This window comes from Pan troglodytes, chromosome 10 (assembly GCF_028858775.2).
Source record: "Pan troglodytes isolate AG18354 chromosome 10, NHGRI_mPanTro3-v2.0_pri, whole genome shotgun sequence".
In the NCBI taxonomy this organism is placed as follows: domain Eukaryota; kingdom Metazoa; phylum Chordata; class Mammalia; order Primates; family Hominidae; genus Pan; species Pan troglodytes.
The window spans coordinates 78555007-78676902 of NC_072408.2; the positions used below are offsets into that span (position 1 = coordinate 78555007).

Below are 121896 nucleotides of genomic sequence, written 5' to 3' on the forward strand. Positions count from 1 at the left end.
ATTATTTAGGGCTAGGGGCTGAGCATAGACATATATACATATTTTAACTCTTTACATGATTCTAATGTGCAACCAGGGTTGAGAACCACTGGGATAGGTAATTCTTGAGGAATAGGGCAGGCTACAAGGGAAAATAAAAGCAAATGCAGTGAGAGAGGCAGACTGTCCCCAACAATTGCTTAAGGTCCTCTTTAGTAATACGGGACCATAAACAGTCCCTGTTATTGTTATTTTGTAGTTGTGACCAGTAATTGGATCCAGACACTTGAGGGGACATAAGAGCGAGACCAAGTACTTAATGGTTAGTTTATGGGACACTAATAACAACCACAAAAGTAAAAAAAAAAAATCCTTCCTTGAAGCTTTCTAAAAGGTTAATTATCAACCAGTTCTTTCAACCCTTAAGTTACTTTCTGAGAGTAAATTAGAAAGAGGCGCATGAATTCTATTAGGAGATTGTGGTACCACTGTAGATTAATTCTTCTTATTAAACAGTATCCTGTTGTTCATTTTTCACCACAAAGAGGCTAACTTAATCCTTATTCTGAGCTTGGATATTGAGCAATTCTGGATAATTGCATGTAGAATGATAACCTTTATAACAGGCACAATTCAATGCAAAGAAAAATTTGTTCTTGGAATGCAATTTAAAATTCATAAAGCGAAACTTAATATCTTGGAAAGAGAGTATATGAGTTTCATGGTATAGTATTATTATTCCTAAGGGAAATTTCCAATATTCTGTGATTCAATATAGCCACAGGATAAACAAATTTTACTGGCACTACCTCAGGCATGCTAACAACTTAGCCACATTTGACCCATTTGAAGATAAGTATGGTTAATCAAAGGTTAAATAATTTTGGTCACAGGCACCTTGTTTTGTTAATATTCAATACATTTCAATTGCAAAAACTCTCCATATAAAAAGGACATGTTATAATCCAATTCTTTGTAAAGAGTAAGGCTATTTTCATGGGATATATTGGAAGTTTTTTTTTTCCTTCAAATTAACTGTTTTTGGTGAGTAAATTTGATGAAATGGTTTATACAAGAATTGCCTTTTAAGTTTCAAAACAAAAGCATTAAACACGAGTTGACTTTAACAGAAATGGATGCTGCATTATTTCTTTTGCAAGTGCCTGTACGTTTTATTTTATAATGATTTATGTTCCCTGATATGCTTTATCTCATGCTTGACTGATTACAAGTGTGAAGGAGGGTTAAATGTATTTGCTGCTGGCAATTTAGCATTAATTGTAATACGCCGTAATCCAAATTACAATCTGTCATTTCCAGTCAAATTGTGAAACACTGTAATTGTATTTTAGAGTTCTACTGCCATTGATTATAGCTACCTCATTTGTGTTTTAATATACCATGACGAATTTGTGAATGGAAATACAATCTTGTAACAATCCAGGAAACAAGTATTGTTCTTTCTTCCTATTATAATGGCAATAGAATTATTTCTTAACAAATGAAAGGAGAAGGTGATGATAAGACAGTAAAGAGAATTCATTTAAAAATGAAAAAGACACAAAAAGATTTCAATTTTCTAGCAATGCATAAACATAAGCCATGAATTTTCTGAAAGCATTTTGAAACAAAATATTACAAAAATATTTTTAAAATTAACTTTATTTTTGAAATCTATTCATACTCATACAAATTGCTCTTGTTCATTCATTTGACAGCCATATAATATTCTGCAGCTTATTTATTTCCATTCTTTCCTTGATGGTCATTCAGATTGTTTATAAGATTTTATTATTACAAATAATGCTTCAGTGGATATTCTTGTACATCACCCTTCATGGATGTAGAACACTCACTAGGGAATATACTTAGAAGTGGTCATTCTGGGTTGTAGAGTATACACATCCTCTGTTTTACTTGTTGTTGCCAATTTGTTTCTCAAAATTGTTATACCAACTTATACTTCTGTTATAGGTAGATAGATAGACATGAGCAGGGCAGGAGAGGGCTTTCCCCCCGCCCACTAGAAATGCTGGGTGATGGTTTGGCAATTATCATATTGCCTCTCTAAAAATAATAATTCAGCAGCCAGGGAGAGACAATCCTCTGATGGTCCAAACCTGTTAACATTAAAATTGTTAATTGAATGCAGGTCCCAGGGAGAAATCGCTTATTGGGCATGCGAGTTAAGAGACACAATGGTAAAGTATGATGTTCCAGGGGCACCTGCCACCTGAAAAAGGAAAAAAGCCTCAGATGGGCATGCGTATAGCTCCCTAAATACATTGTGGCATGCTCAATTCCAAAGGGTAAGGAAAGCACAGCATGCGGGAAGCCCACCCTAGGGGAAGAATTTGGGGAAAGAGACAAGCCTAGAAAGTCCTCGGATCAAGGTTACAGGCCCTTTTTTTCCTGCTGTCTTCTCCTCTCTCTTGGACCTTCAGGTGCCACGTGGGTCTCTCCCAAGAGAATATTCCTTTCTTTCCTGTTCTAAAGCCTTTTAAAATAAATTTCCACTCCGGCTCTGAAACTTGCCTGGGTCTCTTTTTCTGTTTTATGTCCTTCAGTTGAATTCTTTCTTCTGAGGAGGCAAGGACTGAAGTTGCTATGGACTGGTAGGTATATGGCACCAGTAACTGGAGGTTTCTTGGATCTCTTCCACTGCTAACACTTCAGTCAGAAGTATAATTCACTTCTCTACATCCTTGCTTTAGTCAGATTTAAAAATTTTGCCTATTTGATGGATGCAAATGGCATCTAATTTTGGGCTTAATTTCTTTTGCCTAGTTACTAATGAGTATGAATGTATTTTCATACATTTATTGACCATTTGGATCTCCTGTGAATTGCCTATTTATATTTTTCCCATTTTTTTCTGTTAAATTGTTTATCTTTTTAATTAGTGAGAGTCTGTTATACAGACTCATTGGTTATGTGTATTTCAATTGTATATCTATTCATTCAAATCATCTATCGTGCTTACTACTGTCTGCCAGGCACCGATTTAGATGCCAGGGACACAGCAATTACAGAAAACAAATGAACAGACAAAATCTCTGCCCGTATGCAGTCTTTAATGTCAATGAAGTGACAAACTGTAAGCAAATAGAAATACAATATGTCAGATAAGTGATATGAAGAAAAATCAACCAGATTAAAGGCAATTCCAAGTGGTAAAGTTTCCCCTGAATACAGTAAGAGAATTAGCTATTCTATCTGAGGGAAGAGGCTTATAGGCAGAAGGAACACCAAGTTTCAAGGCAAGAGTTGGGACCATACTTGAAATATCTGAGGAACAATGTGGTTTTCAACCAGAAAACAAGAGGAAGAGTGATAGGAGATGAATTTGGAGAGAGAGATCATTTAAGACCATAGTAAGAATTGAGGGCTTTATTTAAGTAGAATGGGAAGTCTTTGGAGATTTTTGAGCAAAGGCATTACAATATTTTAAAAGGACCACTCTGGCCATATGTGGAAAATAGACTTTAGGTAGGCAAACCTGAAAACAAAGCAGCAACAGCTGTAGTACAGATGAGATATTATGGTGCTTTGGATTAGGATGCTGGTGATAGAAGTGGTGATTCCGAATATATTTGGTAGTAGAGATGAGATTTTCTGATTAGAGGATTAGGATTAGGACATGAGGGAAACAGAAATTTAGGATGACTACAAGGTTTTTGGCCTGAGCAATGGAGTGAATGTTAGCTCTGGAAATAAACCTTATTTCATTAATGCGAAGACATACATATGTTCTTAGAAGTTAGGAGGCATCTTCTGATTATAAATCACCATCATTGAGATAGTAATGTAATTTCATTGACTATTTATAAATTGGTCATAGTTGCTATATTGTCATCATTTCAACTGAATTGTGTATATTGTTGGTATTACACATGTTGATTTTAATTGCCACTAAGTAGATTTTTAAAAGTACACTATGATTCATCAGTGAAACTAAAATTCATTTGCTATTTAGAAAGCCTCAAACAAATCAATGAAGCAAAAAATCAATATCATTGAATAGATATTTGCTCTTAGAGGATCAATCATAATTCCATATTTTTCCACAAAGCAACAACTAGGGACTTTACGGTGATCTCAGAGATCAAGATACCCACAAGTGGATGAAGCTATGCGCTGAAATATGTGCACTGAGATACGTATCCAATTGCCTATCACATGCCAAGTCATACAGCTGAAGGTGGGAGAAATTAACAAATTGCCTGGAGCAGATGAGGGAAATGTCAAAATAACATAAAGATGGTGTAATTGATTTACTCATCATGCAGAATTATCTTTAAGGTATTAAGTTATTAATTGGCAGCATTTTTTCCTTTTCTAGTTTTAAGCAAAGTAATGGTGAGGTTTAACAACTGATGACTTCTTACATTTGATAAGATGCACTACACTTAGGAAATTTCAGAATGTACAGATAGTCTAGTCATAGGACTAGATGAGATTCCCTTAGAAAGGAATGTAGTTAGAAAAGAGCACTAGAGATTCACTGGGAAGCTCCAGCATTTGGACATTGGGAAAAGGTGTGCATCTGCTGAAGATAGTAAAGGAATGGGTAGTTGGGTGGGAAGAAAAATGGGAGAGTGGGGTGCTCTGGGAAGCCAAAAGAAGACAGTGTTTCAAGGAGAAAGGAATAATCAGTTGAACCAAATGTTATTGATAGGTTGAGTAACATGAGGATTGAGAACTGGCCACTTAATTTGGCAATATGGAAGTTATTGATGAATTTGACAAAAGTGAAACAAAGGCTGGGTTGGGAGAGAGCATGGCAAATTCAAGGTTTCTGTATCTGAGAAGCCAGATCTTATGAACTTATCACTTTTAAATTTTACTAATCAAGATCTCTCAGGGTCGAAATAGGTCCCAGAGATCATAACCCTTAATATTCTATATCTGAATTAGTTTGGAATATTTGATTTGCTCTGAATCTAACCACTCCAGAGTTTTCCTGGGTCCACTGCTGCTCATGTTCTGTTACAATGGCTATTTAGTAGAACTTTTCTGGAAATAGGACATTCATACTATTAATTTGGACAACCTGAAAAATATTTCCTGCTTAATTAATTTTAATATTTAGGGCACATTCAAGGATATTATTTGTAAATAAAAGGAAACACCAAGTAAATGAAACACTGTACCTAAAAGAGCCTTGTTCCTCTTCATATTCGGAGTACATAAGATGTAGGGGTGAAAATAGAGGAGCATGTTGCTCTGCATAAAACTGAGGATAATCTTTCAAAAGCCGTGGCAACTCTTTTCCTCTTCTTAAAATAGCCAAAAATATAGGTAAGGAGGTTTTAACATTTTGAGGTTTCATAATCATGTTATATTATCTTAGAGATTGTCCCAATGAGTCACCTTCATCAAGACAGGTTTATCAAGCTAGATCATGGTGCTAGAATATTATGCCTAGGATCTGGGCAAGGTACAGAAGGAAATGAAAGGATATAATTCTTCAAATAGCATAGGGGTTGAATTACAGAGCTTCCTTTTGGTAGATAAATGATATATAAAAACGACATCACATGAAGGTTACTACCCTCTAATTCCGTGTGCAAAGGCTCCAATTTCCTGATTCATCATTATGACTAGAATTATGAAAACATTCAGATCATGTTTTTACTTAGCCAAGTTTTTAATCAGTCCTATGAAAAATGTGACTATGACTACAGAAACAAGAAAAATGGTTGAAGATTAATAGATTATGTGTTTTAACATTAGTATCATTTATTCAAAACCTAACACATAATGTTTGTGGAAAACCCCTTTTTGTGAGTAACAACAGGTCAATTAGTAAAATAATAACAACAGCAACAAAATTTTGTTATTTAGGTTTCATTAGAAGAAGACAAATTTAGAAAACTTCATTATGTATTAGAGTTGTAATAAACAAAAATAACAATAAAAATATATTCAGTTTACTGAAGGCCCCAGTGGAAGAAGTATTTATAATTTTATGATCAACATTAATTGAATGCTATGTAAACACAATGCTAGGCATTAGTGGTATTAAACATTTTTCTACTATCAGCTGGGTGTGGTGGCTCACGCCTGTAATCTCAGCACTTTGGGAGGCCGAGGCGGGTGGATTGCTTGAGGCCAGGAGTTGGAGACCAGCCTGGGCAACATGATGAAACCCCATCTCTACTAAAATTACAAAAATTAGCCTGGCATGTTGGGCACACCTGTAATCCCAGCTACTCGGAAGGATGAGGCAGGAGAATCGCTTGAACCAAGGGGGCGAAGGTTGCAGTGAGCCGAGATCTTGCCACTGTATTCTAACCTAGGCAACGGAGCAAGACTCTGTCTAAAAAAAAAAAAAATTCTACTATTGAATGGTTTACAAACTGAATAAAATTTAAAGATTTTAGACATGTATCTCATTTGGCAAGTGCAATAAAACTCAAAGTTTGAAAGAGGTGGTTCTATCTTTTTCTACTTAGTGATCAAGGTATTTATGAGCTTTGAAACCAACTTATGAGAGGTGATATTGTTGCTCTCCTTATGATACTGAAACAGCAACCTAACAAGATTGCTCATGTCCACTAACAGGAAAAAAAAATTTCCACACCAATCTATAAGAAATGATAATATTCAATAGAATTTCTATGAGAACAATCTTTACTTACTGCTGTGGAGTGATCTCCAGGATATATTATTAAGTGAAAAAGAGCAAGTTTTAGAATTGTACTTATAGCATGTTTTATTTTCTCATTTTATTATCATATTATTTATTTATTTATTTATTTTTGAGACGGAGTTTCACTCTTGCTGCCCAGGCTGGAGGGCAATGGCGCGACCTCAGCTCACGGCAACCTCCATCTCCTGGGTTCAAGTGATTCTCCTGCCTCAGCCTCCCAAGTAGCTGGGATTACAGGCGCCCGCCATCACGCCTGGCTAATTTTTGTATTTTTAGTAGAGACGGGTTTCACCATATTGACCAGACTGGTTTGGAACTCCTGACCTCAAGTGATCTGCCCACCTCAGCCTCCCAAAGTGCTGGGATTACAGGCATGAGCCACTGCACCCAACCTATTTTATTATTATTTTTTTAAGACAGAGTTTTGCTCTGTTGCCCGGGCTGGGGTGTAATGGCGTGATCATGGCTCACTGCAGCCTCTGCCTCCTGGGTTTAAGTGATTCTCCTGCCTCAGCCTCCCGAGTAGGTGGGATTACAGGCTCACCCACCACTCCCAGCTAATATTTTTATTTTTAGTGGAGACGGGGTTTCACCATGTTGGCCAGGTTGGTTTCAAACTCCTGATCTCAAATGATCCGCCTGCCTTGGCCTCCCGAAGTACTGGGATTACACGCATGAGCCGCTATGCCCAGCCTATTTTCTCATTTAAAAAAAAGGAGCCAAAATCAAACATTTAAAAATGTTTATCTATAAAAGAAATAAGAGAACAGAAATAGAAGTTAGAATGTTTTTAGTATGTCCTGATTTGTAAATAGTAATTTAAGATTATATAAATCATTTACACAATTATTAAACAAAAATACAGATGAAATAATACCCAATACCCACATTGAAAGGAAAATGAAACAAATGAAGAGAAGACATAAACATGGTAATTTGATTGTACTTCCCTAGTGGAATAATTCAAAAAAGACTTACTGTTTTTAGAGGTGGTGACAACTATTCTCTTAAACTAGTATGTATTTTAGAGGACATATAAGAATATAAGTAATTATGGTAATGATGTTAGGAGCCAAGATTTTTATTATAGGATAAAGATATAAATATAAAATCCAGTAAGTTCAGTAGAAGCCTTGTAATCCTAAATTTAAATGCGAAATGTCAGTGTGAACTCATAATGTTCTTTTCAAAAATTAGCCAGGCATGGTGGCACGTGCCTGTAGTCCTAGTTACTCGGGAGGCTGAGGCAGAAGAATTGCTTGAACCGAGAGGTGGAAGTTGCCCTGAGCCGAGATTGCACCACTGCACTCCAGCCTGGGTGACAGAGCAAGACTCTGTCCAAAAAAAAAAAAAAAAAAAATTCCTACCTCTGTCTGTTTAAGAGGCCTAGAAATTATCTTGACCAACTAAATAACAATGCATACTTATAGCACCCAGCTTACAGTCTTTAAATATTGTTCTACTCTGAAATGAACCCAGGGTCCTTGGAAAAAATGCTGATTCCAGGTTTAGGTTAGGGGTGAGCCTTGAACATCTTGACATCCAGAAAGCAAGGAAGCTACCAATAACTAGTTAAGGTTATGTCAGAAGGCAGAGACCAACTTGAAGGGACTCATTGGCCAAGATGGGGCAATCCAAGCTTTGAAAGAATAACTGCAATGGATTTGAATGCATCTGATCTGTTAAAGTTTGTGAGATAATAATAACAGAAAACAGGGGAAAAAACCCTCACTGTCATCTTTTTAAGATAGCAGGGAAATAACTCATTATTCTGAAGATTGGTTAATAGAGTAAAAAAGTCAAGCCTTTCTCGAGCAAGCTATACTTCAAAGGATCTAAACAGTTGGTGAGGGAAAATTTTTGGCTCACTGCAACCTCTGCCTCCCAGGTGCAAGTGATTCTCCTGCCTCAGACTCCTGAGTAGCTGGGACTACAGGCACGTGAGGGAAAGTGTTTTTATTGAAGAATTTTAGCTATTAAATAATGAAGGAATGACAGAGTAGTGCCAATTTGCAACTGCTAATGAAATAATAGCTTCAGACAGTTATCATCAATGGCTGCCAGAACTGTTAGATGAAAGGTGATGGAGAACGTTATAATAAATAGATAAGGGTAACAACAACTGAAATCAGCAATCTTAATTTCACACAAAAAGAGACAAGTAGACATATATGCCTCTTGATAGATATACAGAAAAACTAGGTATGGCGTATCCTTACCAAAAATTCAAACCTAAATCTGAACAAGCCTCTCTATGTATTCACCAGTTACACTAAGTTTAGGGGATAGATAACACATTATAAGTATGCAAGTAGTAAAATCCAGATGTGGAAGACTCTACCAGGTAAATGTCTTGGTTTCTTCAATAAATAAATAATAAGAAAAAAAAATAAAGAGGGAGGAGAAACCTATAGTTTAAAAGAGATTTAAGAGACATAAACACATGCAAAATATGGACCAAATGATGAACATGGGGAATTTGAAAGTTGACTGGATATTATTATGGATTTATTATTGTTTAGGTATGATAACAACATTGTAGTTATGTTAATACAATAATTCTTAAATGTTTTGCATTGCTCAAAGAACAACAACAACAATAAAAATCTAGTAATTAATGGGTCATAGAAGAAATGGCATCCCATTTTTGGGTCTGATCAAAATGGTAGTTATAAATTAAAGCTGTGCAATGTGCAGCAGGCAGTACATGTGCAAATTTCACAATAATGTAAAATTCACCATTAGTATTCAAAGTCACAAATAATAAGTATCACTAAAATGTTGGCTACATTTGCTCACTGTATAGTTATGGCACAGACAATTTTTTTTTTTTTTTTTGAGGCAGAGTCTTGCTCTGTTGCCCAAGGCTGGAGTGCAGTGGTGCGATCTCCACTCACTGCAACCTCCGCCTCCCGAGTTCAAGCAATTCTTGTGCCTCAGCCTCCCGAGTAGCTGGGATTACAGGCGCCTGCTACCACACTCGGCTAAATTTTGTATTTTCAGTAGAGATGGGGTTTCACCGTGTTGGCCAAGCTGGTCTCGAACTCCTGACCTCAGGTGATCCACCCACCTTGCCTCCCAAAGTGCTGGGATTACAGACGTGAGCTACCGTGCCCGGCCCCTGGCAGAGACAATTTTTATAGTTCAACTTGTACAAACAAGAAGAACCTCAGACTGAAGCATCACCTTGGAATAGAATAACATGAATTTTGTGTAATGCCTGTCCATCTCAAATTCTCCTCTTTTCCATGATGTATGTTACTCTGGTACATGATCCTTGATCACTGACTGATTTGCTGTGGTATTTCTGGTACCATTCTTTCACTCTCATGCTTCAGTGGCAATTCTAGTTTTCAAAATACAATTGTCTTTTGGATTCTCTCTTTGCTTCTCATATTTGTTTCCACTCAACATTTTTTGTTTTTTTTGTTTTGTTTTTGTTTCTGTCACTCAGGCTGAAGTGCAGTGGCACAATCATAGCTCACTGCAGCCTTGACCTCCTGGGCTCAACTGATTCTCCCACCTCGGCCTCCCCAGTAGCTGGGAGTACAGGAACAAGCCTCCACGCTGGGCTATTTGTGTGTGAAGAGCCCAGACTGGTCTTCGTCTCCTGGCCTCAAGTGATCCTCCCGCCTCAGCCCCTCAAAGTGCTGGGATTATAGGTGTGAGCCACCATGCCTGACCTAGTCATCATTTTTTATGATATTTCTAGGTAAATTTAGCTACTTTTATTCATTCAATCATTCTGTAAATATTTACTGAGTGCCTTTATTGGTTTAGACATTGCAGATTCAGTGGTGAGAAAGACAAAGTTTCTGCCCTTTGAAAGCATACAATTCTAACGTGGAAAGGCAGAAATTAACAAATCAACAAACAAGGTAATCTGAGAGTATGATAAGTGCTAGGAAGCATAGGAAGAAAGTGTTAGCAAGTGCAAAATTTGTGGTGGGGGGCAGTTGTTTTTTAAATAGAGTGGTCAAGACAGATTTCTCTGAGGGTATTAGCATTTAAGCTGAAGTTTTAATAATGAGAGAGAGCCTGTCATGAGATGAGCCAAAGAAGGAAAACTCCAGGTAGTACAAACAACAAGTACAAAGACTTCAAGGTGGGAACAAATAACTGAAAGAATAACATAGCAATGGTAGGAAATTTTTAATTTATTCTAAGTGCAATACATAGCCACTGGAGGGTTTTAAGTAGGGGAAGATAATAATCTTGTTTATATTTTTAAAAGACCAGCTTTGCAGTTGTGTACAGAATGGATTGGATGGGAGCAAAAATGCATTTTGGAGACAGGAAACAATTGCAGGCTTTCAGGCAAGAGATGTGAATGGCTTCAACTGGGATGGTAGCAGTGTAGATAGGGAGAAGTAAATAGAATCAAGACATATATTACAGATAGATGTGATTTGATAATGGATTTGATTGGGGAAGGGGAGGGAAAAGGGTCCTCTATTTCCTAGAGAACTTCTAGGCTTTATTAAGTTGATGCACAGCAATATCTCTGTAGATGGAATTTTGTAACTTAGGACTTCATAGTACGTTAGGTTTGTGTTTACAGAACATGTTGTTGTAAAGGTTATTTCATGAAAAGGAAATTTTATTTTAATGATAAATTTGACTTATCCTAAAGTTGATTTACCCTACCAACATGTAGCAAGTGCTACAAAGAAGCTCCAGGACACTGAAATTCCTTCCAATAAAGGCAAAATGAATTATGAAGATAAAAAGGAAAGAACATTTCCCTGCTCCTCATCTGCCCTTTTCCTCTCACCACTTCATGTTTGACATTCACTGCAGATGTTTCACAATAATCATTCTCAAAGCTGTTGACAAAACCTGCAGTATTCCTTCAAGAAACCCAGAACACACTCCTTAGAAGAGAAAGCTTTGCAGTCTTATGAGGAAAAATCTTTTTTTTTTTTTTTTAAAAAAAACCTTGCATTCTATATGGATGAACTTGGAGGACATTATGTTAAGTGTAATAAGCCAGGCACAGAAAAATCGGCTAGGCATGGTGGCTCACGCCTGTAATCCCAGCACTTTGGGAGGCCGAGGTGGGTGCATCACCTGAAGTCAGGAGTTCAAGACCAGCCTGGCCAACATGGCGAAACTTCGTCTCTACTAAAAATACAAAAATTTGCTGGGTATAGTCGTGGGTGCCTGATGTCTCAGCTACTGAGGAGGCTGAGGCAGGAGGATCACCTGAGCCCAGGAGGCAGAGGTTGCAGTGAGCTGAGATTGTGTCCCTGCATTCCAGCCTGAATGAGAGTGACCCTGTCTCAAGAAAAAAAAAAAAAAAAAAAAAAAAAAAAGGAAAAGACCAGGCACAGTGGCTCACGCCTGTAATTCCAGCACTTTAGGAGGCTGAGGCAGGCCTTGTATTACATAGGTCAGGATCATGAGGTCAGGAGTTTGAGACCAGCCTGATCAACATGGTGAAACCCTGTCTCTACTAAAAATACAAAAATTAGTCAGGCATAGTAGTGGGCACCTGTAATCCCAGCTACTTGGGAGGCTGAGGCACAATTGCCTGAACCCAGGAGGTGGAGGTTGCAGTGAGCTGAGATCATGCCACTGTACTCCAGCCTGGGCCACAAGAGCAAGACTCTGTCTCAAAAAAAAAAAAAGGGAAAAACAAATACTGTCTGATCTCACCATGTGTAGAATCTAAAAAAGTTGAACTCATACAAGTAGAGAGAAGAATGGTAGTTACTAGGGTTGGGGGAAAGGGTACTGTGGAGATACTGGCCAAACGGTATAAAATTCCAGTTAGGACGAATAAGTTTAAGTGATCTATTGAACAACATTGTGACTATAATTAATAATGTAAGGTATTTTGAAAATCCCTGAGAGTAGATTTTAAGTGTTCTTACCACAAAAAAATAAGTATGTGAGATAATACATATGTTAATTAACTCAATTGAACCATTCCACAATGTACACATATTTCAAAACATCATGTTGTACACCATGAATATATACAACTTTTTGTTTCTCAATTTAAAAATAAACCAATTTCCTAAATAATTTTTTTAAAAGCTTGTATTCTTACTCCCTTAGTTCGCCCATGTCCTATCTTACTTTCTTTTATATCGTCTTGACTTTCAGAGATCAGAGAGAGTGTTCTAATTGCCTGCAAGCCTATGGAGGACAAGAAAACTGTCAGAAGGAAAAAGATTGACTACATTTCTCAGCAACTTTTCACATCAGGGAAAGCTAGTAGAGCACTATTAAACCAGCAAGGCTGTTAAACAGGGACTTGAAAGTTTACAAGGTACATTGGTGTGTAAAGGATGCACAAACTGCCATAAAGTGGCTAAGGTATACATTACTGTCACCTCTGGGCATCTGACAGATCCAAATGTAAGATTGCCGCAATCATTTCTGTTCTATAAAACTGGCATTTTAGTTCAAATGCCATTCTATAAAATGAGATTTTGCTATGAATTTTATGAGAAAATCTTAATGATACTAAGTGTTCCAAGTAGCAAAACTTTTAGAGAACTTGGCAAGTGAATAACTGTCCCTTTATTTCTGTTCAGTTGTCACCAAACTCTGGACATCACAAAGGATGATCACGAAAAGAAATCCATGAGCTGGGTGCAGTGGCTCACGCCTGTAATTCCAGCACTTTGGGAGGCCAAGGCGGGCAGATCACAAGGTCAGGAGATTGAGACCTTCCTGGCCAACATGGTGAAACCCCATCTCTACTAACAATACAAAAAATTAGCCGGGCGTGGTGGCAGGTGTCTGTAATCCCAGCTACTCGGGAGGCTGAGGCAGGAGAATCACTCGAACCAGGGAGTTGGAGGCTGCAGTGAGCTGAGATCACACCACTGCACTCCAGCCTGGCGACAGAGCAAGACTCTGTCTAAAAAAAAAAAAAAGAAGAAAAAAAAAGGAATCTATGAAGAAAATCACAGAACAATGTAGTTCAGTGTTCTTATTTTACAAAATAAAAAACAAAGACCTAGAGAAATTAAGCTCTTTGGTGAAGCCTTCTTGGCTTTGATTCCCTATTCAAACCTTTTTTGAAGTAATACATAAAAACCTATGAATAGCCACCCTTCTAGGAGGTGGCAGAAGTGGAACTAGGTTTCAGATTTCCTTGTCCAAGAGTAAGACTCTTTGTATAACTTCATAGAAAACCACTCTGGCTGTTAAAGCTCCCATGCCCTAAAAGTAAAGAACTACACATCAATAATGAAATCTTCTGTAGACTCTCCTGCTGTATTACACTCATAAATGAGTAGACAAATTCCGTGGCCAAGAAATAACATGGCTGAAGCAAATGTAATTTGAGTTGTTTTATAATTTCCTTACTGTATTGCCTAGGATTCCTTGGTTCCAGTTGGAAAAAAATCTCAAAGTCACTTAAAATATATATAATTTATAGGTTTATATAACTGAGAAGTCCAATGTCCCCAGGAACTTGCTCTATCTGCCAAGTCTACCCACCATTTGACTTTATTCTTGGACTCAGTAACGAGATAGTGGTTAGCAGTTCTGACCCAATATTCCAACAGACTCAAATCCAGCAGAGAAGGTGATGGATTTTCCTGGTTTCTGTTACGTCAAGTCCCAAGGCAAAATTGGTTATGACATGTCATTCCTCTATTCAAAATCCTCCAATAATAGCTCCTTGTCTTCCTGAGAATGAAGGCTGAAATTCCTATAGTGGCCTTCAAGGTCCTACACAGTCTGGTCCCCAATATTCTCTCAACAAACCTCTTTCTGTTCACCCCTTGCTCATTCTACTCAGTCACATTTGATCCCTTGCTATCACTTGGACACACCACACATAACCCCACTTTAGGCCTTTGCACTGACTTCCCTCTGTGTGGCATATTCTTTTTTTTTTTAATCCAAGGAAACATTTTATCCTGGAAATAAAGAATTTCCACATGCATAAAAGATCAGAAAACATCCACTAGGACAAGGTAGATCTAATGCTTTCTTACCAGGTGTCCTGGGAATTCTTCTGATTTTGCACCCCTCCACACACACCAAAGCTTTATTAAGGTGTACTTGACAAATAAAAATTGTATATAATCAAGGTGTGCAAGGTAATGATTTGATACATGTATACATTGAGAAATGATTACCACAATCAAGTTAATTAACATATCCTTCACCTGACATAGTTACTATCTCTCTCTCTGTGTGTGTGTGTGGTGAGGACACTTCATATCTACTCAGCAACTTTCAAGTATACAATGGAGTACTATTGACTACAGTCACCATGCTGTACATTAGATCCCTAGAACTTATTCCTCTTATAACTGTAAGTTTGTACCCTTTGGCCAATATCTCTCCAACCCCACCCCCCACCCCTAGCCCCTAGAAATCACCATTCTACTCTTGGCTTCTATGAGTTTGACTTTTTTAGATTCCACATGTATGTAAACCATGTAGTATTTGTCTTTCTGTGTTTGTCTTATTTCACTTAGCATAATGTCCTGCAGGTCCATTCATGTTGTTGCAAATGGCAGGATTTCCTTTTTTTTTTTTTTTTACGGCTGAATAACATTTCATTGTGTGTGTGTGTGTGTGTGTGTGTGTGTGTGTGTGTGTGTGTATCCGTCTATCTATCTATCTATCTATCTATCTATCTATCTATCTATCATCTATCTACCTGTCTATCTATCATCTGTGTAGATGGATAGATATAACATTTTCATTATTCATTCATCTGTTGACAGAACTCTTAGGTTACTTTCATCTCTGGTTATTGTGAATAATGCTGCAGTGGACATGGGAGAGCAGATATCTCTTTGAGATACTGATTTCATTTTCTTTGATTATATTCCCAGAAGAGGGACTGCAAATTATATGGTAGTTCTATTTTTATTTTTTTGAGGAACCCATAATGTTTTCCATAATGGCTGTGCCAATTTACATTCCCACCAACAGTGTACAAAGGTTCTTTTCCACTTTTTCATACCCTTGCCAACACTTGTTATCTCTGGGGTCTTTTTTATCATAGCCATCCTAATAGGTGTGAGGATATACTCTTCTTCTAAATATCCACGTGACTGTATCTCACCTCCTTCAAGTCACCGCCCTAGGCACTTGAACATAAAATACACACCTTTTCACTTTTCTTTATTGTCTTAGTCTTTCTTCCAGGCTCCTGTGTTCCATCCTCCAGACCCCATGCTTGTCAGATAGATTCTTGAATTTTGGTGAGTAGGTCAAGGAGGTTTTTTTCCTATATGTGTGTGTAATAGGCATGTTCATGAGCCACTGCCTAGCCTGGAGTCTTGAATTTGCTCAGTTCAAGGCCCCCTATACTTCTCATGACCTTGTTAGGTATCTGGGTCATAAGGGAGGTCCTCGTATGGGATGGACTAAGAGCAGGACAAAATCGAATCATCTGACTCGGCAGTCAGCCAGTGCTTCTCTATGTGGAGCATATCTCTCTACAAGGCTCAGACTGAAGACTGACTTCTCTAGGCTCTGGATACAGCAATGAGAGACTTTTACTCATCCACAGGCCAGGCTTTCAACAAAATAGCACACTTTACCTGGCACTTTTTAGGCAATGTAAGCCCTTTGTCTTGGGCAATTTCGTAGGATCTGTTTCCACATCTAACTATCTCCACCCATGTGTCCACTCACCTATACATCAGTTTTCACCTGAGTTCTTGCCACAAAACTTTCATATTTTTATCCTACATCACAAAATTCATATTTATTTATTTATTTATTTTGAGATAGAGTCTTGCTCTGTCACCCAGGCTGGAGAGCAGTGGCATGATCTCGGCTCACTGCAATCTCCACCTCCCAGGTTCAAGTGATTCTCCTGCCTCAGCTTCCCAAGTAGCTGGGATTACAGGCACCTGCCACCACGCCTGGCTATTTTTTTGTATTTTTAGAAGAGATGGGGTTTCACCATATTGGCCAGGCTGGTCTCGAACTCCTGACCTCAGGGTGATCCACCTGCCTCGGCCTCCCAAAGTGCTGGGATTACAGGCCTGAGCCACTGTGCCCGGCACTTGCAATATTTTTAAATATTTGGTTTTTATCTGTATTCTACAAATGGAAGGTAACATACCTTGTGAAATTTTTAAGTGTTCTTGGGCCAGGTGCAGTGGCTCATGCCAGCACTTTGGAAGGCCAAGGTGGATGGATCACTTGAGGTCAAGAGTTTGAGACCAGCCCAGCCAGCATGGTGAAACCCCATCTCTACTAAAAATACAAAAATTAGCCGGGTGTGGTGGGGCAGGCCTGTAATCCCAGCTACTCAGGAGGCTGAGGCAGGAGAATTGCTTGAACCCGGGAGGTGGAGGCAGAGGTTGCAGTGAGCCAAGACTGGGCCACTGCACTCCAGCTTGGGTGACAGAGTGAGACTGTCTAAAAGAAAAAAAAGAACCAGATAGTTAAAAGATCTTTAGGGTTCTTTAAAGGCAGCATCCTCATGATGCTTTTTGCTCATTTGTCCTATTAGTGGTATTTACCCTATGTAGAAGAGTTGTCAAGAAATATCAACTTCCTCACGCATCAGACCGGGGGTAACACATTTTATCAGCCACACAATACATATTTTCCATTATTCTTTTACACTGGCATTTGTCAAAATGCATTTATGGGACTCTTGTCCTATGGGAAACCGAGAGATCTAAAGGCTAGTCCGTGAAGCTACTCAGGAGAAATCCTGAGGAGGATTTCTCAGGACAATAATGTGCTAATTTTTATAGTAAATCCAAAGATTTACTATAGTAAATAGTATAATAAGCAATAGTATAATAGTATAATAAGAATTTCCCAAATTTATTTGACTACCAAACATTAGTGTTAGTGAAATACGTTATGAGAATATGTGTTTTCTCCAGATAAAGACTCAATTTTTAGGTAAAGTGCTTTGTACCTAACACAATGCTCAACATAATCCTGTTCATACAATAACTGTTTCTGTTAGTTGGGCTAATTCAATCTTGGCCATCATTACAAGTATGGATATTGAAGGGAAAAATTAAGGATTTGGAAGGGCTAGAATTAGGCCTGGAATTACCAGGTGCAATAAATGGCCATTCAGATTTAGTTCTAAAAAAAAAAACTAAGGCTATAAATAGTTTTACTTATCATCAGGTTTTCCTAGACCTTACACAGTTATCCTCAAGCAACGAATAGCAAGGCACTTTTAGGACGCAAAGAAATATTAGGAATTTCATTATACTTACACTTTAAAATAAAATTTGAAATATTTTTATAAACATTTTACAAAAAATATGTGTTACTTCTTTGGACTTAGTCCTATTTCTCTCAAGCTCTTAAAAGGGACTAATTCCAGATTTATTTGTACTTCGTTGGTTATTTTTTAGAAATAACTGGGAAATTTCACTCATTGAATCAAGAAAGATTAGGGATCCTTGCACTGCACAACTAGACACTGACTAAACCATACAATTTGAGGCAGTGCCGATCACACAGAAGGTACATGAGTTCTCCAGGAGCATCCACCTTCACAGACTAACAAACACACCTGAGTTGTGTTTACAGCAGCTAAGACAGGCTGGGTCTGGGGAATCAGGACTGCAGAAAAGAAAATCAAGATGCAGCAGCAGCAAGTCTGACCAGCAGGTAATCTACCTAAAAGAGCAAAAAGTTAAGGGCCATGGTTGCTGTGTCCATATACCAACATTGCTGTGGAATACTGAATCTGGGAATGCTGAACCACAGACTCTAGCACCAGCCCAAAATGCCAAGAGCAGCCTTTAAGTGCCCTGACTGGTGCACTCTAACTATAGGCAAAATTAACTTCCTGGAAGGAAGCTTTCTAAAGTTTCTTGTGAGATTACAAGGTATTTGCTATGGTCTGACTGTGCCCTCCGAAATTAATATATTGGAATTATATATATATATATACACACACATATATACACACACATATATATATGTACATTTTTTTTCTGAGACAGAGTCTTGCTCTGTCGCCCAGGCTGGAGTGCAATGGCATGATCTCGGCTCACTGCAACCTCCGCCTCCCGGGTTCAAACAATTGTCCTGCATCAGCCTCCTGAGTAGCTGGGATTACAGGTACGCACCACCACGCCTGGCTATTTTTTTTGTATTTTTAGTAGAGAAGGGGTTTCACCCTGTTGGTTAGGCTGGTCTCCAACTCCTGACTTCGTGATCTGCCCGCCTTGGCCTCATAAAGTGTTGAGATTACAGGCGTGAGCCACAGTGCCCATCCCAATATGTTGGAATACTAACCCCCAAGGTGACAGTGTTAGGAGGTGTTGCCTTTGGGGGTGATTATATCATGAGGATGGAGCCCTCATGAATTCGGGATTAATGTTCTTATAAAAGAGGTGTGAGGGAACTTGTTTGCACCTTCTGCCATGTGAGATGCAGTGAAAAGGCACCATTTATGAGAAACAGTCCCTCACTGGATGCTGAATCTGCCCGCCACCTTGATATTGGGTTTTCCAGGTCCCAGAGCTGTGAGAAATAAATGTTTTCGGTTTATAATCCCCCAGGTTATGGTATTTTTGTTATGGCGGCCAGAATAGACTAAGACAACATTTAACAATAGGTTCACAGACAGAAAATACCGAATACACTAAAAGTCAATCCATCTTGAGACAGAGAAATAACAGATTTAGACTCATAGATTTTTGTTGTTGGAACTGTCAGATACAGATTGTTGATTATTAGTTAACAAATGTTTAAAAAATATAGAATGCAGTGACAGTGATGAATGTTCATGAGAAATTATCTTATAAAAAATATAAAAATTTTTAAATTAATATATATACCATTACAAACAAATGATATGTACATGAAAAATACATAATTGTTGAAATAAAAATCACAATGTATCACTTTTTTTAAAAGTAGGTGAGAAGAAACTTGACCTTCTGACATTTGTTTCCTCATTCTATCAGAAGCTTCGTCTTCAAATGTGATGGTTTATATGCTCCTGAACTTACATTCTTATGAGTCAGGAGGCCAGCATCTTAACAGGGACACAGCCACCAGGAAGTTCAAACCAGAAATCTTGAGGAATTCCTGGAGGCCAACAAGAGGCCAGCTCCAGAATGTGAAGCTGCTGGAGGGTCCCATAAAGGGAGGTCTCCCCCTACCCGCTCCACCCTGGGCTTTTCCTCCAGGAAACCCACGAGGCTCCCATAGGGTCAAAGGTTAAGAAGAATCTGGAGAGGCTGGGCACAGTGACTCACACCTGTAATCCCAGCACTTTGGGAGGCCGAGGCGGGCAGATCACGAGGTCAGGAGATTGAGAACTTCCTGGCTAACACGGTGAAACCCCGTCTCTACTAAAAATACAAAAAATTAGCCGGGCGTGGTGGCGGGTGCCTGTAGTCCCAGCTACTAAGGAGGCTGAGGCAGGAGAATGGTGTGAACCCAGGAGGCCGAGATCGTGCCACTGCACTCCAGCCTGGGTGCCAGAGCAAGACTCCGTCTCAAAAAAAAAAAAGGAAAGAACAATCTGGAGAGGAAGGCTCCTGTGGCACTGACTCTGCGTTACTTTCAAATCATAAAATAATCAGAATATTTTAAAGACATTATACTTAGTGATTCTTTCTGTATCTTCTTTTATGAGGAGAATCAAGGGATTCAAGCCCCCAAACACTCATACCATTTATTCTATACAAATAAATCTGACTATTTCACTTGAAGAGTGGAATATCAGAGTAAAATATTCTAAATAATTGGTTTAGCTCTTCCCTTTAAAATGTAGATATCCATTAATGCTGTATTTGCTAAATATCTACTATATCAATATACTGCACTACAAACTGTGAGAATCAGAAACACCTTAGAGAGGCTCTGAAGAAGAACATCTAGAAACAGATTCAAGGGAAGTGCTACCACTTAGCTGTTGTGTAACCTTTGGCAAATCAACTAATCTCTAACCTAGGTATATTGGTTTCTTCACCACTGAAAGCCAGGGATTGAGTTAGATGATTTTCTCATCCCTGTAGTATATTGCAAAAATACCCACGCTTCTTCATGCCTTCCAACATGCATGCCTCTTTGCAAACTGATATTACAGCTTCCTGAATCAAGAGGTGACGTTTATTAATATTTCCTTACTCCTTGAACCAGGCAGTCCTTGTGACTTGCTTTGCCATATAGAATGTATCAGAAAGAATGAAGAGCACTAGAAAAGGTAAATATGTGGGGAAATTTGAAAGCCTTTAGGATCTTTATTTTTTATATCAAGAGTTTCACAAAAAGAGGAAATATATCCTTTTGAACTCCCCAAACATCACCAAACCTGTTACTAAAGAGCAAAGCTGGGCCGGGCATGGTGGCTCACGCCTGTAATCCCAGCACTTTGGGAGGCCGAGGCAGGTGGATCACTTGAGGTCAGGAGTTCAAGACCAGCCATGGCCAATATGGTGAAACCCAATCTCTACTAAAAATAGAAAAATTAGCTAGGCGTCGTGGCGGGCGCCTGTAGTCCCAGCTACTTGGGAGGCTGAAGCAGGAGAATTACTTGAACCTGAGAGGCAGAGGTTGCAGTGAGCTGAGATCACGCCATTGCACTGCAGTCTATGCAAAAAGAGCAAAACTCCATTAAAAAAAAAATATATATATATATATATGAGCAAAGCTGTTGCTAGAACTTACTGCAATAAAAGAGAACACTACCTTGACAGAATTTCAGCACTGTCTCAGAAGGGGAAGTCAGAAGTGGAATATTGATACAGTTTTTGAATCAAAGTCTTTCAAGGCAGGGAACTGATTGGGATTGGGCAAATTTGAAATATAATCATTTAGGATTGGTGGACACAGAGAAGAGAGGGTCTTGGAGCGACTCTTGATAAGTAAACTGTTGATGATACCGGCAAGCCAGTTGCCAAAGTGAGCAGTCCATTGTCTCAGAAAAATTGATCTGTGGGAATTTTCTGAAGCAGTGAAGTTATTTATTGTTTACAACATAATGCTTTCCAGGTAAAATTTTCTTGAACAAACAGCTAAGTCAAGTTGATGTAGGTAATCTACAGTCTTATTGAAGATATTCTCAGTTCTTAATCTATTTCAACTGTATGGGCATATAGTTGTTGAAAAGTTGTTTTAATTATCTTTTTCATTTCCAAGGGTAACTAAAGTTATGTTTTCTTTCCCATTTGTTATAGTGCTTATTTGTGCTTTTTTCCCCTTGAAAAAAATTTTTAAATTTATTTTGTTAATATTTTTATAGGACCAATCTCTGAACTTACTTTTCTCTATTGTTTCTTAAGATTTTCTCTTTTATTGATTTCTGCTTTTATTTCACTATCTCCTTCCTTGTACTTTTTTGGGGGTTTATTCTGGTGTTCTTTCTCTAATTTTTTTAAGTTAAACTCATTAATAGTCTTCCTTTCTTCTTTTCTAACACAAACTTTAAATCTATAAATTCCCAAAAAGTCCACTTTCGCTGCATCTCACAAGTTTTGGTATCATAGTGTTTTCATTTATTATCCAGTTCTAAGTATTTTTTAGTTTAGTATGATTTCTTCTTTGACCTATGAGTTATTTTGTGTGTTTTTAAATTTTTCGTATTTTGAAACATTTTAAAATAATTTTAAAAAATGTACAGGGAGATCCCATGTAGCTTCAACCAGTTTTTCCCAGTGATAGCATCTTAGATAATGATAGTACAATATCAAAACCAATAAATTAACATTCGTACAATCCAAAGAATTTACTCAGATTTTAAAAGTTTTATATGCACTTACTTGTGTGTGTTTGTGTGTGTGTGTAGTGTGTAGAGTATGCAATTTTATCACATATGTAGATTCATGTAACCATAGTTACAATTAAGATACAGAACTGTCCCATCACCACAAGGCTCCTTTGTGCTCTCCCTTTACGGCCACACCCACCCTCTTTTCCTTGATCCCCAATCCCTAACTCTTGGAACCACAAATCTCTTCTCTATGTCCATAATTTTGCTATTTTGAGAATATTATACAAATAGAATCGTATAGCATGTAACCTTTGGGATTTTTTTTTTTTTCACTCAGGATCTTTCCCTTGAGATCTGTCCAAGTTGTTGCATGTAGCAACAGTTCATTCCTTTTTATTGCTGTGTGATATTCTGTGGTATGGATATACCACAGTTTATTTAATCATTCGTCTGTTAGAGGATGTTTGGGTTGTTTCAAGTTGTGGCTACTATAAGTAAGGTTTCCGTAAGTATTCGTGATTAGCTTGTGTGTGAACATAGTTTTCATTTCTCTGAATAAACGCCCAAGGGTAAAATTGCTGGTTCATGTTGATGTTTAGTTCAGCAAGACGCTGCCAAACTATTTTCCAGAGTGGCTGTACCATGTTTCATTCTCACCACAATGTATTATTGATTCAGTTTCTCATATCCTTGCCAGCATTTGAGGTTATTATTGCTATTTTTGATTTTAGACATTCTGATAGTGTACAATTCAGTGTCATTAAGTGCAGTCACGTTGTGTAACCATATCCAGAACTTTTAAATTATCTCTAGAACTATTATCAATTTCTAGAACTTTTTCATTATCTCAAACTGGAATGATAGAGTTAAACAACAACTCTCCATGCACTGGTAACCACTATTCTTTCTGTCTCTATGAATTTGACTTTTCTATGCACCTCAGATAAGGAATCATACAATATTTTTACTTTCGTGTTTGGCTTCACTTAGCATAATTTTTTTTTATTTTTTGAGACAGAGTCTCACCCTCTCACCCAGGCTAGAGGGCAGTGGTGCGATTTTGGCTCACTGCAACCTCCGCCTCCTGGGTTCAAGCGATTCTCCTGCCTCAGCCTCCCGAGTAGCTGGGATTACAGGCACACACCACCACGCCCAGCTAAAATTTTTTGTATCTTTTGTAGAGACGGGGCTTCACCTTGTTGGCCAGGCTGGTCTCCAACTCCTGACCTCGTGATCCGCCCACGTCAGCCTCCCAAAGTGCTGGGATTACAGGCGTGAGCCACTGTGCCCGGTCAGCATAATGTTTTTAAGGTTAATCCATGTTGTAGAATGTATAAACATTTCATTCCTTTTAAAAACTAAATAATATTCTGTTGCATGTGCATACTACATTTTGCTTATCCATCTGTCAATGGTCACTTAGCTTACTTGCACATTTTAGCTACTGGGAATAGTGCTATGAACGTGGGTATACGAATAATCCTGCTTTCAATTATTTTGGGTATATATTCAGAAGTGGAATTGCTGAATTATATGGTAATTCTAGTTTTAATTTTTGAGGAATCACCATACTGCTTTCCCCAGTGGCCATACCACTATTTTACATTCCCAGCAACACTGCCCAAGGGATCCCATTTCTTCACATCCTCACCAACACTTGATATTTTCTTTCTTTCTGTTTTTTTTTGGTAGTAGCAATTGTAATGGGTGATAATATCTCTAATGAGATAATATTTTGTTGAGGTTTTAATTTGCATTTCCTTAATGATTAGTAATGCTATCTTTTATATGCTTTTGGCCGTTTGTATATTTTCTTTGGAGAAACATATATTCAAATCCTTTGCCCATTTTTGAATGTTGGCTTGTTGTTGTTGATAAGTTTTAGGAGTTCTTTATATACCCTAGATATTAATTCCTTACCAAATATATGATTGCAAATATTTTCTCTCATTATGTAGGCTGCCTTTTAACTCTGTTGATAGTGTCTTTTGATGCACAAAAATTTTAAATTTTTATGATATCCAATTTGTGTACTTTTGCTTTTTTTGTCTGTGCCTTTGGTGTTATATCTAAGAAAACATTGCAAAATTCAATGTTGTGAAGCTTTTGCCCTATGTTTTCTTCTAAGAACTTTATAATTTTAGCTCCTGTGTTTAGACCTTTGATCCATTTTGAGTTAATTTTTTAAAATTTGTTTTATTTATTTATTTATTTTTTTGAGACGGAGTCTCCCTCTGTCGCCAGGCTGGAGTGCAGTGGCGCGATCTCGGCTCACCAAAACCTCCGCTTCCTGGGTTCAAGCGACTATCCTGCCTCAGCCTCCCAAGTAGCTGGGACTACAGGCACATGCCACCATGCCCAGCTAATTTTTGTATTTTTAGTAGAGATGGGGTTTCACTATGTTGGCCAGGCTGGTCTCAAACTCCTGACCTCATGATCTGCCTGCCTCGTCCTTGAAAGTGCCGGGAATTACAGGTGTGAGCCACCGCACCCGGCCCATTTTGAGTTAATTTTTATATGATATAAGTTAAGGGCCCAATTTCATTCTTTGCATGTGGATAGCCAGTTTTTCCAGCATCATTTGTTGAAAAGATTGTTCTTTCCCCCCTGAATGGTATTGGGACCCTTGTCAAAAATCACTTGATCATATATGCAAAGGTCTATTTCTAGGCTATCTACTGTATTCCATTGGTCTATAGATCTGTCTTTATGCCAATTCTATGCTGGTTTGATTACCGTAGATTTGTACTGTGTTTTGAAATCAGAAAATGTGAGTCTTCCAACTTTGTTCTTCTTTTTCAAGATTGTATTGGTTATCTGGGGTCATTTGAGATGCCATATGAATTGTAGAATGGGTTTTTCTATTTCTGCCAAAAACATCATTGAAATTTTGATATGGATATGGATTACATTCAATCTGTAGTTTGTTTTGGGTGATATTGATATCTTAACAAATATTAAGTCTTCCAACCCATGAACACAGGATATCTTTCCATTTATTTACGTCTTTGATTTCTTTCAGCAACATTTTATAATTTCCAGTGTACAACTCTTTTAAGTCTACTTTTAAGTTTTTATTTTATTTTATTTTATGTTTTGAGACGGCATCTCGCTCTGTTGCCAGGCTGGAGTACAGTGGCACTGTCTCGGCTCACTGCAACTTCCGCCTCCTGGGTTCAACTGATTCTCCTGCCTCAGCCTCCCAAGTAGCTGGGATTACAGGCATGTGCCACCACGCCTGGCAATTTTTGTATTTTTAGTAGAGATGGGGTTTCACCATGTTGGCCAGGCTGGTCTTGAACTCCTGACCTCGTGATCCACCCACCTCAGCCTCCCAAAGTGCTGGGATTACAGGCATGAGCCACCGCACCCAGCCAAGTATTTTATTTTTTGATGCTATTGTGAATTGAATTGTTTTCTTAATTCCCTTTTCAGATTGTTCACTGATAGTGTATAGAAATGCAATTGATGTTTGAATGTTGATTTTGTATCCTCAAGCTTGCCAAATTTGTTTATTCTTTCTAACAGTAGTTGTGTGTGTGTGTGCAGTTAGGATTTTCTAAATATAAAATCATATAATGTTAAAACAGAGATAATTTTACTTCTTCCATTTAAATTTGGATACCCTTTATTTCATTTTTTGCTTAATTCCTCTGACTAGAACTCCCAATACTATGTTGAATAGAAGAGGCAAAAGCGGGCATCCTTGTTTTGTTCTTGATATCGGGGAACAGCTTTCAGACTTTTACTATCGAGTATGATATTAGCTATGGGTTTTTTCATATGTGGTCCTTATCATGTTGAGGTAGTTTTCATCTAGTCCTAGTTTGTTCAGTGTTTCTTTAAATCACAAAAGGATGTTTAAATTTGTCAAATGCTTTTTCTTTATCAATTAAAATGATAATGTGGTTTATTCATTCATTCTGTTAAAGTGGCTTCTTAACGTTGATTGATTTTTGTAGATTGAAACATTTTTGCATTTTTCCAAGAATAAATCCCACTTGATCATGGTGTATAATCCTTTTAATATGCTGCTGAATTTGGTTTGCTAGTATTTTCTGCAAATACTAGGATGTTTGCATCAATATTCATAAGTGATATTGATCCACAGTTTTCTTGTAGTATTTTTGGCTATGTGTATTAGGGTAATGCTGGCTTCATAGAATGAGTTTTGAGGTGTTCCCTCCTTTTTTATTTTTTGGAAGAGTTTGAAAAGAATCGATATTAGCACTTCCTTAAATGTTTGGTAGTGTTCTTCATCTGGTCCTGGGCTTTTCTTTGTTGGGAGGGTTTTGATTACTGGTTCAATCTCCTTACTAATTATAGGTCTATTCAGATTTTCTAGTTCTTCATGATTCAGTATGAGTAGTTTGTGTGTTTCTAGGAACTTGTCCATTTCATCCAGGTTATCCAATTTGTTGGCATACAATTGTTTATAGTACTCTCTTATCCTTTTCATTTCTGTAAAATCAGTAGTAATATCCATATTTTTATGTCTGATTTTAGTAATCTGAGCCTTCTCTATTTTTTCTTAGTCAATTAAAGTTTTGTCAATGTTATTATTTTTAAAGAACCAACCCTTTGTTTCACTGATTTTCTCTATTGTTTTTCTATTTTCTATCTCTCTTCTGGTCTTTATTATTTCTTTTCTTCTGCTAGCTTTGGGTTTAGTTTGCTCTTCTTTTTCTAGTTCCTTAGGTGTGAAGTTAAGTTGTTGAAACGGCTTATCTTTAAATTGAATTTTTATTTTATTTTTTATTATTATTTTTATTTTTTTTGAGATGGAGTCTGTCTCTGTTGCCCAGTCTGGAGTGCAGTGGTGTGGTCTCGGCTCACTGCAACCTCCGCCTCTGGATTCACGCCATTCTCCTGCCTCAGCCTCCCGATTAGCTGGGACTACAGGCGCCCGCCACCACGCCCGGCTAGTTTTTTGTATTTTTAGTAGAGACGGGGTTTCACCATGTTAGCCAGGATGGTCTCCATCTCTCGACCTCATGATCTGCCCGCCTTGGCCTCCCAAAGTGCTGGGATTACAGGTGGGAGCCACCACGCCCGGCCTTGAATTTTGATTTTTATCAAGGGTTGTGTATGTTTGGGTGTGTGTATTTCACAGATTCTAAGACATACTTTTTCATGTTATAATCTTTGAAGTGCAGATTGTTTTACAATTGAAGTGAAAGAAAATATGTCTTCATTTAATTGGCAGAATTTTATTTCTTAGAATATCATTAAAATAATAGTATAATAAAATAATTATATACCTTTCAAGTGTGGCATCTTAGATTTGATACATACAACAGCTATATGAAGCTTATCATGAAACGGATCAGTCGCAAGCTTTTCCCTTTCCACTCTGGTTTCTGCTTATCAGGGGCAACCACTTATAAATTGTTTTGCTGCTAGTTCTACTTATCTCCAGACTTCCAAAGGACATCATCATACTTGTTATTTCTTGATTTCTCAATTGTCCATTGACAGTGGAAGATTATTTAGGCCTTTTATTTTCACAACCCTACTATATAGATGCATTCTCTCCTTTCAGTGTATTTGCTGTACATTTTTATCAGACCAATATTTGGTGTTTATGTCATTATGACTATGGTAATATTGTTCACAGCTGAGACTTGGTGCATATTACAAAAACATTCTTTTCTTTTCTGTTTTCCCTGTAGTTAAAGTTGTCTTGGTTTTGTTTTGCTCAGTTTTTGGTGTACGTATCACCAATTCATCTATAGACTCCACCAAAAGTGTAAATATCTCAGTATACTCAAATTAATTAAGTAATCTATGTCTATTTTCCCCCTTGGTGACATCCTTCTTGGAACCCCAAATTCCTGATCCAATTTGAACTAGCTTCTTTCTATGCCTGCTGCACAGCTATCACCCAAGGATTTCCCTCTGCTATTGTCTTTGGTGCAGAGAAAAGTTAAAATTTAATTCACCAATTTTCTTAACTTTTTTCCCTTATGTCTGTAACTTTGCCTTCTTGCTCTAATTTATGGAAATTTTTCTGTTTACCTTCCAATCCATTTAGGAATTTTTCATATATATTATGTTTTTTGTTTGTTTGTTTGTTTTTTGAGGCAGAGTCTTGCTCTGTTGCCCGGGCTGGAGTGCAGTGGAGCAATCACAGCTCACTGCAACCTCCACCTCCTGAGTTCAAGTGATTCTCTTGCCTCAGTCACCCGAGTAGCTGGGATTACAGGTACGTGCCACCACGCCCAGCTAATTTTTGTAGTTTTAGTAGAGTTGGGGTTTTGCCATGTTGGCCAGGCTGGTCTTGAACTCCTGACCTCAAGTGATCCGCCCACCTTGGCCTCTGAAAGTGCTAGAATTACAGGCATGAACCACTGCACCCAGCCTATTATCATTTTTTTTCAAGAGTCAAGGCAGAAGTTTATTAAAATTCATTTATATAGTGTTTTACAGAAAAAAGTCGTCTTCAACATTCAGGTAATGACTTCTATTTTCAGAAGCACTTCATGAGAAGATGAATTTCTTTGCCTTCCCCACAATAAGATATTTCTGTTTATACTCCTAAAAATGGTGCATTTAATTACACCACCTGTGTAAGAACAATCCCTCTGTGATCCCAAAATCTCTGCAGAGAGTAAAAAGAGACAAACAGAACCTTTTCTAAAATGCAAGCCCTCATGACAGAGGTATAATGCAAGAGATTTATAAAATGGCAGCTCTTCAGGGGAGTGTGTGGGCACCCAGCAGGTAGGCCACTGGGCAGCCCCTGGCTGCAGAGTGTAACCAGCCAGGACTGCATGGGCTCCAGAGCCTCTTCTTCCTCCTTGTCCTCTGAGGCGGCCATCGCTCTTGAAGATTCTGGCTCTAGAAGGACAGCAGTCACTTTGCTTTGCCCAAGGCCCCTGCTGTAATTTCAGACGAGATCAGGTGCGTTCAGGGAGGTATGGCCGTAGACCCCTGATATAATTTCAAACAGCATTTTGTCACTTTCCATTTCTGCTTCTTTCTCTATTTCTTACTGATCGTCTATGCTTTCAAAAGTGCCCTCTAACATCTCCTCTACGATCCCAGCCTTCAACATTTCTTTGGACAGCTCCTGCATGGTGGCCTGGACTTCTGTAATCTTCACAAGATTTAGCATCATATTTTTAATTTCTAACAGCTTACTTTTGTTCTCTGAATATTCTTATTTCATGGAAGCAAAATCTCCTCTTACCTCTCTAAAGACATTTATTGTAGTTAAAAAGCTTTCTTCTGTTCTCTGCATTGTTAATTTGCTTTGAATCACCTTTTTTGTTTGTTTTGGTCCCTGATTTTCAAATTAAAGATTTTCTTAAATGTGGAATGATCTATGGTTAGATGTTCATCTTTAATAGTTGGGCACCTCAACTTCTTCTGCCCTGAAAAAAAAGAGTTGGGTACTAGAGGCTGATTGGAAGTTTTGGATATAAAGGTGGGAACTTTGATCTTTACTGTAGGGTGATGTGGTTGTATCATTTCACTTTCTCTCTCTTTTTTTTTTTTGAGACAGTCTCGCTCTGTCACCCAGGCTGGAGTACAGTGGTGTGATCTCGGCTCACTGCAACGTCTGCCTCCCGGGTTCAAGCAATTCTCCTGCCTCAGCCTCCTGAGTAGCTGGGATTACAGGCACATACCACCACATCTGGTTAATTTTTGTATTTTTAGCAGAGATGGTGTTTCATCAGGTGGGTCAGGTGGGTCTTGAACTGCTGACCTCATGATTCGCCCGCCTCGGCCTCCCAAAGTGCTGGGATTACAGGTGTGTGCCCCGCAGCTGGCCAGTTGTGTCATTTCAATGAGGACAGCCAACTGTTAGTAACTAAAGGTCTGATTTCCTCGGCTGGTCAATTTCTCCAGAAATGAATCTTGTAATCACTTGGCTATCATCAAAATCCATGTTCTCTCCATGGTACTATCTTGATTAATTAAGCACTAAAAGTCTGTAGTCTAACTGTTATAAGAATTCAGGAGAGGTAGAGATCAATTAGTGGAAACGCTGGGGAAAACTTAATAGATGAAGTGGGACATAGGATAAGCTCAAAAGACAAATAGGCCAGCCAGAAACTGAGGTGAAAGAGAATCAAAGTGAACAGTAATTAAATGCTGTAGTTCAGAAATAGGAATAATCACTTTTAGCTGATAATGTAGCACAGCTAAATAAGACATGTATATGGAATGAAGTCTCTATTCAGCCATGAAGCAGCTTGTGACTTCTGCAAGGTATTACTCCAAGACATTCAATTTCTTCACTTGAAAAACTTGGGGAGATTATCTTCAAAGTCCTCCCTAGGCCTAAGGTTTCTTTATGGCATTTACTATTAAGATTCTTTTGCATTATGTAACTTTGCCAGTAATAAATTATAATTAGTGAGTGACTATATAGTTTATAGGAGTGAATCTAGGAGCTTTGAAATTACTGTCATGAAAACATTAATTTATAGGGAACTTAAGGACTTTATTTACATTAAATCTCATATGCTTTAAATCTCATATCTCATACTGCTTTAAAACAATCTGTCCACTTGCTATATGTAAGTGTACTCTGATTATTCCCTCTAATAAAGTAAAAAATTAAAACCTGAAACTAACCCCTTCTGAAATCCTGACCTTGTTTCTTCCCTTTGCATATAGACAGAGGATATCATTGAAGAAGGAAAATAGGTCTATTTCTTCTATTAATGTATAACTGTGCCATTCCTAAATGGGAGAATTGATTCAAATTAATTTGTAACACATGATAGCAACACTTCCTTGAGAAACTGTTCTAGCTACATCTCTTGTTCAGCAAAGTGTACTAATTTTCAGAGAACAAAAGCAAAATAAAGTTTCACTTAAGACTATGCATCTCAAAGTTTAATGTACATACAAATCAGGGCTTTTGTTAAAATGCAGATTTTTCTGTAGTTCTGGGATGGGATCTGAGATTCTGCTTTGCTTTGCTTTTCTTTTTTGACAGAGTCTAGCTCTGTTGCCCAGGGTGGAGTGCAGTGGCATGATCTTGGCTCACGGCAACCTCCACCTCTGCCTCCCAGGTTCAAGTGATTCTCCTGGCACAGCCTCCTGAGCAGCTGGGACTACAGGCATGCACCAACACTCCAGGCTAATTTTTGTATTTTTAGAAGAGACAGGGTTTTACCATGTTGGCCAGGCTGGTCTTGAACTGCTGGCCTCAAGTAATCCGCTTGCCTTGGCCTCCCAAAGTGCTGGGATTACACGCATGAGCCACCGTGCCCAGTTAGATTCTGCATTTCTAACAAGCTTTCAACTGATGCTGGTGCTGCTGGTCTGCACACGTACACTTTGAGTAGTAAAGGCTTATACTTTTTTGACGTATGATTAGCTCACTCAAGTCAGAAGTCCAGTGGCAGTGGACACAGGGACTAGAGTTTAGGAAAGAGAGACTTGGGCTGGGAATATTTGGGAGTCATCAGCACATAGGAGATTTTGATGCCAGAATATGAGGATAACGGCCCAGGAATAGTGTTTGGAGAAAAAGGAAGAGAGGCCCAAGGCTAGCCCATGGGTAGCGCCATTATTTAAGGCGCACTTGTAGGATGAAATGTAAGAAGGTCAAGAAGTAGCAGATGAACCTGAGATGCCAATGATGCTTTTCAATGAGAAGCCTGTAGTTCTCAAACTTATATTTTAAAATATAAGTAATAACTACCATTTATTGAGCCTTTTATTTCTGGCACTGTGCTAAGGGCTTCAAATTTTCTCTAAAACACAGGGTGTAAGAAATGTGATGTCACATTAAAATTTTTCTCTAACCACATCCCAATGCTCTGAGCTGGTGGAAAATGTAATTTGGGTCATTAGTAGGATTTTCCACTCCACACCCAAGATTATATGAAGGTTCTAGGGGTCTTAGTCTCAGTCCAGTACATATGGAAAAGGCCCTCTAGTCTTCACTCAATGCTGATTACTGCTAATATTCTCATTTTCCCACCTCATTCATCCCTTGTAGGTGAGCTGCTTTCTTGATTCACTGCCAAGCTTGGGCATAAGGGTCTTGGTCATGGTTGGAATCTCAGATACCTAGCACGCAATCTCCCTAATATGTTACGCATTCATTCCCACCTAAGGTTCCACCACTTTCCTCACCTATTAAGTTCCTGGTAGTCACATAACCGGCAACTCTCCTTCTCTGTCGTTCAGCTAGTTGCCACCTACCTCAACCAAACTCAAAAGCCTCTAACCTCTCACCACTGTGTGAAGACGGAAGTACCTCAATGGACACAAGTGTTTTTGGTGAAAGGGACTTTTTATTCTGCCCTGGAGCTAGGGAAATCCCAGATCTGTGCCAGAGTTATCAAGGGGGTAGTATATAATCATTCTCTGCATTCTTTTACAGCACTGAGAACAAGTAAAATTCTTACCTTAGTATCTTTACAAATCATTTTACCACACACGTATTGTCGTATGAAATCCCTACAACCACTCCATGCAGGAGTAATTCCCAGTTTACATCCTGAAGCTCTGATAAATTTAGAAACCTGCTTTAAGTCACAGAGCTAATAAGTAATGTGTAGGTGCTATAAACTATGTGCCTTGGACTCTGCAGCTATGAGGGCGTGGTATTATCACAGTTCCTATCGAAATACCTTGCTGGAGGTCATGTGTGAGGGGCAGTGACCAGACAAATAGAGAAACCTCATATACAGAGGGGAAAAGTCTCCATGTATAGTGCCTGGGATATCTCCATGTTAGTGCTGCTCTTTCTTGGATCTTCACCGCAACGCCACTATCTCGATTTTACTATAAGAAACTGAGGTTTCGAGTGCACTGGTGATTTGCCTACTGCCACAAAACCAGGCTAATGGGCTGGGCGCGGTGGCTCAAGCCTGTAATCCCAGCTCTCTGGGCAAAGGCTGAAGCGGACGGATCACCTGAAGTCAGGAGTTCGAGACCAGCCTGGGCAACACTGGCGAAATCTTGTCTCTAATAAAAATTTAAAAATTAGCTGGGCGTTTGTCGCGCGCCTGTAATCCCAGCTACCCGGGAGGCTGAGGCTCGAGAATCGCTTGAACCGAGTGGCGGAGGCTGCAATGAGCCGAGATCGCGCCACTGCACTCCAGCCTGAGCGACAGAGCGAGACTCCTTTTCTACAACAACAACAAAAAACCAGGACAAATCTTGCTGGCTTCCAGTATGGTATTCGTTTCATCTCACCAAACTGGCGTGGCCTGCGCTAGCTTCAGAGTCTCGACAAACTCCAATACAAGTAAGGTACACATTATTTTAGCAGTCTTCCTTGGGGAGGACGTGGGGCAAGCACAAGCGTAGCGTTAGGCCTGAGACTCCACCCCAGCCGTCTCTGAGCCCAGTTCAGCACGCACGCGTCAGGCGGCTTTTTTCCGCCCGGCCCCTTTCCTCCACTCCCTTCCCGCCACTCCCCGCCCCTTTCCCGCCCGGATGTTATTCTAGTTTTGCCGGATGTTGTTGTATGTCCGAGAGACACGTGAGGTTCTGCTACGTCATTACGAGGCACGCGCAGGAAACATGGCGGCGGCGGGTGTTGTGAGCGGGAAGGTAGGTAACGGCCTCCCGGAAGACCTCGGCTTTTCTCTGGGACGGGGATGCTTTTGCTCCCTGGCAGCTGGTTGGGGGAGGGACACGAGGGACTTTCTGTGTCCGGACAACCCGTGGCGTCTGTAGGAGAAGACTGGGTGGTACCAGCTGGTTTCCCGAGAATGCCAGTTCAGCCGCGGAGTTATAGAGCCGGCTACTGCTCCAAGGCCAGCTAGGCCTCGGCGCTCTTCTGCCCCAGAGCAGAGAGGCTTTTATTCGTATTACCTTTACTAAGGGACAGGTGGCTCTCTAGTTCCTTTTTTCCCCCGATTCACTGTTTCTTGACTCTAGTTCTTTATGTCTACTCTTCTGACTCCAACGTCTTTTCTCTCTTTGAAGCGTTAACCCGACTTGCCTCTGTCTTCTTTGCTACACTTTGGTGAAGATGTTTATGCTTCCTTCGGGAGGAGCTGAATAGGTGCTAGGCAGCTAGCTGTGCGCTTAGAAGAAACCAGTGTATTGGGTCTTGTTTTTACCAAGCTGCTGAGTTGGTTGGTGGTTGTGAGCAGCAGGACGTGTTTCCTGAGAGAAATGGAGATTTACACCATCCTGTGCTTGTCTGGGAAGGCGTCCATTCAAATATTTATTTCCTAGGCATTTCAGTAGGAGTATTGGTCATGCTGGTTTACGGAGGTGGTCAGTGACACTCCTAATTTCGTTGGAAACTAGAATTACGTGCGGAGATTTCGTCGAATAGTGCCTATTCGCGTTCCGAGGGCACATCTTATGCATAGTTAGGGCTATCAGCTTTATGATATGCCACCGGTAGTATTTCCCAGTGCAGGAGTATTTCATAAACAGCTGGAATCAACTGAAGTGACTCATCGAACACTAATGGTTGTTTACTCATTGCAGATAGCGTCCTCTGTTCCTTGAGTTTCACTCATGTCTCCCTGTTGCTTTCCCTACCCCATTTTGAATTATTTGACAGCGTTTGTGGTTTGGTGTTTGGAGTATTAGACTAGGCGGCTGAATGACAAATATGGGCTTGGTTTTGCTGTTAATCTGAAGTATGACCTTGGAAAATTGAGCAATTGTGACTTTTGTCTTTTCGCGTTCTTTCTCTGTAGAATGGAGGAGATGCCAATCATTATTTCTTGTATTGGAGTTGTTAGGGTTATATAAATTTTTTTTAAAAAAACATAAAATTACACACTTGTACGTACTGGCTCTTTTAAAGGATAGGTGGGCATTCTTTTTTGGATTATTCGTGCTCCTTGGTTGTCTTGTCAGTTTTTTTCTTTTTATATTCAGGGTGGATGCTGATATACTGCTTGACTTACTGCATATTTGAAGATTATCCTGTTTGATTTTCCATCTAAACTGATCCAGGCTGGGACTTTTCAAGAGGGGATCCCTTCCGTTTAAACATCTCCCTCTTTCAGGTTTGGATTGATTTTGAAAGAATCCTTGAGGCAATGAAGCAGAGTTGTGAAATGAAAAACATTTTTCACTCTTTGCAGCCACTACCTTTCATAGTCTGACTTCTTAAAATGAGACTTATATTTAGTAATTCTGCTTCATAACCTCATTTATTCTCATTCACTGCAAATTCACATCTATTGCCATCACTCCACTGAAACTAGTTTTCCATGCCAAAAGCTGCTCCTCTCCCAAGTAATACTATCATGACCAACAAAACCCACTTGTTCTTCTCTCAGTAAGTTCAGATCTGGTTTAATGGCATCATCTTTCACCTGGTTGCATGTTAAACATACTTGGAGGCATTCATTCCTATAACACTCTCTAATCAATAACCATGTCCTACCAGTTTTACCTTAAGAGGTTTCTTAAATTTACTGCATCTTCTTTACTATCAGCGCATAGTTCAGGCTTTTAGTCTGCTTCTATTCTTGATTTCTTGGCTGATTTTACACCTTTTCTACAGTCTCTGCCCTTAATCTTCTCTACACCACCACTGGAGTTATTTTTCTAATGCGCAAACCTGATAATCTCTTGATTTAAAAAGCAAATGAAAACTCTTCACTTTTTTATCGTCAGCATAATAATAATAATAATAATAATAATAATGAAAGCTGGTTAATGTAACATAAAAAGACATGATACCTTTATGCTTCCCTACTTCCTAATCTTTTTTCTTTAGGAAAGGGGATGGGGAGAAAATGTGTGTGTATGTTTATTTATTCATCTCCCCTCTCCCTTCAAGTTTTAGCTAAGAGTTCTAGTTTAGAAGTCCAGGGGAGTGAATGTTAACCAAGGCTCACAAAAATCACTCGTGATACTTTTTAATAAAAGTACAGATGGTGGGCTACCAGCTCTGTTGAATTAGAGTCTCTCAGTGTCTCCACCTAGGATGTAACTTTTCTTACAACTCTACTTGCTTTGAACTTGGAGTTTCGGAAAGTGATGGAGGAAGTTAATCTCTGTCTTGTAGGGAAGCAGCAAAAGGTAATGGTTAAGAGCTTGGTCTCTGAAACCAAACTAGTTTCAGAAATTATCTCCACACATTTACAAGCGACTTCAGTAAAATTACTTAACTTCTCTGTACTTCAGTATCCTCATCTGTGATATGATAACAGTACCTACTTTATGCTTGGTATGAGGATTAATGAGTAAATATATTAGAAACTGTAGACTGAACTAATCATCATGAGGTCAGATCCTGAAATGTTTCATCTGCCCCTAACATAGATTCTGGCACATAATAGGTATTCAGTGAAGAGGAAGAAGCAAGAAGGTATGAGAAAATGAGGAACCAGGTGCCGTGGCTCAGGCCTGTAATCCCAGCACTTTGGGAGGCTGAGGTGGGAGGATCACTTGAGCTCAGGAGTTCAAGACCAGCTTGGGCAACATAACTAGACCCTGTCTCTATGAAAAATAAAAAAATTAGCTAGTTGTGGTGACATGTGCCTGTTGTCCCAGCTACTTGGGAGGCTGAGGTGGGAAGATTGCCTGAGCCTGGGACTTGGAGGCTGCAGTGAGCTATGATGGTGCTACTGCACTCCAGCTTGGGTGACAGACCAAGACCCTGTCTCAAAAAAAAAAAAAAAAAAAAAGATAAGAAAATGAGGAGGGATTAGAGTGGGAGAAATGGGTCCATTAATAGCTCTTTTGTTTCAGAGTTGTAAAATCCTATTGTAGTACACTTCATTCACTCTAGGTTTTCCTGTTAGTGTATTAGAATTTCTTTCTATTGAAAATTACTGGCTGGGCACGGTGGCTCATGCTTGTAATCATCACTTTAGGAGGCTGAGGTGGGTGGATTACTTGAGGTCGGGAATTTGAGACCAGCCTGGCCAGCATGGTGAAACTCTGTCTTTACTAAAAATACAAAAGCCGGGCATGGTGGTACACGCCTGTAGTCCCAGGTACTCAGGAGGCTAAGGCAGGAGAATCGCTTGAAACCAGTGCAGTGAGCTGAGATTGTGCCACTTGTTCAGACTGGGCGACGGGCATACTGTGTTTCAAAAAATGAAAAAGAAAATTACTTGAAACAATAGGGAAATCAGCTGTTTTTTTTCTTAATTAGAATTTGTGATGTCATTTTTAGTAACAATTTATTTTGTAGCTTAAAATTGGCCCTAACCAATTCTTTTTAAATATGCTCATAGTCCTATAAAATTTTTGTGCTTTAGAAAGATGAATATTCTTAGTATCTAGATTTTCCTGGAGACTTGTTTTCCTAGACTGGATCTTTTAACATGGTAGTTAACTAGGGTGTAATAGGAGTATGTCTTATTTTTAAATTTTTCTGGCATTCTTTAGTTCAAAAAACGTTTTAGTACCTCCTATGTGCTGAGTTCTTTGGATACAAGGGTGGTTAAACACAGACTTGTATTATTATTATTATTATTGTTAATTTATTTTTGGGACAGTCTTGCTCTGTCACCCAGGCTGGAGTGCAGTGGTGTGATCATGGTTCATTGCAGCGCTGACTGTGTATCTCCTCCAACTCTTAAATTATTCACGTCTCCTATCTGACTTCTCTTGGCACACCAATATCCTTGAGAAGCAATAATAGTTCTGCCAGTTGCTCTTCCTTGAGAGTTGTACCATTCTCTATATCTCAAAGCATTCTTCACTTAAGACTATCCATGATGTATTGCCCTTACAACCACCTGTATTGTGCATTTTTTTAGTTCCATAGTCATTACTCATTAACACATCCCAAATAAAACTCAGTTTGCTTTCTTCTTTCTGTTCTCCCTCTCAGTAAATAACCTCATCTACACAGTTTTGTCCTTGACTGTTCTCCCCTTCACCTCTCACATTTAATCAGTCATGAAGTCTTGTCATTTTGATCTTCTAAATATCTTTCTAAGCCATCTGCCTTTCCTCATCCCCACTACCATTGCCTTAGTTCAAGCAACCATGAGTCTCTCCCTCCCTGGATTACTGCAGCTGTTCGTTCTTGGCCCTGCAGCCACTTTATTGGCTTAGAAAAGGCAAATTTCTAGTTGCTTTTGTCTGTCTTCAGGATAAATTTCAAACTCCTAAATTCTTTAGTATGGCTTATGCAGCCCTTTATGATCTGATCTGGTCTCTGTTTTTGTTTCTAAACTATTTAGACTCTACTCTCTGGTATTTGGGTTTCAATCATGCAGTGAACTACTGCTCTGTATAAAATATATCCTCTGCTAAGAACATATATCCTCTGCTTCCCTATACCCTCTACTAATTAAAATTGCCATTATTTAGATCTCAGTTTATATGTTGCTCTAGGTAAGTTTTCCTGATTCTCACTCTGCCTGAGCCTCCTAAATCTAGGTAAGGTAGCATTTATTAGGGCTTGCTGTGGCAGCCTGTTGGTACAATTACATGTTGTAATTGTCTGTTTTCTTGTCATCCCATTAGATTGTAACTGCTGTGGAGGCAGTGACTGAATCTTACTTATTTACACCTAGTAGCTTGCTCTGTACCTGGCACATGGTAGGCGTTTACTGTATATTTATTGAAGAAGTAACTGAAAATGGTACCTCATTCAGGATTCTCTGCATTCCTCTATTACACTCTACTATATACATTGATTTACTGGCTTACATAATACTGCTAGTTTAGTCAGACACTTTTCCTTATGTGTGTTTTTGCCACTGACACCTTTTATTTCCAGCATGTGGTTGGTGCTCATAAATGTGCTGAATGCATGAGTAAAGAAACTTCTAAATCAGATTAAGTGGAATGGAGAGTAGTTCAAAGAATTTGGGCAGGCTATTGCTTATGTTCTTTTCTGAAGGATTTAGTAGAAGTTATTTGCAGAGAGAAAGGATAAAAGGGTGTTCCAGGTAGATGGAACAGAATACACCTGAAAAAAGGCACAAAGCTTTTGGGTAACAGAGTTCACAATGGCCCAGGGCAGAAATGTTTTATGTGTTGGGGAGTATCAGGAAGTATAGCCTCACTGTAGAGGTAAAGGGTGAAGTCAGAAGATTTTTAAGCCCCTGTGTGGTATAACCAGATGGACATTTTGTAAAGGTTAGTTTGGGCAGTGGTTATACATTATGCACCTTAGACAGATTATTGGAAGGTGACTAGATCAGAAGAAGAGAGATCAGAATGTTATTTTAGTGACTTAGGCTAGAAATGATAAGGGGCCAGTGTCAGAGGAGAAGGTTCGAGGGACTTAGGTTATAGGATCTGGATGGTGAAAGAAGCATTTAGAATAACTGGGTGGATGAGATATCTTTGACAGAATTGGGAATATAGAAGAAGAGCAGGTTTAGATAGAACTCATGAGATTAAGATGCCTTATTGAAATGGAGATACCAAGTAGGTGCTTAGATATTTGGGTGTGGAGCCCATTAGGATGCTCAGTCTCCCATTTCCTGGGGATGCTTTCTGGAACCATATGCTCAAATTATCATCTGTATGCCAAATAGTTTTGAAAGAAACTGAACTTTTGTACCTTTTTTGGTTGTTATATTAGCCTGTAAGTTCACATAATTGCTAAAGTTAAGAATGCATGTTGTGTATGATAGGTGATGGGTTTCCAAGTTTGGAGAATGATTTAGGGCAATAATTTTACCCTAAACTTACTGCTACATTTAAAATATTTGGGTTGAAGTTTTCCTTTATCTTCCATTTTTGGAAATAAATAAAAATTATAATAATCATAATATAAGTAAAAATTCAGTATTAAGTGTAGGGACAGTATAAAAAATTACTACTGTATTGTGAAACTTCCTTATTTTTTCCAGCTCTTTGTGTCAGGAAGGATGTTCTTGAGTTGGATTGTGCAAAAGTTCATTCTGTCTAAAAGTTGAATTTATCTGTTTTTCTGCCTCATTTTTGCTTTTTAATTAAAACTTTTGCTAAATTAGAGGTGAGAAAATTTATTCTAAAATGTTTGCTGTGGTCACCAGAACTCTTTTAATAAGGTATATCTGACATAGCTCCTTTGCTAGAGGAGAAAAACAAAATACAGTTTCTGTTGCTTTCAGCAGGCCATCATTGGAAGTTTTATAAATGTACTTATCTGCTTGGGCATCTTAGCAAATATTTAAGAATAAATAAGAGCCTGGAGGGCATGAGACATTTTTATCCCAAAAGGAAAACTTTCCTCCTTTTTTTTGTAGTATTTTTACACTTAGAATATTCCTTCTTTACCTTTTTAATAATTTTGCCAGGTACAGACAAGCAAGGAACTCTAATACCTTTTAATCTCTCTGTTCTTTATGATGTCTGGCACATAATTGCTTCATAAAAGTTCGTTGAATTGAGTTTTATACAGTCAGTTTAGCACCACCAAGTGGCAAGTCATTGAATGCTCTTGATATATTTTGCTTCCTATGAACACCTGATTCCCAGCTAAGTGCGGGTATGATTGTTAATTTTTTTTTGAGGCAGGACTAATTTCTTTCTTTTTAGTGAGAATGTCCTCATGTATGTATGTATTTATTTTTAATTAGGTTTTTACTGTTTACAACAATGGACTTTCTATGTAAATTATTTTTTATACAGCTTTTTTTTTTTTTTTTTTTGTCCTGAGACATGCCCTTGGTCCGTGGCCCAGGCTGGAGTGCAGTGTGTGATCTCGGCTTACTGCAGCCTCCGCCTCCTGGGCTCTAGTGATCCTCCCACTTCAGCCTGCTGAGTAGCTGGGACTAAAGGCATGCATCATCACACCCAGCTAGTTTTTGTATTTTTTGTAGAGATGGGGTGTTGCCATGTTGCTCCGTCTGCTTAGAACTCTTGGCCTCAAGTGATCCGCTCACCTTGGCCTCCTAAAGTGCTGGGATTACAGGTGAGGCACTGTACCTGGCCTATACAGCTATTTTTGAGATACAATTGATATGCTAGGCCACATGTATTTAGAGTATACAACTTTGACATTTGTGTACACCATGAATCCATGAACACAATTAAGATAATGATGTTTTCACCACCTCTGTTAGTTTTCTCGTGACTCACTGTACTCCATCACTCCATGTGTCCTCAGGCAACCACTGAGCATTTTTTGGTCACTATAAATTAGTTTTAATTTTCTAGAACTTCATATAAATGGAATTATATAGTATATACTCTGTTTTTGTATGGCTTTCTTTATTCAGGATAATTATTTTGAAATTCATGTTGTTGTATGTATCATTAGTTTTTTTTTATTTCCAAATAATATCCATTGGGCCAGGCACGGTGGCTCACGCCTGTAATCCCAGCACTTTGAGAGGCTGAGGTGGGTGGATCACGAGGTAAGGAGTTCGAGACCAGCCTGACCAACATAGTGAAACCTTGTCTCTACTAAAAATACAAAAATTAGCTGGGTATGGTGGTATGTGCCTGTAATTCCAGCTACTCGGGAGGCTGAGGCAGGAGAATTGCTTGAACATGGGAGGCAGAGGTTACAGTGAGCCGAGATTGTGCCACTGCTCTCCAGCCTGGGTGACAGAGCGAGACTGTCTCGAAAAAAAAACCCCACAAATAATATTCATTGTATGGGTATACCACATTTTGTTTATCTAGTCATGTGTTTGATAGACATTTGGGTTATTTCCACTTTGACTGTTACAAATAAAGCTACTCTTAGGCCAGGTGCCGTGGCTCACACCTGTAATCCCAGCACTTTGGGAGGCCGAGGTGGGTGGATCACCTGAGGCCAGGAGTTCAAGACCAGCCTGACCAACATGGAGAAACCCTGTCTCTACTAAAAATACAAAACTAGCTGGGCATGGTGGTGCATGCCTGTAATCCCAGCTACTCGGGAGGCTGAGGCAGGAGAATCGCTTGAATTCAGGAGGCAGAGGTTGCGGTGAGCCAAGATCTTGCCGCTGCACGCCAGCCTGGGCAACAGGAGCGAAACTCTGTCTCGAAAAAAATAATAAAACAAACAAATAAATAAAATAAAATAAAGCTGCTCTGAGCATTGGTATATGTGTTTTATGAAAATATGCTTTCATTTTTCTTGATTGGATACCTGGGAATGGGGTGGCTGGATCATATATATTAGTTGTGTGTGTAGCATTTTAACACACTGCAAAATTGTTTTCCAAAGTAGGTGTAGTGTTTTATATTTCCACTGGCAGTGTATGAAAGTTCCAGTTGCTTCATATTTTTGCCTATATTTAATGTCAGTCATTTTAATTTTAGCCATTCTAATAGGTGTGTAATAGTGTTTCATTATGGTTTCAGTTTACATTTCTGTAATGACTAATGGTGTTGAGTATTTTTCCATGTGCTTATTTGCTGTCCTTGTATCTTCTTTGATGAAGTGTCTGTTTAAATCTTCTGCTTATTTTTTTTCAAACTGTGTTTTTTTTGTCATTGAGTTTTTAGTGTTCTTTTTATGTCCTGGATTTTATATTCTGGATACAAATCCTTTTAATACAAGTTCATTTGGGTCTTTTTAAAAAATTATTTATTTTTATTCATCTTATATAAAAGGGGGGCCAAATCTAAGAAAATAATGTTATGTCACAGTTTGTTTTTTAAAGCACAAACTTTCAGAGTTTGTTTTAAGGTTAATACATAGAGTGCTAGCTTTTTAGTCACCTGAGAATCAGGAAATTCACTTAGACGTAATTCCCTGTGGTAACAAAGAACTATGGCTTCCTATGGGTTTGTCAAGCTCCTAGGCTTCATTCAGCCTGAAATTATACTTTTCTTGTTATGTATAAATTAAATAAAATCTATACAACTGTCTGTTCTTCTGTTGCCTCATATCATGTCTATAAAAACAGCATTTAAAGTTTGCAGGAAATAGAATTTTGGCCTGTTACAAAGCAAACACTTTGTTTCTTTAACTCAGAATTCTGGAAATGCAATCAAGTTCTAGTATTGTGACTGCCAAAATATTTTGTCATCAGATATTAATTTTTTTCAAGTGTCTGACTCCATACAAGAAAATAATAAAAGTATCAGAAGTTAACTGTGATTATCAAAAAACAAAAAAACAAAAAAAACCAAAAAACTTCAGTGTCCATAGGGTTGTTCCTCATGGTTTGTTAGGATACTCCTGCCTGATCCAAGTGCATCAGGTCTGAGGCTGTTCTTTGTTCCATGCTTCTATCTGCCAGAAGAATCTTTTTAGGTAAGGAGGCTATCATAGGAGGCAATGGAGCTTCTAGCTGTTGTCCAAGGAATGAAAGCAGGCGCCTCCAGCTGAGCCAGTTCCCATGAACATAATTCCTGTAATCAGTCAAAACACTCCATGGGCCTCTTCAAGGGAAGATTCCAAACTCATTCCAAAAGCAACTCCCATTACTCCAAAGAGTGAAAGAGAGAAGGTTCTTATGGTCAGCTATAGATTGAACTTCATTATCACGTTACAGTGGCTGTCCAGATTGATGAAAATAATACTTTGTGAATCATCAGTCAGTACCCTAAGCTCCTAAGCTGCATTGGAGACATCGTCAGCTAGTCGGTAGTAGTTTTCCATCAGCAACTCTATCTCCTCTGCATGGTCAGTCCCATTACTGCTCTTTTCAAAGACTCGGGGGTCACTCCATTTTGATAGAGCTCTTCTAGCAACTCTTTCTCATCCAGGATCTCCAAAATTGACTCTGAAAATTTTAATATCTGTTTCTAACTCTAATAGACTTTTGCCATTCTGTAGTAAAATGTGGAGTTTGCTTCTGTCTATAGAAGAATGTTTGGGGTCCACCAAAGCTTCCAGTGTCTTGAGGATCAGTGGCTGGAAAAGGCTAAGTTTCCCCTGAAGGGTGTTGATCCAGTATTGCAGGAGTGCTTCTATAGCTCTAAACTCAAAAAATTAAAGGGTTTCTAACAAGTTGAGCCTCTCCAGACAATTGTGAAGAGAGGTCCCAGAGCAGCCATCGCTGTGAGTTTAAATTATGATAATCTAATATCAGAAGACACTCTGGAGTTATCTCAGCTTTCAAATACTCCATTCTCATGATAATCCTATTATTTCTGGCTGTGATACTCATTACATAGTGAAATCTCAGATCTCTGGCTTGAAGACCTAACTCTTGGTATAACTCAGTTTTCTTCCTTTCAAAAGAAGTAACATTTCTCTGTCAAATTTTGTCATGGTAAATACTGGGGCTACACTGGCTAGAGTGGTTTGAAAGACATCAGAAGTTCTAAACCAGTGCATTTCACCTGCCATGTGGAGCCGGCGGGGTTCGCACAGTGGGCTACCCAGCTCCTTCTGAGCAGGTTGGCTGCACAGCCACAGGCAGCTGCAGAGTTTTTGTTCTGTTGCCCAGGCTGAAGTGCAGTGATATGATCATAGCTCACTACAACCTTGAATTCCTGGGCTCAAGTGATCCTTCCACCTCAGCCTCCCAGGTAGCTAGGACTACAGGCATGTGCCACCATGCCTGGCTATTTTTTTTGTTTTGTGGACATGGGGTCTAGCTGTGTTGCCGAGGCTGGTCTTGAACTCCTGCCCTCAAGGCGATCCTCGTACCTGGGCCTCTGTATTAGTTAGTTTTCACATTGCTATAAAGAAATAGCTGAGGCCGGGCGCAGTGGCTCACGCCTGTAATCCTAGCACCTTGGGAGACCGAGGTGGGCGGATCATGAGGTCAGGAGATCGAGACCATCTTCGGCAACATGGTGAAACCCCGTCTCTACTAAAAATACAAAAATTAGCCAGGTGTTGTGGCGCGCGCCTGTAGTCCCAACTACTTGGGAGGCTAAGGCAGGAGAACCGCTTGAACCCGGGAGGCAGAGCTTGTGGTGAGCCAAGATTGTGCCACTGCACTCAGCCTGGTGACAGAGCAACACTCCATCTCAAAAAAAAAAAAAAAGAAATACCTGAGACTCGGTAATTATAGATAAAAGAGGTTTAATTGGCTCATAGTTTTACAGGCTGTACAGGAAGCATGATGCTGGCATCTGCTCAGCTTCTGGGAGGCCTCAGGAAACTTACATTCATGGTGGAAGGCAAAGAACAAGCCAACATGTCACATAGAGCAGGAGGAAGGGGGAGGGGGAGGTGCTACACACTTTTAAACAACCAGATCTCATGAGAACTCACTATTGTGATGACAGCATCAAGAGTGGACGGTGTTAAACCATGAGAAACCACCCCCACTATTACCTCCCCCCAGACCCCACCTCCAACATTGGGTATTATAATTCAACATGAGATTTAGGTGGGGACACAGATCCAAACCATATCATTCCTCTTCTGGCCCCTCCCAAATCTCCATTTCCTTATCACATTTCAAAGTAGAATCATACTTTCCCAGTAGTCCCTCAAAGTCTTAACTCATTTCCGGCATTAACTCAGAAGTCCAAAGTCTCATCTGAGACAAGGCTAGTCCTTTCCACCTGTGAGGCTGTAAAATGAAAAACAAGTTAGTTACTCCCAAGATTCAATGGGGTTATAGGCATTGGGTAAATACTCCCATTCCAAAAGGGAAAAATCGGCCAAAAGAAAGGGGCTACAGGCACATGCAAGCCTGAAACCCAGCAGGGCAGTCATTAAATCTTAAAGCTCCAAAATAATCTCTTTTGACTTCATGTCCCACACCCAGGGCACACTGATGCAAGGGGTGGGCACCCAAGGCATTGGACAGCTCTGCCCTGTGGCGTTGCAGGGCTCAGCCCCTGTGGCTGCTCTCAAGGGCTGGTATTGTGTGCCTGTGGCTTTTCCAGGCTAAGAGTGCAAGCTCTTGGTGGATTTATCATTCTGGGGCCTGAAGGACAGTGGCCCTCTTCTCACAGCTCCACTAGGCAGTGCCCTTGTGGAGGCACCAATCCTACATTTCTCCTCCTCACTGCCCTAGTAGAGGTTCTTCATGAGGACTCTGCCCCTGCAGCAGGGTTCTGCTTTGACTACCAGGCTTTTCCATACATCCTCTGAATTCTAGGCAGAGACTCTCAAGCTTCAACTGTTGCATTCTGTGCACCTGCAGGCTTAACATCATGTGGAAACTGCTATGGCTTATAGCTTGCACCTTGTGGGCCTCAAAAGGGCCCAGCAGCCTGAGCTTTACCTGGGCCCTTTTGAGTCACAGCTGGAGCTGGAGTGTCTGGGATGCAGGGAGCAGTGTCCTGAGGTTGTGCAGGGCAGCAGGGCCCTGGGCTTGGCCAAGGAAACAATTTTTCCCTCCTATGCATTGGTCCTGTGATGGGAATGGCTGCTGCAAAGGTCTCTGAAATGCCTTCAAGGCCTTTTCCCCATTGTCTTGGCTATCAGCACTTGCCTTTCTGGTAGTTATGCAAATTTCTGCGATGGGTTTGAATTCCTCTCCTGAAAATGGGCTTTTCTTTATTGCCACATGGCCAGGATGCAAATTTTCTAAACTTTTATGTCCTGCTTACCTTTTAAATATAAGTTCCAGTTTCAGGTCATTTCTTTGCGTATGCATATGAGCATAGGTTGTTAGAAACAGCCAGGCCACATCTTGAAGACTTTGCTGCTTAGAAATTTCTTCCACTGGATACCCTAAATCATCCATCTCAAGTTCCAAGTTCCACAGATCCCTAGAGCAGGGGCACAGTGCAGCCAGGCTGTTTGCTAAGACATAGCAAAAGTGACTTTTACTCCAGTTCCCAGTAGTTCCTCATTTCCATCTGAGACCTCCTCAGCCTGGCCTTCACTCTCTGTATCACTGCCAGTATTTTGGTCACAACCGTTCAACCAGTCTCTAGGAAATTCCAAACTTTCCCTCATCTTCCTATCTTCTGAGCCCTCCACACTCTTCTGACCTCTGTCTGTTACCCACTTCCAAAGCTGCATCCACATTTTAAGGTGTTTTTATAGCAATGCCCATTTCTGGTACCAATTTTCTGTATTAGTCAATACTCACTGCTATAAAGAAATATCGGAGACTGGGCAATTTATAGAGAAAAGAGGTTTAATTGGCTCACAGTTCTTCAAGTTGTAAAGGAAGTGTGGTGCTGGCATCTGCTCAGGTTCTAGGGAGGCCTCAGGAAACTTACAATCATGGCGGAAGGCAAAGAGCGAGCCAACACTTCACATAGAGCAGGAGGAATAGAGAGAGGGGAGGTGCCACATACTTTTAAACAAAATCAGATCTCAGGAGAACTCACTATTGACATGACAGCACCAAGGGAGATGGTGCTAAACTGTGAGAAACTGCCCGCATAATTCCATTACCTCCCACCAGGCCCTGCCTCCAACATTGGGGATTACAATTTAACATGAAATTTGGGCAGGGACACAGATCCAAACCATACCACCCTCCCAGAGTGCTGGGATTACAGGCGTGAGCCACTGCACCTGGCCGAGTTGTGACTTTAGTGTCTTGAACATATGGGATAGACTTAAAATAATACTTTAATATCCTTCACTGCTATTTGTGTTGTTTTGTGGTCAATTGTAATTGATTACTTTTTTTGTTATAGGTCATATTTTCCTGGCTCTTAGCATGCCTTAGTGGTAAATTTTTTACTGGATGTCAGATATGTTGAATTCTCTTTTTGGGTGCTAGATATTTTTGTGTTCTGTAAAATACTATTGAGTTTTGTGTTAGAAGGCACTTAAGTTGCTTGGAGTCAGTTGGGTACTTTTGGGTCTTGCTTTTAAACTTTGCTAAATGGTATCAGCACTGCATTTAGTACAGAACTAATTTTGCCTCACGGATGAGGCAAGGGAGTGCTTTGTGAATTATGAGATTTCCCACTCTGGCTGGTGCAAACAGTTATGTGAGCCTGCAGATAGTTTCTTCTAATAGTTTCCCTCTCGCCTTGAAGAGTTTACTGACAAACATGCACTGTTCCATACTCTGCTGAATACTCGAGGAAGACTGCAGATTTCTTGAGTTCCCTGTGTGTTCTTCTCTTTTCTCTGGTACTTTCTCCTGTGAACTCTAGCTGTATTGGCATCCCCTATTTCCCACATCTCTCTCCTCACTGGACACCTTCTGAGTTTTCTCTCCCTTTCCCATAGCTGGGAACACACAACATAAAGCTAGACAATTGTATTGCTCTCTTCATTTGGTTCCTTTCTCTCAATAGTCACTATCCTTCATTGTTTGATGGGGAGGAGTATCATGAAAACCATTGTTTCATAGGTTGGTCAGTATTTTTAGTTTAGTTTATTATTATTATTATTTTTCTGGTGGGAGGTTAAATCCAGCCTGTCATTCCATCTTGGCCAGAAGTGGAAGTTTTTATATAGGGTTTCTTTTTCCTTTCTGTTTTTGGTGGAATTAATACCTATCTCTTCTGTACATCTTTTTTCCCCTTCAATCGTAGGCTGAATGTATGTGTTCCAAATTTGTTCTCTTTGTTGTTATGAACTCTTAAGATGGTTTTTTTCTCCCAAGATTTTACCATTTCCTTCTTGTTGGTCTGCATTAATTCTCTTTTCTGTTCTGTACCTTCTGACAGGTGACATTATCAGCAAGATATTCAAGAATTTTAACAGATGGTATGTATTAGAGAATGTGCCAGTAGATGTTTGGATAGCTGAAGGTCATCATCATATACATAGAGTGGTTTTATACCAGTTTGTAATTTGTATTAAAGTGTCTTTTTTCTTCCTTCTCATTGATAGTCTGTATAATCTTCCAAAACAATTGCATTCCTCTCCCCCCAACCTTCTTTTGCAGATTCGCTTGGTGACAGGTGGTGCTACTTCCTCAAATCTTTGATCTGTTCTTCCTTTTCTTTTTCTCAAGGTATATTTTTTCATTGTTGAATTTGTATCATGTTTTCCATCAGACAAAATTCCTTCAGTACCCTTGAGATTTGATTTAGATCCTATTTAAGACTTTACATTTTGTGTATTAGTTCGTTTTCACACTGCTATAAAGAAATACCTGAGACTAGGTATTTTATAAAGGAAAGAGGTTTAATTGACTCACGGTTTCGCATGGCTGGGGAGGCCTCAGGAAACTTCATGGCAGAAGGCGAAGGGGAAGCGGAAGCAAAGCATGTCTTACATGGCGGCAGGAGAGAGAGAGTGCTTAGGGGAAACTGCCACTTTTAAACCATAAGACCTTGTGAGAACTCCCTCACTATCCTGAGAACAGCATGGGGGAAACTGTCCTTATGATCCAGTCACCTCCCACTGGGTTCCTCCCTCAACGTGGGGATTACAATTTGAGATGAGATTTGGGTGGGGATACAGTCAAACCGTATCATTTTGTGTTTATCACCAGTAATTTTTAGCATTTTTGTTGTAAAAATTCATATAGTGAAAATCATACTTACCATATAGCTGAACGAATCATAAGGCAAACTTGTAATCACAGCTTAGGTTAAAAAATAGACCTTTGCCAGGAGATTGAGACCATCCTGGCTAACACGGTGAAACCCTGTCTCTACTAAAAATACAAAAAAATTAGCCAGGCGTGGTGGTGGGTGCCTGTAGTCCCAGCTACTCGGGAGGCTGAGGCAGGAGAATGTTGTGAACCCTGGAGGCAGAGCTTGCAGTGAGCCAAGATCGCACCGCTGCACTCCAGCCTGGGCAACAGAGCGAGACTCCATCTCAAAAAAAAAAAAAAAAAAGACGTTTGCCAATAACTCCAGATGACCTTCCATGTACCACCCCTTGTCTCCTAAGAAACCGTTATTCTAACTTTTATCATAATCACTTTCTTGCATTTCTTTATTAGTAGTAGTATTAAAACATAGCTATTGTGTCTTTTTTAAAAAATGGTTCTTCCATATCTTCTACTTAGTATTACTGGGTTTTTAAGAGTTTTGTTTTTCTTAATCAGTTGCACCTTTTGTCTTGTTATTGTATGTGGTTTTTTTTGGGGGGGGGGTATCTTGTTCAAATTTCAATTTAAATTCATTTAATCAAATACATTATTTCTTGATTTTTAAAGATTGGACCATACAGAAATTATGGTTCACCCTGCCCCCATACTGCCACACCACCCAACTTGATTTTGACACTATGTATCCTTTGAGCAGTTTTCGTATTCATTGTTCTCTGCCAGATGAACTGGAAGATGAAATGAAAACATCATTTATATTCCCATTAGAGATGTATTTTAGATAAGTTTTTGCCATATAATTTGTTCCCTTGTAAAATATCTCAAATTAGTAAGTTGTTAGGCTTGGGGGTCTTATATAGACTTTTAGTAATATCTCAGATATGGTCTGGGAAACTGATTAGGCTATTCCGTTTTTACATATTGATGCCTCTGTATCCCTAAGGTAACAGTCATGAGAATGTATTGCCTATACATTCTTTTGCTGTTTGAGATGCATGGTGCTGATTCTTTGCAGAATTTGGCTTCTTATGGGAGGAGTCTCCAACATGTTGCATGTCTCTGGTAGTGTAGACTTTTGTTTAAGTCTTTTTCTTCTTTTAGCCTTCAATTTGCCAGATTCCTGATTATAATTTCCATTGACCTTTACCTTCTTGGGATATATATTTTTTTCTTTTTTTTCCTGACTTATTTTTTTTTTCTACTGTTCCTGTGAGCTCTTCATTTTCTCTCAAATCTTAGGTAGTAGAAAGGAAGAAAGGGACTGCTGATGCTCTTTCTTTGCTTCCTGTAGTACAGAGGACCTACTCATGTTCACAGCACTGGTAGTTGGTGAATACTACAGATTGAGATGCAAACAGCACGTAGGATATTGGAACAATTTTGTCAGTGTCCATATATGCTGAGCCTTAAGTTGATAGCCTTTTTCATTATGTACTCTTTGGGCAAATAAAACTTGTAGAGTAGACCTTTGAGTCTCAGCCCCAGAGCAGTGGAAGAACCTTGAGCAAATCACTTGATTTTCTTGCAGTTTTTTCAGTTACAAGATGGGAATGATAATATCTGTCTAACTGAATTTTGAGGGTCAGATGTGATAACGTAGAAATGTTTTCGTAAAGTAATGCGTAATAAAAATATTACATAACAGATAAAAGCATTTGAAGCTTTCTTTTAAAATTTTTTAAATTTAATTTTTTTAATTTATTTATTTTTTCTTAAGAGATGGGGGTGGGGGAGCGTCTTGCTTTACTGCCCAGGATGGTCTTGAACTCCTGGCCTCAAGTGATCCTCCTGCCTTGGCCTCCCAGTGTCCTGGGATTACAGGTGTGAGACACTGCAGCTGCCCAGAACCTTTTAATTTTTGCGTTAGAGATCATGAATAAAACTAGAGTGAAGAAATTGAAAGCTTATTCTACTAACAAATGTTATCTGAGATGAAATTATTCACATCATAATTGTTCCCTGTAACAAAATAATTTTTTTGTGACAAATATGCGTAGAGATAGCTTTTCAAATATCAATTATTACAATTGATAAACGTAAGAAGCAGAATGTTCTATGGCAGGATGATACTACTCAGGAATCAATTCATGATAGAGTAATTAAGAAATATCTTCATTATATATTATTGAAGTTTAGTTGGACTTTAAAAAATCTAGATTTTGCTTTTATTTTTAATTGGCACATAATAATTGTACATATTTATGGGGTACAGTGTGATAATCTGATATATGTATATAATGTGTAATCAAATCTTAGTATATTTATCACTTAGAACATTTATTCTTTGTGTTAGAAGCATTCATGATCTGCTCTTCTATTTGAAAATATAAATAAATTGTTAATTATATCATGTGATAGTGCTGTAGAACATTAGAATTTATTCTTCCTGTCTAGCTGTACTTTAGTATTCATTAACCAACCTTTGTCTATTCCCCTTTCCACAACCCTTCTCTGCCTGTGGTAACTGCTGTTCTACTTTCTACTTCGTTGAAGCCAACTGTTTTAGCTTCCACGTAAGAGAACATGTAGTATTTATCTTTCTGTGGCTGGTGTATTTTACTTAACATATATCCTCAATGCTCATCCATGTTACTGCAAATGACAGGGTTTTTTTCATTTTTATGGCTTAATAGTATACCATTGTGCATATATGCAACATTTTCTTTCTTTCTTTTTTTTTTGAGACGGAGTTTCGCTCTTCTTGCCCAGGCTGGAGTGCAATGGCGTGACCTCGGCTCACCGCAGCCTCCACCTCCTGGGTTCAAGCGATTCTCCTGCCTCAGCCTCCTGAGTAGCTGGAATTACTGGCATGTACCACCACGCATGGCTAATTTTGTATTTTTAGTAGAGATGGGGTTTCTCCATGTTGATCAGGCTGGTCTGGAACTCCCGACCTCAAGTGATCTGCCCACCTCGGCCTCCCAAAGTGGTGGGATTACAGGTGTGAGCCACCATGCCTGGCCACCACATTTTCTTTATCCAGTCATCTGTTGATGGACTCTTAGATTGACTCCGTATCTTGGCTATTGTGAATAGTGCTGCAGTAAACTTGGGAGTGCTTCTTTGACATGCTGATTTTCTTTTTTTTTTTTTTGAAATATTGTCAAAAGTGGGATTACTGGATCATATGGTAATTTTTTTTTCTTTTTTTTTTTTTTTTTGAGATAGAGTCTCTGTTGTTCAGGCTGGAGTGCAGTAATGCAATCTTGCCTCACTGCAACCTCCCAATTGCTGGGTTCAGGCAGTTCTCCTACCTCAGCCTCCTGAATAGCTGGGACTACAAGCACGTGCCACCATGCCTGGCTAATTATTTTTATATTTTTTTAGAGATAGGGTTTCACCATGTTGCCCAGGCTGGTCTTGAACTCCTGAGTTCAAGCCATCTGCCCGCCTTGGTCTCCCAAAGTGTTGGGATTACAGGCTTGAGCCATCATGCCTGGCCACTGTTTTTAGTTTTTTGAGGAACTTTCATACTGTTTTCAGTAGTGCTTGTACCAATTTACATTCCCACCAGCAGTGTATAAGAGTTATCTTTTCTCCATATCCTCACCAGCATTTTTTTTTTGTAGTTTTGATGACAAAAAATTAGTCATCAGTTAATTAGCCTTTCTGGGATGAGATGGTATCTCATTGAGATTTTGATTTGTATTTTCTTGCTAATTAGTGATGTTGAACATTTTTTTCATATACCTGTTAGCCATTTGTATGTTTTTTTTGTCATCGTCATTTTTAAATGTAGATATAGAGTTTATTTGGGCCAAGATTGAGGATTGCAATCCAGTAGCATAGATTCAAGTTGCTCTGAATATAAACTTCCTGTATGTCTTCTTTTGAGAGATACCTATTTAGCTTATTTGCCCATTTTGAAATTGGAGTTTTTTTTTTCTGTTGAGGTTTTCGACTTTCTTGTATCTTCTGGATATTAAACCCTTGTTGGATGTATAGTTTGCAGGTATTTTCTCCCATTCTATAGGTTGTATCTTCATTTTGTTGATTGTTTCCTATGCTATGCAGAAGTTATTTTGATGTAATCCTGTTTGTCTGTTTTTGCTCTTGTTGCCAGTGCTTTTGCATTCTTCTCTGTAAAATCTTTGTCCTGACCAGTGCCCTGAATAATTTCCTCTAGTAGTTTTTGAAACATTTTCTTGTAGTAGTTTCATAGTTTTGGATCTTACATTTAAGCTTCAATCCTTTTTTTTTTTTTTTTTTTTTGGGATGGAGTCTCACTATGTTGCCTGGGCTGGAGTGTAGTGGCGTGATCTCAACTCACTGCACCCTCTGCTTCCCAGGTTCAAGCGATTCTTCTGCCTCAGCCTCCCAAGTAGTTGGGATTACAGGCACCCACCACCATGCCCAGCTGATTTTTTTGTATTTTTAGTAGAGATGGGGTTTCACCGTGTTGGCCAGGCTGGTCTTGAACTCCCAGCCTCAGGTGATCTGCCTGACTTGGCCTCCCAAAGTGCTAGGATTACAAGCATGAGCTACCATGCCTAGCCTTTCAATCCATTTTGAGTTGATTTTTGTATGTGGTGAGAGATAGGGTTCTAGTTTCATTTTTTCTGCATATACATACCTAGTTTTCCCAGCACCATTTGTAGAAGAGACTGTTTCTTCCTCAATGAATGTTCTTGGTGACTTTGTCAAAAATCAGTTGGCTCTAAATTTATTTCTGGGTTCCTTATTCTCTTTAATTGGTCTGTGTATGTTTTTATGTCAGCCCCATGCTGTTTTGGTTACTGTAGGTTTGTAGTACATTTTGAAGTCTAGTAGTGTGAGGCGTCCAGCTTTGTTCTTTTTGTTCAGGATTGCTTTGGCTTTTTGGGATCTTTTGTGGTTCCATATGAATTTTAGGATTGTTTTTCAATTTCTGGGAAGGTTGTCATTGGTATTTTGATAGAGATTGCATTGAATGTTTAGATTGCTTTTGGTATTGTGGTCATTTTCACAATATTAATTCTTCCAATCTATGAACATGGATGCCTTTATTTTATGTCCTCCTTAAGTTTTCATCAGTGTTTGTAGTTATTCTTGTACAGATCTTTCACCTTGGTTAAATTTATTCCTACATTATTTCCTTTTTTGTTTGTAGCTATTATAAATGGAATTGCTTTCTTGATTTGTTTTTCTGCTAGTTCATTGTTGGTGTATAGAAATACTACTAATTTTTGTTCGTTGATTTTGTGTCCTGCAACTTTATGTAATTAATCAGTGTTAGGAGTTTTTTGGTAGAGCTTTTAGGGTTTTCCATGTGTAAGATTATATCTGCAAACAAGGATTCTTTACAATTTGGATGTCTTTTCTTTCTTTCTCTTGCCTAATTGCTCTGGCTAGGACTTCCAGTACTGTGTTGACTGAAAGTGGTGAAAGTGGCCATCCTTGTCTTGTACCAGATCTTAGAGAAAAACTTTGAACTTTTCCTTGTTAAGTATGACGTTGGCTGTAGAGTTCATTGTGTTCAAGTATGTTTCTTCTACTAACTTGCTGAGAGTTTTTATCATGAGGGATGTTTAATATTATAAAATGCTTTTTTTCCTGTCTATTGAGATGATCGTATGATTTTTATCCTTCATTCTAATGATATGATATATCACATTTATTGATTTGCATATGTTGAACCATCCATGCATCCTGGGATAAATTGCGTTTGATCATGGTCAGTGATCTTTTTAATGTGCTGCTGGATTCCACTTATTAGTATTTTGTTGAGAATTTTTGCATCTGTATTCATCAGGGATATTGGCCTATGGTGTTCTTTTTTTGTTGTGTCTTTGTCTAGTTTTGGTATTAGGGTAATGCTGCCCTTATACAATGAGTTTGGAAAAATTCTTTCCTCTTCAGTTTTCTGGAAGAGTTTGGGAAGAATTGACATTTGTTCTTCTCTAAATGTTTGGTAGAATTCCACAGTGAAGCCATTGGGTTTTGGGCTTTTCTTTAATGGGAGACTTTTCATTACTGATTCAAACTTACTGTACTGTAATTGTTTTTTTCAGGTTTTTGGTTTCTTCTTGATTCAATCTTGATAAGTAGTATGTGTCCAGGACTTTATCCATACTCCAGTTTGTTGGAGTATGGTAGGTAGTCTCTCTAATGATCCTTTGTATTTCTGTGGTATGTTTTAATGTATAGTTTTTAAATTTCTGATTTTATTTGGGTCTTTTCACTTTTTTTCTTGGTTTGTCTAACTAATGGTTTGTCAATTTTGGCTGCCTTTAACAAATAAGTCAACTTTGTTCTGTAATTTTTTTTTTTGGTCTCAATTTTATTTCTGTTTTGATCTTTTTGTTTCTTTTCTTCTATTCACTTGTATTTGGTTTGTTATTGTTTTTCTAGTTCCTTGACATGCATTGTTCGGTTGTTTATTTGAACTCTTCCTGTTTTTTTAATGTAGGTGTTTATTGCTATAAACTTCCTTCTTAATACTACTTTTGCTGTATCCCATGGGTTTTGGTATGTTGTGTTTCTATTTTTGTTTGTTTCAAGAAATTTAAAAAATTTACTTCTTAATTTCTTCTTTGGCCCATTGGTCATTCAGAAACGTTTAATTTTCATGTATTTGTACAAATTTGCAAGTTCTTGTTTCTGATTTCTAGTTTTATTTCATTAGGGTCAGAAAAGATACTTCTTATAATCTCAGTTCTTTTAAACTTGTTTAGATTTGTTTGTTTAGTGGTCTAACATGTTCTGTCCTAGGGTATTGGCCATGTGTTGATGAGAAGAGTGTGTATTATGCAGCTGTTGGATAAAATGTTTTGTAAATGTCTGTTAGATTCATTTGGTCTAAAGTGCAGCATAAATCCATTTTTTTTTTCTTGTTGATTTTCTGCCTAAATGATCTGTCCAATGCTGAGAGTGGGGTGTTGAAGTCCCCAACTGTTACTGTATTGGAGTATAGCTATCCCTTTAGAGCTAGTATTTTGCTCTATGTATCTGGGTGCTTTGGTGTTGAGTGCATATATATTTACAGTTGTTATATCCTCTTGCTGAATTGATCCCTTTTTCATTATATAATAACCTTCTTTGTCTCTTTCTACAGTTTTTGATTTTTAAGTCTGTTTTATCTGATACATATAAAGCTACTGCTGCTCTCTTGGTTTCAGTCTGTAGGTGTCTTTACAGATGAAGTGAGTTTCCCGTTGGCAGCTTATAGTTGGGTCATTTAAAAAATTCCATTTATCCAGTCTGTATCTTTTATGTGGGCAATTTAATTTGTTTACATTCAAGATTGTTATTGATAGGTGAGGATTTATTCCTCTCATTTCGTTAATTGTTTCTGGTTGTTTTGTATATCCTTTGTTCCTTTTTTGCTCTCATAGTTTATCATTGAAGTTTGGTGGTTTTCTGTAATGGTAAGATTTGATTCTGTTTGCTTTATCCTTTGTGTATCTGCTCTAGCAATGAGTTTTATACTTTTGTATGTTTTCTTGATAGTAATTTTCATCTTTTTTTCTTCCAGATATAGGACTCCTTTGAGCAGTTCTTACAAGGCCAGTCTAGTAGTGATAAATTCCCTCAGTTTTCACATGTCTGGAAAAGACTTTTATTTCTCCCTGATTTCTGAAAGATAGCTTTGCTAGATATAGTATTCTTGGCTGGAAGTATTTTTCTTTCATCACATTGAATATATCATCTCATACTGTCCTGGCCTATAAGATTTCTAAGGAAAAATCTGCTTTTAGGCCGGGTGTGGTGGCTCATGCCTACAATCTCAGCACTTTGGGAGGCTGAGGCGAGCGGATCACGAGGTCAGGAGATCGAGACCATCCTGGCTAACATGGTGAAACCCCGTTTCTACTAAAAATACAAAAAATTAGCCAGGTGTGGTGGCGGGCACCTGTAGTCCCAGCTACTCAGGAGGCTGAGGCAGGAGAATGGCATGAACCTGGGGGACGGAGCTTGCAGTGAGCCGAGATTGTGCCACTGCACTCCAGCCTGGGCGACAGAGTGAGACTCTGTCTCAAAAAAAAGAAAAGAAAAGAAAAGAAATCTGCTTTTAATCTAACAGGGACTTCCTTATATGTGACTTGACGTTTTTTTCGTGCTGTTTTTAGAATTCTCTTTTGACAGTTGGACTATAGTGTACCTTAAGGAAGACCTTTTTAGGTTGAATCTATTTGGGGACTTGTGAGCTTTCTGGATCTGGATGTTTTTTATATCTCTCTCCAGACTTGGGAAGTTTCAGTTACTGTATTAAATAGGTTTTCTATACCTTTTCTTGTCTCTCATCCCTTTGGAAGTGCCAAAATAGGAATATATGCTTGCTTAATGGTGTCCCATAAGGCATATAGGCTTTTGTCACTCTTTTTTTTTTTCCCTCACTGAATAGGTAATGTTAGACTACTTATTTTTAAATTCAGAGATTCTTTTGCTGATCAGGTCTGCTGTAGAAGCTCTCTTTTATTTTTTTATTTTATCATTGAATTCCTCAGCTGCAGAATTTCTGCTTGGCTCTTTTTTTATTATTTCTATTTCTTTATGGAATTTCTCATTCATATCATGAATTATTTTCCTGATTTTATTGAATTATCTGTATTTTTTTTGTATTTCATTGTGTTTCCTTAAGGTTATTATTTTGAATTCCTTTTGTTGATTTCTTTTTCACTGGAGTCTGCTACTAGAGAATTGTATGTTCCCTTGGTGGTGTCCTATTTCCTTGCTTTTTTTTTTTTTTGAGACGGAGTTTCCCTCTTGTTGCCCAGGCTAAAGTGCAATGGCACCATCTCGGCTCGCTGCAACCTCTGCCTCCTGGGTTCAAGCCATTTTCCTGTCTCAGCCTCCTGAGTAGCTGGGACTACAGGCACGTGCCACCATGCCTAGCTAATTTTTGCATTTTTAGTACAGATGGGGTTTCACCATGTTGGCCAGGATGGTCTTGATCTCTTGACCTCATGATCTGCTCACCTCAGCCTCCCAAAGTGCTGGGATTACAGGTGTGAGCTACTGCACCCGGCTGCTTTTTGTTTTCGTTTCATGTGTGCCTCCATTGATGTCCTTGCATCTAGTGGAACAATTCCCTTTCTAAACTCTGTAGAGTGGCTTTTATAGAGAATGACTTTCACCTGCAGTTGAGTGTTTTTTTGTTTGTTTGTTTGTTTTGTTTTGTTTGAGATGGAGTCTCGCTCTGTTGCCCAGGCTGGAGTACAGTGGCATGATCTTGGCTGACTGTAATCTCTGCCTCCTGGGTTCAAGCAGTTCTCTGCCTCAGCCTCCCGGGTAGCTGGGATTACAGGCGCCTGCCACCATGCCTGCCTAATTTTTGTATTTTTAGTAGCGACGGGGTTTCACTGTCTTGGCCAGGCTGGTCTTGAACTCCTGACCTTGTGATCCACCTGCCTTGGCCTCCCAAACTGCTGGGATTACAGGCGTGAGCCACCGTGCCCGGCCCACCTGCAGTTGGGTTTTAATTTGTTGGTTGAGAAGGGTGTAGTGATTGTTTCCGAATAGGTGCAGTGGTATAGTATCCACGTAGCTTCTTTTTAGCTGCTTTCAGTATCAGCAATAATTGTGGGCACCTCAGTGGCGTAGGTTGTAGAAGTTTGTGGCAGCAGTGGTAATGTCCTTGCTGTCAAGGGTTTTTGGGGTTCTAGTCTCATTTTCCTCACAACAGGAGACTTAGCTGAGGGTGTCTAAGTCCTTTTTGGTGTCAGATTTGTTGTGGCCCATAAGCAGCTGCAGTGGCACTGTATTCTATGTGTAGGTGCTTGGAGCAGCTGTGGGTTTCCATGTCCAGGCTCAGCATCTCATAAACCTGTTTTGTCATCTGGGTCTTGGGGTGCAGGTTTGCTTGCTCTGGCTGTGTTGGATGTAGGTTGCCCACAGAGCCAGGATGTATGACGCTGAGTCACCCTCTAGCAGCTTGGGCCCAGGGGGCTGGGTTGTAGCTGTGATTCTCTTAACTGGAGGGCAGGGCACAACACTGGCCTGACTCCTGGGAAGAAGGGGTACTTTGAAGGTTTGGGCCTGGGGAGCAGGGTGTGGCTACAGTTCAGGAATCTGAGCCAGTAGGGTTCAGTGGTAACTTGGATCTCAGGGGATGAGGTCCTGGGTAGTAGTGACTCAAGACCTTGGGATGGTGGGGCTTGGCAGTATCCAGACTCTGTGAGTCGAGGTGCAGTAGCAGCAAGTACCTCAGAATGGCAGAACACAGCTGTGGTTTGGGCCCCAGGAGAGGGGGTAGGGAATAGCACAGTGATGACTTTATTCCCCAGGGAGAGGAGTATCTCAGCAACTTAGACTCTGGAGTGCTAATCCAGCTCCAGGGAAGCAAGGTACTAGAGTTGTTTGGCCTGTAGGGTGGGCTATCTAGCTCAGCATGGCTGTGTTTCTCTCGGATATGGGGTACTGTGTCAGCTCAGCCTGGGGATGTGTGGCTGCTCAGCTCAGGCAGGGCACCAGTTTCCCAGGGAGTGATATGCCCTTTCAGCTTTGGCCTGGTGGGGCGTGACTGTTCTGTGCAGCTCAGGCACATTTCCCTGGGATGGAAGGTGCCACTTCAGCTTGGGTACCGGGGTGTGTTACTGCTCTGGGTGGCCAAGGCACTGTTTCAACTTGGGAACTGGGGATATGGGACTGCTCTGAGTGGCCAAAGTTCTGTTTTCCCAGAAGGCAAGATGCCACTTTTAGCTCTGGCCTGAGGGGGTGAGGGCAAGTGTACGTGGACTGACTCTGTTTCCACTTGGCCCCACAGGGAAGGGTGTACCAACTTTTCACAGCTGGCTTGGGGATGGGCCAGTGGGCTGGGGTGGTTCGGTGGTTGCTTAGTCTCAGTGATGAAGGGAATCTGTGGCTACTTGCCCCTAGAGCAATACACATTCTGCCACAGTTCCAGTTCCAAGATGGCATAGTGCAGTAGTCTTTTGGGCCACAAGGACAGACGCAGTATCTTCTCCTCTCTTGGGGGAGCACAGCTATTTAGACTCCAGGCAGCTCCCTCAGCTGGGGTTAGTGCCTGTGAGGACTGCAGGGACTGGTGAAGTCTGTAGGTGTCTAAGTTGTTGGTGGAGGCTGCTGGTATTCTCTTGTTTACATCCTTGCTTTAGGAAGAAGTTCCTCCTGGTTCCCAGATGATCTCAGCTCTGGGATGGAGTGATGGGATCCCAATATTTCCTTGTTTCTCTATGTGGCCATCCCGAGTTTTCTGTGTGCTCACAAGGGTTTCTGTCATTCCTATGATGCACTCTAGTGCTCTCCCTCAGTTATTATTTTTATTTTTAGAGACAGAGTCTTGCGTATGTTGCCCAGGCTAGTTATGAACTCCTAGGCTCAACCAGTCCTCCTGCCTTGACCTCTCAAAGTGCTGGGATTACAGGCATGAGCCACTGTGCCTGGCCTGTCTCCTCAGTTATTTTTGTTAAAATGTAGTTGTTTGTTCATTGTTTTGGTTGGTTGTTGCGGGCTGGGGAGAGATGAGCCCTAGGGCCTTCTAGACGACCGTCTTGCTGACACCAGTCTCCGGACTTCTGTTTTTGTATTTTGGGCTATTTAAAATAGTTGGTATTTGAGAGTTGTGATTTTTGTATTTTAATAAACACATGTGCTTAGAGATTAGGGTGATGAACAGATATGTCATATGAATAAAAAATAAGATCATACCCTTAAAAAATAGATTGAAGGACTACAATATTCAATGAATGATCTAAACCAAAATGATATGAAAAGGGTTAAGCTTCTTGTGTAGAATATTTAGGAGTTCAGATGAGAGTAAGGGTTTTTGTTTAAAGGCCAAATGCTCCTGCATTGGTTTATAAATTTAGACATTTAAAAATTGGTTTTTAGTTCTGAAGCAGCATTGTTTTCTGCATTTAAGCCATTTCAGGAACTGTTGTCCTCTAGGGAAGCCATGTGGAAATTTTCTGGTAGTTTCTTTAGGCAATAACAGTTACGATTTAATGGATGAATGTGTCAGGAAATCTGTGATTGGTGACTTTACTGAAGACCACATATTTATCCAAGGAAAGACTGGATTACAGATTTCCTGGCAGTTCTTTCCTCAATTTATTCTTTTCATAAAATAGAGATGTAGATAACAATACTGGTTTTGACTTATTCAGGGTGGCTGTGAGGATTTAAGTGAGATCAGGGTACTTTGGAAACAAGGTGCTACAGGTTGATTATCCCTTATTCAAAACTGGGGACCCAAAAGTGTTCTGAATTTTGGAATATTTGCAGTATACTGGTGGAGGATCCCCACTCCAAATACCTGAAATCCACAAAGTGTTCATTAAAAACAAAAAATCATTTATTTATTCTTTAGAGACAGGATCTTACTTTGTTGCCCAGGCTGGTCTGGAACTCCTGGGCTCAAGCAGTCCTCTCATTTTGGCCTTCCAAAGTGCTGGGATTACAGGCGTGAGCCACTGTACCCAGCCGAGGAAGTGTTCCAAGGTCCATTTCCTCTGAGCTTGAAGCTGGTGCACAAATTTTGGAGCATTTCAGATTTAAGATTTTTGGATTAAGGATGCTCAACCTATATTTAAGTTAAAACAATTATCACTAAGTGATTTTATATTGGAAGTAAATTATGTACCAATGCAACTATTTTTTTCCTGTGCCCTTAAGTCTTATAAAATATAAGACTTTGTAAGATTTAGTAGCTATTACAAATTAATAAATTTATTAATTTTATTTGCCATTTCTGACAGAACTGTTACTTTGTATCAGTTAACATCACACCCTTCAAAATTAGAAAGCTAAACATGACTGCTTTCTGAAGACAGTATAAATGTAGTTTGGAATTAGGAGTTTTGGGATGTATAATTTGTTCCTCAAAAAGGTCTGAGGAGTTGAGGAACACAGAATACAGAATGAGTACAGCTTTGACTTTTTTTTTTTTTTTTCCTCTCGAGACGGAGTCTCGCTCTGTCTCCCAGGCTTGAGTGCAGTAGCACGATCTCGGCTCACCGCAAGCTCTGCCTCCTGGGTTCACTCCATTCTCCTGCCTCAGCCTCCCGAGTAGCTGGGACTACAGGCACCCGCCACCACGCCCGGATAATTTTTTCTATTTTTTAGTAGAGACGAGGTTTCACCGTGTTAGCCAGGACAGTCTCGATCTCCTGACCTCGTGATCCACCCACCTCGGCCTCCCAAAGTGCTGGGATTACAGGTGTGAGCCACTGTGCCCGGCCAGCTTTGACTTTTTTGTAAGGTGTCTGTCACTTTAATTCTTATTATTTCCCCAGCTAAACTACTTAGGAAACTCTTTCAACTTTTTCTTAAGTGAAAAAAAATAGGCAACACTTAAGCAACAAATGTAAGAGGAAGAGTTGCTTAATGTGCCTAAATAAGGTAAAGTGTTTTATTTGATTGTATAGGGTTCACCTCATTAAAATTCTAGAATCTCTTTAGTGTTAATGGTATCATAGAACCTTAGATTGCATTGTTAATGATAGCAAGCTTTTCTTGCCAAATGAGTGTCTCTTTTTCCACTATGGGAGTTAGGAAGTTCCCGACTATTCTACTAGCTGAGTCTTACGTGAAAATATGCTGAAGTGTTATTTCTGAGTATGTCTCTGATCCATTTGTCACAAGAATATTTTTTCTCAATATCTTTTTTAAAATAAATTTTATTATGTACATTTGAGGTTTACAACATATTATGGGATACATACAGATAGTAAAATGGTTACTATAGTGAATTAGATTAACATATTTGTCATCTCACATAGTTACTTTTTTGTGACAACAGCAGCTAAAATCTACTTATTTAACTGGAGGATAGCATTATGCTACGTGAAATAAGCAGATACGGAAGGAAAAATAATTGTGGGATTTCACCTATATGTGGAATGTGTATAATTAAAAAAACAACTCAGGGCTGGGTGCTGTGGCTCATGCCTGTAATCCCAGCACTTTGAGAGGCCAAGGTGGGCAGATCACCTGAGGTCAGGAGTTTGAGACCAGCGTGGCCAACATGGTGAAACCCCATCTCTACTAAAAACAGAAAAATTAGTCGGGCATGGTGGTGCATGCTTGTAATCCCAGCTACTCGGGAGGCTGAGGCAGGAGAATCACTTGAACCTGGGAGGCAGAGGTTGCAGTGAGCTGAAATTGTGCCACTGCACTCCAGCCTGGGCAACAGAGCAAAACTGTGTCTCAAAAACAAAACAAAACAAAACAAAACTCAAGTACAGAGAATTAAACAGTGGTTACCACTAGTCAGGGTTGCTAGGAAATGGAGAGATGTAGGTCAAAGGATAGAAAATAGATACATATGATGAACAAGTCTAGAGATCTAATGTACAACATGCAGACTAAAGTTAATAAAATTATATTGCAAAAGGTGGAGATTTTAAGGGATTTCTTTTCCATAACCTTTTCATATTTTTTTTTGTGTTCCTAGGTATGAGCATCTGGTTCACCCTCCTGTTTTATAAATTGATAAACTGAAGTCTAGAAAATTTAGTTTATACTTCTGGACTTTCCTATTTTCATGTTACTCTTTAAAATTATTTTTAAATATATGACTATACTTTCGCTTTGAAATATTCAAATAAGTCAGAGGCATTAACATAGAAAGTTAACAGTTCCTGTTTCAACCTTTTCTCATCCTACTCTCCCGAAGTAGTCTTTGTTAATACCTTAAAGTATCCTCCCAGAATTTGTTCTGTATATTTCACAGAGATAGAAACTTTGTGAAAGTGTAAATGTCAGCATACTATATATACATGATGATTTTTCTGTGTGCATTGTCTGTTTCCCCGTCCATTTAATCTGCCTCATCCTTTAACTCCAGAATAGTATCCCCCAAAGAATGGATATCCCAGGATATATTTGATAATTTTCCTATTTGTGAATATTTAGATGCATACCCTCCCTTTCCTCCTCCCCTTCTCCTTCTCCTCCTTCTCCTTCCTCTAAAATTATAAATAATACTGCTGTGAATATTCTTATGCATATTTTTGTACATATATCTGTAGGCTTTAAAATTTTTCATCTCTGTACAAACAGTATAGAATTATCTCCCACCCTTTCTCAGCTCATCCTATCCCCATGTAAGCTTCTGTTTATATGCTGGTCTGATGCTTAACAGCTATTTCAGTAAAGGCCATTTTACTTAGGTTTTTGAAATCAAAACTTCCTTGGTGATTTTAATTACTTAAAAGACTGTTTCCTGACATAAGTCCATATCACAGTTGATTAACATAACACATCCGAGAGAGGCAGTAAAAGTAATGTGGAACCTTTATATTGTAGTGGCTAAGAGCGCAGTTTTCTGTTGTCAGACTCCTTGGGTTTCAGTTTCATCACCACCGGTTATTATTTGCCTCATTTGGGCAGTTATTTCACCACTTTCAGTTGTCTTATTCACACAAATGGGCTTCTGATCCCAATGATGTAGTAGAATGTAGTTATATAATCTGTGATTTAGGGTGGTTGTAAGGATTAAGTTACAATATAAGGAGTTCCTAGTGTATAAGTTTTCCGTAAATGTTAGCTAAAAACAGGAAGAAACATACCTATTTACATTTATGAATGAAGGAGTGATAGACTCTGATAGTGCTTGTCTTGCATTGCTGACCCATGATATTCTGAAGACTAATATTAATAAAAGGTCTACAGAAATATAGAATAATATACTCTGTTGACCAGACTTATATATGTGAAAAGTTCTTAGGTCTAGAAGTGACTGTTTTTTACTTATTTTCATAATTAAAAAAATTTTTAAATGGTTTGAAATGGGTCTCAAGAATGGAATCTCAATTTATAACATTATGTCTATGAAAAATGAGGCTTAACCTTAAATGTTTAAATTTACTCAGGAGTTAACTTAAGTCTCCCCTATATTCCCATAGGAATTTATTCAAGGATTATGTCTTTATCATCTTCATGTACTTTTGGTCTTTTATGTGCTTTTTACATATAGAAGCACTCAGTTAATATTGTGAAATTGAGTTAGTGAGTCATTTCTAGGAGTCTCCATCACTACTCTCTTTATTTTTGTTCTCATCACTGCTCTTTAAAATTCCTGTATTATTTCCCGAATTTCTATGCCATGGTGTTTCAAAAACATGCCAAAATGATCTTACAGTAAAAATGTGCTATTATGGGAATAATTAGAAAGGATTGATTCCTCATTGTGTTTCATTTGTTCTTATTCTTAGATATTTTCAAGTGCATTTTCAGTTCGAGCTCAGTATTTTCCTTAATGCTCATGAAAAAAAATACTTATTTTTTTGATTTTTTTATAGAGATGAGTTCTTGCAGTATTGTCCAGGCTGGAGTGCAGTGGCTATTCACAGGTGCAGTCATAGCACCCTACAACCTTGAACTCCTGGGCTCAAGCCCAGCCTCCCAAGTAGTTGGGACTACTGGCATGTGCCACTGCATCTGGCGAAAAATATAAATTTTAGGTGGAATTTAAATATTGAGACTTGTTGCAATTAGTCTGACATCTTTGTTTAAGTAGAAGATCAAGATTGTGATTATCACGAATCTGATAAACTTTCATGCATTAACAAAGCAGAATTCCAGTTTATGTTTGCTTGATTGAAGTGCTGTTAACTCTGAGAGGTATTTTTTTAAATAATACATTTATATATGAAATAATCAGAAACTTGGCCAAGTATGATAAGAAAATATATCTTAATATTTTAACATGTTAAAATAGTACTCTATAGAAATTATGTGACTAACTTTATTTTTGCTGTTTTAGATTATATATGAACAAGAAGGAGTATATATTCACTCATCTTGTGGAAAGACCAATGACCAAGACGGCTTGATTTCAGGAATATTACGTGTTTTAGAAAAGGTAAGTTTCTAGTAAATGATTTTATTTAATAATAGTTTATGGTAGTGATTCATCTTTGGAGAATTATCAGAAAGTTTGAATTTCATGTGTAAGATACAATTATGTAATTGAACAGTAATTGTAAATTTAACACCGAAATGATGTAATAGTCAAACACACGCTCCTTGACTTATGATGGGGTTATGTCTTGATAAACCCATCATAAATTGAAGATATTGTTTATCAAAAATGCATTTAATACACCTAACTTACTGGACATCATAGCTTAATTTCCTTAAACGTGCTCAGAACACTTACATTAGCCTACAGTTGGGCAAAATTATCTAACATAAAGCCTGTTTTATAATCAAGTGTTGATTATCTCATGTAATGAATTGAATACTGTGCTGAAAGTGAAAAACAATGTTTCTGTGGTTACCTGAAGTATGATTTCTACTGCATGTGCATTGCTTTTACACCATCCTATTACAAAAAAATCCTGAGTCAAACCATCATGAGTCAGGGACCGTCTGTACTTTAGATAAAATGACATGGAATATTCTAAAACTTACGTAGAAGTTGTAGCAATATAAATTTTTCATGATGAAAAGTAGGCAGAATTTGAAAAATCTATGTAACATTTTTGATTTACATATGATGTTAGCATATTTAAAATGTAGATATTTAAGAGGCTGAAATTTTATTTTGGGTTCAGGGAATAAAATAAGAATAACATATTGCTGAATATTAAATATAGTTCATAATTTCTTTCTCTAGGATGCCGAAGTAATAGTGGACTGGAGACCATTGGATGATGCATTAGATTCCTCTAGTATTCTCTATGCTAGAAAGGTATTTAAGAAAAAAATGTGTTACTAAGGGAATGCCATTTAAAAAATAACAGTATTATCCATATATAATTCACATACCATAAAATGCATCCTTTTAAAGCATACAATTCAGTGGTTTTTAGTATATTTACAGAGTTGTGCAGCCATCCACCAGTATCTAATTTTAGAACATTTTCATCACCCTCCAGAACTCTTATCAGCAGTTACCCCTCATTTCACCTACTGTCAGTCACTGGCAGTCACTAATCTACTTTCTGTCTCTAAGGATTTGCCTGTTCTAGACATTTCGTATAAATGGAGTCATGTAATAATGTAGTGTTTTTTTTTGTGACTGGCTTCGTTCACTTTGCATAAGGTTTTCAAAGTTCATCTGTGTTACATAGCATGTATGGTCCTTTTGTTTTTGATGAATAATATTGTGTATACCATTGTATTGTCTAATAGTGTATATATCACAGTTTTATTCATCAATTGATGGACATTTGGGTTGTTTTCACTTTGGGGCTAATAAATATAATGCTGCTGTGAGCATTCATGTGCAGGTTTTTGTGTGAACATGTTTTTATTTCTCTTGAGTGTATACCTAGGAGTAGAATTACTGGGTTTTATAATTGTGTGTTTAACATTTGGGGGAACTGCCAAACTTTTTCAGAGCAGCTGCATCATTTTCTAATCCAGCAGTATATGAGGATTCCAATTTGTCTACATCCTCATCAACACTTGTTATTATCTTTTTAATTTTAGTAAACCTAGTGGATATGAAGTTCTGTTTGTTTCCTAGGGCTACTGTAAACGAATCATCACAAACTGGGTGGCTTAGAACAGTCTTAATTTATTGTCTCTCAGTTCTGGAGACTAGAAGTCAGCAATCAAGGTATTAGGAGGATTGGTTTCTTCTGAGGGCTGTTAGGGAGAATCTGTTTGTTGCCTGTCTGCTAATTTCTAGTAGCCTCAGACATTCCTTGGTTTGTAGATGGTGTCCTCTGTGTTTTCACATCATCTTCCATTTGTTCATGTCTATCTCTCTGTTAATCCCCTTTTTATAAGGACATTAGTCATATTGGATTAGGGCCCATCCTGATAATCTCATTTTAACTTGATTACTTGTGTTAAGACCCTATTTCCATTAGGTTAGTGCAAAGGTAATTGAGGTCTTTGACATTGCTTTAATGGCAAAGACCGCAATTACTTTTGCACCAGCCTAACAAATCGAGTCACGTTCTGAGGTAATGGGAGTTAGGATGTTAATTTATCTTTTTGGGAGGGGGCAGCACAATTCAAACCATAACTGAAGTTGTATGTCGTTGTGGTTTTATGTTTTCCTAATGACTAATGATGTTGAACATCTTTTCATGGGATTATTGGCCATGTGGTGTATACACTGTCTTTTGGTATCTGTGGGGTATTGGTTCTATTTGATGTAGCATAGTACTTGGTGCACAACAAATTCGAGTTTTACCTTTTGGAAGTTTGTGGAATTTTTTTTCCTGAATATTTTAGATTCCAGGTTTGAATCCACAGATACAGAACCCATGGCTATGGAGGGCCAACTGTATCTTCTTTGGAGAAATGCCTGTTCTAAATCTTTTGCCCATTTATTTATTTATTTGTTTATTTATTTATATTTACTTTTTTTTTTTTTTTTGAGACGGAGTCTTGCTCTGTCACCCAGGCTGGAGTGCAGTGGTGCGATCTCAGCTCATTGCAACCTCTACCTCCCAGGTTCAAACATTTCTCATGCCTCAGCCTTCCAAGTAGCTGGGATTACAGGTTCCTGCCACCATGCCCAGCTAAGTTTTGTATTTTTAGTAGAGATGGAGTTTCACCATGTTGGCCAGGCTAGTCTCGAACTCCTGACCTGAGGTGATCTGCCCGCCTCTGCCTCCCAAAGTGCTGAGATTACAGGCTTGAGCCACCATGCCTGTCCTTGCCCATGTAGTTATATGTCTTTTCTTTTATTTTTGAGACAAGGTCTTGCTCTGTTGCCCAGGCTGGAGTGCATGGTGTGATCTCGGCTCACTGCAACCTCCGCCTCCTGGCCCAAGCAATCCACCCACCTCAGCCTCCCAAATAGCTGGAACTACAGGCGCATGCCACCATGCCCGGCTAATTTTTGTATTTTTTGTAGAGACAGGGTTTCAGCATGTTGGCTAGGCTGGTCTCAAACTCCTGAGCTCAAGCAATCTGCCCGCCTTGGCCTCCCAAAGTGCTGGCATTACAGGGTAGTTACTTGTCTTTTTATTGTTGAGTTGTAAGCATTCTTTATATATTCTGGATATAAATTTCTCATCAGATGTGTAATTTGCGGACATTTTTTCCCGTATGGTGGACTGTTTTTTCACTTTCTTTTTGGTATGCTTTGAAGCACAAACGGTTTTAATTTTCATGAAGTCAAGTTTATCTATTTTTTTCTTTTGTTGCCTGTGCTTTTGGCGTGTCATATCCAGGAAACCAGTACCTAACTCAGGATTATGAAGATGTACTGCTGTTCTTCTGAGTTTTATAGTTTTAGCTCTTATATTTAGATTGGTGATTTGTTTTTTTTTCTTTCTTCCTCCCTTTCCCTCCCTTCTCCTCGCTTCCACATCAAGTCTCCATCACCTGAGTAGTGTACATTATACCCATTAAGTAATTTCTCATGCATGGTCCATTTTGAGTTAATTTTTGTGTATGATGTAAGATAAGGAATCATTTGAACAGATTTTTTTATTAAATAGTTGTACTTCTAATTCTGTTATGTTTTTGTGCTTTTCATGTGTCTGTTCAATATTTTCTCATAATTTTTTATTAAAGATTTTATTTTTATTTATTTATTTATTTTTGAGGCAGAGTCTCACTCTGTCACCCAGGCTGGAGTGCCGTGGCATGATCTCGGCTCACTGAAATCTCCACCTCCTGGGTTCAAGCGATTTTTCTGCCTCAGCCTCTCGAGTAGCTGGGACTACAGGCGTGCGTCACCACACCTGGCTAATTTTTTGCATTTTTAGGAGAGACGGGGTTTCACCATATTGCTGGTCTCGATCTCCTGACCTCGTGATCTGCCTGCCTCGGCCTCCCAAAGTGCAGGGATTACAGGCGTGAGACACTACACCTAGCCCTAAAGATTTTATTATTTATAAAATACATTCTAATTCAAATTATACATTTTCCTACATAAATTCTGGGTTTTAGAAGGTTTATTATGGAAAACAGAGGTATCTCACTTTTCCACCAAATTTTCCATCTCCCAAGGCAATTATAAACCTTGTAGCTGTTTTTTTGATTAGTTACAGCCCTGTGTCTAAATAACATTCTTCTAACACTGCTATTTTTTTTTCCAATTTACATATGTGTGTTGACTCCTCACTGTGGAAGGTGGGGATTTAGCTCTGTTTTATCTATGAATCACCTTGAAACTCTTGCTCAGTTGTCTACATTTCTTCTCAGAATATTTAAACACATAGATTGTCTTCTAATTTCATTTTCTTAGATACTCTTATCCCAGAGCCTTCTCACAAGCTTATCCTGGACTGATTGCTCTTTTAGTTTGCAGTGCAGCAGCTTTCCTGGGGGTTCTTTTTTGCCTCTTTTCCATATTTTAATCCCTCTGTTTTCTGTATCCCATGCCAACCTCTGTTTTGATTTATTCCTTGTTTTGGTGCAGCTCCAGGGCTTCCTGAGAAAAAGAGTGCATGGGAACAAAAACATTTCTTTGTTTTGTTTTGTTTTGTTTTTGTTTTTAAAGACTTGGCTTTATTCTGAATTGGCCTGGCAGGCCAAGAATTACAGTTTGAAAGTAAATTTTCCCGTGGATTTTTTTTTTTTTTGAAGTTTTTTTGTATTTTTTTTTTGAGACAGAGTCTCTCTCTGTCTCCCAGGCTGGAGTGCAGTGGCAGGATCTCCATTCACTGCAACCTCTGCCTCCTGGATTCAAGTGATTCTCTTACCTCAGCCTCCGGAGTAGCTGGGACTACAGGTGTGCGCCACCACACCCGACTAGTTTTTGTATTTTTAGTAGAGGCAAGGTTTCACCATGTTGGCCAGGCTGGTCTCGAATCCCTGACCTCAAGTGATCTGCCCACCTCAGCCTCCCAAAGTGCTGGAATTACAGACGTGAGCCACTGTGCCTGGCTGTTTTTGAAGTTTTGCCCCAGGTTTTCTACTTTCCTTTATTGATGTTAAGTCTAATGCATTCTAATTCCTGATCCCATGTTATGTGTGTGTGTGTGTGTGTTTTTTTAAACCTCTCTAGAAGTTTTTAATTATTGTCTTTTTGTTTCTAGTTTTATGTTCTGGTTATGTGCCTTTGTGGATTTGTTTTTTTAATACATTGTGCTGGGTACTTGATGAGCTCTTTTAATATGGAAACTTCTGTCTTTTTTTTTTAATTCTGGGAAATATTTTTGATTTATTTTAGTGATGATTTCTTCCCCATTTTCTGTTTTCTTTCTTTCTGGAACTCTACAATTTCTGGACTGGTCCTGTAATTTTAAAATCTTTTCTTTCCTGTTTTTTCTTCCTTCCTTCCTTCCTTCCTTCCTTTCTGTTTCTTTCTTTCTTATTTGTCTGTACTATTTTCTAGGAAATTCAGTTTTCTATTGCCTTTTTCATTTTTTGCTATAATTTCATTACTAAGACATCTTTCTTGTTCTGAGTGTCCTCGTGTCCCCTTTTAAAGGAATAGCATTAGCATTCTGTTCTTTGTGGTTGTAATATATTTTCTTATTACTGAGGAGTTTAAGGATAGCTTCTTAGATGTTTTTCATCTCCCTATGTAGTCCATTTCCCTTTAGTGACCTTTTGCCCTGCCCCCACCTCATTTCATTTGAACTCTGTTTTCTGTAGATAACTTGTCTTTGATGTTTGTTGCTTATGTAGTGTGGGGCTCATATTTAACAAATTTAAGAGCAGATGCACAACAGTGATTATATTCTCTGTAGGTATGGTTAGGCCTGGTAATAGTGAGACTCTTCCTGGGGTGCATGGCTAAGCTGTTTCCTTGGAGAATCCCTAATGTCAAAGTCCACGTCTTTTTGGGCTAGTAGATTTGACAAGAATCTGCAGATTCCTGCCTGGAAAGGGTAAGCTTGGATGGCAGTATTCTGGCAAATGAGTGGAGAAAAAGGGCTGGGAGTCTTGCCAACTTCTTTGTATAGGTTGACTTTCAATTAATTCTCCTGATTTCAGTATATTATTCCTTTGCTCATTGTGTTTGATTTTTCCTAATTTAGAGATAAATGATGTTTTCCAAAACTCCAGCCTTTTGGACTTAGTTGTCCTGTCTTCAGGTTGACCTTTAATCCTTATTTCCCTGATTATTGGCATGACCTACCAATTTGAGCCTTTTTGTATGCAGAGTTGGTAGGGGGAAGTAGAAGTCAGAGAGAGAGAGAGAGGTGGGGAACAGAGTACTCTTGTAGATGCTTCTTAGCTTTCCTCACTACTGACGATAGGGTTAGGGTTAATAGGGATGGTGGTGAGGGTTTTTTTTTTTTTTTTTTTTTTTTTTGGAGGTGTCTCTCTCTTTCATCCAGGCTGGAGTGCAGTGGTGCGATTTCGGCTCACTGCAATCTCCGCCTCCTGAGTTCAAGCGATTCTGGTGCCCCAGCCTCCCAAGTAGCTGGGATTACAGGCACCCCCCACCACTCCCGGCTAATTTTTGTATTTTTAGTAGAGACAGGGTTTTGCCATGTTGTCCAGGCTTGTCTCAAACTCCTGACCTCAAGTGATCTACCTGCCTTGGCCTCCCAAAGTGCTGGGATTACAGGCATGAGCTACTGCACCTGGCCTGAGGGTTGATTTAAAAAAAAAAAACTAGTCAAACAAGAAATGACATTTGAGGAAGGAACTGGAAGAAAAAACAATCTATTTTATAATTTCATTTGTTCAGTTTACCTACTGTTTTTCAGTCTCTTTCTATTTCTTACATCTTAATTTTTCTTGTGCCTTTATAGTTTCTTTTCATTCTTACTAATTTTCCTTTTCCTTTTTAAAAAAGAATTATACTATCGACACATGAATACAATCCTGTTGCAAAAGTTCAAGTAATAGAAAGTTGAAGCCCTGCTTGACTAGAGTCTTTTCCCTTACCTGTCTCTCTCTCTCTCTCTTTTTTTTTTTTTTGGAGATGCAGTTTCGCTCTTGTCACCCAGGCTGGAGTGCAATGGCGCAATCTTGGCTCACTGCAACCTCTGACTCCTGGGTTCAAGCTATTCTCCTGCCTCAGCCTCTCGAGTAGCTGGGATTACAGGAATGTACCACCATGTCTGGCTAACTTTTTTGTATTTTTTATAGAGACGGAGTTTTACCATGTTGGCCAGGCTGGTCTGAAACTCCTGACCTCAGGTGATCCACCCGCTTCGGTCTCCCAAAGTGTTGGGATTACAGGTGTGAGCCACCTCGCTCGGCCTCCCTTACCTGTCTCTGTTTAATGTATATCTTTCCAGACTTTTACCTGTATGCATTTTATTTTTATGTATGTATGTGTTTAGAAAGACCTAGTTTGTCCTCCTGTGTCAGTAGTAATGAGCACTGTCATCAGCAGTGTGAGATGGTCCATTTCCTCACGTTGTCTTCCATATTTGATATTATCTTTTTTAATTGAATGGGGCAAAAAATAGAAATCTGTCAACTTGCTTTTCATTGTTACTGAAGTTGGACATCTTTCTATGTTTATTACATTATATTTCTTCTTCTTTGACTTGCCTATTCATACCATTTGCCTGTTTTTCTGTTTTGATATTTGTCTATTTCTAAATAAATTGATAGGAGTTGTTTTGTAATCTGGATATTTTTCTTTTGTCATATATTTTAGAAAAATGTAGTTGTGCTATCTTTAGCTAATATATGGTGTCTTTTGTTGTATAGAAATTAAATTTTTGATTTACTCAAACCATATTGCATTTTAGACTTTTGGTTTTATTATCTTTAAAGATGGAAAATTCTATAGAACTATACCTGTGAATATGTTGCTTTTAGCTAATTTTGATTGCCTGTAAGAAATTATACAACCATTGATGGCTTAAATAGCCACCATTGGGCTCTTTTCTTTAAATAACTAAAAGTTTGGAGGTTGGGAGCTTTTTGCAGTGGTTCTCTTGCTTTTTATTTTATTTTTAGGCAGCATGGTTACATTCAAAGCAGGAAAAAGGAAAAAAAGAATGAGGCTTTTATTATGAAAGCAAAGCCATTTTCAGAGTTGACTTCTGCTTATATTTCATTGGCAACTCTGACTGCAGGGGAGTCTAGTCAAGCTTCTCTTCCTTTTTTTTTTTCATAAAGATGATCAAGAGAGAAAAGTATAGGAAATGGTGTTCAGTTTTCCCACCAGTGATGTCGTCTGCAGCCTGCCTACAAACATTGAAGCTGAGATGATATGGATTGAAATTAAATTTGTTTTAGACTTTAAATATTTTATATGTTATAATTATTTTAGGACTCCAGTTCAGTTGTAGAATGGACTCAGGCCCCAAAAGAAAGAGGTCATCGAGGATCAGAACATCTGAACAGTTACGAAGCAGAATGGGACATGGTTAATACAGTTTCATTTAAAAGGAAACCACATACCAATGGAGGTATGAATTAAATCTTTTGAAATCTTAAACTGATTTGCTACAATATACTAATAAACAAAAATGCAAAGAAGATTCGTGAATGCTCCTCAGTGAGAAGGATGATTAATTTCTTTGGTTAATAGGTATAAATCTCATATTTTAGTTATATTCCCTTTTCATCTCTGTTTTATTGGTTGTGGCTTCAAAAAAGATTTTAAAATACTTGCTCTATTTTATAGTTATTAATGGCAGAAAGTAGAACCACTTTAAAACATTCCTTTGGCTGTCCTTCATGCACATTTTTCTTAATCTAGTAGAATTGTAATAATCATGTTATTTTATCCTAAAGTAACAGGGGGAGGTGGAGTATACCACTAAACCATACCATTCTAATTTCAGCATCTTGCTAGACTCTTCATGGCTCATTGCAGTTTTCCCTTAATATGTGTTGAGTGACTATTCTCCTTTCTACATATATACAATCATGTGCCACATAACAGCATTTCAATGACTGATCGCCTATATGTCAGTAGTCCCATAAGCCCATAAGATTATAATGGAGCTGAAAATTTCCTGTCACGTAGCGACATCATAGTCTTTGTATGGTCACAGTGCAGTGCATCACCTTTTCTACGTTTAGACGTGTTTAGATACACAAATACTTAGCATTGTGTTACAGTTGCCTGTGGTATTCAGTATAGTAATATTGCTATATAGGTTTGTAGCCCAGAATTTCATAAAAGAAAGAAGCTTTACATGAATGAGAAAAGCATAATCTGACAATAAAGATCACTTTATTAGTGGTTCTCAGCCTTGGCTGCACATTGAAATCACCTGGGTAGGTTAGATTTTTAAAAAATACTACCCAAAATCAGACTCTGGAGATATAGCCTGGGCATCTGTGCATTTTAAAAGGTCTTCAGATGACTTTAATATGTGGTCAGAGTTGAGAACTTCTGTGTAGCTGTGTAGCTTAGCAAAAAACGACAGATGTAATCCTGCTTATGGCTTGACCACAGAGTGGACTTACAAAGTGAACAGACTTTATTTTGTAGTTATTAAAAGTTAAAGGCCGGGCGCGGTGGCTCACTCCTGTAATCCCAACACTTTGGGAGGCCAAGGCAGGCGGATCACGAGGTCAGAAGATCGAGATCACCATGGCCAAAATGGTGAAACCCTGTCTCTACTAAAACACAAAAAAATTAGCCGGGCATGGTGGCGCATGCCTGTAAGTCCCAGCTACTGGGGAAGCTGAGGCAGGGGAATCGCTTGAACCTGGGAGGCAGAGGTTGCAGTGAGCTGAGATTGTGCCACTGCACTGCAGCCTGGCAACACAGCAAGACTCTGTCTCAAAAAAAAAAAAAAAAAAAAAAAAAGTTAGGGAGGCATTTTCTAAGCCCGTGGGTTCATTTCTAAGCTTGAGGGTTTATTTTGAACCCTTAAGCTTAGAAATTCCAGAGGTTTTAAATGTATTTCATTACGAAACTTTCTTATTTTCTAAAAGTTTTTTTCCCCCCAAAGAAAAAGCTTTTGTTTTTCTTACCTTTTACCCTTCTCATTTTTAACTTTGTACTTTTTTCTTTTTTGTGTGAGGCACAAAGCCAATTTGGGACAAACCTTTAAAAATTGACTATCAGACTTATTTAATTTTATATTTCTTAAGAGCATTTTGCTTTATATTTCATAAGAGTTTCTACTGCTACATCCTTTGTTGTTATATACCAGACAAGTTAAATGTTTTGGAAATATTCCTTCCAAGAACATCAGACTGTCTCATGTTTGTTCTAGAGATCCATCCAAATAAAATTTGTCCTTGATGTTAATTCTATTCAAGGCATATAGAGACTTACTGAACTATTCTGCTCTTATAAGAAGAGTAGAGTTGTTTGTTCAGTTCTTCTGCTGTTATATTTAGTATTCTCATGTTAGTGTGTTGGAGATAGTTTTTACATGTGTTTGGGAACATAATAAATTCATTAGAACTAATTAATTTTCTTTACCTTTGCTTTGAGTAGAAAGATATTTTGAATTCACTCTTGACTTCCGTTTTCCTTTGTAACCATTTCTATTTCTGGCTAGCTATTTGCAGCAGACTGCTTTGCAGTTTAGTTTTATGTTGACTTGATACTAGGTTGTTAATTCACTTATTCAACAGATATTTCATCTTTGACTACTTACTGTATGCTAGCCACTCTTCTAGCACTGAGGATATGGCTGTGAACAAGATAAAGTTCCTGTTCTCATGAAGCTTTTATTCTAGTGGAGGGCCTAGAATATTTGTCAGGGCTTTAAATTTAAATATTTCTTCGTCAGAGCTTTAAATGTGGAAATGTGTAAGGCATTTTCTTTTGTATGTAATATATGTCTCTTCTGTTAATGAGGGAAAAATCTATGTAAAACCTTTACTCTTGAATATGCACAAACTCCTGAAATTCATATAGCATACATATAGTATTTAATATACTTCATATGATTTTCTTGCATTAATTTAGATAAAATACTCTGTGCAACGAAGAATTTAATTTAAAAAATTGTCTATATGTAGTTTTTTGGGTTTCTTTCTTTTTTTCTTTTTTTTTTCATTGCTGTTTTTCTGTGAAATATTTTTGGTCTTTGCAGATAAGCCAGCAATATGTATCTGTTCTAGGTAGTCTAAGTACATTCATACTTAAATGATTCATGAATAAGTTGAAATTCTAGAACTGTTCTCACTTAGATATCAGCTTGAAGTGGTCTTATGAGCTCTAAAATATAAATACCAGTGAAACATTATGTAAAGTAGTCAAGTGGGCACATGGCACTTAATCTGGTATATCTTACATGTGAGTTCACTGTCCAAACTGGTGTGAAAGCTGCTGGTCATCCTTCAAATGATACTTGTTTAAGTGTCCATGAAATAATGATGGCGCATGGTTTCCTTCTGTAAGCTGTAGATTTCTTTTTGTGAGTTCAAGAGATCTTATTGGAGATGATTGCAGATAGGACGGTGATACAGCCATGCAGGTCAACACTGATTAATATGTCTTCTGATCTAGTCTTGTAAGCAACTTCCTTCTAAGTAGTTTATCTTTGTGGGACTGGTAGTGTGGGACAGAATTAATAAAGGTCTTGAGTAGCAGGATAGTGTGACACTTCTTAAGAAATAACATTTTAGGAAAGGTTTTTTAAAATTTCAGAGACACGACTTGCTTATGTTGGAGTTAAATTGTTAAAATGGTGTTTTAGATTAGAAGTGAATTATAAGTACTAGCATCATTAGTGAGAATAAATAGTTTTTTCTCTTTCAGTTTTTTATTTAAATAGTTGAGGTTTAAGTTGCTTGTTATCAATTACGATAATGTTCACAAACCTGGAATTTTCGCTTCTATAAAGAGGCCACAAACTCAGAACATGCTGTATTTTACATAACTATAATTTGGTTTGAACTGAGGTCTTAATTTAGTAGACAGTTAATTTAGCAATTGAATGTATTCATTATTTTTGAAGCATTCACAACTTTTTATCTTTTCATCAATTCCTTGCTATACTTTGTTTTTCTGCAAATAAAATGTCTGTATATTCACTCCAGTGTTATTTTTTATATCAGTATGCTTACTTCACTACTAGTGTAGTGTCCTAAAAATAATTACAAAAGGAAATGAAGGAATAAAAGTTTTTGTTTTGTTTTTTGACTCTTCAAGAGAATTAAGCTATTCTTATTTTGGGGGGAGTGGGACACATAAACATTTACTGAGAATTTTCGGTATACTTGGCTTGTACTAGTTAGTTGAAAAGTATTATCTCCTAATTCTTATTAATAGAATTACAATGGGAGGTAAGTATAATTATCTCCATTTTACAGATGACGTAACTGAGGCTCAGAGAAATTCAATTATTTGTCCCAGGTCATTCAGTTAGTAAGATGGTAGTGCTGCAATATGAATCCTGTCCGCCTGCTTGCAAAGCCATGATCAGTTTTTTTGGGCAAAGCTTATATTTTACATAGGAATAACATTTAAAACATTTATATGTGGTAGGATAATTATTTTAAAAATCATTTTTTAAAAGAACATATAAGTAGCCATATCTAATACAGGTGGAAGCCATAATAATATAAGTGCTATACTGATTCCCTGGGTTCAACTAATTTATGTTAGGCAGTCATGGAGAGCACTGTCAGTACCTTTTAAAAAGGTGAACAAAAATATTTTGCCCCACTTTCTTGTTTTTAAGATGCTCCAAGTCATAGAAATGGGAAAAGCAAATGGTCATTCCTGTTCAGTTTGACAGACCTGAAATCAATCAAGCAAAACAAAGAGGGTATGGGCTGGTCCTATTTGGTATTCTGTCTAAAGGATGACGTCGTTCTCCCTGCTCTACACTTTCATCAAGGAGATAGCAAACTACTGATTGAATCTCTTGAAAAATATGTGGTATTGTGTGAGTAAGTATCATATTATTTTCTACTTATTGAAACCAGATCATTGTATTAATCCCAAAGCAAACTATTTTTACTTGACCTTGGGCATCAGTGACCTATTTGCATATGAGGACATGAACAGCTTAGTTTTTTCTGGGATATTGATTTCTTTGGAACAATGACTGAATAATATTGTGTTATTTTAGTAATTTGAATCTGAGACTTACCACCTAATTACTGTTACAAAGAAAAGGGTAGTTTAATATTTTTTATACATTTAAATGAATGATGATGCATTAGTAATTTATGGCCTATGTGTTTACCTAATTTACCCTTTATTATGTATTTTCTATTAAATATACAATTTTACTTGTGATGTTGCAACTTTAAGTCAGGCAAGTCCTAAGTCCTTTATAAAATTATTTCTCAGTTGGAAGACAAGGCCTTACCACTTTCCAAAAATCTTGTCTCTCATTTAGTTACCTGTGTGCATCTGTACACACACATGCTTCCTCACTGTTACTCTCAGCAAATATTTTTTGGGTATCTGTTACATCCCAACACTGTGGTAGTTGCTTGATATTTAGTAGTGAATAAAACAGGGGTGTTCCTGGGAATTAGAGAATTCATAGTCTTGTGAAGGATGTCAACAAGTAAAATGGCAATTAAAACTGAAGGACTAAGATGAAGAAGTGTAAGCCGCTTTGGGAGTTCCTGGGAAGGAATGAGGGGCACTTAATTCAGACTGGGAGTAGGGATCAAGGAAGACTTCCTGGAGGAAGAAGCATCTAAGTAGAGACCTGAAAAATGAGTGACCACTATAAGGAACGGGAAGGAGATATTTAGAGGGAAGGATGTTTTAGATGAAGGGAAGAGTACAAACATGATGTAATCACACAACAAATCAATTTAGTATTACAGGTCTGCGAAGTATGAGGAGGGGAGGGTGATACAGTTAAAGATGAGGCCAAAGAGCTGAGTAAAGTCCAAAGCACAAAGCATCTTTTAAGTCATTTTAGCAGGTTCTTCCAGTTATCCAGGTGAGATTAAAGTGGCCTGAACTGGGATAGTGACAGGAAAGATGGAAGTATTGGAGTATTTAGAATTAGATTTTGTGATGGATTGGATATATGGAGGTAAGAAGGGAGAAGTTGAGGTTTTGGGCTTGGGGGAACTGCAGGGAATGATTGCTAACCTTCCTTCCTTCCTTCCTTTCCTTCCTTCCATGCAGTGGTGCGATCTTGGCTCACTGCAACCTCTGCCTCGTGGGTTCAGACAGTTCTTCTACCTTAGCCTCCTGAGGAGCTGGGATTACAGGCGTGCGCCACCACGGTTGGCTAATTTTTGTATTTTTTAGTAGAGACAGGGTTTCACCATATTGGCCAGGCTGGTCTCGAACCCCTGACCTCAGGTTATCTGCCTGCTTCGGCCTCCCGAAGTGCTAGGATTACAGGCTTGAGCCACTGCGCCTGGCTGCTAACTTCATTTATAATGTCCTCACTTTATAGTAGAATTTAACACCTTGCCTAAATTTAGATTACATAAGGCTTGCCTAAATTTAGATTACATAAGGCTAGAAGTGATACAAAAACTGGAAGATTCTCGACTGTGTATTTTCTGGCATGAGATTCTCCCCTGCCATGTTAATCACCTCTGGCTGGCAACAGGCAAGCTGTTCAGTGCCAGTAAGTGTAAGAAAGTCAGACCTGCTTGATGGTGGTGGTATGTGGATTGTGGATCTTGGATCTCGAAGTGAGAACCTGTGATAGGTTACCATTGAGAGGATGAGTAGATTTCAGGAGAGACAGTATCATGATTGGAATAGAAAATTATGGTTATTTAGTAGCAGGCATTAAAGAGTTGGGAGTTTTAGCACCATAGTAAGCTCAGTATCGGTGTTGCAATGTAACTCACAAATGAGATCATTTGGTCTGAGACTGTTGATTAAAGCATAATATCTAGGATGAGGGAGGTGGTAGCTCCTCTCTCCTTTTTACTGATTATATTTTGGAGAAGTAGGCTTGAACTGCAAGTAGTAAACACTGCATTTTAAATGTGCTAGAATACCTATTCTATAGGTAGGAGATAGCAAACTACTGACTGAATCTCTTGAAAAATATGTGGTATTGTGTGAGTAAGTATCATATTATTTTCTACTTATTGAAACCGGATCATTGTATTAATCCCAAAGCAAACTATTTTTACTTGACTACTATTTTTACTTGATCAACTATCAAGTTGATCAACTACTATTTTTACTTGATCAACTATCAACTATTTTTACTTGATTACAGAATAGAAAATACTATTCTGTATTGAAGAGATAACCAGTGTAAGGAAGGGGATCAAAATGGTCCTATGAAAAATATTTCATTGAAGGATGTGGTTTAACTTGAAGAAGAGAAATTTCAATGCAACATTAAATAAAATCCAAACTTCTTCACTGTCATCAACAAGGGCCTGCCCTATCTTAGCTCTGTTTATCTCTTAAAACTCATCTCATGCCATTGTCTTTTCCATTCTACTCATGCAGATTTCTTTCAGTTCCTGAAACCCCCTAAACTCTTTCTTGTCTTAAGGTCCTTTATGCATACTGTTTTTTCTACTTGGAATATTTTCCTCTCTTTCTGATCCCTGAGGTCTCCATTTAATGTCACTTCCTCAGAGGGACTTATGCCCTCTTTCCCCATCTAATGTAGTTTTCCTATCTCTGCTCCTCACTATCTAATTTTCTTGTTTGCTTCCTTCATGGCATCTAACAGCATACAATAATTTGGTCTATTCTTTTGTGTTTTACTCTAGAATGTACACTTCTGAAGGATAGGGATTGTATCTATCTTGTTTCCATATTCTTCCTAGTTCCTAGCTACAGTTTCTGGTACATAATAGATGTGCAATAAATATTAGTTGAATGAATAAATGGCATGATGATTATCAATTTGACGAATAATTTTTGAAAGGTTATTGTGAGAAACAGATTGGAGATTTGCTTTATGTGACTCCAGAAAGAAATTAGAAGACAGGTTTTAGCTCAGGAGGTAGAGTTTCCTATCATGGATGGGTTCAAGGATAGTCTTGATAACCACTTAAGCAGTTAATAGGGGTATATGTATCTTGAATGTGTGTTGTTCATGTTTTCGTGAGAGTAGCAAGTGAAAGCTTGTTTCCTTTTCTAAATTTGTAAACAAATGAGAAGTATGAGAATCAGATATGGGGATGGGCACACTGGCCTATGCCTGTAATCCCAGCATTTTGGGAGGCTGAGGTGGGCGGATCACTTGAGGTCAGGAGTTCGAGACCAGCCTCGCCAACATGGTGAAACCCCGTCTCTACTACAGATACAAAAAAGCCAGCTGTAATCCCAGCTACTCGGGAGGCTGAGGCAGGAATATGGCTTGAACCTAGGAGGCAGAGGTTGCAGTCAGCTGAGATCATGTCATTGCACTCCATCCAGCCTAGGCGACAGAGTGAGACTTTACCTAAAAAAAAAAAAAAAAAGAATCAGAGATGGTGATGAAAATACTGTTATTAGAGGGGTTTAGACATATGACATTATAATAATTCACCCCAGATTAGTTTTGAACTAAACTGGCTGTTGTTACTTCTTGACACCTACAGGCTTTCCTAATGAGGACAGGCCACTGAGGATGTGAATGAGAGCAGAATGAAAGCACTTTCTCTGTTGATAGGCAGATCTAAGAGAGAGGGAAAGAGAGAGAGCTTGGAAGGAATTATGCCAAGCATGCACCCTACTCTTTCTCAATCTCAGCACTTAAGTCCCTGGGAAGGAGAGTTTCTTTAGAAGTGCTTATTTCCTTTTGGAAATGTGAAGCCATGGAATGGTGTTCCTTATACATGTTTCTTTTTTTTTTTTTTTTTTCATTTAATTCAAGTATATTTTTGAATGCCTACTGTGTCTTAGATGCAGTAGTGCTATTTTCTGGAAAGAAAGCAGTAATCAAAAAAGACATGGCCCCTGCCTTAAGTTGCAGCTATAATAAGTGCCGTGAATAAGACATATGGCAATATAAAAGTATATTAGGATAATATGTAAGTTTTCCATGTGTGGGAGTGATTGAAACTCTAAGAGAGAATGAAATCAACTAAGGGGAGCATAGAGTTGGAGGAGATGTGAGCCTAAGTGATTAATTGCACCCTTTAATAATCTGGTAAAAGAGAAAAAGCTTTGTACACTTTGTTCTCTTCTCATTAGGCTTAATCATTAAGTTTTTAGTGAACCAGGATGTGGCTGCTCTTCTTGGGGAAGGAGATAGTGTCTAAAGTGACTACTTCAAAAGCTGTTCTTCTAATATCAGCCACTGCTTTGTGTATTCTCCTGTGACACTGGGAGGGCAGTTTACGTTTTGACCCATGAATGGTCTGAAATGTGTAAAAACAGTGCATCAAATATTTTATCTCCAAGGCCCCTCCATACTCTAGGCTGAAAATAAGTGCTCCCTCCCTATTCTCCTTCCTGTCACAAATTATGCCCAAATATATTATGCCAAGTGCTCCCTCCCTATTCTCCTTCCTGTCACAAATTATGCCCAAATATATTATGCCATGTAGCTCACCATAGATTTTATAGACTCCAAGTAGTAGAATAAAGCTATTCCAAGTAGTAGAATAAAGCTATTCCAAGTAAATATTCACCAGTATTTAAAAAGTCCCAAATTTATATAAGCCATCCCCCACTGTCAGATTTTTTGTTTTAACTTTTATTTTAGGTTCAGGGGTATATGTGCAGGTTTGTTATGTAGGTAAACTGCATGTCACGGGGTTTTGGTGTACAAATAATTCTGTCACACAGGTAATAAGTATAGTATCTGATAGGTAGTTTTTCTGATCCTCTCCCTCCTCCCACTTTCCACCCTCAAGTAGGCTCTGGTGTCTGTTGTTCCTCTCTTTGTGTCCATGTGTTGTTTGTTGTTTAGCTCCCGCTTATAAGTGAGAACATGTAGTATTTGACTTTCTGTTCCTGCATTAGTTTGCTTTAGGAAAATAGCCTCCAGCTTCATCCATGTTGCTGCCAAGGACATGGTCTCATTCTTTTTATGGCTGCGTAGTATTCCATGGTGTATATATACCACATTGTCTTTATCCAGCCTACCACTGATGGGCGTTTATGTGTATTTCATGCCTTTGCTATTGTGAATTACTTCTTAAGGAGAAATTTAAAGGCTCTTGTTCTTGTTAGTTAAGATTCAAATAAGTGGAATTCCCAAATTTTTAAGTTAAAGTTCAAATAAATGAAAATTTCTAAATATTATACCCCATTTTTATTCTACTAGGTGTCAGCCCGGGGGGTCTCATTTCCTGTCCCTGGAGCAGTTATCCTAAGTAAAACGATGTTTCCAGAGTCTTATTTCTATGATCAAAGATTGTTTTAGAGACCACGAAGAAGAGTAGTCAAGGAAATCTTGGTTTCAGCCTCGTTGGGATGCCAGTGGTCACCCCTCCTGTCTTCTTTTGAATTCAAAACCAAGAGAATTAGATCAGATAACTTTTTTTTTTTTTGATTAAGTTAAGTTGAGGAGTGTGGCTTGCATTTGTGGCCATGTTGTCTTCCCAGTCTACTTCCTAGTGAATTAAGTTTGTCTTCATAAAGAGCTGACCTTCCTTTTACAGGAGCAGGGCCTTACCATATGGATGAGCAGAGATTGCTAGTAATCTAGGAATGGGCAACCTAGATGGCTCACAAGCGCCAGGAAGAGGCTCTGTTAGGCTAGTCATGTGTAGTTCCTTCTTTCAGTCCCAACAACCCGATCTAGTCAGTGCAACATAGGTCATCTTGACGCTTAATATTTTTCAGATAGTTTTCTTATTTACCAGGAAAACAAATTGTCATATTTGTTCATGTTTGTGTTCTTTGATTTATCATCATTTAAAATATGATATTCACTTGGATAAAAGAATCAGCTACAAATACATTTTTCTTACCTTTCTGAAACCAAGTTGGTTGCTAAGATATGAATGAGACCTGTTGATTCCATTAAGTTATTTTGTATATTGGGCCATTTTTACATTGATATGCAAATATCCAAGCAGTAAAATATTCCCTTAAAAAGCCAGATTTGTTGTATCATCAAACAGCACCAACCATTTAAAAGATTAGGTTCTAGATGTAAAATTTTGTTATTGTACCTTTCTATCTTTTATTCCCAGTTTTGATTGATAATCTCTGCAATGCTGTTTATTTCTTTAGCCTTACATATTGGTCATTCTCAATAGAAATATAAAATAGTTACTGCTACATTTGGGTATACAAGCATTGTTCAGTTTATAATTTCTGAGTTTATTATGAGGTCTTTGGGACAGGCTCACACCAAAGCCTGGGATATACTTCAGAATTTTCAGGAGATATGCTTCTATAGTTGTGATACTAGACTATAGTTTTCTTCAAATTGTTTAGCAGGCTGTAATAGAATTGCTGGGTTAGCATCATTAAAAGTTCATCTTACTGCTGCAATGAGTTTGAAAGTCTTGAATAATGTTAGCATGAGAGATCAACTTCCCAGAATATATATTTATAGATTAAATCAGTGTGGTGACCCAGCAGGTGGAAACATTCTGGTAATATTTTGGAATACCAGTCTTCCTTATGGTGAGCTCTGCAATTACCTAGCGGTGTAACAGTATACTACTTGTCCCTTGACTGATGTACTTTTTAAGTGTTTTGTTGATTTCCTTTGGAGCAGTCAGGTCTTTAATTTCTTCATATCTTCCCTCCTTCTTAGAGCTTCCTCCACCCCCATCACACAACAATAGTTATGAGAAAAGAAAAGAAGGAATTTCTTTTTAAAAAATATTTGTGGTTGCTTGTTGGTAAGGCAGTCATTTCATCTTCTGATCTCCAGTTTAGTGGCCACTGTTTAAGATATGGAGCCATAGAGTTATCTGAGCCCAGATAGCTGAAAGTTGCCTATTTGTTCCTCTTTTATGTGTATAGGCAGTGGTTTGACTTTCATGAGCATTTTTTATTTGGGTTTTAAAGAAATAATTTGACTTAATTTATTGTTAGAAACAAAATGATGGCAGTGCCAGCAGCTCTGTGCTAGGAATAAAATTTTGTTTCTTTATTAGCTACTTTTCTTTTCTGATGCTACATTTCAAAGTCCATCATTTAAAAAATGCCTTGTGAGAGAATCTGTAAGTCAGCCTATTAATTATCACCCCTCAAAATATTCAGAAAAGTAAATGTTTTAAAATGTATTTTTTTCCCCTCCTATATCAAATGACTCAACCTCAGCCCCTTTTGAAAGGCCAAGGGGCTTATTAGCTGCTATTGTATATGCAGATCGAGTGCTGTTCCTGACTGTGTAAGAATATAAGATCCTGTTTTGGATTTCATATGCACTCTAGCATTACTGTTACATCCTGTTATGTTAGAATTGAGAAGAGATAACTGTTATTAAAGATCTTATCTCAAACATTTATAATAAACAGGAGGTGTATAGCAGCAAAATAACACATTTAATTTTTATTTTAAACAGAAAATTTGTAGATTTATTAGAACCGACTAAGTCATAAAACTCACTAAATAGAAAAAAGACTGGATAATTTGTCAGATGACTAGAAATTAGATGTCTGTTTTGAAAACATTTTGTTAAATTCTGTCATTACTAAGAAATGTGAAGAGACTTGCTTCTAGAGTTTAATAAGCAAGAACTAAAAACATAGTATTACCCAACCATTCATAATAATCTTGTTAAAATATGTTCATATGTGTGTGTTTGTAATTATGGTTAGCATGATTAATGATCTTTATCAAATAACTAATATAGCTTACATTTTTAACATCTTATATTGCAGTATTACTAAGCTGTGAATGAAGGTGGAAATGATTTCAAAATAGGACATATTTTCTGTATGTAAATATTATATACTGATGACTCCTAATGCCTGTTTTGGCTTTCTTTAATTTTTATGATAATAAAGCCAGCTATCTTGTAATGGTTTTCTACTATAATTCTAGAGAAGAATTTAGGTTCATTCCAGTTTAATCCTTTTGGCTTTACCTGGAATAAAAATACACTTTATATTTGTTTTATTTATGTTATATACAGTGTATTTAGTATTTGTTAATTTTGTATTTTATGTTTCATGTAGTTTTGAAGCTCCTTTAAAATAGTTACTAAATATTTGCTAATGTATTAATGGAAAACTGTTAAAATATTTTGGGGTTTTTTTTTTTTTTGGTAAGGAACATTTGTGTTAGTAATTGTTCATGTAGTAATTGATACAGTGTGTTAGTATTTTCTACAAATCCTCTTTTTTATTATAGATCTCCACAGGATAAAAGAACACTTCTTGTGAATTGTCAGAGTAAGAGTCTTTCACAGTCTTTTGAAAATCTTCTTGATGAGCCAGCATATGGTTTAATACAAGTATGTTTCTTAAATCTATCCTGTATTATTCTGACTGCATTATTTTATATACCCCGTACTTCTCATCTTCTCAGAGAGTATGCAAAATGAGACAGGTACATATATATACATAGATATGTGTGTGTGTGTGTGTAATCTTTTTGGAACTATTCTCTAATTTTACAGAAACAATAATAAGTTTTCATGTTATTCGCAAGACTCAGAGGCTTCCTTGGTTCTTAGTTACTCATAAGGCAATTTCTCAGTTTATTATAATACTAAAAATTAGACATCAGTAGATTTGTATCATAACTTTTATTGATTAGGCCAGGGATCACAGAGTAGGCCAGTTTGAATTCATTAATGATCAGTTTAGGCAAAAATCTGGTTTGAATTTAAGTAGATTGTTTTGACGTCATGACAATCTTATTCCCCTAAGAATATTTGAGTACTGTTCTTACATTTGGCTAAAAATGTGCACTTAATAATAGGCAGAAGTAAATTTAATTATCACTCAGATGACTATGTAAAGTAATGAGATGGTTTATTCATTTATTTATTTATTCACTTATTCATTTAACAAATATGTGAGTGCTTGCTGTGTCCCAGCTATTCTTTTCCTGGTTTTGAAGATGTAAAGATTAATAAGATATAGAGGGAACTTTTTAGGAAAGAGGATGAGAGAGAGAACTAAACACTGTTTAAAATGGACAATAAAAGGATAATTTTACTTATTGTGAAAAGAATTATTTAATAAATAACTGTTTTTGCTAAATATGAATGAGCAAATAGTTTGGGCTTCAGAAGTTACCCTGGTACTTAACAGTAGAAAAACCTTTTGCTGTTTTCCAGGGTAGCACTGTCCCAGAATAAATTATTCTTGTTGGCATGATTTACTATTCATATAATTAGATTAAAATGTCAACTAATATTTAAATATGAGTTTTTAAATTTAGCCATCAAATATTTTGTGTCAGAATAGCATGGTGGTACACACTTCAAGAAATATTTTTTTTGTATGAAGGCAGGACTGCTAGACAGAAGAAAGCTGTTGTGGGCCATTCACCACTGGAAAGTAAGCACTGCGTATGTTTTCTGATGTATGCAGATTGAGTGAAGCCTGCAAATCATTTGTTTATCTGCAATTCAATCAGTAGCATTAACTTGTCATTTATTATGCTATTTTAACCAAATGAAATGATTGGCTTAGAAAATTTAAATTTTTCTTCCAAGAAAGAAAATACAAATTTAAGATAATCCTAGAACCCTCTGTTTTAGTCCTGATTTCTTTTCTTTTAAAAAGCTTTGCTTTTTTGCTCATGATGGAGTATTCGTTTTTCTTTATTTGAATTAATAATGCTAATATTTTTCTTTCTACTGCATAGAAAATTAAAAAGGACCCTTATACGGCAACTATGATAGGATTTTCCAAAGTCACAAACTACATTTTTGACAGTTTGAGAGGCAGCGATCCCTCTACACATCAACGACCACCTTCAGAAATGGCAGATTTTCTTAGTGATGCTATTCCAGGTCTAAAGATAAATCAACAAGAAGAACCAGGATTTGAAGTCATCACAAGAGTGAGTAAAGATTAGTATTAATATAGCTCTTATATTTTAACAGGAGAACATGTACTATAGAAATAGAAACTTAATTTTGGTGATATCTGCTTCTTTCCATAATCTGTTCTTAACAACTTTTTGCTAGTATATCTGACAATGAGTGCTTGTCCTGCCACTAAGTTCTTCATTTGTTCTCTATCTTATACTCTTTCTTGATTAATGTTGGATCTCTCTTCTTTGATTACCTTTTGGTAATGAAGTTTGTTTCATTGGGTGCATAGCAGAGTGAGGAGCGAACCTTTCCTATTACCTCTTAGTTCTGTTCCTTACTTGCATGTTTTCTCATAGGCATCAGAGACAGCTAGTCAGGATACTACTTTTAGGGCTTTTATTCTCATGTAATGCTTCCTTTTTTAAGTAAGATGGGTTTTGGCCTGAATTATGGCAGATCTTTATATGTGCTTAGTAAGATTTAAATTTGCTACAATTCTAGGCTTGTACATAGTTAGAAAACTATAAATATCTAAATTTTAGTGCTTAATTAAAGGGTTTATCTTGCAAATACTATTTTAAAATTACCAACATCTGTTAATTGAATAAAACACTATAGAAAATGCCGAGTGAAGCTAGTGGGTCATGAATCAATTCTGAGAAATACAAACTTTAGAAGAAAAGCTAATTTTTAGAATATGATTAATGGAATAATTATATATTCTCTCTTTTTAAATAATACAGCATATCATTTGGTTTGAAGGTTTCTTACAGAATTTACATGTTGAATGTTCTATACTTACGTAATTGAACCCAAAATAGTAAAGAACTTTCTTTTAATAACAAATATTTTAGTCTGTGGGGTTTTCTGTTTCTGAATTTATAACCCAGTTTGTTGTGTGTTTAGTAGAAGGGAAATACATGTAATGCTAACTATTATAGTTAAACTAAACATGGGAAAATAAGGAACAATCTTAAAAGTATTAGAAGTCATGTCTGAAAAACAGTATTTTAAATTTAGTTTCTATATGCCTTTATTTCATTTCACTGGTTAAATATGTACTTGTTATTGCTTAATCTTATTTTTAGATTGATTTGGGGGAACGCCCTGTTGTTCAAAGGAGAGAACCAGTATCACTGGAAGAATGGACTAAGAACATTGATTCTGAAGGAAGAATTTTAAATGTAGATAATATGAAGCAGATGATATTTAGAGGGGTAATTTAAACACTCTAATATGGCTTGTCTTATAAACTCCTAGTATTTAGGGGTTTTGTTGTTATCGTTACTGTTTTGGTGTGTTTTTTTTGTTGTTGGTTTTTTTTTTTTTGGTGGGGGAAGTAGGGAGGAATGAACTCTGTTATTTCTTTGATGAATGATGCCTTAAAATTCCTGGATTGAGTGGGACAGAGTGAGGTGCTTATGATGTTCCTGGGGGTTGGGTAGAGGGATACCCTTAACTCTGGGGGAAGAATTCTTCCGTACTTGAAGTTCTGTGGGTTTTGTGAAGGAGGCCTGCATTCCAGTGGCATTTGCCTTATTCTGTAAGATTGGGCTTAGACTCACCAGTCACACTGTCTGTCTGCTGTAGTCTACTGTATTCTGTGCACTGTTTAAACTTTCTGGCAGCTGCTTACATCTTTTGGATCTAGAAGTAAAAAACAAGATGATATTCACTGAATTGAACTATTTACATATATGAAACTACCTCTTAAAGATTAGTTTTCCTTTTTATATGCAAGTTTTGTGAACTTACAGTATTACATTCTTTTTCATTCATGTATTTAATATGTATGCTTTCTTCAGGGACTTAGTCATGCATTGAGAAAGCAAGCATGGAAATTTCTTCTGGGTTATTTTCCCTGGGACAGTACCAAGGAGGAAAGAACCCAATTACAAAAGCAAAAAACGTAAGTAATGGTCTTTCGTACATTTATCAAAGAGATTCAAGTAACCCACTCATACAAATTAGTATAGGGTTTCTAGATGAGGATTTGGAATAGACTGGGGAATGGAAAAACAACTTCATTTTTATGTTTTAACTTAAAAATTATGAGCATTCTAATTATTTTAAATCAGAAACTTAACTAGAAGCACCTCGTTGCATTTATTTTTGTGAATATGTAAAAAGAAGATAAACATATTCCCTTATATAAGCCTTGTACAAGCCTTTTGCATACTTGAAAGATAACTACGTAGACATACACTTAAAAACATCTCTCATTCATCTTGATTCATTTTTATAATTCATTATGAAATTATAAATGGCTCATAAGAAATATATTTGCTATTTAGATTAATTACCTTTAAGTTACTTTTCTGATACTCTTATAATGGATCCTTCATTTTTTTTGGAAGAGTATTTCTATTTTAAGTTATTCCTCAGACTCGAAAGGAAACACAGACCAACTTTCCAGGTACAACTTCTTGTTCTCAGTTGTCAGTCTAGCCTTTGATTTAAAGCTATTTTCAGTCATTATGTGCATATTTAAGTTATCTGACAGTCTTCTCTTTTCAGCATGTTTACCAGTTCTTCTAAGACATTTTTACATTAACTAGTTTCTGCAATAAACTGCTTGGAAATGGAACTATAGTGTCACATTTTTTAAAAAAAAAGTCACTTAGATTTGTATTTACAATTATTTGGAAACTTTAGTGGTTAAAATATTTCATGACTAGAATACTTTTAGAGATGATTTTAAGGATGAGATAAATGTTTTTGTAAAAGAATACCTAAAATTATTCTAGTAGTTGAACAAAGTTTATCACATAAACTTTGTGATATTTATCGGTTATTTTTTTCTTTTGTTTTCACTTATTTGTCATAACTTTAAACATTTTGCTATTGTTTTTATAAACTTACATTCCACTAGCATCATAAATGCTTTGATATACTGTTTATAGAAAAACCCAATTAAACAATGTTAAAAATAAAGTTTTCAAATAGCTTTCTTTGGTGTCAAATTGTTTTCTATAGTGATGAATACTTCAGAATGAAACTGCAGTGGAAATCCATCAGCCAGGAACAAGAGAAAAGAAATTCGAGGTTAAGAGATTATAGAAGTCTTATCGGTAATTTTTTCTTAACAACTTTGGAAATGCAAGGGGGGATTACATTGAAATCTTGATAAGAGTAAAGAAGTGAAGATACATGGTAATAGCACTAGGGCTCAAAAGAGAAATCAGAATAGGAAAGTACATTGCAGTGTGTGTTTAATGTTCTTTGTTGTTCCTCTTCCAATAGGCATATTAATTCAGTAAGTTTATTTATAAGTGTTGATATATTTAATTTTCAGTTCCAAAGTATGAATTTCTAAAAAAGATTGTTTACCTTTATTTGCTTGTTGAATTAATTTCATTTTTAAAAAACTTTATTTTCTTTTTTATTATGAAAGTCTGTTTATTGTAGAAAAATTAACTGTAGATGAGCCAAAAGAGGTAAATAGAAATTATTTTTGTTTCTGTCACCCAGAGATAATTATGGTTAATAGGTATTGGTTTATATCCCTTCAGAACTTCTTTAAATATACATATATTTCATTTTTAAAATTAAATAAATGACTCCAGATATAAAATTTAGTATTTGAAAATAGAGTATTTACCTGGGGATAACTATTCTCTAAAACACAGAGATGCTTGATAGAATTTTATCATAAAAGCATTAGTTGCATTTCATAATCTCCATTTACAAATGAGAAACTGAAGCATGGAGAACATAAATGACCTGTCCAAGGTCACATGGTTTAAATAAGTGCAGAGCCCAGTTTAATGTTCTTATTACACTGTCTCTGTAATTTTAGGATAGCATTGGATAGTACTGGAACTTAGTTTTGAAATTCCTATATTGTATCTGGATTTGTATATCCGTGGTTTCATAAAGAATGGTAGAGGGATTTGTTACTGCTGTTAACACCCTCCCATGAAAGAAATAATTTTTAAAATTATATTTAGAAAGCCCAACATAACAGGCTGATTTGTACCGTTTGTGGACATGAAAACAAGATCTTTTTGGCAGTGATACTTTTGATCCAAAAAGAATTTATTTTTCTGAAATGTAAATTATACCAGAATAAACTTTGTCCTTTCTCTGATTAAGGCGAAAGTTTGGGAGTCCTGAGTTTTGGAGTTATCTAAAGTTTCTAACTGAAGCTTCTTGATATTTTCAGTTTCAGTAGGAAAAACAATAAGGGATTCTGGTGTTTTACTCCTGCTTGAGCATAAAATATTCGAACTGGAAGGGAAGTTAGAGGTCAACTAAACCTGTATTTTAAGCCTCTTCTTTCTGCATGCCATATCCTCTTCCCTTTATATCAAGGATCAATGTTGATGTCTCTGATATTCTCAACCTTTCATGTCCTTTTCTGATCCTTTCCAGGAGACTGGTAGGAAAATTTAGATATTTAAAGTCCCCATAATGTAATGTGAATTGAGACATACTGTAGCCTACTTTGTTCATTTTTAGCAGATAAAGTTGAAGCCCAGAAAGGTTAGTCAGTTGTCTTAAGCCATCTATCTCGTTAGTTTTATAGCTCAGACTCATTCATACTCAGATCTAATTTTAAGTGGCCTTTCAGCTATACCATGCTTTCTGCCAGTAGAAGTGTATAAAATAAGTTAGTTTTAAAGCATTCTTTTTCTATAATGCTTTTTCCCAAATGTATTTTGAGAATGCTCATCAAAAGCTTTTTGGGTGGTATAAATTTACTTTTATTAAAAACAAAACTACGCAGTAAGCTTTAGGTATTGCATACATGCCAATAAGTTGGATTTTACTTTAAGTATGATGAGAATCTATTGGAGCATTTTAAGGAAGAGTATTTTATTTATATTTTAAAATCATTTTTACTGCTTTGTGGAAATTCAGTCAAAGTAAGAGTAGGAATAGGGAGACCAGTTAGTGGAAAGTAGAAGTTCAGGCAATAAATGGTAGTAGAGGAGGTAAAAAGAAGTAGGTGAGCCCGGCCATGGTGGCTCACACCTGTATTTGGGAGGCTGAGGTGGGAGGATCACTTGAGCCTATGGGGTTGAGGCCACAGTGAGCTGCGATTGTGCCACCACACTCCGGCCTGGGTGACAGAGCGAGACCCCTTCTCAAACAAAACAAAACAAAACAAAACAAAAAAAATTAGGTGGATTCAAGTTATATTTTGGTGATAGAGTTGATAAGACTTTCTGATATATTAAATATGGGGTGTGAAGGGGAAAGAGAAATAAAAAATAGGACTCAGTTTCTGACTAGAAAATGGGCAGTTAGTGATACCCCTTATGGAGATGAGAAATGGGGTATGGTGAAATTGAATTAAGTGTTAAGGTATATATACCTTAAGGTGAAATATACAAATGGAATGTCAAGTAGGTAATTGAATAGTCTGGACTAGTCTGGCAGGAGATAGAAGTTTGGGTATTACCAGTATAAATATCCATGGAAACATGTGCCACCTAGTGGAAAAAGAGACAGTTAAGAAGGCTCAGGAATCCCAGTTTTTAAAGCAGTGGTTTTTAACTTTGGCAACACATTAACCCATTTATGCCGAGTGTTCCATTATTGGAACACTAAGCTTGTGGGAGTTATTTGTATCCTGCTGCTCAAGGTCATCTCCAAGGTCTGATTTTTCACAGACAAAAATTCGCAACCTCTGGCATAAATGGGTTTAAATCACCAAGGGATATTTCTGAAAACCAAATTGATTATTTCAAGCATTCATACACTCATTCATTCTTTCAATAAGTTATTACTTAGTGCCTATTATGTACTAGGCTCTCCTCTAGGCATTAGGGATCCATCACTGCACAAAACAGGCAAAATTCTTGCCCTAAAGGAGTTTTCATTCCTGTGGAAGAACAGACAGTAAACAAGTTAAGTAAGTAACATATGTGGTATGTTAGTGATACATGCCAAATAGAAAAATAAGGCAAGGAAAAGGGTTAGGATGTTTGTGTGCAATGTTGCCATTTTAACTTGGGCAAGCAGAGACAGCTTTTAGTGGGAAAGTGATATTTGAATAGAAACTTGAAAAAGGGAGGGGGTTCTCTTACCACTCCTGTTCAGTGTAGTATTGGAAGCCCAAGCCAGAGCAATCAGGCAAGAGAAAGAAATAATGGGCATCCAGATGGGAAGAGAGGAAGAGCAACTGCTTGATATAAAGGGAAGAGAATATGGCATATGGATATTGCTGGGTTTTTTGTCTTTCAAGAGACAGATTCTTGCTTGTCACCCAGGCTGGAGTGCAGTGGCACAATCATAATTCACTGCAGCTGGGCTCAAAGGATACTCCAGCCTCAGCCTCCCAAGTAGCTGGGGCTGCATGCACGCACCATCACACCCGGCTAATTTTTAAATTTTTTTGTACAAATAGGGTCTCACTATGTTTCCCAGGCTGGTCTCCAACTCCTGGCCTCAAGCAATTCTCCCATCTCAGTGTTGCAAAGCATTGGGATTATAAATATGAGCCACTGTGCCCAGCCAATATTGCTGTTTTTTTTTTGTTTTTGTTTTTTACTAAGATGGGAAAAACTGTTAGAGAAGAAAGTCTGGAAGGGAATATTTAGAATTCAGTTTTTAGACTTTAATTTTGAGATGCCTATATTGAATGTCTGTAAGTTAATATGTTGAGTTGAATGTGGATATATGGGGCTGGAATTCATGGGACTGGAGATAAATTTAGGGGTCATCAACATAGATAGTATGAGATTACATAAAACCATGAATTATGAAACTAGATTACCTCAACAAACTAGGCATCAAAGGTACATAACCTCAAAATAATAAGAGCCATCTATCACAGACCCACAGCCAACATCATACCAAACAGGCAAAAGCTGGAAGCATTCCCCTTGAGAACCAGAACAAGACAAGGATACCCACTCTGACACTTCTATTCAGCATGGTACTAGAATCAGGCAAGAGAAAGAAATAAAAGGCATCCAGATAGGAAGAGAGGAAGTCACCGTCTCTTCACAGGCAATATGACACTATACCTAGAAAACCCCATAGTCTCTGCCCAAAGGCTCCTAGATCTGATAAACAACTTCAGTAAAGTTTCAGTATACAAAATCGATGTGCAAAAATCAGTAGCATTGGTATACACCAACAACGTCCAAGCCGAGAGCCAAATGAAGGATGGGATCCCATTCACAGTAGGCACAAAAAGAATAAAATACCTAGAAATACAGCTAACCAGGGAGGTGAAAGAACTCTGCGATGAGAATTACAAAACACTGCTGAAGGGAATCAGAGATAACACAAACAAATAGAAAAACATTCCATACCATGGATTGAAAGAATATTGTTTAAAATGGCCGTACTGCCCAAAGCTATTTATAGATTCAGTGCTATTCCTGTCAAACTACCAATGACATTTTTCACAGAATTAGAAAAAAATTCATATGCAACCAAAAAAGAGCCCAAATAGCCAAAGCAATCTTAATGCAAAATGAAGAAAGTTGGAGGCGTCATACCACCTGACTTCAAACTATACTGCAAGGGTATAGTAACTAAAACAGCATAGTCCTGGCACGAAAAACAGGCACATAAAGCAACGAAACATGTTAGAGAACCCAGAAATAAAGCCACACATCTACAGCCATCTGATCTTCAACAGAGCTGACAAAAACAAGCCACAGGGAAATGACTCCCTATTCAATAAATGTTCCAGGGATAACTGGCTAGCTATATGCAGAGGAATTAAACTGGACCCCTACCTTTCACCATATACAAAAATCAGTCAAGATGGATTAAAAACTTAAATGTAAAACCTGAAACTATAAAGACCCTAGAAGAAAATCTAGGAAATACCATTGAGGATATCGACCCAGGCAAAGACTTCATGAAGAAGACTCCAAAAGCAATTACAACCAAAACAGAAATTGACAAGTGGGACCTAATTAAACTAAAGAGCTTCTGTACAGCAAAAGAAACTATCAATCAACAGAGTAAACAGACAAGCTACAGAATGGGGAAAACATTTGCAAAGTATGCATCCTTCAAAGGTCTAATACCCAGAATCTGTAAGGAACTCAAATCAACAAGCAAAAACAACCCCATTAAAAAATGGGCAAAGGACATGAGCAGACTTTTTTTTTGAGACGGAGTCTCGCTCTGTTGCCAGGCTGGAGTGCAGCAGTGCAATCTCGGCTCACTGCAACCTCTGCCTCCCGGGTTCAAGCAATTCTCTGCCTCAGCCTCCCGGGTAGCTGGGATTACAGGTGCCCACCACCACGGCAGGCTAATTTTAGAATTTTTTTTTAGAAGAGACAGGATTTTACCATCTTGGCCAGGCTGGTCTTGAACTCGTGGCCTTGTGATCCATCTGCCTTGGCCTCCCAAAGTGCTGGGATTACAGGTGTGAGTTACCATGCCTGGCTGCAGACACGTCTTAAAAGAAGACATAAACACTGCCAACCAACATATGAAAAAGTGCTCAATATTACTAGTCATTATGGCAATACAATTCAAAACAACAATGAGATACCATCTCCTACTAGTCATGATGGCTGTTACTAAAAAGTCAAAAAATAACAGATGCTGGCGAGGTTTTAGAGAAAAGGGAATGCTTATACACTGCTGGTGGGAAAGTAAATTAATTCAGCCACTGTGAAAAGCAGTCTAGAAATTTCCCAAAGAACTTAAAACAGAACTACCATTCGACCCAGCAATCCCATTACTGGATATATGTCCAAAGGGGTATAAATCGTTCTACCACAAAGGTAAATGCACGTGTATGTTCATAGCGGCACTATTTGACAACAGAGAAGACATGAAATCAGCCTAGATGCCCATCAGTGGTGGACTGGATAAAGAAAATGTACATATGCACCATAGAATGCTATGCAGCCATAATAAAGAGATCATAGCCTTTGCAGCAACATAGATGGAACTGGAGGCCATAATCCTAAGTGAATTAATGCAGAAAACCAATACCACATGTTCTCACTACAAGTAGGAGATAAACATTAAGCACACATGGACACAAAAAAGGAAACAGTAGACACTGGGGCTGTTTGAGAGTGAAGGGTGGTAGGAGGGTGAGGATTGAAAAACTACATATTGGGTGTTATGCTCATTACCTGGGCGGCAAAACTATCTGTACACCAAACCCCCATGACACACCATTTACCTATGTAACAAACTTGGCAATGTACCCCTTGAAACTAAAATACAACTTGGAAGGAAAAAAAATAGATTAAATTGCCAAGGGAGTAGTACAGTTACAAAAAAAGAACTGAGCCCTGGGGCACTTTAATTTATAAGTAGGAAAAATTAGGAGACAGCAGAAGAGACTAAGTAAAGAGCCACAGAGAAAGATTGAAAACATGAAAGTTTGATGTCCTAAAAGACAAGTGAAGAAAGTATTTCAAGAAGGGATAATTGGGATGCCAAGTAAGATTATTTAAATTGACCATTGCATAGAGGAATAAGGAGATCACTGGAGATTTTGATTAAAGAAGAATTTTGATGGATTGGTGCATGTGATAACCTGATTAGAGTGAATTGAAGAGAAAATAGAATAAGACTTGGAGACAGTACCTACAGCTCTTTCAAGGAGTTTTGCTGTAAACAGATGTAGAGAAAATGAGCTAGCAGAGGGAAAAGTAGGATTAAGAAAGGTTTTTAACGATGTTGAAAGAAATAATATAAGGTTGAATACTATGGGAATGGTACAGTAGAAAGGAAAAACTGGTAAAACTGAAGAGGGAGGTAATTACTAGAGTAACTAGATAGAAATTATTAGAGTCCTTGGGTAGTCAATAGGGGATGGTTCTCATGCACAAGAGGAGGGGTTGGTCTTTGCCACAGAGTTATGGAAACTCATTTATAGTGTTAGGAGAGCAGGGAGACTATATAAATTCAAACATGGTTGTATGCTTAGAATAGTGGGAACCTGTGGAAGTTCTCTCATAGTTTCATTTTCTCAGAAATAGGAAGCAGAGTCCTTATCTGAGTTAGGATGTGGGAGAAGTTGGAGGCTTGAAGAGAAAGGAAGTATAAAATAATTGTATGAATGGGGAGTGAATGGACAAGGGAAATAGAGCAGGATTGCCAAACAGCATTCAGGACCCACTTGATGTTAGTGATGGTGAATATAAAATGGGGTCAGTCAACGTGGTTGTGTTTTTCTTCAGCCTTTTTTTAGCTACATCAGATTAGATGGAGAGTTGGATTTAATAAGAGGTTTTTGTTTTTAACTGAAGTACTCCTTTTCAGAAATGGGGTTTCTAGAAATAATTATAAAATAGCATTTTTATATATTACTTTTTATCCCTTTTCTGTTTTTCACCTGGCTTGTCACTATTAAATATTTTTACAAGAAGAAATACTGATAGTTCATGAGAATACAAACAACTTTTTTTTTACTATGTTTAAAATATGTATTAAGGCAGATATTCTGTATTGGCATTATGGTAATATAAATTGTGCTTGAGTTAATAAAAATTAACTTATGAACTTTATCAACTGTGAAATGAGACAGAAGCAGTTTGACTTTTTTTTCTTTTTGAGTCGGGGTCTCACTGTGTCACCCAGGCTGGAGTACAGTGGTGCCATCACGGCTCACTGCAGCCTCAACTTCCTGGGCTCAGATGGTTCTCCAACCTCAGCCTCCTGAGTAGCTGGTACCACAGGCAGGCGTCACCATGCCTGGGTAATTTTTGTATTTTTTGTAGAGACAGGGTTTTGCCATGTTGCCCAGGCTGGTCTTGAATTCTTGGGCTTAAGCAGTCCTCCTGTTTTGGCCTCCCAAAGTGCTGGGATTATAGGCATGAGCCACTGTACCTGGCCCATTTTGACATTTTTAATTGCAATTTTATATAAATAGCATGAGTTTTTTGGTATTACTTTTGCTTATTTGAGAACTGTATCCACAATTCTGTATGTATTTGCTTGCTTTTTAAAAATCAAATGTACATTTTAATAGAAAGCTAAAATATTTGAATAATTTTTTAAATGCCCTTACAGAATCTAATTAAGCTCACATCATACCCTATTGTTAGATTCTACTCTGTTGTATCTCCTTATCTTTTTTTTAATTATTACTATTTTTGAGACAGAGTCTCACTCTGTGACCCATGCTAGAGTGCAGTGGTGGGATCTTGGCTCACTGCAACCTTTGCCTCCTGGGTTCAAGCGATTTTCATGCCTCAGCCTTCTGAGTAGCTGAGATTACAGATGCACACCAGCATGCCCAGCTAATTTTTGTATTTTTGGTAGAGACAGGGTTTCGCCATGTTGGCCAAGCTGATCTTGAACTCCTGACCTCAGGTGATCCACCTGTCTCGGCATCCCAAAGTGCTGGGATTACAGGTGTGAACCACCACACCTGACCTCCTCATCTCTTTGTAAAGAGTTTTGAGAAAGTTTTCAGGTTACTCAGTTTAATTGAGGGGAGGCAGTTATCACTTTTAAACAATTGATTCTACAGTAAATTAATCAAGAGTTTGTTTAAGTTACTTCTTCCTAATTTACTGAGAGATTCAAGTTTGGAGAATGCCTTGTGGTAAAAGTCTCTCACATCGTGATGCACTTAGTAGGCATCAGTGTTTGTGAATTGAATTGTCAGTGCAACTTTGGACACACTGATGATGATGTTTCCAAATCTGTTTCTCATGAAGTCATTTCCAACTTATAATGATATCTAAAGTAAATGTTGTAGATATGAAAATAAGGAAATAATTTGTCCTAAAGATGATTGAGACATGACAAAGAATTTGATGATACTTCTTATAATAAATGCAGTAATTGTGAATGAAACAAATCTCTTTGATTATGCTTGATTAGGTGGTAGCTTTTTTTTTATTAGTTTTCAAGTACTAGTATCTATGACATGCATTAATGACTGGCATTTTTGTTGCTAATGCAAATTATTACTTAGTGTTGCTTTTAATTCATTGAAAATGTTTTCCACTATGCAGTTAAAAGGTTTCTATGTTTAGATAAAAATTGAAAAATATTTTAAAATCTGCCCATGAGGAGGACTGATTCTTGAAAAAATTCTGAAATGTTACTTTATTGCATATTTGAAATAGAATTTGATGAATTTTTTCTTCATTAAGTAAAGCTTGGTGAGTGAAATTAATAGCAAGAAAAATGACTCTGTACTTGTAAGATGTGAGCTTTATCACAATCTGTTTTTTGGAAGCTTTTCAAATATGTGATGATTTTCCTCTTCAGAAAAAGATGTTAACAGAACAGATCGAACAAACAAGTTTTATGAAGGCCAAGATAATCCAGGGTTAATTTTGCTTCATGACATTTTGATGACCTACTGTATGTATGATTTTGATTTAGGTAAGTTCTCTAAAGTTCTAATTTTAAAAGATGTAAATATATTTACTTTAGAGTTTACATTTTTAATCCAGTTAGACATGGGTAATAGCTTTGTAGGCCTAGTTTTAAGAGAATTTGTTCTCCAGGGGACTGGAAACTTACAAGGCTATGGTTCTCAACCAAGGAGCCCTGGGTTGCTGCAGCAAACTAACAGGAGCACCATGGGATATTTAAAATTTTTAAGGGAATTATAAAGACATCTATAGGACACCACTCTAACTACTAGCTGAAATAGCTAAAGGTTTTAACATTAGATCATTACATTCTTTTTGATGAAGTTATATCTTTGCAAAGCTGGGTTTTTGGCCTTGCTGTGATAAGTACTGTGTAAAAATAAATGATGAAAATAAATGAGGATGGTGATAGCCAGTTGAATTTTAAGGTTTGAGAAGTATTGTAGTGCTCAGTAGGTGATAAGCACATAGGATATGAATACTTATTCAGTTGTTTTGACCTAACTGCTTAATAAATGGAGTTGTTATTTCTTTGAGACTTAGGAGTGCCTTGGGAAAAATTGCTGGGATACTAAGGATGATAACCATGAACTGAGAAAGTTTGCAAACCATTGTTTGATATACTTTTCCCGTTGTGAAGAAAAATACTGATTTGATATTTTAGACAAGCAGTGCAAAAATTTTGTAGGGCATGTAGAACTTACTCTTTTTTTGGTAAATCTCTTTACCAGAAATTTGTTGTAAGAACTGATGCCGGGGCTGGGTGCGGAGGCTCACGCCTGTAATCCCAGCACTTCAGGAAGTCAAGGCAGGTGGATCACCTGAGGACAGGAGTTCAAGACCAGCCTGGCCAACATGGTGAAACCCCGTCTCTACTAAAAATACGAAAGTTAGATAGGCTAGGTGGCACACGCCTGTAATTCCAGCTACTCAGGAGGCTGAGTTAGGAGAATCGCTTGAACCTGGGAGGTGGAGGTTGCAGTGAAAAGAGATCACGCCGCATTACACTCCAGCCTGGGTGACAGAGTGAGACTCTGTCTCAAGGAAAAAAAAGAACTGACGGTGGAAATAGAAGTGTGAAATTACCTGGGGGAGGGACGCTAAGGGGTAGAAAACTTAAGGAACCATTATTTTAAGGGGCAAGAGAACTTAAGATATTTATTTAAAGAACCAACAGCTTGTCTAACCATCAACCTTTAAATAAGTATAAATACTAGAAATGTTTGACTTACCTGCTGTGTGAGTGGCTTCTAGCTAAAGGATAGTGGAAATAGATGTTTTCTAGATTAGTAACGCTTGAGACATCCTTTAGAGAAGGTGGTTGGATACTTAGCACATTAAAACTAAATGAACCTTGAATTATGGGCACATTTTCTTCACTGTTCATATCTATGTAAATTTCTCTTGGTTTCCCATATGTAAGTTAGGGGAAGATATAATCTCTGTTTTGATCTTGAGGTATCAGCCTCTTTGGTGACAGTAAGTCAAAAGTTGCAGAGTTTTCTTTAAAATTTAAAATGTAGTCAGTCCTGTCTATGAGAACCTATAATGAGCTTCAAATTGAATTGTTGCAAGAATATTAATAGAGTGCTTTTCAGGTTACAGAGTGCTTTCATACTTGATTTGATTTTTAATTCTCATAGCAGCCTTTTGAAAAAATGGGGAAATCTCACTTTATGAGTAAGGTTATTTTGATTCAGAGTGTGACTTATGGTCACACAGGTAAATAATTGGTCTGGGAGTAGAGACCCAGGTTTTTATTGCAGGCTGGGATTCTTACCTCTACACCTTCAGCGCTTCAAACTCTTGCCATTTATTTTAGTTTCTGTTACCACTGTAGGGAATAGGACCATTCTCCTTGGGAACAGAAGGCATTGCTCCATTCTCTCAGATGGTAATTTTGAGATAGAAATTCATATGTATTCTGTAGCAGGAGTTCCTGAATGCTTAATTTTCTTAGGACATTGTCCCAAACCAGCTAACTGGATAACTTACCATCTCCATTTGTTTATACTAATGTCACATTCTTTCTATATAGACATTTCAGTTACCTGAAACATAGTCAAGCTTCCTATGGATAACTGGCCTTATAGAAGCCAAGATACTTTTTATAAAAGCAATAGACAACATTTCTTACTCTTTACTCATAGCAGAGCAACCTGGACTGTAAATTTACTCTGTCTTGTAGGTGATTTCATTATATGGAGTTTGGCTTCACATAGGTGAGGTATAGGTGTATTTGCATTGAATACAGTCTCAGTAGGGAGGAGTGAGACAAAAATTATCAAAAGCAGACAAAATAACTTAAGGAACGGTGATTTCGAGTTAGTGAATGCGGATACTACAGAAACTTTCTGTGGGTGGTATCATTGCAGGGTATGTAACGGTGATACTGAATAATCAATGAAAGGTTAAATTAGGAGAGTGTCTAATGTTTTTTAAGAATGATTTCTGATCCTCAAGATTTTTGTTTTTTAATTTGATACTCTAAAGGATAAGCTTCAGTAACCTGGAAAATTGAACTATATGTTGTTTAAATTTTTCTTTTTGGTGTAAGCAAGTGTACAGTAGGATGATAAGGTGTTCATTTCTCGCCTGCCCCCCACTGCCTACACTGAAACAAATTTGCTATGGAAGTAATTTTAGGGAAGTACTTTAGAAATTGTACTGGTGCTGATTAAGATATGCATCATTCAGCTGTAGTGCAGACTCTGAGATCACTAAATGCCAATTTAAATATATTTAATCTTTCTTTAATTAAAAGGAATTTGTACATTAATTCCACCCCCTACAACCCATGACATACCCCAAAGAACATAATGTATAAAATAAAATAGCTTAGGGTTTTTATGGTTTTAGGTCTAATGTTTAAGTCTTTAATCCATCTTGAATTAATTTTTGTATAAGGTGTAAGGAAGGGATCCAGTTTCAGCTTTCTACATATGGCTAGCCAGTTTTCCCAGCACCATTTATTAAATAGGGAATCCTTTCCCCATTGCTTGTTTTTCTCAGGTTTGTCAAAGATCAGATAGTTGTAGATATGCGATGTTATTTCTGAGGGCTCTGTTCTGTTCCATTGATCTATATCTCTGTTTTGGTACCAGTACCATGCTGTTTTGGTTACTGTAGCCTTGTAGTATAGTTTGAAATCAGGTAGCGTGATGCCTCCAGCTTTGTTCTTTTGGCTTAGGATTGACTTGGTGATGCAGGCTCTTTTTTGGTTCCATATGAACTTTAAAGTAGTTTTTTCCAATTCTGTGAAGAAAGTCATTGGTAGATTGATGGGGATGGCATTGAATCTATAAATTACCTTGGGCAGTATGGCCATTTTCACGATATTGATTCTTCCTACCCATGAGCATGGAATGTTCTTCCATTTGTTTATATCCTCTTTTATTTCATTGAGCAGTGGTTTGTAGTTCTCCTTGAAGAGGTCCTTCACATCCCTTGTAAGTTGGATTCCTAGGTATTTTATTCTCTTTGAAGCAATTGTGAATGGGAGTTCACTCATGATTTGGCTCTCTGTTTGTCTGTTATTGGTGTATAAGAATGCTTACCATTCAGGACATAGGCATGGGCAAGGACTTCATGTCTAAAACACCAAAAGCAATGGCAACAGAAGCCAAAATTGACAAATGGGATCTAATTAAACTAAAGAGCTTCTGCACAGCAAAAGAAACTACCATCAGAGTGAACAGGTAACCTACAAAATGGGAGAAGGTTTTCACAACCTACTCATCTGACAAAGGGCTGATATCCAGAATCTACAATGAATTCGAACAAATTTACAAGAAAAAAACAACCCCATCAAAAAGTGGGCGAAGGACATGAACAGACACTTCTCAAAAGAAGACATTTATGCAGCCAAAAAACACATGAAAAAATGCTCACCATCACTGGCCATCAGAGAAATGCAAATCAAAACCACAGTGAGATACCATCTCACACCAGTTAGAGTGGCAATCACTAAAAAGTCAGGAAACAACAGGTGCTGGAGAGGATGTGGAGAAATAGGAACACTTTTACACTGTTGGTGGGACTGTAAACTAGTTCAACCATTGTGGAAGTCAGTGTGGCGATTCCTCAGGCATCTAGAACTAGAAATACCATTTGACCCAGCCATCCCATTACTGGGTATATACCCAAAGGACTATAAATCATGCTGCCATAAAGATACATGCACACGTATGTTTATTGTGGCACTATTCACAATAGCAAAGACTTGGAACCAATCCAAATGTCCAATAATGATAGACTGGATTAAGAAAATGTGGCACATATACACCATGGAATACTATGCAGCCATAAAAAAATGATGAGTTCGTGTCCTTTGTAGGGACATGGATGAAACTGGAAATCATCATTCTCAGTAAACTATCGCAAGGACAAAAAACCACCGCATGTTCTCACTTATAGGTGGGAATTGAACAATGAGAACACATGGACACAGGAAGGGGAACATCACACTCTGGGGACTGTTGTGGGGTGAAGGGGAGGCAGGAGGGATAGCATTAGGAGATATACCTAATGCTAAATGACGAGTTAATGGGTGCAGCACACCAGCATGGCACATGTATACATATGTAACTTACCTGCACATTGTGCACATGTACCCTAAAACTTAAAGTATAATAAAAAAAAACTGTAAAAATAAAAAAAAATAATAATAAAATAAAATAAAATAGATTAAAGGCAACCAGAACATGAAGATTAATTTGACAACTTGCTTCAGCTAAGACTTAACAGAAGAAATATGTAGTGATTCCATAAGAAAGCTGAAGACTTAAAGGATTAAATTGGCTTCTTAGGTATTTTTATTTGTTATAACTTAATAATAAAGCACTTTTTAAGAGAGGAAGGGTGCTTTGTAAATCTTTTGAATAGGACACTTTGAAATATTTCTGATGTAGATCATACACAGTCAGGCTCAGTAACGTAGTACTCTTGCACTTTGTTGAATTCAGATTAGATTTCCTTCATGCTTTAATTGGTTTAGCCTTTATTATTTGTCATTGATTTCACTGTGTCAGGTAGGAAAGTTCTGATGATAACAATTTAGTCTTCCATCTATCTTATTCTTTTTTTAAAAGTGTGCATTATTTTAGAAACCATCTGTGTAAATTTAGATACCTTGTTGTATGGCACTTTTGTCTAGCTTTTTTCTCTAACTGTCTTGGTAACTTCATTGTCTGGTACTGTAATAATTGGATGTCCTCCATGAGAACCCAGGTGCCCTTTTATGCTAAATTGAGTAGAGCTGTATTTTCCCACAGGGTGCAGTGTAGACAGAGTGAGGTTAACAGGACTGTGGAAAGATGTGGTGGTAAGATGATTGGACAGAGGCTCACAGCAAATTGAGCTGAAACTTTATTTGTAAGGAGATTCTGAGGTGATTTGAGTGCTTCTGTCTGTTGTGTGTTTGATCTGAGTTTTCTCAAGAGATTTAGTTTACCTGCTTTCTGAGATGATTTTTTAAAGTTTTCCTCCAAAACAGAGTAATGTGTAATTATGTATCATTTATATGATAGCAGAACTATCTCCTCCCTCTTTCATTAAATATTTACTTTTACATGGCTTCAGTGCAGATAGATTTTGGTGAATAAAAATGTAAACTTTGGATTCACAAATGAAAGACTATTTTCCAGACTTCCCAAGCTACCAATAAAGAAATTTCTACGTGATTTTAATAAATATACAAAAGTTACCGAAGTTGAATGATAATGTTTAAGTAAAAAGGCTTAGTATAAGTTCGTGTCCCTTCATTGGTTCAAGAACCTCTTAAGTCTGAAAATTTTTCAAGTCTTGAAAATTGTAAAACAAGGATAATTGAGGGTTTTATAAGAGGAAGTAAAAAAGCAAGAAGTTTGACATGTTCAGGTGAAAAAGCAAAACTAACACTTTTTCTTATTTTTAAGTGAGGGATCTGACTCCTTAATTTTCTAGTTTTAATCAAGGGCTCTATTACTGTCACCATTGAGAAATTGTAATAATATCAAGAGACATGTAGGTAAGTGGTCACTTTAGGTACAAAATATTGATTGGGTTAAGCCCAGTTGCTGGCATTGGTTGGGTGTAGAGAGTAACAAAAAAAGAAAGAAGGACGTAGATATGACTATTTAAAAGAGGCTCTTAATTTTGTAACTCCTGTTATGTGAATCTAAAGGTCTGATTGTTAAAGCAGTTGAACCCAAAGTTCTTGTTTTATGTGGCTTACTCATGGTAGTTTGGCATTGCTAACCACTCTGGGCTTGCAACTTTCTTGTTAATTTTTGCAACATTATTCTCGCTTGATTTTTTTCTTTACTTTTCTGACTGGTCTTTCTTAAACCTGTCTTTGAGTGTATACTCTTACATTTGACGTTCCTCTGGATTATCTCTTCACCCCTCTTCTTTCTCATGATGCTCTTGCACATTATTTTTAAAAATATTACCCACTCTTGATAGTGTATCTGCACTGAGACACGTACGGGAAGCTATATATTGTTTGACATCTCAATCTAAAACAACTCATCTTTCTTACTTATGGCTAGAGTTCCTCCTCTTCATTTATATTCTTTTCTTGGTGAACATCAGTGTCTACCAATTTCTAAATGCAAAGGAGAAAGATACAATTTTAAGCGAAATGGTGGTGATATGCACGACTTTCAGAAGGTTACATAAAACTTGGGTTTTCAGAGATGATTTTTTCTTTTCTTTTTAGGATATGTTCAGGGAATGAGTGATTTACTTTCCCCTCTTTTATATGTGATGGAAAATGAAGTGGATGCCTTTTGGTGCTTTGCCTCTTACATGGACCAAATGGTAAGAACAGAGATTCCTTCCATTAAACTGATTTTTAAAATTTTAGTTGTATAATTTTATAGTATAAGGTTGATTTTTATATTTAGCCAACTATGATGGAACTTAAAAAAATTACCTCATGCCTTTTGTTACTTTTTCTTTTTAGTAGCCTTTCAAGGGCTTAGAAATACTGGTGGTATTTTTAATACAGGAAATAGTTTGTGCCTGTAGTATAGGAATAATCAGGATTTAATATCAGTAAATGCTTATTTTCTACTAAAGAGCCATGTGTCATTATAGAATATTGATAAAATAGATGAATTCAATTTTGTGGAATAGTTGAACTTTAATATCATCTGTTTCAGAGATAAAGCTTAGTCATGCCAAGTAATATCCTTACCTTTTGTGAAGATTTTGAATTTTGTCATTATAGTAACTGATTTTTCTCCAGATGTGTTTGAACTATTTGTAACTCTGACACTTTCTTAGGAATTCATTGTTATTTTCCCAGAAGTATGTGATTATTAGAATTGAACTGTCTATATATACATGTTAGTACAAAGAACATTTTATCTATTATCATTGTTAAATCTTTGAGACAGAGTTCTAGGATAATGCAGAGAATATTGACAGGGAAATAAAAGAAAAGTCTCTTCAAGCAATCTCAGAAAAATAAAAGCAGAAGGGGTGAGACTAGATAAAGGCAGATGAAGTCCAAAGACCTGACTACATAGAGGTTGCTGTGTTTTTTCAAAATAACACTAACATACTCGATGCTGGGCCTTTATGTTGGATATTGAAACGGCTGGCTTGCTTGCAAGGGATAAACATTTTGAATCTAACCATCTGAAATATTTTCCTGTAATACAGGGTTTAAACTCAGAGTTTCTGGGATACAAATGTGAAATTTGGAAGTGGTACCCTTCTCCTTTTTTCTTTACTTCTATCCCTTTTGCTTGCCTATTTTTCTTTCTCCTTCAAATTTTCCCTGCTTGTGCCTATTTCCCCAAATCTCTTGTCCATAGATTCAACTTGTTTTCGCTTCTTTCAGTTTTTTTCTAAATGTATACTTGGTAAGATTTGATAGATTTAAAATGTTCTTTTACGTTAAATTCATGAATATTCAAATTGGTTTTTTGCCATAAATTAATTTTTTTTGACTATTTGGAAGGATTATCAATGCAGTAATTTGGTAATGTCATAGTTTGTCTTCCTTCCTTTTTTGATTGATTTGTGTACCTTCTTAGTTCCATTTACTCCCAAGTGCTCTAGAAACCTGAGGCATTTGTTATAAAGGTCTGTACAGCTGATACTAATTACATAAAAACTGTTGTCTGCCTTCCTTGTGTTTTTGTTGTTTATCCTCTTTTCACCAGAGCTAGTATGTTCCTTGATAAAAGGGATTATATCTTTGTTTCACTGGTAGTATACCAGAATTTTCCTAATGCCTGACATGAGGTTGTTCAACGGGTTTTTGTAGAATAAACATGTGAATCTTTCCCCAGTGATTAGTTTAAATTGCTATAGTAGATATTCTAAAAAAAAAAAAAAAAAAAACAACTAAGATGAACATACTGCATTTAGTATCATGCAATAAGTTTTCAATAAAACTAATCCAATATTGGCATGTAAATATATATTGACATATAATGCCACATACATACATGCATACATACGTGTGTATATAGGTCTCATATGTAAAGACTACCTTCTGAACATGTGTAATAAACACTTTACAGTCCGTCATTTTTTGTGTATGAAGGTTCAGTTTCTTTGTTCTGTCATTTTCACAGTAAATGCTCTCTGTGTTTGCCTTTTCCATTAAGGATGTTCTGGGGATTTTTCTAGTCTTTATTCTAAAAAAGATATCTTATGATTATATTGTCTGCTAACATCTTTTCTTTCATAATATTTGAATGAGAGGGAAATATATGGCAATCAAAATAACCTGTATGATTGTTTTTCACTGCATTGCCCTCGTTTGATGTCCCTAAATCTGTGCTGCTGTTTCTTGATTCTGTGTTTTTGTTTTATAGCTTTACTTCATGTAAGTTTGTACTACCTTTGTGGTGGCTGAACCTAATGTCCGTAAATTTACTTTTGTTGATGTTTACTTGCATCTAATGTAGGTCTAGGCATAGACTTTGTCTATTATTATGGAAATACAAAGTACAAGTGATCTGATGAACTTTGTTATACCCATCATCCATTTTGCCATATAGTTTTAATTCCTTTCTCCTCTCCATCTCTCCCTCCCCTGCCCCATACAGACACATTTATTTACAGACACATTTGAAGCCCTTTGTATATCCATTGTTGATCCCACTCTCCCTTCTCCAGGAGTAACCACTTTTTCGAATATGGTGTCTGTCATTATGGACGTGCTTCTTTTTTACAGCAGAGTGGGTAGCAAATGTCTATGCCATGTTGGTATTCCCAGATCAGCTCTAGTCTTTGTGTCACAGCAAAAATGATCCTGTTAATCAGAGTTGATTCTGCCCCTTCTCTATAGATCTCTCTGGTAAATGTGGAGGAACTATATCCTAAAGCCTTGAGTTAGTCTATTAATAAACTGGTTTTTAAAATTCATTAAAGAGAAACAGCTTATTGAGAATTAATAGACTTAAATTTTTTTTAAGAATGAATTGTTTCTAATATAGTTCTAATAAAGCACTATTGTACTGTAAAAGTGAAAAAGTAAGTGTGAAGGAGGAAATGTTTTTCTAAGGCTTTCACTAGGGTTAGGGCGGTAGGTTACCACAGAGGGATCGGGACATACGAGTTAAAGGGATCCAAATCATTTAAGAAGCCTTTCAGAGCATCAGTTTTGGTGCCTTCTGGCCCCTTGACTCAGGTGTTGGTAGGGAGTCTACTCAGCTATGAAGTTTCTTTAAAGCATATGAACCCCAGCAGTTCCCAAACTTTGTGACCTCAGGGCCCCTTCACACTCTCCAATATTATTGAAGACCTGAAAGAGTTTTTGTTTATGTGGGTTATATCTGTTGATGTTTATGTGAAAAATTAATACTGAGAAACTTGTATTCATTTATTTATTAATTCATTAAATAACAACACATTCTACCTTAACATAGATCACATTTTTTTAATGAAAAGTAACCTTTCCTAATGAAAAATTTACCGACACAAGAGATTGTTTTAAATTTTTCATTTTTAAAAATGTCTGGTTTAATAGAAGACAGCTGAATTTTCATATTTGCTTCTGTGTTCAGTCTGTTGCAGTATCACACATCATACAGCCTTTGCACTTGTGAAAGAATTTAAGTACGAAATCCAGATAATGTTTTAGTATTGTCCTGAAAATGGTTTTGGCTTTACAGATTCTCCAATGTCAGCAAACCTAAGAAGTAATTCTTTAAAATGAAATACATACTAAAACTAAAATTAATTTTATTATGTATAATTTGAAGGAATATTTAACAATGGAAAGAATTTGATAAATATTTATTTCCCAAATGTGTGTTTCTTTCACCAAGTCTTTTATGCTGTGTAAGAAATAAATAGTCAGTCTGCAGTTGCTATGTCTGCATTCTTCTTTATCTAAGTCAAATGAATAGAGGAAAAAATAATCCTTAGTTTTGAGAGCAAGGATTCTTTCTCTTTACCCTCCCTTTTAGTGTTATGTTAGATTTTTGGTTAGTTACGCATTTTTTAAGATTACCAGTGTGGTATAAGTTCAACATTTGTCCTTAGACATCATGTTTTAGTTATCAGTCATTATGTACTATAAAATATTTATTAAATATTACTTGTAACAATTATTTCCTTTTAAAGCATCAGAATTTTGAAGAACAAATGCAAGGCATGAAGACCCAGCTAATTCAGCTGAGTACCTTACTTCGATTGTTAGACAGTGGATTTTGCAGTTACTTAGGTAAGTTTAGCGAATCAGAACTATACCCAGCAAATTGTAGAGTAATGCATAGAAAAAAATGTAAAGAACTCTTTAAAGAAGCCAGGTGCAGTGGCTCATGCCTATAATCCCAGCACTTTAGAAGCCAAGGAGGGAGGATTACTTGCACTCAGGAGTTTGAGACTAGCCTGGCTAGCACAGTGAGACCCCATCTCTACAAGGAAGAAAAAAATGCTGGCTGTGGTGATGCATGCCTGTAGTCCCAGCCACTCAAGAGGCTGAGGTGGGGGGATTACTTGAGCCGAGGAGGTTGAGGCTACAGTGAACTGGGATCACTCCACTGCACTCCGACCTGGGTGACATAGCAAGACACTGTCTCAATAAAAAAGAACTTAAAGACATATATACTCTATTGCACTTTCTTCGGTTCCGTAAAAATGTGGAACCAAACTCTCTTTGTATAATTCTGCCTTAAACTTGATTCATAAAATGTATTATTTGTTAGTTTTTAAAAAGAAGTCAGCCTTCAAGTTTGAAATGATTCCTTAACGTAGAAGACAAATGTATAGGGCCTTGAATTGCCTAAGATGCATAGGAAAGTTAGAGAAAAGTAACTGTATTCTGACATAATTAGCATAAGAGTAAGTCATATGTGTGTTTTTTTCTTCTGCATAGAATCTCAGGACTCTGGATACCTTTATTTTTGCTTCAGATGGCTTTTAATCAGATTCAAAAGGGAATTTAGTTTTCTAGATATTCTTCGATTATGGGAGGTAAGTCCTTAAATTATTATGCAAATGTGATATTTATTATGAAAAGAAACAATTTATTCTGTAGAGTGTAAATGAATTATGATAGCCTTACTGAAATATCTAAGGCAAGTATGTTCCAAAATTCTGATGAACTGGTAGCCTCTTCTTAAAAATTAGTCTCACACTGAATATTTGGTCTTTTGGAGCTTCGTTCTTCAAATCACAATCTCTGTGAGATTTGGGGCCAAGAGGTATCCCAGAACAAGTGCTCTAGACCATTTGCTGCCTTTGTTCTTCCTCTGTGAGACTTGACTTTATGTGAGGCTTTGCCATATCTGTTATAGAGGATATTCTTATGTTTTTGGTGTACTTCTTTTGTTCCATTTTTTACCCAAGGCAACTCTTTATTTTTTCAACTTTTATTTTAGGTTCAGGGAGTACATGTGCAGGTTTGTTACATAGGTAAATTGCATGTTGCTGAGGTTTGGTGTGTGAATGATTCCATCACCCAGGTAGTACCCAATAGGTAATTTTACATCCCATGTTTCCCTTCCACCATCCCCCCATGTGTAATCCCCAGTGTTTATTTTTCCATGGCAACCTTTAATGAAAAACCAAATCATTTCACATTTTCTTAAGTATTTGCTAATAATAAATCAGTGTGCTTTTTTTTTTTTTTTTAAAGAGAAGGGGGTCTTGCTATGTTACCTAGACTGATCTGTAACTCCTGGACTCAATAATCCTCTTGCCTCAGCTTTATAAGTAGCTGGGACTACAGGTCTACAGGTGTATGCCACTGTGTCCAGCCCAGTGTGCTTTTTCATAGAATGCTGATATAATGATTGATCATACCTTAGGATAACAGAAATTCTTCCAAGGAAAGAATTGGGAGATAATCCATTTTGATTGTAAATCCAACTTTATACAGTGGAACTCTAGTGGTCTCTGAGGTTTTTACAGCTGGAAATGGATTCCTATACTATTGATGGCTGTGCTACCATTAGACAAGGCATTGTGCTGATTACAAGTTAAAAGTGGATTGCTTTATGCTCACTTCCTCTGTTCTCAGATGAGAAGTAAAACCCACATGCTCTCTATCTGGAATCATACTTAAATGTTTATCAGTTTTGTTAAATTAGTATCTTAATTTGGGGGTTAAAAATGGGTTAATGCATTTATGCCTAGTGTTCCATTATTGGAACGCTAAGCATGTGGGAGTTGTTTATATCCTACTGCTCAAGGTCATCACCAAGGTCTGATTGAAAAATTAAAAAAATTGCATCCTCAGGCATAAATGGGTTTTAAAGGATGAATTAAGAATATTATTACCACATAGCTAGAATAACTCCTCAATCTGTGTTTACTAAATAAATTCAAACTTTTAATGAAACCTTTGAGGTTAATTGCATTGTAATTAAACTTTCAACAATTGGGTTTAGTTTGAAAATTATTCAACTTGATTTACTCCTTTTGAAAGAAGTGAACACATTTCGGGTATGATCTCATGGTATGATTTGTGTGGGTGTTTTTATCTTTCTGGAAAAGATATTATTAGGTACATGAAGCAGGGGGAAATTAAGACCCTAAATTCGAGGATATTATCTGTATTTAGGAACAGCTGAGCTGTTGATCAAGCGTTTTCTATGTTTGGTTATAAATTTGGGGCAGTTAATTCAGTTATTGTCACAATCAGGGATAAAATGTGATACAAGGGTTTTACGTATTTAGAATGTAGAGCTACCTCTGGGTGTTTCTGATTCCATGTACTGTGTAACTGAACCTTTTTTATTTCCAGGACTTAGCTTTAGTCTTTTCTCAGATCGAAGTGAGAAACTGATACTTCAGAAAAATATTGAAAATACATCTAACCCTTACACCTTAACCTTGTGGCTGTAGCTCCTGCATTAATAACATTTATCATACTGGTTAGGCTCAGTAATTTACTTACTATAGTTACCTTAAAGAGCCACATTTAGAATATATCATATTCATATAAACTCGATGATAGTTACTTTGTAGCTGAAGGTAAGACTCTCCTTCCCCTCATTTCCTAGCTAGAAAAACCTTGGGCTACCCTAAACAGGCAACATCTACTTTGCATAGAAGCCATTCAGTGTTCAGAATTGTATCTGTGAGGAAAATGTTTTAGAATTGATACAATTTGCAGTTCTTCTGCCTTCTATAGGTAATGTGGACCGAACTACCATGTACAAATTTCCATCTTCTTCTCTGTTGTGCTATTCTGGAATCAGAAAAGCAGCAAATAATGGAAAAGCGTTATGGCTTCAATGAAATACTTAAGGTAGTTATTCCTTTAATTCAGATTTTAGTGTCTTGGCTTTTCTATTTGGTGGTCCTGATATACAGAACATTTCCTTGGAACATTATTAAATCTCTTGAGTAACTTAAATTGTGTCAATAACAGTGCTAGGAATGACTATCTGAGAATGACAGTTCAAATACATATTGGCCAGTTATTTTTACCTGGCTAATTAGGAAGAAAAGGAAATTCAACAAGTGCTCTTTTATGTAGTTTAGTTTTTCAAAAATTAATTGTCTTTTGATTATAACTTTGAGATATCAGACTTGGAATAGCTGCTGGATTTAATGTTCCATAAGCTTATTAGCTAGTCTTTAGCTTTAAAACTTGAAATAATCTAAAGAAAGATATATTGAATTTCTTATGTATTTGTAGTATATGAATGTTTTTATTTTAAGGATTTTATCTGCAGTGAAATATAACTGGTAATAAATTGTTTATGTAATAGAATGTAATAGTGTATTCAGTTTCGATATCATTTTATTTTGTTGATACTTTTTAGCATATCAATGAATTGTCCATGAAAATTGATGTGGAAGATATACTCTGCAAGGCAGAAGCAATTTCTCTACAGATGGTAAAATGCAAGGTATACAGTGTTTCAAGTAATTGCAAGATTTGTTTGTTTTTGGTGGGTTGAGATCAAGAAAGATTTTTCTTCTTGGAAATAAAATAGCAACTTTAGTAAGTTGAGGGCAGGCACAAAGTATTGGCTGGCTCTTTGTTTGCTATTCTAGATTTACAGCACTTAATTGAAAACAGTCACCGGGAAGTGAGGAGCCCCTCTGCCCGGCCAGCCGCCTCGTCCGGGAGGGAGGTGGGGGGGTCAGCCCCCCGCCTGGCCAGCCGCCCCATCCGGGAGGCGAGGGGTGCCTCTGCCCGGCCGCCCCTACTGGGAAGTGAGGAGCTCCTCTGCCCGGCCAGCCGCCCCGTCCGGGAGGGAGGTGGGGGGATCAGCCCCCCGCCTGGCCAGCCGCCCCGTCCGGGAGGGAGGTGGGGGGATCAGCCCCCTGCCTGGCCAGCCGCCCTGTCCAGGAGGTGGGGGGGGCGCCTCTGCCCGGCCGCCCCTACTGGGAAGTGAGGAGCCCCTCTGCCCGGCCAGCCGCTCTGTCTGGGAGGGAGGTGGGGGGGTCAGCCCCCGGCCCGGCCAGCCGCCCCGTCCGGGAGGGAGGTGGGGGGGTTAGCCCCCCGCCTGGCCAGCCGCCCCATCCGGGAAGTGAGGGGCGCCTCTGCCCGGCCGCCCCTACTGGGAAGTGAGGAGCCCCTCTGCCCGGCCAGCCGCCCTGTCCGGGAGGGAGGTGGGGGGTCAGCCCCCCACCTGGCCAGCCGCCCCGTCCGGGAGGGAGGTGGGGGGGGTCAGCCCCCCGCCCGACCAGCCGCCCCGTCCGGGAGGTGAGGGGCGCTTCTGCCCGGCCGCCCCTACTGGGAAGTGAGGAGCTCCTCTGCCCGGCCACCACCCCATCTGGGAGGTGTACTCAACAGCTCATTGAGAACGGGCCATGAAGACAATGGCGGTTTTGTGGAATAGAAAGGGGGGAAAGGTGGGGAAAAGATTGAGAAATCAGATGGTTGCTGTGTCTGTGTAGAAAGAGGTAGACATGGGAGACTTTTCATTTTGTTCTGTACTAAGAAAAATTCTTCTGCCTTGGGATCCTGTTGATCTGTGACCTTACCCCCAACCCTGTGCTCTCTGAAACATGTGCTGTATCCACTCAGGGTTGAATGGATTAAGGGCGGTGCAAGATGTGCTTTGTTAAACAGATGCTTGAAGGCAGCATGTTCGTTAAGAGTCATCACCACTCCTTAATCTCAAGTACCCAGGGACACAAACACTGCGGAAGGCCGCAGGGTCCTCTGCCTAGGAAAACCAGAGAACTTTGTTCACTTGTTTATCTGCTGACCTTCCCTCCACTATTGTCCTGTGACCCTGCCAAATCCCCCTCTGCGAGAAACACCCAAGAATGATCAATAAAAAAGAAAAAAAAAAAAAAAAAAAAAAAAAAAAAAAAAAAAGAAAACAGTTGACTGTGGCAGATAGGAAACAGCTAATAATAAGGCAAAATGGTAAAAGTAATGAAAATATTTCTATAACAGGCTGTAGAATTTCAGCAATGATATATTACCCAGTTCAGCTCATGAATGCAGAATAGGCTGTCATATTAAATATGCAGAATCTCTAAACAAAAATGAATGCTAATCAGAAATAATTAAATCAATATTATTTAGCCTGTGTCACTCACTTATATTAGTCAAGTTATTAATTATTTTAAAACAAGGCAAATTTGATGTATTATCTGAATTTGAACCAAAGCAGTATACTTTTGATGTGTTTTAGCTTTTTCTTTCTATTAAGAGAAAGGGCCTTGCTAAGTTGCCCAAGCTGGCCTTGAACTCCTGGGCTCAAGTGATCCTCCTGCCTTAGTTTCCTGAGTAGCTGGGATTACCAGTGCATGCACACCACTGTGCCCACCTCATGACTTTGCTTTTTTTTTGAGACAGAGTCTTGTTCTGTTGTCCAGGCTGGAATGCAGTGGCGTGACCTCGGCTCACTGCAACCTTCTCCTCCTGAGTTCAGTCAATTCTCCTGCCTCAGCTTCCCGAGTAGCTAGGATTACAGGTGCCTGCTACCATGCCTGGCTAATTTTTGTATTTTTAGTAGAGACGAGGTTTCACCATGTTGGCCAGGTTGGTCTAGAATTTCTGACTTCAGGTGACCCACCCACCTCGGCCTCACAAAGTGCTGGGATTACAGGCGTGACCCATCACCCCCGGCCATGACTTTGCTTTTTTTTTTTTTTTTTTGATACTTCAAGTTCTAGGGTACATGTACACAACATGCAGGTTTGTTACATAGGTATACATGTGCCACATTGGTTTGCTGCACCCCTTATGACTTTGCATTTTTATGAAAATTCTTGCTTGGTCCTTATATCATTTGTTCATTGATCCAAACTGTTACTTGGTTCAGTTCTACAAACATTTATTTGATACCTGTTCTCTTCCAAAGCATGTCAATGAGATACTTCTTGCCTTGAAGAACTTTGTTTACTGAGAGAGACAGATGATCTAAGAAAGATATTATTACAAAAAGTAGAAAGAGATAAATGCCAAATATTAGAACATGCTATGTTTGTGGGAATGTGGAGGTGGGATGGAGAGTGACTAATTTGGAAGATACCCAAGAACCACTTAGGGCGAAAGGTGGTTAGCATTTCATTTGGAGCTGAGAAAAATGTTGTGAGAAGGGTACATGACATTTACACTGTTAGGACAAATGCTCAGATTCTGGAATCAATGTAGTCTTAAACAGAAGTGTTACTTTGTGGTTATTTTTCCTCTGTAGTGAAATATGGTTTTGAGTTTGATTTTTCATATCCAGGAATTGCCACAAGCAGTCTGTGAGATCCTTGGGCTTCAAGGCAGTGAAGTTACAACACCAGATTCAGACGTTGGTGAAGACGAAAATGTTGTCATGACTCCTTGTCCTACATCTGCATTTCAAAGTAATGCCTTGCCTACACTCTCCGCCAGTGGAGCCAGAAATGACAGCCCAACACAGATACCAGTGTCCTCAGATGTCTGCAGATTAACACCTGCATGATCACTGTTCTTGCTTTTTTGGGAAGAGACACTTTGTTGCAACCCTTTTTCAAGTACTTGAAAGTTGAAAATTTAAAATCTTGGTGTTGATCATGCTTTAAGGTTTATGTAAAGAAAGTGTACTGATGTTCTTACATTAAAGCTTTACAAAGATTTAAACTAATTATTTTTGTAGTTACTTCTACCAAATAGCCTTTCCTTTTCGATAACATTCCTCAGTATTTTTATAGCCAAGTACATTTTATTTTCTTGCTGATGAACTGGAATTGGATAAATATTGCAAGTGGATGAGTTGGAAATTATGCACTTTGAAAAACATTCACTTTGTTTAAGCTTATTGGGTTTCAGATTTGATTAAATTAAATGTGGAGGCTTTCTATACCATTCTAAGCTGAGAAGTAGATTGTTACCCAGTAATGAAATAAAAAATAAAAATAAAAGGATTTTTTCTCTATTGTTTACGACAATACTCAGCTTAAATATTTATGCTGGTCAAATGTGATTTAAATTGGACATTTTCATCAATGCAGTCTAATGTGTAGATAAATAATTATTTCAACCATAATAAGTGGATTGGCAGTATATTTTTTACATTGAACTTTTCTTCACTTGTATATAAAGATTATATATAAGTACTTATTTATGAGTATAAGAAAGGTTAGGCATATTTTCATTAACTGAATAAACGACTATTGATTTATATAACCTGGTTTATCAAAATTTAACATGGCTTCAGTATGAGATCTTTTTCAAAACTATTTTCTTAAACATTTATTTCATGAGATTATGTTCAACCCTGTACCTGGTGTAATTTTAAAATTAATTGCTTGTAACCTCACTTTACTAATAACGTTTATTATCTTTCCTAATAATGCATTAACTGATCAATCAGGTGTTTAAATTTTTATAAAATACTCTTTGCAAAAAAGTTTATTTGAAAAATTTCTAGATGGTCTCATGAGTTTCAAAATAATAATTTTTGTGTATGAACAAAGCTGTTGTTTTTACCATGCAGTATTGCATGATTTTAAGTTATGTGGAATTAACATAACTGATTTTGTTTTAATTGTAAGTTGTTAACTCCTGTATATATCATTAAAATAAACCTGAAGTTGAAGTAGTGTTTTTAGTTAAATTATACTTAGAAATAGTCTGCTTTAAAAAAATTTTTTTTTCTTGAGAGTCTTGCTCTGTTGCCCAGGCTGGAGTGCAGTGGCGCAGTCCTGGCTCACTGCAGCCTCCCCCTTCTGGGTTCAAGCGATTCTCCTGTCTCAGCCTCCCGAGGAGCTGGGACTACAGGCTTTTGCCATCGCGCCTGACTAATTTTTGTATTTTGAGTAGAGATGGGGTTTCACCATGTTGGCCAGGCTGGTCTCGAACTCTTGACCTCAAGTGATCCACTCGCCTCAGCCTCCCAAAGTGCTGAGATTACAGGTGTGAGCCACTGTGCCCGGCTAATTCTTTAAGAGAAGAAAAAACATCCAAGATGGACCTCAATTCATCTCTTATTTTTATATGATTAAAATGATAATCTGAATGAGTTATGGAAATGAAAAACATCCCTTTTATAACTGAAAAAAATTTTTCATTAGCATGGAAATGGGCACAGTGTTGCCTTGAAAGATACAGTTATTTGACTCAGTAAAGCAGCTCATTACAACTGGTGCTAATAGTATAAAGAAAAAAGTTGTGCAGTTCTAAAATGGTCCTAGAGATTGACTTTTTTCCCCCAAGAAAGGGAACAAAACGAACTTTTTTCCTGGTTGAGCATTAACTGACAATCACGACAGTAGAACCATTAGATTTTAGTTTTTAATATTATGTGTGTTATCTTTCATCAGTTAATAATGAGTAAGCCTATTCAGAAAAAGAACATAAACTGATCAAAAACCCAGCATCTCCAGCCTTTCATTTCCTGCTATTCAGGAAATTGCTTAGAACATCTTGATGTCCTCCTCCTTCTTCCTGGACAGTGACTTTTTGGGAGTTTTTTCCTACTGCGTAATGTGATACCCACTTCAGATTTTTTTTATCAATACGTTTAGAAAGTTGAACTTCTGTCAAGTTTTATTACAAAATTACTTGTTAAAACAATTTTTACTAAACTGCATTTCTATCTAGCATATTTTTGATATGGAAGTGATAGTATAGTATAGTTCCAGAAGAAGTCTTAAATCAGTCCACAGAGTCCAGTTAGCAAATACTATGTGCCATTAAGATTGCTAAAATACACAGTTCAGGTAAATTTACTAGTGTTTTTTAAAGGTTTATTTGTTTTCACAAGATGCTCTGTCCACACCCTTATAACATGTAAAATATTGTGTGCTGTATTATGTGGTAAAGTTGTTAAAATTCAGTTTCTAACATTAACTTAAAAGTACAGACAATCTAACATGATGATTTGACTTACAAACTTTCAACTAAATTTATGATGGCTTTAAAGCAGTGCACTGAATAGAAACCATACTTTGAGTACTCATACAGCCATTTTTCACTTTTACTACATTATTCTATAAATCACATGAGATATTTAACACTTTATTATAAAATAGGCTTTGTGTTAGATGATTTTGCCCAAATGTAAACTAATGTAGTGTTCTGAGCATGTTTAAGTTAGGGTAGGCTAAATTATGTTTGGTAGGTTAGATGTATTAAAAGCATTTTTGATTAATGATGTCTTCAATTTATGATGTGTTTATTGGAACATAACCTCAATATAAGTTGAAAAGCATATGTATTTTCAATTCTGGCATGAACCTATGGGAATCTTTTGCATTTAAGAACCTCCCCATTTTAATAATTTCATGGGTCTAAGATTCTTCATCTGTTTATAAGGAACTTTAGTCTTAGTGATTAGAGACTAAATTTTTTTTTGAGCAGTAAGAAAACAGCCTTTTGGGACAGATAGTGAGTGATTCTTATGAACTTGACATTGCCAAGAAATTTTATAGATGCCGAAGAATTCTTATGTGAAATTCACATAAGCATGCCCATTACTAAAGACAGTTTGTATAAAGTAACCCTAAATGTTTATTGAGGAACCTACAGCTTCAACTGACTTACGTGCAGATATGTACCAGGAGAACATCATTTTAGCTTGGCCATCTTTACTTGGGGTTTTCAGAGGATCCAGGAACCTCACTGTATGCAAAGTCTTGTGGATGTACCTGAATGTTTTTGGAGGCAGGTCACATAGTTTCTGAAAGTGTTCTCTTATTTTCCTCAAATGTAGGTAACCATTGTTACAAGTTATTTAACAGGAGAATAGTAACAATGTCTAACTTATGCTAATGATTTTGTGTGCTGAGCTCCCATTAATTAAAATGTCTTCAGAATGCTTGTTTCCAGATCCTTAGTCTGTATTATTAAGATATGTCTAGGTGCTACTTCAGGCTTACAGAATCAGTCTTTGGAAGTCAGATCAGGAATCTGCATTTTAACAAGCATCCAGGTGATTTC

General features: G+C 37.7%; 1 protein-coding gene and 1 pseudogene across 12 annotated transcripts; one reads left to right on the forward strand and one right to left on the reverse strand.

Annotated features, from left to right (window-relative positions):
* The first annotated feature begins 33703 nt into the window (after window positions 1-33703).
* Window positions 33704-118600, forward strand: TBC1D15 (TBC1 domain family member 15). 12 transcript variants are annotated; one of them, XM_063784784.1, is made up of 19 exons: window positions 33757-33809; window positions 35103-35233; window positions 66057-66155; window positions 66912-66986; window positions 74400-74538; window positions 78730-78940; window positions 87201-87303; window positions 88307-88357; window positions 88668-88865; window positions 89928-90056; window positions 90645-90748; window positions 91816-91910; window positions 101005-101121; window positions 107815-107915; window positions 111687-111786; window positions 112441-112538; window positions 114703-114819; window positions 115340-115426; window positions 118217-118600. In XM_063784784.1, the coding sequence occupies exons 5-19, from the start codon at window positions 74493-74495 to the stop codon at window positions 118436-118438; spliced, it is 1779 nt and encodes a 592-aa protein (XP_063640854.1). In that variant the 5' UTR covers window positions 33757-33809; window positions 35103-35233; window positions 66057-66155; window positions 66912-66986; window positions 74400-74492; the 3' UTR covers window positions 118439-118600.
* LOC104001630 (magnesium transporter MRS2 homolog, mitochondrial-like) lies at window positions 43212-46890 on the reverse strand (annotated as a pseudogene).
* Window positions 118601-121896: the final 3296 nt, after the last annotated feature.

Excerpts from the sequence above, each read along its gene's own strand:
- TBC1D15 (XM_016922592.4), top strand. The coding sequence starts at position 33,714 with ATGTTGTTGTATGTCCGAGAGACACGTGAGGTTCTGCTACGTCATTAC. Across the intron at positions 114,820-115,339 it reads GCTTCAATGAAATACTTAAG|CATATCAATGAATTGTCCAT; the intron begins GTAGTTATTCCT and ends GATACTTTTTAG. Across the intron at positions 115,427-118,216 it reads TACAGATGGTAAAATGCAAG|GAATTGCCACAAGCAGTCTG; the intron begins GTATACAGTGTT and ends TTTCATATCCAG.